Below are 144,179 nucleotides of genomic sequence, written 5' to 3'. Positions count from 1 at the left end.
TCCTCTATATACTACACCTCACAGGAGAGCCGACAGATAATCTATATACTTCACCACACAGGAGAGCTGACAGATCCTCTCTATACTACACCACACAGGAGAGCTGACAGATACTCTATAAACTACACCACACAGGAGAGCTGACAGATCCTCTATATATTACACCACACAGTAGAGCTGACAGATCCTCTATATACTACACCACACAGGAGAGCTGACAGATCCTCTATATATTACACCACACAGGAGAGCTGACAGATCCTCTATACACTACACCACACAGGAAAGCTAATAGATCATCTATATATTACATCACACAGGAGAGCCAACAGATACTCTATATACTACACCACACAGGAGAGCTGACAGATCCTCTATATACTACACCACACAGGTGAGCTGACAGATCCACTATATACTACACCACAAAGGAGAACTGTCAGATCCTCTATATACTACACCACACAGGAGAGCTGACAGATCCTCTATATATTACACCACACAGGAGAGCTGACAGATACTCTATATACTACACCACACAGGAGAGCTGACAGATCCTCTATATACTACACCACACAGGAGAGCTGACAGATCCTCTATATACTACACCACACAGGAGAGCTGACAGATCCTCTATATACTACACCACACAGGAGAGCTGACAGATACTCTATATACTACACCACACAGGAGAGCCGACAGATCCTCTATATACTACACCACACAGGAGAGCTGACTGATACTCTATATATTACACCACACAGGACAAATCCTCTATATACTACACCACACAGGAGAGCTGACAGATCCTCTATATACTACACCACACAGGAGAGCTGACAGATCCTCAATATACTACACCACACAGGAGAGCCGACAGATCCTCTATATATTACACCATACAGGAGAGCTGACAGATCCTCTATATATTACACCACACAGGACAGATCCTCTATATACTACACCACACAGGAGAGCTGACAGATCCTCTCTATACTACACCACACAGGAGAGCTGACAGATCCTCTATATACTACACCACACAGGAGAGCTGACAGATCCTCTATATACTACACCACACAGGAGAGCTGACAGATCCTCTATATACTACACCACACAGGAGAGCTGACAGATCATCTGTATACTACACCCCACAGGAGAGCTGACAGATCCTCTATATACTACACCACACAGGAGAGCTGACAGATCCACTATATACTACACCACACAGGAGAGCTGACAGATCCTCTATATACTACACCACACAGGAGAGCTGACAGATCATCTATATACTACACCACACAGGAGAGCTGACAGATCCTCTATATACTACACTACACAGGAGAGCTGACACATCCTCTATATACTACACCACACAGGAGAGCTGACAGATCCTCTATATACTACACCACACAGGAGAGCTGACAGATCCAATATATACTACACCACACAGGAGAGCTGACAGATCCTCTATATACTACACCATACAGGAGAGCTGACAGATCCTCTATATACTACACCACACAGGAGAGCTGACAGATACTCTATAAACTACACCACACGGGAGAGCTGACAGATCCACTATATACTACACCACACAGGAGAGCTGACAGATCCTCTATATGCTACACCACACAGGAGAGCCGGCAGATCCTCTATACACTACACCACACAGGAGAGCTGACAGATCCTCTATATACTACACCACACAGGAGAGCTGACAGATACTCTATATACTACACCACCCAGGAGAGCTGACAGATCCTCTATATACTACACCACACAGGAGAGCTGACAGATCCTCTATATACTACACCACACAGGAGAGCTGACATATCCTCTTTATACTACACCACACAGGAGAGCTGACAGATACTCTATATACTACACCACACAGGAGAGCTGACAGATCCTCTATATACTACACCACACAGGAGAGCTGACACATCCTCTATATACTACACCACACAGGAGAGCCGACAGATCCTCTATATACTACACCACACAGGAGAGCTGACAGATCCTCTATATACTACACCACACAGGAGAGCTGACAGATCCTCTATATACTACACCACACAGGAGAGCTTACAGATCCTCCATATACTACACCACACAGGAGAGCTGATAGATCATCTATATATTACATCACACAGGAGAGCCGACAGATACTCTATATACTACACCATACAAGAGAGATGACAGATCCTCTATATACTACACCACACAGGAGAGCCGACAGATCCTCTATATACTACACCACACAGGAGAGCTGACAGATCCTCTATATACTACACCACACAGGAGAGCTGACAGATCCTCTATATACTATACCACACAGGAGAGCTGACAGATCCTCTATATACTACACCACACAGGAGAGCTGACAGATCCTCTATATACTTCACCACACAGGAGAGCTGACAGATCCTATATATACTACACCACACAGGAGAGCCGTCGGATCCTCTATATACTACACCACACAGGAGAGCTGACAGATCCACTATTTACTACACCACACAGGAGAGCTGACAGATCCTCTATATACTACACCTCACAGGAGAGCCGACAGATCCTCTATATACTACACCACACAGGAGAGCCGACAGATCCTCTATATACTACACAATACAGGAGAACTGACAGATCCACTATATACTACACCACACAGGAGAGCTGACAGATCCTCTATATACTACACCACACAGGAGAGCCGACAGATACTCTATATACTACACCATACAAGAGAGCTGACAGATCCTCTATATACTACACCACACAGGAGAGCTGACAGATCCTCTATATACTACACCACACAGGAGAGCTGACAGATCCTCTATATACTATACCAGGGTTCCCCAACTCCAGTCCTCAAGGCCCACCAACAGGTCATGTTTTCAGGATTTCCTTAGTATTACACAGGTGATAATTGCATCACCTGCACAGGCAATAATTCCATCACCTGTGCAATACTAAGGAAATCCTGAAAACATGACCTGTTGGTGGGCCTTGAGGACTGGAGTTGGGGAACCCTGTACTATACCACACAGGAGAGCTCACAGATCCACTATATACTACACCACACAGGAGAGCTGACAGATCCTCTATATACTTCACCACACAGGAGAGCTGACAGATCCTCTATATACTACACCACACAGGAGAGCCGTCAGATCCTCTATATACTACACCACACAGGAGAGCTGACAGATCCACTATTTACTACACCACACAGGAGAGCTGACAGATCCTCTATATACTACACCTCACAGGAGAGCCGACAGATAATCTATATACTTCACCACACAGGAGAGCTGACAGATCCTCTATATACTACACCACACAGGAGAGCTGACAGATACTCTATAAACTACACCACACAGGAGAGCTGACAGATCCTCTATATATTACACCACACAGTAGAGCTGACAGATCCTCTATATCCTACACCACACAGGAGAGCTGACAGATCCTCTATATATTACACCACACAGGAGAGCTGACAGATCCTCTATACACTACACCACATAAGAGAACTGGCAGATCCTCTATATATTACACCACACAGGAGAGCCGACAGAGCCACTATATACTACACCACACAGGACAGCTGACAGATCCTCTATATACTACACCACACAGGAGAGCTGACAGATCCTCTATATACTACACCACACAGGAGAGCTGACAGATCCTCTATATACTACACCACACAGGAGAGCTGACAGATCCTCTATATACTACACCACACAGGAGAGCTGACAGATCATCTGTATACTACACCCCACAGGAGAGCTGACAGATCCTCTATATACTACACCACACAGGAGAGCTGACAGATCCACTATATACTACACCACACAGGAGAGCTGACAGATCCTCTATATACTACACCACACAGGAGAGCTGACAGATCATCTATATACTACACCACACAGGAGAGCTGACAGATCCTCTATATACTACACTACACAGGAGAGCTGACACATCCTCTATATACTACACCACACAGGAGAGCTGACAGATCCTCTATATACTACACCATACAGGAGAGCTGACAGATCCTCTATATACTACACCACACAGGAGAGCTGACAGATACTCTATAAACTACACCACACAGGAGAGCTGACAGATCCACTATATACTACACCACACAGGAGAGCTGACAGATCCTCTATATGCTACACCACACAGGAGAGCCGACAGATCCTCTATACACTACACCACATAGGAGTTCTGGCAGATCCTCTATATATTACACCACACAGGAGAGCTGACAGATCCTCTATATACTACAACACACAGGAGAGCCGACAGATCCTCTATATACTACACCACACAGGAGAGCTGACAGATCCTCTATATACTACACCACACAGTAGAGCTGACAGATCCACTATATACTACACCACACAGGAGAGCTGACAGATCCTCTATATACTACACCACACTGGAGAGCTGACAGATCCTCTATATACTACACCACACAGGAGAGCTGACAGATCCTCTATATACTACACCACACAGGAGAGCTGACAGATCCTCTATATACTACACCACACAGGAGAGCCGACAGATCCTCTATATACTACACCACACAGGAGAGCTGACAGATCCTCTATATACTACACCACACAGTAGAGCTGACAGATCCTCTATATACTACACCACACAGGAGAGCTGACAGATCCTCTATATACTACAGCAGAGAGGAGGGCTGACAGATCCTCTATACACTACACCACAAAGGAGAGCTGACAGATCCTCTATATACTACACCACACAGGAGAGCTGACAGATCCTCTATATACTACACCACACAGGAGAGCTGACAGATCCTCTATATACTACACCACACAGGAGAGCTGACAGATCCTCTATATACTACAGCATACAGGAGGGCTGACAGATCCTCTATACACTACACCACAAAGGAGAGCTGACAGATCCTCTATATACTACACCACACAGGAGAGCTGACAGATCCACTATATACTACACCACACAGGAGAGCTGACAGATCCTCTATATACTACACCACACAGGAGAGCTGACAGATCCTCTATATACTACACCACACAGGAGAGCCAACAGATCCTCTTTATACTACACCACACAGGAGAGCTGACAGATCCTCTATATACTACACCACACAGGAGAGCTGACAGATCCTCTATATAGTACACCACACAGTAGAGCTGACAGATCCACTATATACTACACCACACAGGAGAGCTGACAGATCCTCTATATACTACACCACACAGGAGAGCTGACAGATCCTCTATATACTACACCACACAGGAGAGCCGACAGATCCTCTATATACTACACCACACGGGAAAGCTGACAGATCCTCTATATACTACAGCACACAGGAGGGCTGACAGATCCTCTATACACTACACCACAAAGGAGAGCTGACAGATCCTCTATATACTACACCACACAGGAGAGCTGACAGAGCCTCTATATACTACACCACACAGGAGAGCTGACAGATCCACTATATACTACACCACACAGGAGAGCTGACAGATCCTCTATATACTACACCACACAGGAGAGCTGACAGATCCTCTATATACTACACCACACAGGAGAGCTGACAGAGCCTCTATATACTACACCACACAGGAGAGCTGACAGATCAACTATATACTACACCACACAGGAGAGCTGACAGATCCACTATATACTACACCACACAGGAGAGCTGACAGATCCTCTATATACTACCCCACACAGGAGAGCTGACAGATACTCTATATACTACACCACACAGGAGAGCTGACAGATCCTCTATATACTACACCACACAGGAGAGCGGGCAGATCCTCTATATACTACCTGTGAAGCACCTGAAGGGTTAATAAACTTCTTGAATGTGGTTTGAGTACCTTGAGGGGTGCAGTTTTTAGAATGGTGTCACTTTTGGGTATTTTCTGTCATAAAGGCCTTTTAAAGTCACTTAAAATGTGATGCGGTCCCTAAAAAAATGGTTTTGTAAATTTTGTTGGAAAAATTAGAAATCGCTGGTCAAATTTTAACCCTTATAGCTCTCTAATAAAAAAAAAGTAGACATGTGGAAATGTTATTTATTAACTATTTTGTGTGACATCTCTCTGATTTAAGGGCATAAAAATTCAAATTTTGAAAATTGCTAAAGTTTCAAAATTTTTGCAGATTTCCTTTTTTTTCACAAATAAACGCAAGTGTTATCGAAGAAGTTTAACCACAATCATGAAGTACAATATGTCAAGAAAAAAGAATCTCAGAATCAGGGGGATCCATTGAAGCGTTCCAGAGTAATTACCTCATAAAGTGACAGTGGTCAGATTTGTAAAAATTGTCCCGGTCATTAATGTGTAAACCACCTTAGGTTGTAAAGGGGTTAAGCATTATATATGAGGATTGGAAGAAAATAAGAATTGTCCTTTATTAGAATGCATATAGAATAAATGTACAGGCAAAAATAAAATAAAGCCTGGTGAAAAAAAAGCTGGTGAAGTTTGAAGGATTGCTGTATGCAATTAGGCTACTTTCCCTGCATCTTTGACGGTGATTTAATAGCGCTATACCGCTGTTTTGCGCATGCGCTGATGATTCTAAGATGTTTCCCTTACGAAGAAAACGCTGGGAAGCTTCATAGCATGCTCGCGCATGCGCAAAGTGTTTGTTTTCCACTACCTTTCTGTTTTGACATGCGCATTGTACCCAGCAGGACGCCGATGTTGGCGCTTTTTTCACAAATTGTATGGGGTGAGTCATCAAGTGATCAATCATATAAAGCTGTTCTTAAATAATAATAATGACTCTTTTCATGTATTTTGTATGTTATCTTCACAGCACAGGCACTAGAATGAACTTTAACTTGATTGTATATACTTGAATTGCCATTCACTCCTTGTATATCGTATCTCCATTATATGATATGCTCCTATTTGTATAATTACTGTTAACACTATTTGTAATTGTTATACTATATAAGGTTCACTATGTTCACTTTGTTAATACTTGAGAGGCTCACACCTGTCTGTCTGTCTATCTACCTATCACTCTCTCATTATGACATCAGGGTAAAATCTACAGTAAGTCACAGTGATGTGATGACATCATCACATTCTATATCCCAGTGTTACAGCCCAAGGGAAATCACTGCCTCACAGACTTACAAGGGTGAGGGAGTACCTTTTGTTTTTCGTGACGAACGAAGCAAAAATTTATTCTAAAATGGAGAGAAGACGAGCCCAAAGAGATCGGGTTCTGAGAGAAAGGAGAGGAATAAATGAAGAGCAGGTATTGTTGTTCGCTTTAGGGCGAAAAGACATTAATCTACCGGACATGGACCCTGACGCCTCAGAAATGGCGTCCAAACGACATTTAGAGAAAATGAGAAAGTCCAAAAGACAAGAGATCCTTACACAGAGAAGGAACATGGAGAACCTCATGGCGTCTGACTCTGCTGCCTCCGCTGAGCTTCAGAGGGCCTTTATTATCTCCTTGAAAAAAATCGGAGATCTGGTCCCTGAAATAAGGAGGAGGAATAAAGAAGCCATCCTCAATAAGCAGAGAAACATCAGCGCAGAGACAGAGCTGGAGGAAGTTCTCCAAGAAACTCCAAGACAGGTCTCATCCAAGGCTGAAAGCCAAGACACCCTGAACCTGCAAAGAGCTGCAGCCCAGAAAAGAATGAGGAACAGCAGAGACTGGGTTGTCCAATGCAGGAGACATCTGAGATATGCTACACCCATCATTAATGGGAATGGTGCCCTATGGAGATCCCACTCATCAACCAAAACCATCTCCATCCCGGATTTTCTGTTCCATCTGAGTGTTTCTTCACCAGACAGATCAATGGATAAAGATGAACCAGGTAAGAAATAAACTTACTCAGTATAATAAGACTGGGGGTGAGGGGGATTATACTTCTAATATTATGTACAGGCCTCAATTATAAATGCTGACTAATGGAAGAACTGTCCTTGTTGCCCATAGCAACCAGTCACCTTTCAGTGTTCTATAGAATGTTGAGAAATAGAATCTGTGCTGTGAATCGTTGCTATGGGCAACAGGGTCAGTTTTGCTATTAGAGAGTTTTGATAAATGAAGGACCAAATATTAGACATTTCCTGCTCATTTACATAGTTTTGTTTAAAATTATAATATATGCGCTGGAGCTATATCTATTAACCCCCCTTTGACCGGAAAAACTTTCGCTTTTTTTCTTCCTTCTTCGAAAAGCCATAACTTTTCTTTTATTTGCATGTGAGCTTGCTTTTTTAGTGGACCGAGCTGCAGTTTTGAAGAACACTATTTATTTTGTCTTTCAATTATTTAGAAAAGAGGGGAAAAAATCAAAGAGTGGTAAAATTGTGGGACGGGGGGAGGGATTCCGACATTGTTCTTTTCTATTGTGTTCATTGTGTGGTAAAAATGACCTCATAAAGTAATTCTCCATGTCAGTGACAAGTGTGGTAATGCTGAACATGCATGGGTTTCCTTTTGACATAAGTGGTGGAAGAAAATTAAAAATGTAATAAAAAACATTGATTTGTGTCTCCATATTCTGAGACATTGTAACTTTGTGATTGTGATACCTCAATGGCGCAGTGTAAAGGCTTCTTTATTGTGTATGAAGCTGTAGCTTTTAATGATCCTTTCTTGGGTAGACAGGACATTACGATATCTTTTTATTGCTATTGTTAGATATTTTTTTTTCTCATTTTAGTATTTACTGTTTGGGAAAATTATTTTTATATTTTTGTATAACGGACTTATACTAATGCCGTGATCCCAGTTATGCTTATTTTTCATTTTTTATTATTATTATTATTATTCATTAGGAAAGTTGTTTCATTCAAATTATATTTTTAAATAATTTTTTGGGTTTATTATTTTTTTTTTATTTATTTAATTTTTTAGTCTCCTTAGAAGACTTGAACCTGCAATTTTTTGATCGCTTGTACTACAAGTGCTTCTCACTAAATTAGAATATCATCAAAAAGTAAATTTATTTTTAGTTCTTCAATACAAAAAGTGAAACTCATATATTATATAGAGTCATTACAAACAGAGTGATCAATTTCAAGTGTTTATTTCTGTTAATGTTGATGATTATGGCTTACAGCCAATGAAAACACAAAAGTCATTATCTCAGTAAATTAGAATACTTTATAACACCAGTTTGAAAAATGATTTTAAAATCTGAAATGTATGTTCAGTAAATGAACTCAAAACTTGGTCGGGGCGCCTTTTGCATCAATTACTGCATCAATGCCGCGTGGCATGGAGGCGATCAGCCTCTGGTACTGCTGTGGTGTTATGGAAGCCCAGGTTGCTTTGATGGCAGCCTTCAGCTCGTCTGCATTGTTGGGTCTGGTGTCTCTCATCTTCCTCTTGACAATACCCTATAGATTCTCTATGGGGTTAAGGTCAGGCAAGTTTGCTGGCCAATCAAGCACAGTGATAGTGTTGTTTTTAAACCAGGTATTATTTTTGTATTGAAGAACTGAAATAAATTAACTTTTTGATGATATTCTAATTTAGTGAGAAGCACCTGTATGTGCTGTAATGGAACTGTATCGCTGTATATGGCTATATTATATGTTATCATAAGAAATTAAACCAGGCTGGTCTAAACAGGAGGACAAAAGTGAAAGATATGGGTTTTCAGTAGGTCCAGATAGTCATTACAGTTAATTAACCTCTTGCAATTGTGACCTGGTGGGGGCTAATGGGTGCTGGTAGCAAATTGGCAATCACTTCATTTAAATACCACTGTCAGCATTGAAACGGTTAAACCGCAGTAATCAGAGTGTGCTCCAGTCGCTGTATTTATTGGCACGTGGCAGCTATGTAATACAGCCGGTATCAGCCTGGTAAAATGCAGGCTCAGCGACTGAGCCCGCTCCATACACTTACCACACAACATGACAAACATTTCCATTATGTCTTCTCAAAGAGACTAACAAATCTTGTATCATCTCAGCAGGTGGAAGCCTTATGATGCCCTCTGACATAGCAGACATGCCAGCACATGCTGATGCCAGATCCCTTCTTTTACCCCAGAGAGAACTGGTTAAAATGGAAAATCCTGTTGACCTGTGCAGCCTTGAATTCCACAAAGATCTTGGAGTGGGAGGCTTTGGAAAGGTAAGTGTGAATTTCTCCTTCTCTGTGTTCCTCAATGTATCCTGCACCAGATACACAGGAGGATATACATATTCATTACAGGATGTTCATATGTAATGGTGATTGGGATAAACCAGTGATCCATTACACAGATCCCTATAATAGATGGGAGTTTGGTCTGATCTCCTTTGATTTTTCTCCAGGTCCTCTTGGCATCAGATCCGGTCAGCGGAGAACTGCTGGCTATTAAAATGATGGACAAGAGTCGTATTGATGAGGACACAATCTCTACAGAATTAGACATCCTCTGTATGGCCACTGGCTGCCGCTTCCTAACATCTCTGCGGGGTTTTATGGAAGCACCATTAGAATATATATTAGCCATGGAGTATATGGCCGGAGGAGATCTGTTTCACCACCTGGCTCCATCTAATTCATTTGATATGGAAACATCAAGGTAAACTTCTAACAGCCAAATCCTAATAATCTGCTGCCCGTACATTGTAGTCCTAGAGTGTATGTAATCACCGATCCATCCTCTACTTTCTACTCCACAGACTCTTTGCGGCAGAAATGGTTTGCGGACTCCAGTTCCTCCATGAACATGGCGTGATACATTGGTAATTAGTTCATCTTCATAAATCTCTGTTGTCTCCTTACATATCTATTGTAGAAAGTTATTTTCATGAATTATCCTCACAATCAGTATCTGCTCCTTCTCCCTTCAGTGACCTGAAGCCACAGAACATTCTCATCGATGACATGGGACATATAAAAATCTCTGACTTTGGCTTATCAGTCATGAATATGGGCGAGGATGACCTATTAGAAGAACAAGTTGGCACTCAGGGTTACATCGCACCTGAGGTAAAAAACATCCCAGTGTGATTGATGGCGATAGTAGGACTGAGTATTAATCTGAGTATCCTGCTCATATCTAATCACAGACTGGTCCCCATGGCCTCTGTGTGTAAATCCCCTCCCCGGTATATTCACCTCATCTCCTATATTATGTTCCCACAGATAATGGATGGAGAAGCCTTCAATCATCTGGCAGATTCCTTTTCATTTGGTGTCATCCTGTACATGATGATTGTGGGGAGCCAACCGTTCTATGGCAGCGGCACACTGGAGGAATACCACCGGTCTCTGCAGGAGGACGTCCCAGATATTCCAGACTGGATGCCCAACGATGCCCTTGACATCCTAGAAGGCGTAAGTAGGATCAGAGAAAGAAGGAAGATGAAGGACTATAAGGAAAGCTATAAGATATGATGTGGAGAGTCCATGGACATTGTGTAATAACGTATCAGTAATAATCCGTAATATAATGATTAATGGTCTCTCTCATTTTCCAGCTTCTTTGCAAATCTCCATCTGCCCGGTATGCTATAACATCCTTCATCCGAGAGCGCCCATTCTTCTACCCTATATACTGGTTCGACGTGGAGTCCGGCGAAGCCGACCCACCATTCCGATGGGGCGATGATGTAAGTATAGCACATAGGGACATCCATAGTGTTATCAATGCCCAGTAACACACATATCCACTATACACCTTATCATTATATCCCCCCGGTATACATTATATATGTGAGGAGACGATTCTCAGATGTGTATATTTCTCGTCTTAAAATGGAGAATAGCGGCGCACACCATATCAAATTACTTCTTTATTAATGTCCTTTAAAACATATCAGCAGGGAGAGAGAGAAGGAGCAGGTGTGGCTGGTCAGACAGACCCGACAATATGTTTTAAAGCACATTAATGAAAAAGTAATTTTATACGGTGAGTGACGCTTTTCTCTATTTTTGGACAGCAATTGTTTCCCCAGTCTGGGGTGTATTTAGCTGAGCACTACTGTGGTCCACGAACCCTTTCTTAATTGTGCAACTCGCAACATTGTACTCAGACTTTATGATAGTGCAGAATCGCCTAACTTTCTTTATTTTGAATATATTTCTCTCCTTACAGGAGGATTAGGCTGATATAAATCAGCCCCATTCCAGTAACATCTAGGAATGAAGATTTACATTAATCGGATGAGACAATTACACTGGACTTTCTTATTTACCTGACTGTGACAAACTTACCGATCTTCCACCACATAACATCAACGTAGATTCGAGCACCAAACATCCAGGGATTCATTCCGATCGCCATATTTGGGGTCAGGAAGGATTTTTTTTCCCTTGATATGAGGATAATCGAACAACGAGTCCTCAGGGTTATTTTTCGCCTTCCTCTGGATCAACATAGCAAGTAATTAAAGGCTGAAATTGAAGGATTTCTTTCAGCCATACTTGCTATGTCACCATCTGGACGACTCATCTACAATGTGGTGGTAAGGAGACGACTATCAGATATGGACAGACAGAAGGCAGCCGCTGCTCCTTCTCCTACCAGACAGGAAAAAAAGAAGGTAGCGGCTGCTCCTTCACCTACCGGATATGGACAGACAGAAGAAAGCGGCTGCTCCTTCTTATAATTGGCCAAGTAAAGAGAGATGGAAGCGACTGCTCCTTCTCATACTTGGCCATGTAGCAACAGAATGAAGCGGCTGCTTCTTCTACTACCTGGCTGTGGACAGAGAGAAGAAGCGGCTGCTCCTTCTCATACTTGGCCATGTAGCGACAGAATGAAGCGGCTGCTTCTTCTACTACCTGGCTGTGGACAGAGAGAAGAAGCGGCTGCTCCTTCATCTACCTAGCCATGGTGAAACAGAAGGCCGTATGGTTGATCGCAGTGCAGTAGGAATCCAGGAAAACTTCAACTGCATAGATCACACATTCCTGCTCTTCTCCTCTCCGTCATGTGTGATCCAGACCTGAATGTCCAAAAACAGCTCAAGTGCAACCAAAGGCCTGAAGAGCGGAATCATCATCTGCTCCTTTCTATAGAAAGTGACTGTATCTACAGACTTTCTTTTTTCATCTTTGCATATTATTAACAACTTATATGCACAAATATATATATTGAACATCTATGGTGTTTCTGGTTAGATTATTCTTATATACAGAACTGCTTGTTGGTATGTTTAATAATATCATAATTGAGCGAACCTTTCAAGGGTTGGTTTGGTTCTGCTCGGCGAACTTACCGATGTTCGTCGAACGGTTCGACGAACATATCCGAATCCCATTGCATTCAATGGGAGGCAAAACCAAACGCATACACAACACGTTCAAAGGGACCGAAAAGCTGCCAAAACAGCTCAAATTATGGGCAGACACCAGGAAAAGTGGCATCAATTGACCCACAGTACAAATTTTATAATGGCACAGCAGCAGTCAGCCATGGGCCATGCATGAGGTATCAGGGTATGGGCCAGCATTTATAGCTTTGAATTTAACTTCAAATTAAGACGGGGTGGGTGAGGGATCGGTGTAGGCCTGCTGTGCTGGGAGCCCTGATACCACATGCAACAGTTCAACCTGCTTTTCTGGTCAGCCACACTCAGGTGGCACAAACATCAGTTTCATAGACTACTATTGATAGAAAAATGTAAGCATAGTAACACAGGTAGTTGACTGAAAGTAAGTGCACGCCTTCCGATCTGAGAGCCCTAGCGCTACAGGCAACACACATGAAGGAGATCCAAAGAGGAGTCTCCAGATTTAAAAAAATTAAAGGCAGACACCACCAAAGTGGCATCAATTTCACCAGAGTAAAAATAGTATAATGGGGACCGACACCTCTTCCACTACAGGAAACCCAGCAGATGGAAACCCAACTTGGAGTCTCCATGTTTTGAAAAAATAGGGGCAGACACCAACAAAGTGACATCAATTTCACCAAAGTAGAAATAGTATAATGGGGACCTACTCCCCTTGCACTACAGGAAACACACCAGATGGACACTAGAGATGAGGAAACTTTCAAAGTTCGGTTCTGCTTGGCGAACTTCCCGATGTTCGCTGAATGGTTCGCCGAGCAAATCCGAATCCCATTGCATTCAATGAAAGGTAAAACCAAAAGCATACACAACACCTTCAAAGGGACCCAAAAGCTGCCAAAACAGCTCAAATTAGCTGCAGACACCAGGAAAAGTGACATCAATTGACCCACAGTACAAATAGTATAATTATTATTATTTATTATTACAGCGCCATTTATTCCATGGCGCTTTACATGTGAAAAGGGCTATACATAGCAAACAACAAGTACAATAATCTTGAACAAAAAAAAGAGTCACCGACTGGTACAAGAGGAGAGCGGACCATGCAAGCGAAGGCTCACAAACAATCTACTAGGAATGGGTGAGGATACAGAAGGTGAGGGTAGAGATGGTCGTGCAGCGATATGGTGGAGCGAGGATTACTGCAAGTTGTACGCTTGTCCGAAGAGGTAAGTCTTCAGGTTCCTTTTGAAGGTGTTCACGGTAGGCGAGAGTCTCATGTATGTTGGGGTTGAGAGTTCCAGAGTAGCGGAGATGCACAGGAGAAATCTTGTATGCGATTGTGGGAAGAGGAGATAAGAGGGGAGCAGAGAAGGAGATCCTGTGAGGAACGGAGGTTGTGTGCAGGTAAGCACTGGGAGACTAGGTCAGAGATGTATGGAAGAGACAGATTTTGGATGGCTTTGTAAGCCAAAGTTAGGGTTTTGAACTGGAGTCTTTGGGCAACAGGGAGCCAGTACAGGGATTGACAGGTGGATAAGTCGGCCAGCAGAGTTTAGGATAGATTGGAGGGGTGCAAGAGTTTTAGAAGTGAGGCCACAGAGCAGGAGCTTGTAGTAGTTGAGGTGGGAGATAATGAGGGCGTGCACTAGTGCTTTTGCAGATTCATGGTTGAGGAATGTGCAGATCAGAGAGATATTTTGGAGTTGGAGTCGGCAGGAAGTGGAAAGTGCTTGGATCTCAGGTTTGAAAGAGAGATCAGAGTCAAGTTTGTAGGACTGGGGAGAGTGGGTAGCCATTGACTTTGATGGATAGGTCAGCTGAAGGGGTTGAATGAGATGGTGGAAAGATAATTGTGACATGCAGAAGCAGGGCTGTTGCTTCCAAAGCATCCAGCAACTGTTACAAATAACACAAGCACAGGAGACAGGAAGTGTTGTGCTTCAGAAGCATCCAGCAACTAGAGGGCTTAACACGGTCACAGGAGACAGGGAGTGTTTTAGCAGAGCCCCAGGGGGACTGTGGTGAACTTGTTATTGTAGTCTGGCTCAAGCCGAAGAGAGAGGTGGTGTGTATCTGACAGAAGGCAACTAAACAGGATTGAAGAGAAGACTGAAGGCAGATGAGAGGGGTGTCGGTACAGGGGTAGCACTGCTGCAGCAAGGCATGTCCCCTGAAAGCCGGAGGAGTGTCAGCTCCAGTAAGGGGGCAAATAGGAGAGCAGGGCAAGTCAGGCAGGTGCTGGTAGTGGGGGACTCAATTATTAGGGGAACAGATAGGGCAATCTGTCACAAAGACAGGGATCGTCGAACAGTGTGCTGCCTACCTGGCGCTCGAGTCCGGCACATCGCTGATCGGGTTGACAGATTACTGGGAGGGGCTGGTGAGGACCCAGCGGTCATGGTGCACATTGGCACAAATGACAAAGTTAGAGGTAGGTGGAAGGTCCTTAAAGATGATTTCAGGGAATTAGGCTGCAAGCTTAGAGCAAGGACCTCCAAGGTGGTATTCTCGGAAATACTACCTGTACCATGTGCCACGCCAGAGAGGCAACGGGAGATTAGGGAGAAAAATAAGTGGCTCAAGAACTGGTGTAGGAAGGAGGGATTTGGGTTCCTGGAGAACTGGGCCGACTACGCTAGGGAACGGCTGCACCTCAATGGGGAGGGTGCAGCTGTGCTGGGGAGAAAATGGCTAGAAGGTTGGAGGAGTGATTAAACTAGGGATTGGGGGGAGGGTGTTCATTTTATAGCTGGGGAAGATAGTGCAGAGAATGACCTGGGCACAAATAAAGAAATTGGGGGTGGGGTTAGAACAGTCAATAAAGTAAGAAGGAATAGAGGTACAGAGAGATACATAAAATGCATGTACACTAATGCCAGAAGCCTCACCAACAAAATGGAGGAATTAGAATTAATTTTGTTGGAAAATAATTATGACATGGTAGGGATATCTGAGACGTGGCTGGACGAGAGCCATGACTGGGCAGTTAACTTACAGGGCTATAGTCTGTTCTGAAATGACCGTACAAACAAGCGAGGGGGGTGTGTGTTTATATGTAAAATCATCCTTAAAACCCATCTTGCGGGAGAATATATGTGAATATAATGAAAATGTAGAGTCCCTGTGGGTGGAGATAAGGGGAAGGGGAAAAAATAATAAATTACTGATAGGGGTTTCTTATAATCTCCAAAAATAATGGAAGCAGTGGAGAATATCCTTGTAAAGCAAATAGATGAAGTAGCGACTCAAGGAGAACTCATTATTATGGGGGACTTCAACTACCCTGAAATACATTGGGGGAAAGAAACCTGTAGTTCAAGCAAAGGTAATAGGTTTTTGACTACTATGAGAGACAATTACCTTTCACAACTGGTTCAGGAACAAACAAGAAGGGGGGCACTGCTAGACCTAATATTTACCAACAAGCCAGACCGCATATCAAATATACGAGTTGGGGGTCACTTGGGTAATAGTGATTACAAAATAATAAGTTTTCATGTAAACTTTAATAGGATGGGTAGTAGAGGGGTTACAAGGACACTAAACTTCAGGAAGGCAAATTTCCAACGGTTGAGAGATGATCTTAGTGCAATATACTGGGACGATATCCTGAGACATAAAGCTACACAAAGCAAATGGGAGACATTTATTAGCATCCTGAATAGGACCGTTGCACAATGTATACCCTATGGGAATAAACATGCTAGAAATAGGAGGAAACCACTATGGCTAAATAGAGCTGTAAGGGGCGCAATAAGTGACAAAAAGAAAGCATTTAGAGAACTAAAGCTAGTAGGTAGTGATGAGGCATTAAATAAATATAGAAAATTAAATAAATTCTGTAAAAACCAAATCAAGGCAGCAAAGATTGAGACAGAGAGAATCATTGCCAGATAAAGTAAAAATAATCCCAAAATATTCTTTAACTACACAAATAGTAAAAAACTAAAAAATGATAGTGTTGGTCCCCTTAAAAATAGTCTGGGTGAAATGGTGGATGAGGATGAGGAAAAAGCCAATATGCTAAATGATTTTTTTCAACCGTATTTACACAAGAAAATCGCATGACAGAAAACATGATCAGTGATAACAAAAATTCTCCATTAAATGTCACTTGCTTAACCCAGCAGGAAGTACGGCGGCGTCTAAAAATCACTAAAGTTGACAAATCCCCGGGCCCGGATGGGATACACCCACGAGATTTGCAGGAATTAAGTAACGTCATAGATAGACCATTATTTTTAATCTTTAAAGATTCCATAATAACAGGGTCTGTACCACAGGACTGGCGTATAGCAAATGTGGTGCCAATATTCAAAAAGGGGACAAAAACTGAACTTGGAAGTTATAGGCCAGTAAGCTTAACCTCTACTGTGTCTAAAATCCTGGGGGGTTTCCTAAGAGATGCTATACTAGAGTATCTGAGGAGGAATAACTTCATGACCCAATATCAACATGGGTTTACGAGGGACCGTTCCTGTCAAACTAATTTGATCAGTTTTTATGAGGAGGCAAGTTCCGGACTGGACCAAGGAAATGAAGTGAATGTTGTGTATATGGACTTTTCAAAAGCTTTTGATACAGTTCCACACAAAAGATTGATACATAAAATGAGAACAATGGGGATAGGGGAAAATATATGTAAGTGGGTTAAGAATTGGCTCAGTGATAGGAAACAAAGGGTGGTTATTAATGGAACGCACTCAGACTGGGTCTCAGTTAACAGTGGGGTACCACAGGGGTCAGTATTGGGCCCCCTTCTTTTTAACATATTTATTAATGACTTTTTAGGGGGCATACAGAGTAATATTTCAATATTTGCAGATGACACTAAACTCTGCAGGGTAATCAATACAGAGGAGGGTAATTTTATATTACAGGAGGATCTGTGTAAACTAGAACCTTGGGCTGATAAATGGCAAATGAGCTTTAATGGGGATAAATGTAAGGTAATGCACTGGGACAGAGGAAATAAATTGTATAATTATATGCTTAATTGAAAAACACTGTGCAAAACTGGAACTGAAAAAGACCTGGGTGTATTGGTGGACGACAAGCTCACGTTTAGTGGCCAGTGTCAGGCAGCTGCTGCAAAGGCAAATAAAATAATGGGATGTGTAGCACCCTGAGGATTCGGCTGCTACAGGGGTATTGCACCTCAACCCAGAGGTGTGATATTCCACTCCCGGGTAAGGATGGAGTGTGGAACTGAGCTCGGTAGGCTGCATGCACTACACACATCCCATTTCCGAGGAACAGGCCGACGGTACTCCCACTTAGAAATGTGCAGGTACGACCGAGTCTGTTCCTGGCTGGAGTGGGAGGGGGGTGGTACATCCCAAGTAGTGTAGGGGCAGATAGGGGGAGCAGCCTGGGTAAAGATAGGAGCTCATTGGGTGCTGGTCACCTGAGCTCACACATAGAGGGTGTATATAAGGTGGGCACCAACTAAGATCAGGGTCAGATGCAGAGAACAAGACAGCTGCAGAGGAGCAGACAGCAAGCAGAGAGGAAGTCAGCCTGCAGCAAGAGAGAGACCCTGAGTGAGAGAGAGAGGAGAAAAGAGAGAGACCCAGAGCACAGAAGAGAGGACCCAAGAACCCAAATTAAAGCACCGGGTGAGGAGTCGGCACAGGGTACCGGAACCCAAGCTGGTGGGGGCAGAAAACACACCCTAGCCAGAGACCGGAGGCCGTGGGCAGCATCTGCCACGGCCACCCATCACATCCACCCCGAAGGCACACCACATGAAGGGTCAGGGAACCCAAGGCCAAGGGTGTCCCAACAGAAGGCCCGAGGGAGCTGGACCTAGGTGGATCACTGGTGGGGACGGCCAGAGAACGGGACAGAAAGAGAGCTCAGGGCCACGCTCCGGACTTGTTTGGGGGTTGGCTGGATCCAGGACCTGGTGGACGCAGCACGGCTCGGGTGGTCACTAGCAGCTGGAGTGACCAGTACAACATCTGCAGTAAGTAAACACCCTTAACTGCACAACCCGACTCTGTCTTCATTGCCGTCTGCACTGCACCACCACAACCCCCATCCTCTGCACCTGTCCTCCCTGAGGCTATACCCCACCCGTTGGGGGTTATACCATCACAAGCTGCACCTACACCATCAGCCTCAGCGGACCCTGCTGCAGCGGCGGCCATAGTGACCGCAACACAACGGGTGGCGTAGTCGACATTAAGAACTTAATAACATCTGTAGGACTGCCACATAACACTGAGCTTGACGCCCTGGGCACGGGGCCGGGTCACAGCCGCTCGGAGACTACAACCCCCCCATCTGATCCGGTGCCGGGTATTCTCCTCAAAAAGGAATATGTCCCAGGGGGCGCGTCAACTTTGGCGTAGTCGGCAGGATTACGTGCCCGCAACACCCGGGTACTGCGTGCCTGAAGAAAAGTGCAAGTTTACCTCAGAAAGAAGTCTCCCACCGGTTCCGGAGGGTCCCCGCGATCGGACTCCGTCACAGATCGATTCCCGCCGGTTGTCCGCCATTAACAGCTTTTTCCCGCCATCTGCAGAGTTTCCCGCCACTGGGAGACGATTCCCGCCATTTCCAAAGGTTTCCCGCCTTGTCAGAGCGGACGCCATTATGGGCGTGCCAGAGGATGGCGAGAGGCCACCTCCCATCGTGGGCCAGGACCGAAAATGGCGCCAAAAGTGGAAACCGCCCCCACCAACAGAGACTGTGATGCTAGAGGTGTCTGTCAGCGTGAAAGAACTGCCCCTGGAGCTGACAATCACCAAGTGGCCCCGGGACCGCCCTCGAAGTGGGAGGACTGAGAAGGAGAGAGCAAAGATGGGTGTCGCTTGGAGCAGTCTGGAGCGAGCGCACCCGGAGGCAAGAAGCCTGGAGAAGAGTTTCGGAGGAGCTTACCCGGAGATGGCGAGAAAGCAGAGCAGCACCGGCCCGTTGGCCAGGAGCCTGCTAGAAACAGAAGAGGGAAAGCAGAGCAGCACCGGCCCGCTGGCCAGGAGCCTGCTGGAGACAACAGGAGGAGAGCAGAGCAGCACCGACCCGTTGGTCAGGAGCCTGCTGGAAACAACGACCCCACTAGGCCTAGTGGAGGTCCTAGCACAGCTCCCCCGAGATCGGGAGTGTGCGCAGACCGCTCTGGAGGGCCTCGCAAGGAGGATGGCCCGGGTGCAGCGAGAGACGTTGGCGGAGTGGAGCCGTGAGATGGCCCAGCAGACCGAGACCTGTCAGCGGAGCACGCCACCCAAGACGAGGAGACAGACCGCCTCTGAGGATGGCGCGGGAGGATTGAAGGCCGGAGACGGCGCCGAGAAGGGAGCCGAACGAGTGGAGGCAGGTAAAGGGGACGTCTATACCCCAAACCGGGAAACCGCGTACCTGCCCCAGCTCCCCGTCGCAGAGCCCGAAGTCTATCCTGCCGTGCCCGTCGCTGCAACGTCACCGCCGCAGACTAGGCCTCAAACGGGAGCCGCGACCCCTGTGACGTCACACGCCTCGACCCTGAGCGTGACTAAGCAGGAAGTACCACCAGCCTGGTCGCAAGGCCTAGTACCCCCGGGCGCCGCAATACCAACAGCGCCCCCTACCTCCGCGGAGCCCCCGGCCTGGTCGCAGGGCCAAGTAGCCCAGGGCGCCGCCGTCCTTACGGTGCCCTTCACCTTCCAGATACCCCAGGCCTGGCCGCAAGGCCCGGGCAACCCGGGCGCTAACACCATCGCGCCCATAAGACCTAAAGTGCCGCATCTGGGAGAGGACCTGTACGCCCAGCATACGTGCCCGGATGGGCAGCCATTTATATGGCCACCGGAGTTCCACCATCCCCGACTCCGGAGAGAGAGACCCCTGGATGAACCCCTGATCCCGGCTCCAAAGCCCGTAAAGAGGATCTCGCCCCCGCTAGCAGAAGCGCAGTTCGAGTGGGACCCCACCGGAGAAGATCTCATGGGGTTCACTCAAGAGACTCGGGCAGCTGCAGCGGAGCGTGCTGAGTGCTGCCGCCAACAGCTCGAGGACTTTGAGAGGGAGCGGAGAGAGAGGCGGGTCCGGGAACAGCAAGCTCAAATAAGGAGCGCGGAGCAGAAGAGCCGGGCCAGGAGAGACCCCCGTGCAGCGCATAGTCCCCGCACCACCGGGACTGTGATAAAGTTTGATATGCAGCATGGGTGGGGCTTCATCCGAGACCACCGCACCCTAGGCGACGTCTTCGTGACCAGGAGAGACGTTGAGTCCCACCTACCGGAGGGACACAGAGGTCGTGACCTTTACATCGGGGACGAGGTCACCTTCACCCGGCACAAGTGTGCCAAAGGACCCTACGCCCTCCATGTGCATCGTCTGACGGAGGAAGAGCTGCGGTGTGAGGAGGAAGAACAAGAGGACCCGGACGGGTCTGAAACTAGAGCCAAAGGTAACAATAAAGAAAGAGCAGGAGGACGCCGTCGTTAAGTACAGCGAAGCAGGAGCTGTATATAGTTGCCCGTCGGGGCACCATAAACTGAAACTGTAACTGTTGCTAAAAATAGTCCCCGTTGGGACCAGCAAGTGTGAACTGTTACCCGTAATTCCCTAAATCCCACTGACCGAGGACTGAGAGCGGTCATTCCTTCCCAATACCTGGCCGAGGACTGAGAGCGGCCACTTTCCTTGTATATAGTTGCGCGTCCTAAAGCGCCCCCTACCGGTTTTATAGGAAAACCAGTTTTCTAGAGAGACTGTCGCACTTTACCCGGTCACAAGTTGCACAGTGACCGGAGGAGGAGCCTGAGGCGACGAGAATGATTATATGAAAAGTTTTATATGATGTTTTATTATGTTTATGTTTATGAAAAAAAAATGTATGTTTGGTGTTGTTTTTGTCTTACAGCCCGAGGACGTGCTGTGATTTACCAGGGGGGAATGTAGCACCCTGAGGATTCGGCTGCTACAGGGGTATTGCACCTCAACCCAGAGGTGTGATATTCCACTCCCGGGTAAGGATGGAGTGTGGAACTGAGCTCGGTAGGCTGCATGCACTACACACATCCCATTTCCGAGGAACAGGCCGACGGTACTCCCACTTAGAAATGTGCAGGTACGACCGAGTCTGTTCCTGGCTGGAGTGGGAGGGGGGTGGTACATCCCAAGTAGTGTAGGGGCAGATAGGGGGAGCAGCCTGGGTAAAGATAGGAGCTCATTGGGTGCTGGTCACCTGAGCTCACACATAGAGGGTGTATATAAGGTGGGCACCAACTAAGATCAGGGTCAGATGCAGAGAACAAGACAGCTGCAGAGGAGCAGACAGCAAGCAGAGAGGAAGTCAGCCTGCAGCAAGAGAGAGACCCTGAGTGAGAGAGAGAGGAGAAAAGAGAGAGACCCAGAGCACAGAAGAGAGGACCCAAGAACCCAAATTAAAGCACCGGGTGAGGAGTCGGCACAGGGTACCGGAACCCAAGCTGGTGGGGGCAGAAAACACACCCTAGCCAGAGACCGGAGGCCGTGGGCAGCATCTGCCACGGCCACCCATCACATCCACCCCGAAGGCACACCACATGAAGGGTCAGGGAACCCAAGGCCAAGGGTGTCCCAACAGAAGGCCCGAGGGAGCTGGACCTAGGTGGATCACTGGTGGGGACGGCCAGAGAACGGGACAGAAAGAGAGCTCAGGGCCACGCTCCGGACTTGTTTGGGGGTTGGCTGGATCCAGGACCTGGTGGACGCAGCACGGCTCGGGTGGTCACTAGCAGCTGGAGTGACCAGTACAACATCTGCAGTAAGTAAACACCCTTAACTGCACAACCCGACTCTGTCTTCATTGCCGTCTGCACTGCACCACCACAACCCCCATCCTCTGCACCTGTCCTCCCTGAGGCTATACCCCACCCGTTGGGGGTTATACCATCACAAGCTGCACCTACACCATCAGCCTCAGCGGACCCTGCTGCAGCGGCGGCCATAGTGACCGCAACACAACGGGTGGCGTAGTCGACATTAAGAACTTAATAACATCTGTAGGACTGCCACATAACACTGAGCTTGACGCCCTGGGCACGGGGCCGGGTCACAGCCGCTCGGAGACTACAACCCCCCATCTGATCCGGTGCCGGGTATTCTCCTCAAAAAGGAATATGTCCCAGGGGGCGCGTCAGATGCATTAAAAGAGGCATAGATGCTCATGAGGAGAACATAATTTTACCTCTATACAAGTCACTAGTGCGACCACACTTAGAATACTGTGTACAGTTCTGGTCTCTGGTGTATAAGAAAGACATAGCTGAACTAGAGCGGGTGCAGAGAAGAGCGACCAAGGTTATTAGAGGACTGGGGGGTCTGCTATACCAAGATAGGTTATTACACTTGGGGTTATTTACTGAGGAAAAACTAAGGCTTAGGGGTGATCTTATTACTATGTACAAGTATATGAGGGGACAGTACAAAGACCTTTCTACTGATCTTTTTACTCTGAGACCAGAGACGGGGACAAGGGGGCATCTTCTACGTCTGGAGGAAAGAAGGTTTAATAATAATCACAGACGCGGATTCTTTACTGTAAGAGCAGAGAGACTATGGAACTCTCTGCTGCATGATGTTGTAATGAGTGATTCACTATTAAAATTTAAGAAAGGCATGGATGCCTTTCTTGAAAAGTATAATATTACAGGTTATACAGTGGTGGCCAAAAGTATTGGCACCCCTGCAATTCTGTCAGATAATACTCAGTTTCTTCCTGAAAATGATTGCAATCACAAATTCTTTGGTATTATTATCTTCATTTAATTTGCTTGCAAGGAAAAAACACAAAAGAGAATGAAGCAAAAATCAAATCATTGATCATTTCACACAAAACTCCAAAAATGGGCCAGACAAAAGTATTGGCACCCTCAGCCTAATACTTGGTTGCACAACCTTCAGCCAAAATAACTGCGAACAACCGCTTCCGGTAACCATCAATGAGTTTCTTACAATGCTCTGCTGGAATTGTAGACCATTCTTCTTTGGCAAACTGCTCCAGGTCCCTGATATTTGAAGGGTGCCTTCTCCAAACTGCCATTTTGAGATCTCTCCACAGGTGTTCTATGGGATTCAGGTCTGGACTCATTGCTGGCCACCTTAGAAGTCTCCAGTGCTTTCTCTCAAACCATTTTATAGTGCTTTTGGAAGTGTGTTTTGGGTCATTGTCCTGCTGGAAGACCCATGACCTGTGAGGGAGACCCAGCTTTCTCACACTGGGCGCTACATTATGCTGCAAAATTTGGTGGTAGTCTTCAGACTTCATAATGACATGCACACGGTCAAGCAGTCCAGTGCCAGAGGCAGCAAAGCAACCCCAAAACATCAGGGAACCTCCGCCATGTTTGACTGTAGGGACCGTGTTCTTTTCTTTGAATGCCTCTTTTTTTTACTGTACACTCTATGTTGATGCTTTTTGCCAAAAAGCTCTACTTTTGTCTCATCTGACCAGAGAACATTCTTCCAAAACGTTTTAGGCTTTCTCAGGTAAGTTTTGGCAAACTCCAGCCTGGCTTTTTTATGTCTCGGTGTAAGAAGTGGGGTCTTCCTGGGTATCCTACCATACAGTCCCTTTTCATTCAGACGCCGACGGATAGTACGTGTTGACACTGTTGTACCCTCGGACTGCAGGGCAGCTTGAACTTGTTTGGATGTTAGTCGAGGTTCTTTATTCACCATCCGCACAATCTTGCGTTGAAATCTCTCGTCAATTTTTCTTTTCCGTCCACATCTAGGGAGGTTAGCCACAGTGCCATGGGCTTTAAACTTCTTGATGACACTGCGCACGGAAGACACAGGAACATTCAGGTCTTTGGAGATGGACTTGTAGCCTTGAGAATGTTCATGCTTCTGACGCGCCCCTGGGCCTACTTGGTGTAGCGTTGCGCACGCGGGGACTACCAGGAGCCGGGCCTGTTGGGGGTAGTAGTCTCGTGGCGGTGGCCCGGTCCGTGCCCAGGGAGTCAAACTGTGTGGCTGAGTAGTAGCAGTAGATGTTGGACGACTACGCCACCCGTTGAATGCAGCTATGGAGCTGCCGCTGCAGGGCAGACCGCTGAGGCCGGTGGTACGATTGTGCAGCGTAGATGGTATAACCCCCAACGGGAGGGGTATGGCCTCAGGGCAGCCGACGTGGATGATGGGGGTAACAGGAACCACTCAGAGACGATGCGGTGTAGTTCAGGGTCTTTACTGGTGACAAAGATAGACCCTCCCGGAGTACTGGCTAGCGATCGGGGCCTGGTCAGTCCTTGAGCAGATGGGATCTCCCCTGGCCAGGCGGAGTTGTAGGCCTCCCCAACTAACTGTACTCTTCTGGCTACCTTGCTAGAGGCGGGTAAAAGTAGCCCACGTCCCTGAGTGTACCGTGTGGTGCTCACCCGTATGGCCGGTGACTCGGGGCCTTCTAGTGGCTTCCGCTCCACGACGGCGGTGCTGGTCCCACGCGTGTGACCGTGCCTTCGGGTTTCTTGGCCAGAGGACCTGAAATCCCCTGCCGGTCGGTTTCTGCTGCTGGGTAAGGATTAGTCCCCACAGCCTCGGACTCCGGGTCCGGTGGTAATTCTTCAATCAGGGTGAGCTCTTCAGCTGCCAGCCCCTGATTCCTTGTAGCACTGCTCCCACTGAGCTCCTGATCTTTCTTTCCTATAGCTGCTCCTCTTCTTAACTAACTAACCCTGCCTCAGCCCCAGTTTTATATAGGGGAAGTTCTTCCCCTCCCAGGACTGGGCAGGAGGTGTGGCATGCAAAGGATTCCTGACCAAGAGACCTCCCACCTGCTCTCAGACGTAATATCTCTATCACTGTGGAAACCAGACCCCTGGGGTGCCACATTCCCCCCTAGTGAATTTTAGTACTCCGGGACTAAACACATTTTTGTAAAACATAACAAGTAAAAACAGAAACAGTACAATAAAGAAAGGCATTAGGATGGTCACGGCATGTCCGCAACCGGGTGCAGTCTTTTGAGAAAACAAGGGTGTCCATTTCACCAAAACAGGGAGACGTAACCAGGTAGGGGTCTGTCCTGCCCCGAGTCCTTATCAGTCTTTTAGTCCATCCTGGGTTACGCTCCAACTATATGCAAAAAGGATTCCCGGTAAATCCACCAAAGACTCCTACAAATAACTAGAAACACAAAATTATACACAAGCAACAATAAACAGGTAAACATTAATAAAAATAGCTCGAACATTTAGATCCTCCACCGTATGGGCAACTGGCCTCTAGTGACCCTAGTGGACCTACGGAGCTGGCTGACTGGTCCTGAGCTACAGGGTATAGGAGCTGTCAAGGGTAAACTGGGCAGCCGTCTACGGACTCTTTGGCTCACTAGGGGTATGGCAGGCTCACTATAAGCAGAGGGTTGATTCTCTGGGTCTGCTTGTGTGGGGTCTTCTGCCTCCTGGACCGGCTGTTCTTCCAGCTCTACCTGTGTCTCCGTAGGCACTTGGGATGCTGGTTGGAGGAACGTGAGGACGGGTACCACAACAGCACCATTGACTTGAGTCCAAGACCGAGGGAAGTCTCCGAGCACAGTACTAATCATATCTTCCCTTTCCTCTATGGGTCGAGGGTCTTCTTGTTTCTCTTCAGGGTTCCGTAGCTGTTCGGGACACTTCTTCAGGTGATCCCGGGATACAATGGCTGTGGTTTCCCCTCCGTCTTTACTGATTGTACAGATCTTTGGGTTGTCGTGGCTTGAGGGCAGTACGGTGTACGGGTCCTTCTCCCACTGGTCGTCCAACTTGTGGAGCCGTCTTTTCCTCTTCAAGACCTGCTCTCCGGGCACCAGGGGAACAGCGGGAGCATACTGGTTGTAAGTTTTCTCTTGTCTTTCCCTAGCTTGACAGAGACTTCGCTCCACGCTCTCCTGTACTTTCCGGTACTGCTGCTGCCTCTCTGTGTCCCAGTCTGCTTCTGGTGAAGTGTCCTCGGGTGTCAGGACTCCCATCGCCAGATCAACAGGAAGCTTACCAGGTCTTGCCCTCATTAGGTAAGCCGGGGTACAGTTGGTGGAACCTACAGCGATGTGGTTGTATAGGTCCACCAGGTCGGGCAGCTTTTCAGGCCACAGACTACGTTCTTCCAGGGGCAATGTTTTCAGAAGATCTATCACCACCTGGTTCATTTTCTCACAAAGTCCATTAGTCTGCGGGTGATAGGGTGTTGTTCTTATCTTCCGGCAGCCATACAGGGTGCAGAACTCCTGGAAGACTTCCGCTTCAAAGGCAGGCCCCTGGTCCGTCAGCACCTGCTCCGGGTATCCGTGCGGACGGCAGAAGTGCTGCTGGAAGGCTCTAGCTGCTGTTTGAGCCGTTAAGTCCTTGACGGGGACGACAACCAAGAACCGGGAGTAGTGATCCACGATGGTTAACGCATAGACGTAGCCACTTCTGCTTGGGGTCAGTTTTACATGATCCAAGGCTACCAGTTCCAACGGCTGTCTGGTGATGATGGACCGCAGGGGAGTCTTCTGGCTGGCACGGTCCCTCCTTCTTAAGTTGCATGGGCCACAGTCTCTGCACCACCTCTCGATGGTTCCTCTCATACCTACCCAATGGAACCGCCCGCGCAGCAGGAACTCCAGCTTCTTCCATCCGAAATGCCCAGCTCCGTCGTGGTATGCCTCCATCACCATAGCTGCGTCTCTTCTTGGCACCACTACTTGCCAGATTAGTTCATGCGTCCGGGAGTTAACCATTCTGCGGCACAACTTCCCCTTGTAAAGGAACAGTCGACTCTTCTCAGCCCACAGTTGCTTGGCTTCCTCCGGAGTGTCTGGGTCAAGGCGTGCATCTGGCCGAGTCAGCATCTCCTTCACCAGTCGGACGGCAGGGTCACTGTCTTGCGTCTCCGCCCAGTTGTAATGAGGTAATGGGTTGAACGTAGCGGATTGCTTACTCCTTACACGGTGGGAATACTGGATAGTCCCATGACGGTGGAACGCGGGGAGTTCAACTTCTTCCAGTTCCTCTGAATCTTCCCCTACGTCCGGTAGGTTCGGCATCCTGGACAGGGCGTCCGCGTTGGTATTGGAGCGTCCTGCCCGGTATTTGATTGTAAACTCATAGTTGGACAAGCGGGCCATCCATCTCTGCTCTAGGGCACCGAGTCTTGCAGTGTCCAGTTGTGTCAACGGGTTGTTATCCGTGTACACGGTGAACCGGGAAGCAGCGAGGTAGTGCTTAAAGCGTTCGGTGACTGCCCACACCACTGCCAGGAACTCTAGCTTAAATGAGCTGTAATTCTCAGGGTTTCTTTCGGTGGGTCGCAGTTTTCGGCTGGCGTAAGCAATTACCCGTTCCTTCCCCTGCTGGATCTGGGACAACACGGCTCCTAGCCCGATGTTACTGGCGTCGGTGTAGAGGATAAAGGGCTGGCTATAATCAGGGTACGCCAGGATTTCATCCCCCGTGGGGGCCATCTTCAGCTGGCGGAAGGACTCTTCTTCCAGCTTCTCCCATCTGAAGGGTGGCTTCTGGTTCTTGGCCTTCCTGGACTGGCCTATCAGGAGCTCCTGCATAGGAGCTGCCTTTTTGGTGAAACCGGGAATGAACCTTCGGTAGTAGCCTACCAACCCGAGGAACTGCCTCACTTCCTTTACGCTGGAGGGGCTTGGCCATTCCTTTATTGCGGTGATCTTATCAGGGTCGGGAGCCACTCCGTCAGCACTCACCACGTGTCCCAGGTACTGCACCTTTGGCTTCAGGAGGTGACACTTGGAAGGTTTCACCTTTAGGCCGTAACTTGCCAGAGCTTCGAACACTTCCGCCAGGTGTTTCAGGTGGTCCTCGTAGGTCTTGGAATAGACGATGACATCGTCCAGGTATAACAGGACCGTCTCAAAGTTTCGGTGTCCCAGACAGCATTCCATCAATCGCTGGAAGGTTCCTGGTGCGTTGCAGAGTCCGAACGGCATGCAGGTAAACTCGCTAAGTCCCATCGGGGTGGTGAATGCGGTCTTCTCCCGGTCTGCCTCTGCTACAGGAACCTGCCAGTCAGGGCCGGCGTCAGCACCCGGCGCACCCGGGCAAATGCCGGGGCCCTGAGCAGGCAGAGGGGCCCACTGGCGGTCGCGCACCCCGCTGGGCTATGGGCGGAGGAGAGCGGTGTCAGCGCCCGCCCTTCTCCCCGCTTGCTCAGGGCCCCGGCAGCTGGATACTTACCTCTCCCCGTGCCTCCGCAGATCCGCTGTCTTCCTGCTCTGCGCTCCCTGTGACGTCTCAGGTCAGAGGGCGCGGTGACGTCTTTTCACCGCGCCCTCCCCTGAGCCGTCACAGGGAGCGCTGAACGGGAAGACGCCGACAACGCTGGAGTTCGGAGCTGAGCAGCGAGCAGCGGGCAGCGGCAGCAGGTGAGGAGAAGGGAGGTGAGTATTTGATTTTTTTTTTAATGTATGGAGGCATGGGGCAGTATAAAGAGGGGGGGGGGACATCCTGCATGGGGCATTATATAGAGGGGGGGGGGCAGCCTGCATGGGGCATTATATAGAGGGGGGGGCAGCCTGCATGGGGCATTATATAGAGGGGGGGGCAGCCTGCATGGGGCATTATATAGAGGGGGGGGGACATCCTGCATGGGACATTATATAGAGGGGGGGGCAGCCTGCATGGGGCATTATATAGAGGGGGGGGACATCCTGCATGGGGCATTATATAGAGGGGGGGGACATCCTGCATGGGGCATTATATAGAGGGGGGGGGGACATCCTGCATGGGGCATTATATAGAGGGGGGGGACATCCTGCATGGGGCATTATATAGAGGGGGGGGGGACATCCTGCATGGGGCATTATATAGAGGGGGGGGGCAGCCTGCATGGGGCATTATATAGAGGGGGGGGGACATCCTGCATGGGGCATTATATAGAGGGGGGGGGCAGCCTGCATGGGGCATTATATAGAGGGGGGGCAGCCTGCATGGGGCATTATATAGAGGGGGGGGGCAGCCTGCATGGGGCATTATATAGAGGGGGGGGCAGCCTGCATGGGGCATTATATAGAGGGGGGGGCAGCCTGCATGGGGCATTATATAGAGGGGGGGGCAGCCTGCATGGGGCATTATATAGAGGGGGGGGCAGCCTGCATGGGGCATTATATAGAGGGGGGGGCAGCCTGCATGGGGCAGTATAAAGAGGGGGGGGGACATCCTGCATGGGGCATTATATAGAGGGGGGGGCAGCCTGCATGGGGCATTATATAGAGGGGGGGCAGCCTGCATGGGGCATTATATAGAGGGGGGGCAGCCTGCATGGGGCATTATATAGAGGGGGGGGCAGCCTGCATGGGGCATTATATAGAGGGGGGGGGACATCCTGCATGGGACATTATATAGAGGGGGGGGGCAGCCTGCATGGGGCATTATATAGAGGGGGGGACATCCTGCATGGGGCATTATATAGAGGGGGGGGGACATCCTGCATGGGGCATTATATAGAGGGGGGGGGCAGCCTGCATGGGGCATTATATAGAGGGGGGGGGCATCCTGCATGGGGCATTATATAGAGGGGGGGGCAGCCTGCATGGGGCATTATATAGAGGGGGGGGGCAGCCTGCATGGGGCATTATATAGAGGGGGGGGGCAGCCTGCATGGGGCATTATATAGAGGGGGGGGCAGCCTGCATGGGGCATTATATAGAGGGGGGGGCAGCCTGCATGGGGCATTATATAGAGGGGGGGGCAGCCTGCATGGGGCATTATAAAGAGAAGGGGGGGGGCATCCTGTATGGGGCATTATAAAGGGGGGGGACATCCTGCATGGGGCATTATATAGAGGAGGGGGGGAACAGCCTGCATGGGGCATTATATAGAGGGGGGGGGACAGCCTGCATGGGGCATTATATAGAGGGGGGGGGACAGCCTGCATTGGGCATTATAAAGAGAAGGGGGGGGGCATCCTGTATGGGGCATTATAAAGGGGGGGGACATCCTGCATGGGGCATTATATAGAGGAGGGGGGGGAACAGCCTGCATGGGGCATTATAAAGAGAAGGGGGGGGCATCCTGCATGGGGCATTATAAAGGGGGGGACGACATCCTGCATGGGGCATTATAAAGGGGGGGCAGCCTGCATAGTGCATTATGTGGGGGGGAACAGCCTGCATGGAGCATTATAAGGGGGGGCAGCCTGTATGGGGCATTATGTGGGGGGTAACAGCCTGCATGGAGCATTAAAAGGGGGGGGGCCTGTATGGGGCATTATGTGGGGGGTAACAGCCTGCATGGAGCATTAAAAGGGGGGGGCCTGTATGGGGCATTATGTGGGGGGGAACAGCCTGCATGCAGCATTATATGGGGGCCAGTATCCTGTATGGAGAGTTATAAGGGGACCGGTATCCTGTATGGAGCGTTATAAGGGGACCGGTATCCTGTATGGAGCGTTATATGGGGGCCAGTATCCTGTATGGAGTTTTATAAGGGGACCAGTATCCTGTATGGAGCGTTATATGGGGGCCAGTATCCTGTATGGAGCTTTATAAGGGGACCAGTATCCTGTATGGAGCGTTATATGGGGGCCAGTATTCTGTGTGGAGCGTTATATGGGGGCCAGTATCCTGTATGAAGCGTTATATGAGGGCCAGTATTCCGTATGGAGCCTTATATGGGGGCCAGTATTCTGTGTGGAGCGATTCGCCGGTTTCTGAGCTATTGTGGAATTTACAATAGATATCACTCATGTAAGAAGTGAAATCTTTGCATTGTACTATATATATATATATATATATATATATATATATATATATATATTTCTCTGCTGTATCTCTGCATCATGAATCGTGGTATGTGTTAAAGGGGCCCACTGAGACTCTTTCGCCCGGGGCCCAGAAAAACCTGGAGCCGGCCCTGCTGCCAGTACCCGCTAGTGAGATCCAAGGTGGAGAAGAAGTTAGCAGATTTTAAAGCAGCCAAAGACTCCTCTATTCTTGGTAAGGGGTACGCATCTTTGTGTGTGATACGGTTAATTTTCCGGTAATCTACACACATTCTCATGGTGTTGTCTTTCTTTTTGACCAAGACTAGTGGAGCTGCCCAGGGGCTACAGCTATCCCTGATTACCCCAGCCTCCTTCATGTCTCTAAGCATCCCCTTGGCGTGTTGGTAGTGTGCAGGGGGTACGGGTCGATACCTCTCTTTTATGGGAGGATGGTCTCCCGTGGGGATGTGGTGTTCTACCCCCTTGACTCGCCCGAAGTCTAACGGGTGTTTACTAAACACTCTCTCGTACTCTCGAACCACCCGGTAGACTCCCTGTTTCTGGTGGGAGGGAGTGGAGTCAGTACCCAAATGTAGTTGCTGACACCAATCCTTCATTATTTTCATAGAGCCGTTACCTTCCTCCGGGTGAGATGGAGGCAAGGGTTCCACAGACTGTATAGAATTTTGGTTGATAGTATATAATTTGGCTAGCGTAGCATACCGGGGCAGGTATACTTCCCTTTTCCCGATATTTATTATACGAACGGGCACCCTCCCATGGCGTACATCAACTACCCCCCGTGCTGTCAAAATGGTGGGCCTACTGTCTGAGTAGACTGGTTCTACCATGGCCTGGTAATCTCTACCTCTCAGACCAATAGCTGCCCGGCACCAAATCATCATTTCACTTTTCGGGGGCATGGCAATAGGGAAAGGGTCACACATTCTTACGCTACCAATTTCACCACCGGAGAGTTCCACCTGTTGCCGTCGCATCAGTGCCCGGATCTCTTTCTGGAGCGCTCGCTGCTGGCCGGAGCTGGCGTTCTTGGCAACCTGCTGTAAAATGAAAATCACCTCTGCAAGACAATTTTCAATCACATTAGTTCCTAGAGTTATCTTTGGGTGACTCTCGCGCTTGTCAATGTCTACAATGATCAGTCCCTGTGCTGCCAGTTCGACTCTACCGATTTTAATGGTCATTTCTTTAAATCCGATCTGTGGCACGGGCTGACCATTACTGGCGATGATACTCAAGTCGTCGTCTGGATAGCGGGTTATATCCGAGTCATTCCAGTACTGCTTGAAGAGCACGTACGGGATGGTGGTGACCTGTGACCCGGTGTCCAGTAGGGCACTCATAGGGATGCCATCCAGTACCACAGGCAAGACTGGACGTCCTCCCACATATTTTTCGCGCCAGTTCGATGGGCCTGGTGATCTTTTTCCTGGGGGTTGGCCCTCTACCCCAGGTTGTGCCAGTTTAAAGGACAGTACCTTGCCATATGTCCGGGTTGATTGCAGCGGCGGCAGATGGGTTGTCCGTCCTCATTGTATCGGTCGCTGGGTCTTCCTCTGGCCGGTGGGGTCCTCCTTGGTCGACGCCACGGGATGTCCTCCGGTCCGGATGCCAGCTGGATCTTCCCTGGAGTGGAAACCTGTAAAGACTGCACAGTTTGGGTTAGCGCAGCAACGCTTTTAGCTAGCTCTTGGACCTGATGGTGCAGGTCTGGAGCCGGGTCATTGTTCAAAGCCTGCGCGTCAGCTCCCACAGGCCCTGCCGACAAGGGTGTCGCCTCCTGGTGGTAAGTGGTAGTAGGGCGTCTGTGGGTCACAACGCCACCTGGTGCCGGTTCTCGGAGCACCCGGATGGCTCTGTCCTTGAACTGTGCAAAGTCCAGATGAGGATCCTGTAAGGCCATTGCCCGCAACTGGGTCCGGTGGGCATTGCAATATAGTCCCTCTATAAATTGTTCGGTCAACAGCCTGTCCTCGTTTCCCACGCCGTCAGGGTCGGTCTGCTTAATGGCTCTCAGGGCCTCTTGTAGGTTTAGTGCATAGTCCCTTATATTCTCATGTGCTCGCTGTTTGCACCCGTAGAATCTAAGCTTAATCTCGGCTGAGGTGCGGGTATCAAAGGTGTCCCTCAGCCGGGTTAGTACCCCTGCGACAGTCCTCCTCCCAGGTGGCCAGGACTTTACCTCCCTTTGGGCTGCCCCGGTTAGTTGGGCCACCAAGATGATCACTTTTTGCTCTTCTGTGAGGGGGTACACCTGGAAGAGGCTATCCAGCTTTTCTTTAAAGTCATTCAGGGTATGTGACTCCCCTGAGTACTGGGGTAGCCAGGCTGCTCCCGGGATATAGGGCATGGTGAAAGGCATGACTGCAGCAGCGGTGGCGCTGGCGGGGGTTGAGGCAGTGAAGCTCTCCTCCGTATCCGACATCTTTCTCCCCCCCTAGTGGACCGTGGCCTACCTTGCGATGATCCTCTTCCGTAGGCCGCGGCTCCGCAGTGGATCGTCAGGGTTGAGGACCTTCCGTCGCGCTCCTGTGACGTCGGCGTCTGCTGGGCTCCTTCCAGGACCTTACGCAACGTCCGGACGTGAGGCGGGGCTTCAGTTCTCGCGCGCTTTCGGAGTCCACGCCCCTCTTCTTCCCGCGCGGCGTCTTCAAGATGGCGTCCAACGGCGGGAAAACTCCACGGATGGCGGGAAGAAGGCAGAAGATGGCGCCGGATGGCGGGAAAACTTCGCGGATGGCGGGAAGAAGGTAGAAGATGGCGCCGGATGGCGGGAAACCTCCACGGATGGCGAGAATCTTCACCACTGGTAAGTTTGAACAGTCTCTTTCAGGCACGCAGTACCCGGTGGTTGCGGGCACGAGATCCTGCCGACTACGCCAAAAGTTGACGCGCCCCTGGGCCTACTTGGTGTAGCATTGCGCACGCGGGGACTACCCGGAGCCGGGCCTGTTGGGGGTAGTAGTCTCGTGGCGGTGGCCCGGTCCGTGCCCAGGGAGTCAAACTGTGTGGCTGAGTAGTAGCAGTAGATGTTGGACGACTACGCCACCCGTTGAATGCAGCTATGGAGCTGCCGCTGCAGGGCAGACCGCTGAGGCCGGTGGTACGATTGTGCAGCGTAGATGGTATAACCCCCAACGGGAGGGGTATGGCCTCAGGGCAGCCGACGTGGATGATGGGGGTAACAGGAACCACTCAGAGACGATGCGGTGTAGTTCAGGGTCTTTACTGGTGACAAAGATAGACCCTCCCGGAGTACTGGCTAGCGATCGGGGCCTGGTCAGTCCTTGAGCAGATGGGATCTCCCCTGGCCAGGCGGAGTTGTAGGCCTCCCCAACTAACTGTACTCTTCTGGCTACCTTGCTAGAGGCGGGTAAAAGTAGCCCACGTCCCTGAGTGTACCGTGTGGTGCTCACCCGTATGGCCGGTGACTCGGGGCCTTCTAGTGGCTTCCGCTCCACGACGGCGGTGCTGGTCCCACGCGTGTGACCGTGCCTTCGGGTTTCTTGGCCAGAGGACCTGAAATCCCCTGCCGGTCGGTTTCTGCTGCTGGGTAAGGATTAGTCCCCACAGCCTCGGACTCCGGGTCCGGTGGTAATTCTTCAATCAGGGCGAGCTCTTCAGCTGCCAGCCCCTGATTCCTTGTAGCACTGCTCCCACTGAGCTCCTGATCTTTCTTTCCTATAGCTGCTCCTCTTCTTAACTAACTAACCCTGCCTCAGCCCCAGTTTTATATAGGGGAAGTTCTTCCCCTCCCAGGACTGGGCAGGAGGTGTGGCATGCAAAGGATTCCTGACCAAGAGACCTCCCACCTGCTCTCAGACGTAATATCTCTATCACTGTGGAAACCAGACCCCTGGGGTGCCACACTTCCTCACAATTTGGTTTCTCAAGTCCTCAGACAGTTCTTTGGTCTTCTTTCTTTTCTCCATGCTCAATGTGGTACACACAAGGACACAGGACAGAGGTTGAGTCAACTTTAATCCATGTTAACTGGCTGCAAGAGTGATTTAGTTATTGCCAACACCTGTTAGGTGCCACAGGTAAGTTACAGGTGCTGTTAATTACACGAATTAGAGAAGCATCACATGATTTTTGAAACAGTGCCAATACTTTTGTCCACCCCCTTTTTTAGGTTTGGTGTGGAATTATATCCAATTTGGCTTTAGGACAATTCTTTTTGTGTTTTTTCATTGAAGACAAATTAAATGAAGATAATAATACCAAAGAATTTGTGATTGCAATCATTTTCAGGAAGAAACTGAGTATTATCTGACAGAATTACAGGGGTGCCAATACTTCTGGCCACCACTGTAGTATACAATGGCCGACATATATTGCTCAATATAGTATCATGGCCCCATATACTATATAATTGGCTTATCCCGTCTGTCTGTCCGTCCAGGAATTGCCGGCCGGACCAATCAGCGAAGCGGGATTTCAGAACAAGATGGCGGCCGTTAGCTCCATACTGTATATACTGGGCCCCATATATTGCTCCATACAGTATATACTGGGCCCTATATATTGCTTCATACAGTATAATGGCCCCATATAGTATATAATGGCAGACATATATTGCTCCATACAGTATCATGGCCCCATATAGTATATAATAGGCCCCATATATTGCTCCATACAGTATATAATAGGCCCCATATATTGCTCCACACAGTATATAATAGGCCCCATATATTGCTCCACACAGTATATAATGGGACCCATATATTGCTCCATACAGTATATAATAGGCCCCATATATTGCTCCACACAGTGTATAATAGGCCCCATATATTGCTCCACACAGTATATAATGGGACCCATATATTGCTCCATACAGTATATAATAGGCCCCATATATTGCTCCACACAGTGTATCATGGGCCCCATATATTGCTCCATACAGTATATACTGAGCCCCATATATTGCTGCACAGTATAATTTCCCCTTATAATATATAAAGGGCCACATTTTTTGCTTCATACTGTATATACTGGGCCCCATGTATTGCTTCATACAGTATACACTTGGCCCCATATATTGCTCCATACTGTATATACTGGGCCCCATATATTGCTCCATACAGTACTTACTGGGCCCCATAAATTGCTGCACAGTATAATGGCCCCATATAGTATATAATAGGCCCCATATATTGCTCCATACAGTATATACTGGACCCCATATATTGCTCCATACCGTATATACTGAGCCCCATATATTGCTGCACAGTATAATTTCCCCTTATAATATATAAAGGGCCACATTTTTTGCTTCATACTGTATATACTGGGCCCCATATATTGCTTCATACAGTATACACTTGGCCCCATATATTGCTCCATACTGTATATACTGGGCCCCATATATTGCTCCATACAGTACTTACTGGGCCCCATAAATTGCTGCACAGTATAATGGCCCCATATAGTATAAAATAGGCCCGATATATTGCTCCATATAGTATAATGGCCACATATAGTATATAATGGGCCCTATATATTGCTCCATACAGTATATACTGGGCCCCATATATTGCTGCACAGTATAATGGCCCCATATAGTATATAATGGGCTCCATAAATTGCTAAACAGTATAATGGCCCCAATATAATATATAAGGGGCCCCATATATTGCTCCGTACAGCATAATGGCCCCATATAGTATAATGACCACATATAGTATATAATAGGCCCCATATATTGCTCCATACAGTATAATGGCCACATATAGTATATAATGGGCCCCATATATTGCTCCATACAGTATATAATGAGCCCCATATATTGCTCCATACAGCATAATGGCCCCATATAGTGCTCCATACAGTATAATGACCACATGTAGTATCTAATAGGCCCCATATAGTGCTCCATACAGTATAATGGTCCCCATATATTGCTCCATACAGTATATACTGGGCCCCATATATTGCTCCATACAGTATATACTGGGCCCCAGATATTGATCCACAGTATAATGGCCCCATATAGAATATAACGGGCCCCATATATTGATGCATACAGTATAATGGCTCCATGTATTATATAATGGGCCCCATATATTGCTCCATACAGTATATACTGAGCCCCATATATTGCTCCATACAGTAAAATGGCCACGTATAGTATATAATAGGCCCCATATATTGCTCCATACAGTATAATGGCCCCATATAGTATATAATGGGCCCCATATATTGCTCCCATACAGTATATACTGAACCCCATATATTGCTGCACAGTATAATGGCCCCATATAGCATATAATGGGCCCCATATATTGCTCCATGCAGTATAATGGCCCCATATAGTGTATAATGTGCCACATATTTTGCTCCATACTGTATATACTAGGCACCATAAATTGCTCAATACAATATAATGGCCCCATATAGTATATAATAGGCCCCATATAGTGCTCCAAACAGTAGAATGGGCCCCATATATTGCTCCACACAGTATATACTGGACCCCATATACTGCTCCATTAAGTATAATGGCCCCATATAGTATATAATGGGCCCCACATATTGCTCCATACAGTATAATGGCCCAATATAGTGCTCCATACAGTATATACTGGACCCCATATATTGCTACATAAAGTATAATGGCCCCATATAGTATATAATGAGCCCCATATATTGTTCCATACAGTATACTGGCCAAATATATTTCTCCATACAGTATAATAGCCCCTTATAGTATATAATAGGCCCCACATATTGCTCCATACAGTATAATAGCCCCATATATTGCTACATACAGTATATGATGGGCCCCATATATTTCTCCATAGAGTATATAATGGGCCCCATATATTGCTCCATAAAGTATATACTGAGCCCCATTTAATGATCCATACACTATAATGGCCTCATATAGTATATAATACGCACCATATATTGCTCTATACAGTATAATGGCCCCATATAGTATATAATAGGCCCCTTATATTGCTCCATACAGTATATAATGGGCCCCATATCTTGCTCCATACAGTATAATGGCCCCATATAGTATATAATTGGCCCCATGTATTGCTCCATACAGTATAATGGCCTCATATAGTATATAATAGGCCCATATATTGCTCCATACAGTATAATGGCCCCATATAGTATATAATTGGCCCCATGTATTGCTCCATACAGTATAATGGCCTCATATAGTATATAATTGGCCCCATGTATTGCTCCATACAGTATAATGGCCTCATATAGTATATAATGGGCCCCATATATTGCTCCATACAGTATAATGGCCCCATATAGTATATAATGGGCCCTATATATTGTTCCATACAGTATATACTGGGTCCTCTAAATCAGGGTTCCCCAACTCCAGTCCTCAAGGCCCACCAACAGGTCATGTTTTCAGGATTTCCTTAGTATTGCACAGGTGATGTAACTATTGCCTGTGCTGATGATGGAATTATCACCTGTGCAATACTAAGGAAATCCTGAAAACATGACCTGTTGGTGGGCCTTGAGGACTGGAGTTGGGGAACCCTGCTCTAAATTGCTCCAAACAATATAAAGGCCCCATGTAGTATATAATGGGCCCAATGTATTGCTCCACACATTATATACTGGGCCCCATAAATTGTTCCATACAATTTAATTGCCCCATATAGTATATAATGGGCTCCATGTTTTGCTCTATGCGGAATATTCTGGGCCCCATAAATTGTTCCATACAGTATAATAGCCTCATATAGTATATAATGGCCTACATATATTGCTCCATACAGTATCATGGCCCCATATAGCATATAAGAGGCCCCATATATTGCTTCCACACGGTATATAATGGACCCCATATATTGCTTCATACAGTATAATGGCCCCATATAGTATATAATGGCAGACATATATTGCTCCATACAGTATCATGGCCCCATATAGTATATAATGGCCGACATATATTGCTCCATACAGTATCATGGCCCCATATACCATATAAGAGGCCCCATATATTGCTCCACACAGTATATAAAGGGCCCCATATATTGCTCCATACAGTATATACTGAGCCCCATATATTGCTGCACAGTATAATTTCCCCTTATAATATTTAAGGGCCACATTTTTTGCTCCATACTGTATATAATGGGCCCCATATATTGCTCCATACAGTACATACTGGACCCCATATATTGCTCCATACAGTATAATGGCTCCATACAGTATATACTGGGCCCCATATATTGCTCCATACAGTACAATCTGGGCCCCATGTATTGCTCTATACTGTATATACTGGGCCCCATATATTGCTCCATACAGTACATACTGGACCCCATATATTGCTCCATACAGTATAATGGCTCCATACAGTATATACTGGGCCCCATATATTGCTCCATACAGTACAATCTGGGCCCCATATATTGCTCTATACTGTATATACTGGGCCCCATATATTGCTCCATACAGTACTTACTGGGCCCCATATATTGCTGCACAGTATAATGGCCCCATATATTGCTCCATATAGTATAATGGCCCCATATAGTGTATACTGTGCCACATATTTTGCTCCAAACTGTATATACTGGGTACCATAAATTGCTCAATACAGTATAATGGCCCCATATAGTGCTCCATACAGTATAATGGGCCCCATATATTGCTCCATACAGTATATACTGGACCCCATATATTGCTCCATAAAGCATAATGGCCCCATATAGTATATAATGGACCCCATATATTGCTCCATACGGTATAATAGCCCCTTATAGTATATAATTGGGCCCCACATATTGCTCCATACAGTATAATGGCCCCATATAGTGCTCCATACAGTATATACTGGACCCCATATATTGCTCTATAAAGTATAAAGGCCGCATATAGTATATAATGAGCCCCATATATTGTTCCATACAGTATAATGGCCACATATATTTCTCCATACAGTATAACCCCCTCATATAGTATATGATAGGCTCCATATATTGCTCCATAGAGTATATACTGGGCCCCATATATTGCTCCATACAGTACTTACTGTGCCCCTTATATTGCTGCACAGTATTATGGCCCCATATAGTATAAAATAAGCCCGATATATTGTTCCATATAGTATAATGGCCACTTATAGTATATAATGGGCCCCATATATTGCTCCATATAGTATATACTGGGCCCCATATATTGCTGCACAGTATAATGGCCCCATATAGTATATAATAGGCTCCATAAATTGCTAAATACAGTAAAATGGCCCCATATAATATATAATGGGCCCCATATATTGCTCCATACAGCATAATGGCCCCATATAGTGCTCCATATAGTATAATGACCACATATAGTATATAATAGGCTCCATATATTGCTCCATAGAGTATATACTGGGCCCCATATATTGCTCCATACAGTATAATGGCTCCATATATTATATAATGGGCCCAATATATTGCTCCATAGAGTATATACTAGGCCCATATATTGCTCCATACAGTATAATGGCCCCATATATTATATAATGGGCCCAATATATTGCTCCATACAGTATATACTGGGCCCTAGATACTGTTCCATACAGTATAATGGTCACATATAGTATATAATAGGTCCCATATATTGCTCCATACAGTGTAATGGCCATATATAGTATATAATAGGCCCCATATATTGCTCCATACAGTGTAATGGCCACATATAGTATATAATAGGCCCCAAATATTGCTTCATACAGTATATACTGGGCCCCATATATTGCTGCAAAGTATAATGGCCCCATGTAATATATAAAGGGCCAAATTTTTTGCTCAATACTGTATATACTGGGCCCCAATATATTGCTAAATACAGTATATACTGGGCCCCATATACAATATAATTGCTCCATATAGTATATAATGGGCTCCATAAATTGCTCCATACAGTATAATGGACCCATATATTATACAATGGGCCCAATATATTGCTCCATACAGTATATACTGGGCCCCATATATTGCTCCATAATGTATATACTGGGCCCAATATATTGCTCCATACAGTACTTACTGTGCCCCTTATATTGCTGCACAGTATTATGGCCCCATATAGTATAAAATAAGCCCGATATATTGTTCCATATAGTATAATGGCCACTTATAGTATATAATGGGCCCCATATATTGCTCCATATAGTATATACTGGGCCCCATATATTGCTGCACAGTATAATGGCCCCATATAGTATATAATAGGCTCCATAAATTGCTAAATACAGTAAAATGGCCCCATATAATATATAATGGGCCCCATATATTGCTCCATACAGCATAATGGCCCCATATAGTGCTCCATATAGTATAATGACCACATATAGTATATAATAGGCCCCATATATTGCTCCATACAGTATAATGGCCACATATAGTATATATTGGGCCCCATATATTGCTCCATACAGTATATAATGGGCCCCATATATTGCTCCATACAGCATAATGGCCACATATAGTGCTCCATACAGTATAATGACCACATATAGTATATAATAGGCCCCATATATTGCTCCAAACAGTATATACTGGGCCCCATATATTGCTCCATACAGTATATACTGGGCCCAGATATTAATCCACAGTATAATGGCCCCATATAGAATATAATGGGCCCCATATATTGATGCATACAGTATAATGGCTCCATATATTATATAATGGGCCAGATATATTGCTCCATACAGTAAAATGGCCACATATAGTATATAATAGGCCCCATTTATTGCTCCATACAGTATAATGGCCCCATATAGTATATAATGGGCCCCATATATTGCTCCATACATTATATACTGAGCCCTATATATTGCTGCACAGTATAATGCCCCATATAGTAAATAATGGCCCCATATATTGCTCCATACAGTACAATCTGGGCCCCATATATTGCTCTATACTGTATATACTGGGCCCCATATATTGCTCCATACAGTACTTACTGGGCCCCATATATTGCTGCACAGTATAATGGCCCCATATATTGCTCCATATAGTATAATGGCCCCATATAGTGTATACTGTGCCACATATTTTGCTCCAAACTGTATATACTGGGTACCATAAATTGCTCAATACAGTATAATGGCCCCATATAGTGCTCCATACAGTATAATGGGCCCCATATATTGCTCCATACAGTATATACTGGACCCCATATATTGCTCCATAAAGCATAATGGCCCCATATAGTATATAATGGACCCCATATATTGCTCCATACGGTATAATAGCCCCTTATAGTATATAATTGGGCCCCACATATTGCTCCATACAGTATAATGGCCCCATATAGTGCTCCATACAGTATATACTGGACCCCATATATTGCTCTATAAAGTATAAAGGCCGCATATAGTATATAATGAGCCCCATATATTGTTCCATACAGTATAATGGCCACATATATTTCTCCATACAGTATAACCCCCTCATATAGTATATGATAGGCTCCATATATTGCTCCATAGAGTATATACTGGGCCCCATATATTGCTCCATACAGTATAATGGCTCCATATATTATATAATGGGCCCAATATATTGCTCCATAGAGTATATACTAGGCCCATATATTGCTCCATACAGTATAATGGCCCCATATATTATATAATGGGCCCAATATATTGCTCCATACAGTATATACTGGGCCCTAGATACTGTTCCATACAGTATAATGGTCACATATAGTATATAATAGGTCCCATATATTGCTCCATACAGTGTAATGGCCATATATAGTATATAATAGGCCCCATATATTGCTCCATACAGTGTAATGGCCACATATAGTATATAATAGGCCCCAAATATTGCTTCATACAGTATATACTGGGCCCCATATATTGCTGCAAAGTATAATGGCCCCATGTAATATATAAAGGGCCAAATTTTTTGCTCAATACTGTATATACTGGGCCCCAATATATTGCTAAATACAGTATATACTGGGCCCCATATACAATATAATTGCTCCATATAGTATATAATGGGCTCCATAAATTGCTCCATACAGTATAATGGACCCATATATTATACAATGGGCCCCATATATTGCTCCATACAGTATATACTGGGCCCCATATATTGCTCCATAATGTATATACTGGGCCCAATATATTGCTCCATACAGTACTTACTGTGCCCCTTATATTGCTGCACAGTATTATGGCCCCATATAGTATAAAATAAGCCCGATATATTGTTCCATATAGTATAATGGCCACTTATAGTATATAATGGGCCCCATATATTGCTCCATATAGTATATACTGGGCCCCATATATTGCTGCACAGTATAATGGCCCCATATAGTATATAATAGGCTCCATAAATTGCTAAATACAGTAAAATGGCCCCATATAATATATAATGGGCCCCATATATTGCTCTATACAGCATAATGGCCCCATATAGTGCTCCATATAGTATAATGACCACATATAGTATATAATAGGCCCCATATATTGCTCCATACAGTATAATGGCCACATATAGTATATATTGGGCCCCATATATTGCTCCATACAGTATATAATGGGCCCCATATATTGCTCCATACAGCATAATGGCCACATATAGTGCTCCATACAGTATAATGACCACATATAGTATATAATAGGCCCCATATATTGCTCCAAACAGTATATACTGGGCCCCATATATTGCTCCATACAGTATATACTGGACCCAGATATTAATCCACAGTATAATGGCCCCATATAGAATATAATGGGCCCCATATATTGATGCATACAGTGTAATGGCTCCATATATTATATAATGGGCCAGATATATTGCTCCATACAGTAAAATGGCCACATATAGTATATAATAGGCCCCATTTATTGCTCCATACAGTATAATGGCCCCATATAGTATATAATGGGCCCCATATATTGCTCCATACATTATATACTGAGCCCTATATATTGCTGCACAGTATAATGCCCCATATAGTAAATAATGGCCCCATATATTGCTCCATACAGTGTAATGGCCCCATATAGTGTATAATGTGCCACATATTTTGCTCCATACTGTATATCCTGGGCACCATAAATTACTCAATACAGTATAATGGCCCAATATAGTGCTCCATACAGTATAATGACCACATATAGTATATAATAGGCCCCATATAATGCTCCATACAGTATAATGGGCCCCATATATTGCTCCATACAGCATACACTGGACCTCATATATTGTTCCATAAAGTATAATGGTGCCATATAGTATATAATGGACCCCATATAGTGCTCCATACAGTATATACTGGATCCATATATTGCTCCATTAAGTATAATGGCCCCATATAGTATATAATGATCCCCATATATTGTTCCATACAGTATAATGGCCACATATATCTCTCCATACAGTATAATAGCCCCTTATAGTACATAATAGGCCCCACATATTGCTCCATACAGTATAATGGCCTCATATATTGCTACATACAGTATATAATGGGCCCCATATATTGCTCCATACAGTATATAATGGGCCCCATATTTTGCTCCATACAGTATATACTGAGCCCCATTTATTGCTCCATACACTATAATGGCCCCATATAGTATATAATAGGCCCCTTATATTGCTCCATACAGTATATAATTGGCCCTATATCTTGTCCATACAGTATATTGGCCCCATATAGTATATAATGGGCCCTATATAGTATATAATGGGCCCCATGTATTGCTCCATACAGTATAATGGCCCCATATATTGCTCCATACAGTATAATGGCCCCATATAGTATATAATGGGCCCTATATATTGTTCCACACAGTATATACTGGGTCCTCTAAATAGCTCCAAACAATATAAAGGCCCCATGTAGTATATAATGGGCCCAACGTATTGCTCCTCACAGTATATACTGGGCCCAATAAATTGTTCCATACAATATAATTGCCCCATATAGTATATAATGGGCTCCATGTATTGCTCTATACAGTATATACTGGGCCCCATAAATTGTTCCATACAGTATATTATCTCCATATAGTATATAATGGGCCCCATATATTGCTCCATACAGTATAATGGCTCCATATAGTATATACTGGGCCCCATACACAGTATTGCTCCATACAGTATAATGGCCCCATAGAGTATATAATGGGCCTCATATAATGCTCCATACAGTATATACTGTGTCCCATATATTGCTTCATACAGTACAATGGCCCCATATAGTATATAATGGCCAACATATATTGCTCCATACAGTATTATGGCCCCATATAGCATATAATAGGCCCCATATATTGCTCCACACAGTATATAATGGGCCCCATATATTGCCCCATACAGTATATACTGGGCCCCATATATTGCTGCACAGTATAATTTCCCCTTATAATATATAAAGGGACACATTTTTGGCTCCATACTGTATATACTGGGCCCCATAAATTGTTCCATACAGTATATTATCTCCATATAGTATATAATGGGCCCCATATATTGCTCCATACAGTATAATGGCTCCATATAGTATATACTGGGCCCCATATACAGTATTGCTCCATACAGTATAATGGCCCCATAGAGTATATAATGGGCCTCATATAATGCTCCATACAGTATATACTGTGTCCCATATATTGCTTCATACAGTACAATGGCCCCATATAGTATATCATGGCCGACATATATTGCTCCATACAGTGTTATGGCCCCATATAGCATATAATAGGCCCCATATATTGCTCCACACAGTATATAATGGGCCCCATATATTGCTCCATACAGTATATACTGAGCCCCATTTATTGCTGCACAGTATAATTTCCCCTTACAATATATAAAGGGACACATTTTTGGCTCCATACTGTATATACTGGTCCCATATTTTGCTCCATACAGTATATACTTGGCCTCATATATTGCTCCATACTGTATATACTGGGCCCCATATATTGCTCCATACAGTACTTACTGGTCCCCATATATTGCTGCACCGTATAATGGCCCCATATAGTATTTAATGGGCTCCATAAATTGTAAAATACAGTATAATGGCCCCATATAATATATAATGGGCCCCATATAATGCTCCATACAGTATATACTGTGTCCCATATATTGCTTCATACAGTACAAAGGCCCCATATAGTATATAATGGCCGACATATATTGCTCCATACAGTATTATGGCCCCATATAGCATATAATAGGCCCCATATATTGCTCCACACAGTATATAATGGGCCCCATATATTGCTCCATACAGTATATACTGAGCCCCATTTATTGCTGCACAGTATAATTTCCCCTTATAATATATAAAGGGACACATTTTTGGCTCCATACTGTATATACTGGGCTTCATATATTGCTGCACAGTATAATGGCCCCATATAGTATATAATGGGCCCCAAATATTGGTCCATACAGTATATACTGGGCCCCATAAATTGTTCCATACAGTATATTATCTCCATATAGTATATAATGGGCCCCATACATTGCTCCATACAGTATAATGGCTCCATATAGTATATACTGGGCCCCATATACAGTATTGCTCCATAAAGTATAATGGCCCCATAGAGTATATAATGGGCCTCATATAATGCTCCATACAGTATATACTGTGTCCCATATATTGCTTCATACAGTACAATGGCCCCATATAGTATATAATGGCCGACATATATTGCTCCATGCAGTATTATGGCCCCATATAGCATATAATAGGCCCCATATATTGCTCCACATAGTATATAATGGGCCCCATATATTGCTCCATACAGTATATACTGAGCCCCATTTATTGCTGCACAGTATAATTTCCCTTTATAATATATAAAGGGACACATTTTTGGCTCCATACTGTATATACTGGGTCCCATATTTTGCTCCATACAGTATATACTTGGCCCCATATATTGCTCCATACTGTATATACTGGGCCCCATATATTGCTCCATACAGTACTTACTGGTCCCCATATATTGCTGCACAGTATAATGGCCCCATATAGTATTTAATGGGCTCCATAAATTGTAAAATACAGTATAATGGCCCCATATATTATATAATGGGCCCCATATATTGCTCCTTACAGCATAATAGCCCCATATAGTGTTCCATACGGTATAATGACCACATATAGTATATAATAGGCCCCATATATTGTTCCATACAGTATAATGACCACATATAGTATATAATGGGCCCCATATATTGCTCCATACAGTATATAATGGGCCCCATACATTGCTCCATACAGCATAATGGACCCATATAGTGCTCCAAACAGTATAATGACCACATATAGTATATAATAGGTCCCATATAGTGCTCCATACAGTATATACTGGGCCCCATATATTGCTCCATACAGTATATACTGGACCACATATAGTATATAATAGGCCCCACATAGTGCTCCATACAGTATATACTGGACCCCATATATTGCTCCATACAGTATATAATGGGCCCCATATATTGCTCCATACAGTATAATGGCCCCATATAGTATATTATGGGCCCCATATATTGCTCCATACAGTATATACTGAGCCCCAGATATTGCTCCACAGTATAATGGCCCCTTATAATATATAAATGGCCATTTTTTTTGCTCAATACTGTATATACTGGGCCTCATATATTGCTCCATACAGTATATACTGGGCCCCATATATTGCTCCATACAGTATAATGGCCCCATATAGTATATAATAGGCCCCATATATTGCTCCATACAGTATAATGGTCCCATATATTACTTCATACAGTATAATAGGCCCCCATATATTGCTCCATACAGTATAATGGTCCCATATATTGCTTCATACAGTATAATAGGCCCCATATATTGCTCCATACAGTATAATGGTCCCATATATTGCTTCATACAGTATAATAGGCCCCATATATTGCTCCATACAGTATAATGGTCCCATATATTGCTGCACAGTAAAATGGCCCCATATAGTGTATAATGTGCCACATATTTTGCTCCATACTGTATATACTGGGCACCATAAATTGCTCAAAACAGTATAAGGGCCTCATATAGTATATAATGGGCCCCATATATTGCTCCATACAGTATAATGGCCCCATATATTGCCCAGGGGAGGAAATTGTGCAACCCACCTCGGGGTCCTGGGATCCCCCAGTACCCCTGGAACACTTGTGTGCTGAAGATATAGCGGTAGCAAAACAAATGCTGAGAGAATAGTGTCATGTGTTCTCCAAAGATGACTCTGATATGACTCTGATATAGGCAGTATCCCGTCATTGCATTTGAAAATCAATTTGAAAGACACGACCCCAGTAACTAGAAGTGACATGTCTGTGCTAAAACCATTACATTGTGAAGTGAAAGAATATTCACAAGATCTCATCAAGAGAGGTTGGGTCCAAAAGTCGAAGTCATCTTATTCCTCTCCAATTTTCTGTGTTAGGAAGAAGGATGGTACGTTGAGACTCTGTTGTGATTACTGGGAGCTAAACCGAAAGTCAGTACCTGATCGACACCTGATACCAAAGATCCAAGATATGCTGGATAGCCAATCAAGAAGCACCTGGTTCTCTGTCCTCGATCAGAGTAAGGCATACCACCAAAGGTTTGTCTAAGAGTCCAGTAGACCTTTGACAGCATTCATCACACCGTGGAGATTATATGAGTGGATCTGCATACCGTTTGGACTCAGTTCAGCTCCAGCATAATTTCAGATGAGCATGGAGTCATGTTTAGAAGGATTGAGGGACGATATCTGCCAGCCGTACTTGGATGACAATGTGGTACACAGCAAAACCTTCCGGGAGCATGTTGAACACGTGAGGACCGTATTTCAACGATATCAACAACATGGAGTTAAGTTGACCCCAAAGAAGTGTGAACTGTTCAAAAGACAAGTCCGCTTTCTAGGGAAAATTGTGTCCAGAGAAGGATGTACCATGGACCCAGCAGAAATCGCTCCTGTACTAACCTTAAAAGACAGGCAGCCCTCGACCGTCGGGGAGTTGATGCAGATATTAGGATTCCTCTCCTACTATCGTACTTACGTTCGGAACTTCTCCAGGATTGTCGCCGTACTATACCTCCTCTTGGGGGGGATAACAGAGACAACAACACTCACGGAGAAAAAGAAGAACGCGGGTAGGACCAGGCTTAAAAGAAAGAAAGCTGTTTCATCCCATCAGCCCATTCTCTGGACAGCCGACCACCAGGAGGTATTGGAAAAACTAGTAGACTACCTGGTAAAACCTTGGGATATCCTGATTTCAATTTACCATTTGTTCTTCATTGTAACGCTTCTCAAGTTGGACTGGGAGCTGCCCTGTATCAGCATCAAGATGGAAAAATGAGAGTGATCGGTTACGGTTCTAGAACGTTGACAGATGTCGAGAAGAAATACCATCTACATTCCAGAAAATTGGAGTTCCTGGCATTGAAATGGGCTATCTGAGAACGATATAGAGATTAGTTCTACTAGAGGAAAGAGTTTGAGGTATGCACTGACAAAAACCCTTTGACCTATGTCCTTACTACAGCCAAACTGATTGCAACGGGTCAGAAATGGGTTGCTGAACTAGCTGACTTCAATTTCAGCATCAAGTACAGGCCAAGAAAATGCAATGTGGATGCTGACGGATTGTCAAGAATGCCACTAGAGCCTGAGGAGTTCATGCAAGAATGCTCGGAGGAAGTCAGTCTGGAAGCAATTGAGATCAGTACCCAAGCAGTACAAGCTTATCAGGAGGAAGACACACAATTATGGTATCCGTTGATGGTGGAAAACACCATAAAAACGAGAGCACAAGATCACCCCCGGTCTATTCAACAATTACCAAAACGGCAGAACAACGGGAAGATTAGATAATTGGTAGAATACTACTTTATGTGGACCAAAATCGGTTTCCAAGTAAACGAGAGAGAGCCAATGAGTCATCAGCAGTATCTGTTTTAATTAAAGAGTGGACGAAGCTCTACCTCACTGAAGACGGTATCCTGTATCGTAAAGGAGGACAAAAAAGGCAGTTGGTACTACCCAGAGTATTCCATAGGTTGGTCTTCAAAGCACTCCATGAAAACATGGGACACCTGGGAGTGGAAAGGACAACCAACTTGATCCATGAACGTTTCTTCTGGCCGTACATACAGAGAGGTATTGAGAGGTACGTGACCAGGGAGTGTGCGTGTCTGAAACACATCAACACATCAACCCGGGCACCTATGGGAAACATCCAAACTACATATCCGTTTGAGATGGTCTCAATAGACTTTCTACATCTCGAGACGTGCAAGGGTGGTTACTAATACATCTTGGTGGTGATGGACCATTTTACACGATTTGCTCAAGCATATGCCACCACCAATACATCGGGTCGAACAGCGGCAGAGAAGATCTTCAATGATTTTGCTGTGAGGTTTGGGTTCACTACAAGGTTACGCCACGGCCAAGAAAGAGAATTTGAGAACCAGCTCTTTGCCAAGCTCGGAAAGTACTGTAGAATTCAGAGATCCCACAAAACGCCCTATCACTCAGAAGGTAATGGACAAGTGGAATGTTTTAACCAAACATTATTGTCAATGTTGCGCACTTTAACTGCTGATGAGAAGAAAGACTGGAAGAGTTCTCTGTCAAAAGTGGTACATGCCTATAACTGTGCAAAGTCCAACGGGTTGCTCACCCTTTTTCCTATTGTATGGACGGTCGCCAAGACTGCCAATCGACATCATGTTCCATACTCCGGTGTCAGAGACTTACAGATTGTATCAGGAGTACGTTCGGAAATGGAAGGAACGGATGACAGGGGCATACAATATAGCGCCCAAAGTAGTTACGCAAGGACTGAGCAAGAGTAATGAGTACTATGATCGAAAATGTTATGGAGCAGAATTGGAAGCCAGGTGCTAGTCAAGAAAGTACGTGAGAAAGGCGGTCCAGGAAAACGTTCGTACTGGGAAGACGAGGTGTATGTGGTCGTAAGAAGAAAAGCTGATGACAGCCCAGTGTATGAAATCCGATTGGAAATGGGAGACAAGAAAACCAGAATAGTCCATCGGAATTTACTACTACCCTGTGACTATCTCCCACCACAACAAGACTTCCCAGAAGTAGACTGACATCGTCCGAGATTGACTAAAAGACCACCACAGACTGAAGCTCCGGAGGTGAATAGTGACCTTGAAAGTTCCGATGGAGAAGAACACACCATTGTATCTCTCGGACCAGCAAGGAGAGGGCTGTACCATCCTCAGGAGAGTTAACTAAACCCTGAGGCTCCAGAGTTCGTACCAAAGAATATAGATGAAGTCCAATTCAGATCTGATGATCGAACACTGGCTCCTGAAGAGACCGATAGAGACTCATGAGGAGCAAAATTACCAGACTGTGCGGAAACAAGGGACTCAGGAGAAGTACAGGAACTTACAGAGGCAGCTCCATGAGCATTTGAGGATGCACGGGAAATGAGTGCGGCGGAAGAAACTTCTGTGACCGAAGAACCCGTGGTCTCTGAGGAACAACCCACCAGGAGGATGTCGACGCGAGAAGTGAGGAAGCCCATGATGCTGACGTATGAGACACTTGCTGAACCGAGTCAAGTGCCAAGGACTGTCGACTGGAAACAGGTATCTCTGCCTGTGGACTAGGTAAGCCCACTTGAGTGGTATTCACCAACGTGAGGCAGTATTGAAGATGTTGCCTGGTGGAAAGACTTGTTTTCATGCTTTGATTTTCCTTAAAAGACTTTGTAGAAACAAAGAACTGTTAAAGCATAGAGAGAGAGAGCTGGTTGAAGATGTACGAAAAGCTCCAGCTGAAGAGATGCTGAGTGTTTTAATTGTGTTAATTGTTTATTTCTTATAGGCATCCTACAAGAAAAAGGTTATAAGATTAGGTTGTTATCAATGTTTATGAACGTTATACTAATTTCACAATGCCAATTTGCATATAAAGTTATTCAACTTTCACCACTGTCTCAGAATTGGTTAGATTGATCAATTAAGACGAATGTCGAGGACGACATTCAAAAAGGAGGGAAATGTGTGGCATGCAGAAGTAGGGCTGTTGCTTTAAAAGCATTCAGCAACTATTAGAAGTAACACAGGTACATGAGACAGGAAGTGTTGTGCTCCAGAAGCATCCAGCAACTAGAGGGTTTAACACAGTCACAGGAGAAGGGGAGTGTTTTAGCAGAGCCCCAGGGGGATTGTGGGGAAGTTGTGTACTGTCTGGCTGGAGCCAAAGAGAAAGGTGGTGTGTGTGTTCTGTATCTCACAGAAGCACCACTGCAAGTAAAAAGGATTCAAGTCAGGAGTGAAGCTAAGCACAGGTCAGGGAGAGTTCCTGAACTAACAGTGCAGAGTATTGTCAGGCAGACAGATAAGGACTGTAAGAAATGGTGTCACAGGGATCATCTCCCTCAGCAAACCCATCCCCCCTCCTCCATCTCCCTCTGCTGTAAAGAATGCTGTGTTCATTAATGTGCCTTTGCATTAGAACTGTGCTGTTCTGTACTACTGGGAAGACTGTGCACTGCTGTGCTGCTAAGGAAACTGTATTGTTTGTTACTGGAGTCTGTTGCTCATAAGACTTAACTTGCACTGGCTGTGCGGTTTCTTATTAAAAGCTACTGTTCTACCATTTATAAGGACTCTTGTCAAGTGTGTCTGGTCACCAAGTGAAAGAACCTACGTGTTTGTGCCTGAGGGTCAGTACCCCTGTGTGCCTGAGAGAAGCTGCAGCACATGGTCTATGGTCTCCCTGAGTAACTGTTCCCCCAGGATGTAACCTGTTTCGCCCCTACCTGAACCTAGCGGCGTGCGTGTAACATGTATATGTTAAAGGGTGAGAATTTCCAACAATCCCATGTCTCAAACAATATTTAATACTAAGTTCTATATGGCATGTGATACTGAATATGTTATCTATGTTTTACAATGCCCATGTAAATTGTTATATGTGGGGAAAACAACTTGGGATTTTAAAACTAGAATAAACCACCATCGATATACAATTAGGAAAAGAAATTAGATTTACCTATGTGAAAGCATTTTGTGGAATTGGGACAAAAATGGAAGGATCTTATGTAAGCACTTTATATATGTAATTTTTATGATGTGCTGGAATGTTTATTTATTGATATCATTGCTGCACCTATTTAATATATCAATATATACCATTGCACTGCTTGAGAAAGTTCCACACTTGGAACGAAACGTTGCCTTTTCACTATACTGTATATATATGTACAGTATATACTGTATATATATATATATATATATATATATATATATATATATATATATACACGTATATAAAAAATCAGGATGGTGGGCCATCCAAATCTTGCACCGGGGCCCAACTGACTCCGATCAGACCACTGTTTAGGGCCACACTGGCATCAACTATAAATCACAAGGTGCTTGAACATTATATTGCTTTTTGGGTGGTTTAGTGGAACAATTGTTATGTGGACTGATGGCAATTATATGGAGCCTGGTAACCACAGTATATAATTAATAGGAGGGGAAGGACATCTCATAATGTGAGTCAAATCATTCTGTATTTGCACAAGCTATTAAAATGTAAAAAACACATTTATGTATCTACAAGTGACATGGACGCCAGAACCCATCATATATAAAATTAGATGAAGGCCCACCATACTGGCTCCATTTATGTGGCCTAGCAGAGCTGATTGTGCACAAATCTCTTGGTTTGCTTACAGGAACGTTTTACCAAAAGACAGAGGCAAGCTTGTGAGGAGCCATAGCACTCCGCAAAGGAAGGGCGGCAGCACCTCCTTATAAATTAAGCACCACTAGAATCAAATCAAATGGCACAGTTTAAACTTACCTGAGGGCGATAAAAAGATGTTCCTCTGCCGAAATACAGCGCCTAATTGTTGTGTTTAGGAACTAAAGGCCAGGATGAAGCTCCTCCAACAGGCGATCATTGGTTACAAGGTGCATGCGGCAAAATGAGAACAATTTGTCAGGGTTGCGCTGTAGTTCCCCATACAGCCAGTAAGAAGTGGCCTTTAGAGACCCGTTGGCTAAGCAGAGGATAAACCCATAGGTTGAAACGCCTCCTTGGATCCACATCACTCTGCGTAGATCTCCAAATCACCTTGATACCACCCAGGTCTGAAGAACCTGCTCACCAGGGGTGAAGGATAAATTAGCCATATTGAGAGCTTGGTCAATACATCAGACCAACAATGAGTATTCACTCTGGGATATCCCAGCAAAATGGATGTGGTCTAATCCTATGACCTTATTGGGGTTGTTTTTATAGGGTTAGGATCATAGAGGACCTTCATTTTATAGGAAATTGAAGCAAAACAGACTAGAAAATTAGACTAGAAAAATTGCACTCAGGGATACTGGAGGCTGTGACTCTGTTCACTCATGTGTTCAGGCTAATGAGGAAAGGGCTTTACATGACAGTAGATAAAGCTGAAGTCTTTCTGTAAAGCTGAAATCCCCCAGCATTCCCTGCCACTTCAGTGTCTGTGCGGAGCTTACTCTGATCATTTGCATTAATGAGATGTCATCAGCCTCTGTACATTCATCTGATATAGGAATAACAAAATACCTTTCTGCGTTACAAGAGCTCATCTGATTGGGAGCCATCAATCCATCCAGCTTTCTGATTGTTTCCAAAACTTACCAGCAGAATTATAAATGCAGTTATTCACGTTTGAATCATCATCATAATAATAATAGAATGTGCTACAGTGGTTTCTACCTCTATTTCCTTGGTCCATTTTGTCGACCGAAGGACTTGCCAGTTTTTTACAATAGTATCAGCAGGAAATTATCATTAGATGACTAGTAAACCTGTTGCCAGGTAATCCAACATAGCCCCCACCACTGATTGGCAGCTTTCTGCCTATGCACAGTGTAGACAGGAAGCTGCCAATCAGTGGTGTGGGTGGTGATATACAGAGCTCAGCATTCAGAGAACCGCTAGATCTGCCGCAGATAAAACAGTGATGTTATTAAGTAGTAGCAATAAAATACAGCACTCCTGGTAATTGTAGGTCCCCGGATAGGATCCCAATCCGTATCAATCAAATAGTAGAAAGAATCCGTCACTCTGAGGTGAGTAGAGTGAAAAACGTGAATCTTTTATTGCAGTGGTCCATATGGACAGTGTGTATTACATGTAACGTTTCCATCATCAAAGACCTTTGTCAAACATATACTGTAGAGGTAACTGAATCGCCCTCCCTGGGCTATGGGGGATACTCGGAGCCGGGCCTTGCAGATGTCGCGGGGATGCAGTCGTGGCCTTGGCCCGTTCCGTGCCCAGGGCTGTCACATGAAAAATATGGGCAATTGGATGAGTGGTTGTTTGACTTCGCCACCTGTGGTTTCTGGTGAAGGCCACGAGCGCTGCAACAGTCCTCTGAGACTGATGTTATGGCAGCTCGGTTTGGTACTACTCCCCACAGGCGGAGTAGGCCTCAGGGCAGTGATCAATGAACGATCTGTGTGGAGGTATGGTGGGTGCAGTGCCGCGCAGGAATAAACAAGCGGAGGCGGTGGATGAAGTCATCCTGGTCTTTACTCACTTTAGATGTACTTTCAGCCGCAAAGCTTCTCTCTGCTACACACGGCGTACTGCGGCCACCGGGTAGGGGGTTCAGCACTTCCCAGGTAGATCAAGGGCACCTGTCAAGACCCCGCTGGTGTGTTCCTCTCCTTTTTCTCTCCTCCCGCTTGTGTTCCTCCCTGGGATCCACTAAGCCGCCGGGCTTTTCCAACAGTGACGTGAAGTACACAGTCAGATATCGGGAGCCGGTCACCCCTCTTGCAGAAGGAATCCCTCTGGCTAAGCCAGAGTGAAGAATACAGGTGGCGACTCCGCTCCGTCCGTATTCCCCTGGGATCCTTTTGCCTGTGGAGCCTATCTCCTCTGCTCCCCTCCAAGGCCTTCTTAGAACAGGACCCTGACCGGGCAGAGAAACTGGTTAACCCTGACCCGCTCCTCGTCTCAAGGCCAGAGAACGAGGACCGTGAATCTTCAGCCAGCTGCAGACTCTTGCTGGACCCTGACAGAAGACCACAATCAAAAGACCTTGAACTAAAGATGGCCATTTATTATATATGGTTCTATAAGTGCTTCCTGTAAGTGTTTCCTCCACCCTCACCCACTACTTGGTTCCCCCTATCTTTGGTTACCCCCCATCTCCTCTATCCCGGGCCAGGGCAGCACCCTGGTGCATTTAGGCCCCCTACAGGACAGGAGTGGTGTAGTGTTGAGTGCGAAGTGGGGTTCTGAGTGATGCTCCATCCTTACCTGGGAGAGGAGATACCACATCTCTATCTGACGTGCAGTACCCCTGTGGCGACTGAACCCTCAGGGGCGCCACACAACAAATAAAAAAACAAAAGACTTAACATCAGAAATATAATACAGAACATGAAACTATAAAGATAGATATGACGTAATGCTTAAGTGAGGACCACAAGATCTGGCAGATACAGACACCAAGTCTATGAGCAATGGTGAAAAATATATATGTATTGCAGTTTGTAAGAGCCACCAAACAATATACATGAAGACCAGGGTTGGAGGTAGGCAGGTCCCTAACTCCAAAATATATATATTGTAGAAGATACTATGTCTCTATGGGGAAATAAATATGCAGGGTACAACGCAAAATAGAAATAAGCAATACTTAACATGGGACTATAAAAAATGAAACAGATGGTACATAGAAGGTGGGGGGATTGAATGGTGGTCACAAAGAAGCCCCAAGTCCAAAGTCCACTGGAGAGTCCTGATCTAGAACTAATTTATCCCAAACTGTAAAATAAGATACAAAGCGGAACCTTATCATATACAGTACAGACCAAAAGTTTGGACACACCTTCTCATTGAAAGATTTTTCTGTATTTTACATTCACACTGAAGGCATCAAAACTATGAATTAACACATGTGGAATTATATACTTAACAAAACAGTGTGAAACCACTGAAAATATGTCTTATATTCTAGGTTCTTCAAAGTAGCCACCTTTTGCTTTGATGACTGCTTTGCACATTCTTGGCATTCTCTTGATGAGCTTCAAGAGGTAGTCACCGGAAATGGTCTTAGAACAATCTTGAAGGAGTTCCCAGAGATGCTTAGCACTTGTTGGCCCTTTTGCCTTCACTCTGCGGTCCAGCTCACCCCAAACCATCTCGATTGGGTTCAGGTCTGGTGACTGTGGAGGCCAGGTCATCTGGCGTAGCACCCCTTCACTCTCCTTCTTGGTCAAATAGCCCTTACACAGCCTGGAGGTGTGTTTGGGGTCATTGTCCTGTTGAAAAATAAATGATTGTCCAACTAAGCGCAAACCGGATAGAATAGCATGCCATTGCAAGATGCTGTGGTAGCCATGCTGGTTCAGTATGCCTTCAATTTTGAATAAATCCCCAACAGTGTCACCAGCAAAGCACCCCCACACCATCACACCTCCTCCTTCATGCTTCACGGTGGGAACCAGGCATGTAGAGTCCATCCGTTCACCTTTTCTGCGTCGCACAAAGACACGGTGGTTGGAACCAAAGATCTCAAATTTGGACTCATCAGACCAAAGCACAGATTTCCACTGGTCTAATGTCCGTTCCTTGTTTTCTTTAGCCCAAACAAGTCTCTTCTGCTTGTTGCCTGTCCTTAGCAGTGGTTTCCTAGCAGCTATTTTACCATGAAGGCCTGCTGCACAAAGTCTCCTCTTAACAGTTGTTGAAGAGATGTGTCTGCTGCTAGAACTCTGTGTGGCATTGACCTGGTCTCTAATCTGAGCTGCTGTTAACCTGCGATTTCTGAGGCTGGTGACTCGGATAAACTTATCCTCAGAAGCAGAGGTGACTCTTGGTCTTCCTTTCCTGGGGCGGTCCTCATGTGAGCCAGTTTCTTTGTAGCGTTTGATGGTTTTTGCAACTGCACTTGGGGACACTTTCAAAGTTTTCCCAATTTTTCGCACTGACTGACCTTCATTTCTTAAAGCAATGATGGACACTCGTTTTTCTTTGCTTAGCTGCTTTTTTCTTGCCATAATACAAATTCTAACAGTCTATTCAGTAGGACTATCAGCTGTGTATCCACCAGACTTCTGCACAACACAACTGATGGTCCCAACGCCATTTAAAAGGCAAGAAATCCCACTTATTAAACCTGACAGGGCACACCTGTGAAGTGAAAACCATTTCCGGTGACTACCTCTTGAAGCTCATCAAGAGAATGCCAAGAGTGTGCAAAGCAGTCATCAAAGCAAAAGGTGGCTACTTTGAAGAAGCTAGAATATAAGACATATTTTCAGTTGTTTCACACTTTTTTGTTAAGTATATAATTCCACATGTGTTAATTCAAAGTTTTGATGCCTTCAGTGTGAATGTACAATTTTCATAGTCATGAAAATACAGAAAAATCTTTAAATGAGAAGGTGTGTCCAAACTTTTGGTCTGTACTGTATGTCAGGCCACTAACGGATGGAGCAGAACATGAGGAATGGGTGGGAAAGCAGGAGGGGTAGTTTTATTGTCATAAAAAAACAGAAGAGAGAAAGAGGTGGAAAATGAAACCATGCTAGGAGCAGATAAAAAGTGTAGAGGAAGGGAAAAAAACATAGGAAAAGACTGAATAAGAGGAAAGAAAAATAAAATAAAAATGAAAATGAAAAAAAATAAAGGAAAAAATAAAATTAATAAAAAATAAAATAAAATAAAAAAATAAAGATGAAAAAAGGGGAAAAATAAAGATAAAAGATGAAAAATAAAGAAAAATAATGAAAAATGAACCATAAGGAATAAAAAATAATAGGTTATTCAGAAAGAATAAATAATAATAATCAAAGAAATTAAAAAATATGTAGCAGCCCGATGTGCTCCAGGTTCCTAAATACATGGGATGATGAGATTCCTGATATAAAATGGATCAAGAAGACTGTCCTCCTGTCTTGAATAATAAATACTTTGATCTCTGTAATATTCACATAATTCCGATACTTCAATGTCCTATATATTAATACTAGATGGTGGCCCGATTCTAACGCATCGGGTATTCTACAATATGTACGCGGCCGACCGGGTGCATCCAGCAGAGCGTTGTTTAAATTTGGCGCCAAAATCGCTGATTGGTCGCGGCCGGCAACCGCGACCAATCAGCAAAACGGTGTTTAAATTTGGCGGCAATATCGGTGATTGGTTGCGGGTGGCGGCCGCGACCATTCAGCGAACTGTGTTAGTGAGGACCGGAGAGCTTGTTTAAATTTGGCGCTAAAATCGCTGATTAGTCGCGACCGAGACCAATCAGCAAAACGGTGTTTAAATTTGGCGCCAATATCGCTGACTGGTCGCGGCCAGCGGTCGCGACCAATCAGCAGAGCGGGGTTTAGATTTGGCGCCAATAATGCTGATTGGTGGCGACTGCGACCAATCAGCAGAGCGGTGTTTAAATTTGGCGCCAATCTCCCTGATTGTTCGCTGCTGGCGGCCGCGACCAATCAGCAGAGCGTTGTTTAAATTTGGCGCCAATCTCGCTGATTGGTAGCGGCCGCGACCAATCAGCAGAGCGGTGTTTAAATCAGCGAACCGTATTACTGAGGACCGGGCAGCGTCGCCGTCCCTCCCTTCACACTTGCCGTCGGGAGATCAGCGGCCCAAGCCGCTGATCTCCCGACAGTAGCCGCATGGAGGTCAGCGGCGCCGCCCGTCGGGGTACTTGTGCTGCCAGCAGCGGGGAGATGAGCAGCTAGCGCCGCTCATCTCCCGGCTGCATCGCCGCTGACTTCCGTCCGGCAGATGAGCCGCTAACGGCCGCCATCTTTTTCTGAAATCCCGCGTCGCTGATTGGCCCAATCAGCGACGCGGGATTTCCTGGACAGACAGACAGGATAAGACGATTATATATATTAAATATTTTACTGTATTGCAGTTATCTATTGTTAAACGTGTGATACAATACCTGCAACATTGTTTTAAAATGGATATTTACTGATGTTTATAACAGGATTCGGATTTCTATCTTATTGCTGTATGTTTGTAACATTTATTATAAAGAATTCTTCAAGAAACGAGTTTAAAAAAAACAATAATAATTCTGCACACATAGATATTCTCATAAGAAAGACAAAACCTCACTTTTATTTTCCTAAATATTCAGGGTTCAGGTTTATTAACGTTTTAAATTGACCGACTGCACTGGAGTTGTTCAATATTAAAATGAATAATCAAAAATGCAAATTGAGCACACAGTGCATATATATATATATTTATTTATTTATAAGCAAAAGTTTGGTTTATCATCCTCCAAATTTGATATCTATCTATCTATCTAATCCAAAAATATGGAGGCAGCACACAGTTGAAGAAATTTTTTTTTTTATTATTTAATAGCCCATGTGGCGACGTTTCGGTCCAGTATTGTGCACCTTTCTGAAGCTACATGGGCTATTACATAATATAAATTTTTCTACTTCATCTGTGTGCTGCCTCCATATTTTTGGATTATATAAGAGGACTGGTATGTAACAGGGGGCTTTTCACCTAAACTTTTTGCTTGTGCTGTTTTTTATCTTATTTCTTATCTATCTATCTATCTTATCTATCTATCTATCTATCTATCTATCTATCTATCTATCCATCTATCTCATTGTGAGGTGAGATCAGAATGAAAATGATGTCACAAGTGATGTGATGACATCACCGCATTCTATATCCCAGTGTTCCGGCCTAAGGGAAATCACTGCCTTACAGACTCCCAAGGGTGAGGCAGCCCCTTTTGTTTTTCGTCACGAACGAAGCAAAAATTGATTATAAAATGGATAAAGAGAGAAGAAGAGCCCATAGAGATCGGGTTCTCAGTGAGAGGAGAGGATTAAATGAAGAGCAGGTACCATTGTTCGCTATTGGGCGAAAAGGCTTTATACTACCGGACGTGGACACTGACGCCTCAGAAATGGCGTCCAAACGTCAAACTCTGGACAAAATGAGAAAGACCAAAAGACATGAGATCCTTACAGAGAGAAGGAAAATGGAGACCCTCATGGAGTCTCACTCTGCAACCTCCGCTGAGCTTCAGAGGGCCATACTTATCGCCTTGAAAAAACTCGGAGATCTGGTCCCTGAAATACGGAGGAGGAACAAAGATGTCATCCTCAATAAGAGGAGAAACATCAGCGCAGAGTTAGAGCTGGAAGAGGTTCTCCAAGAGACACCGAGACAAGTGACATCCTCCAGATCTGAAAGTCTGGAGGCACCGAAACTACAAAGAGCGGCAGCCCAGAAGAGGATCAGGAACAGCAGAGACTGGGTTGTCCAATGTAGAAGACGTCTCATCTACGCTAAATCCATTATAAATGGGAATGGTGCATTGCGGAGGTCGAGGTCATCAGCTGAAAACATCTCCATCCCAGAGAACAAACAGCTGAGTGTTTCTCCACCAAACACATCACTGGATACAGATGGACCAGGTAAGATGGATCTGCTCAGTGTAATAAGACTGGGGGTGAGGAGGATTATACTCCTAATATTATGTACTGGCATCAATTATCAAAAGTGCAGAAAAACTGTCCTTGTTGCCCATAGCAACCAATCACAATGCGGCTTTCATTGTTCCATAGAATGTTAAGAGATGGAATCTATGTTGTGATTCGTTGCTATGGACAACAGGGACAGTTTTGCTATTGGACAGTTTTGATAAATGAGAGCCCAAATATTAGACATTTCCTGCTCATTTACATAATGCCATTTAAAATTATAAAAGTTTCTCTGGAGCTACATTTGTTAACCCCTTATTGACCAGGCAACCTTTTTTTTTCTCTCCCTCCTTTGAAAACCCATAACTATTTATTTATTAATTTTTCTGGCAATGTAGCTGTATGTGGACTTGTTTTTTTAGTGGCCGAGCTGTAGTTTTGAACATTATTTATTTTACCATTCAATGTTCTGGAGCACGGGGAAAAAGATTTAATCTGTGGTAAAATTGTGGAAAAAAAGTGATTCCAACATTGTTTTTTTCTAGATGTTCATTGAGTGGTAAAAATGACCTGACAAAATGATTCTCCATGTCAGTTACAGCTATGATACTGCTGAACTTGCATAGGGGTTTCTAAAAAATACTTAAGAATTTTATTTTAAACAAATGCTTTGTGTGGCCATGTTCTGAGACATTGGAACTGTGTGATTGTGATCGCTGGATGGAGATGTGTGAGGGCTTGATGATTTTTTGCGTGGTGAACTGTAGCTTTTATTGATACCTTTCCTGGGTAGACAGGACATTGTGATATCTTTTTATTGCAATTTTTTAGGTGGATACAGCGCCCCCCAAAAATGCAATTCTAATGTTTAATTTTTTTATCATGTTAGTGTTCACTGTTTGCAATATTTAATTTTATATTTTTGTAAATCGGACTTATGCGGATGTCGTGATACAAGATGTGCTTATAAATATGATTATAATTATGTCAATTTGGTGATTCAAATATTTTTTACATTTTCCCTTTTTTAAACTATTTTTTTTTATTTACTTCACTTTTTAGTTTCCTTGTGGGACTTAAACCTGTGATTTTCTGATCGCTTGTACTATATACTGTGGTAGAACTGTATATAGATAAATTGACATTCTCGTATGAAATTAAGCCAGGCTGGTCTTAACACTAGGCCAAAAGTGACAGACTGGGGCTTTCAGCAGTAGGCCCAGGTAGTCATTTTAAACAATTGACCCCCTGCAATAGTGTCCTGGGGGGTTAATAGGTGCTGGTGCACTCAAATCGGCAATAGCTTCATTTAAATATCACTGTCAGCATTGAAATGGTTAAACTACAGTAATTGGAGTGTGCTCCAGTCGCTGCAGTTATAGGCAAGTGGCAGCTATGTAATACAGCCAGCATCTGCCTGATATGGTGCATGCTCAGCTAATGAGCCCGCTTCATACATTTTATGCACAACATGACAAACATTTCCATTATGTGTTCGCAAAGGGTTTAATAAATCTTGTATTTTCTCAGCAGATGGAGGCCTTATGATACCCCCTGACATAGCAGACATGCCAGCAGAAGACCCCGGTGATGCTAGAATCTGTATTTCACCCCTGAGAGAAGTGGTCAACACTAATAATACTATTGACTTTGACAGCCTTGACTTCCAGAAAGTTCTTGGAAAGGGAGGCTTCGGAAATGTAAGTGTGAATTTATCCTCCACCATGTTCATCAATGTATCCTGCACCAGATGCACAGGAGGGTTGTACATATTCATTACAGGATGCTCATATGTAATGATATATGAGATAAACTAGTGAACTACTACACACTAATAGATTGGAGTTTGGTCTGATCTGTTGTGATTTTTCTCCAGGTCATCTTGGCATTAGATCTGGTTAATGAAGGACTTCAGGCCATTAAAATCATGGACAGAAGTTATTGTAGGGGAGGACATATTCTCTACAGAGCTAGAAGTCCTGAGAATGGCTGCCGGATGCCCCTACCTAATGACTATGCGGGCGTTTATGGAATCACCATTGGAGTATGTGATAGCCATGGACTATATGGCCGGAGGAGACCTGTTTGACCACATGGCAGATTCAATGCTGTTTAACACAAGGACAACAAGGTAAATGTCTTATACTGAATATTAATAATCCGTTGCCCTCGCACTGTAGTCCTAGAGCAATGGACAACGACAACAGGGGAAAATAATGACATGAAAAGGACACGTGTGTGATCTCCTCATGTTCTCTGTATGATTGTGCATGTAACCACTGATCCATCCTTTCTACTCCACAGACTCTTTGCGGCAGAGATGGTGTGCGGACTCCAGTTCCTGCATGAACGCGGCATCATACATCGGTAATCATTTCACCTTCATAAATCTGTCACCTGTGACTCTCTGTTGTCTCCTTACATATCTATTGTAGAAAGTTCTTTCCATGAATTGTCCTCACAATCAGTGTCTGCTCCTTCTCCCTGCAGTGACCTGAAGCCAGATAATATCCTCCTCCAAGACACCAGACACATCAAAATCTCCGACTTTGGCTTAGCAGCCATGAATGTATTTGAGGATGGCATAGTGAAGAACAAGGTTGGCACTAAGGGTTACATAGCGCCCGAGGTAAGGAACATCTCTGTGTGATTGATGCCAATAGTAGGATTGAGGGATAATCTGATCCCAATGTATCCTGCTGATATCTAATCACAGACCGGTCCTCATAGTCTCTGTGTGTAAATCCCCTTCCCGGTTTATTAAGCTCCTCTCCAATCTCATGTTTCCACAGATAATGGACAGTAAAGGCTACAACCATCTGGCAGACTCCTTTTCCTTCGGCGTCATCTTATATATAATGAGTGTAGGTGACCAGCCATTCTATTGCAAAGGCACAATGGATGAATACCACCAGTCTCTGCGTGATGACATCCCTTATTTTCCACCTGGGATCTGCTGTCATACCATGGACATCATAAAAGGGGTGAGTAAGATCAGATGGATAAGTATGATGGGGGGATTACTAAAAGAGATAGAAGATAAGATGGGAATAGTCCATAGACATTGTGTAAAAACTTGTCAGTAATAATACATAATATAATGACTAATGGTCTCTATCATTTTCTAGCTTCTCTGCAAATCTCCATCTGCCCGATCTGCCATTACATCATCCATCAGATCGCATCCGTTTTTCTATTCTATAGACTGGAGCGATGTGGAGTCCGGCAGAGCCGACCCACCATTCCCATATTGCTATGTAAGTACAACACATACAGACATCCATAGTGTTATCACTACCCAGTAACACACTTACCCACTATACACCTTATCGCTATATCCCCCTAGTACTGTATATACTGTATGTGAGGGGCTGATTCTCAGACGTGTATATTTCTCTTCTTACAGCAGGAGTATTAGGCTGATAAAAATCAGCCCCATTCCAGCAACATCCAGGAATGAAGATTTACATTAATCGGATGAGACAATTACACTGGACTTTCTTATTTACCGGACTGTGACAAACCTACCAAGCTTCCACCACATAACATAACATCCAAGTAGATTTGAGCACCAAACATCCAGGGATTTATTCCGATCGCCATATTTGGGGTCAGGAAGGAATTTTTTTCCCTTGATATGAGGATGATCCAGCAACGAGTCCTCAGGGTTATTTTTCGCCTTCCTCTGGATCAACATAGCAAGTAATTAAAGGCTGAAATTGAAGGACTTCTTTCAGCCATACTTGCTATGTTACCATCTGGACGACTCATCTACAATGTGGTGGTAAGGAGACGACTACAAGATATGGACATAAAGAAGGAAGCGGCTGCTCCTTCTCCTACTTGGCCATGTACAGACACAAGGAAGCGGCTGCTCCTTCTCCTACTTGGCCATGGTCAGACAGAAGGAAGCGGCTGCTCCTTCCTCTACCAGGCCATGGTCAGACAGAAGGAAGCGGCTGCTCCTTCACCTTCCTGACCATGGTCAGACAGAAGGCCATATGGCTAATCGCGATGCTGAAGGAATCCAGGAAAACTCCAACTATACAGATCACAAGTCACACATTCCTGCTCTTCTCCTCTCTCATGTGTGATCCAGACCTGGATGTCCAAAAGCGGCAAAAGTGTAAGCCGAGGCCTGAGGAGCAGAATCATCTGCTCCTTTCTATAGAAAGTCACTGTATCTACACACTTTCTTTTATCATCATTGCAAATTTGTAACAACTTTATTGCACAAATATATATATATGTATATATAAAACATCTAAGTGTCTTTTGTGCGTTTGGTTAAATTCTTCTCATATACAGACCTGCTTTTTGTTATTTTTATTAATATCATGATAAGGACAAGGTATTTTGGAGCCTTAGGCAAATGAAGTCTATGGTGACCCCCACCAAAGGAATAGGCAAGAAACTGAGGTAACAGGACCCCTAACGCTGCACCTCCTCCCTCCGATCAGTCCGATAATAATCTCTGACGACCACTTCCACTCAAATTATTACTTTTCTCACCAAAAAAATACCAGCACAAGTAAAAAAAATGTGGCGTACTTTAGGGATGAGGCTTAAAAGGGAGCGCAATGTCAAAGTTCTATATAGAATCGTTCATTGTTTGTGGACCAATTACACATTACAAGGGACAAATAGCGATATTCATCCCTGATATTCTATATTTTAAATGTCCTACACAAGGATAGTGAAGGAAACTAATATAGCTGTTAGTATAATGGAGGCCGTGGGTTTCAGTTAAGGTCATGTGACAGATGCAACTTGTAACAAAACTGATGGCGTTTCTAGTGCCGTATTCCTGTGTGGCGCCATCCTGTAACAGAGAACACACCGGAAGTAGCCTGCGTCTTGTTGGAGTTACCGGCAGGGGAGGGAGCTGATTACAGCTCTTTTGCTCCTGTCCTGGGCAGCGCTCAGATTGTCTTAAAGAGGCAAATACAATTCAGTGCAGAGAGGGAGCGACAGGCGGTGAGCGGTGTTAGTGACTCACTGAATGCCTGTGACTGGAGGAAGGGGCCGAAACAATGTCATTTTTTTTTTTAAACTGAGCCCCCTCGGGGAGACAAGGGGTAGCGCCCTAGGCTAGTGCCTACCCTGCCTACCTGTCGAACCAGCCCTTATTATGAATCATGTTTGATAATTTTTTTGTGATCTTTATTAATTCATTCTTCGTTCACTTTTTTCCTAATAAATACTATAATCAATGTAGTCTTGACCTATATTTATATCTGTATATGGGCACTTTGTGGTAGTAACAAATCCACATTGTATCAATTTTTCAAAGACCCCGGTGCTGTCATCTTTTTCATATTTTTTTATTATTTTCGAGGAGCTTTTCCAGCCTAATGGCAATGTGCCCAGGGCATTCTGGTTAATACCAGATGAAGGGGAACGCAGTCTCCATTATTTGATAGGACTACACATGATAGGATGAGATACACAGCTCAGCAGACTGTATTATTTGATTGAACTGCACATGATAGGATTAGATACACAGCTTAAAGGGAAACCGTCACCAGAAATAACGCTATTAGCCTGCACATATGGGGTTAATCTGCAGGATAACAGCGTTATTATGCTGCCCGGCGCCTGCACTCAGACAAATACGTGCAGAATCAAAGCTTTCCTGTATTATAAAAACACATTTAAAATACAGCTTCAACATCTGCACCAAAAACACATCAAATAAGGGAGAAAATTCATAAAAAAGGCAGCGAAAATGCAATAATGACTATTTACTCTCTGTGTGAACTCGGCCTTAAAGACACCAAAAAAGCCAGATGTCATATAGTGATGCTTATGTAAAAATGAAAGAGTTCTGACTAATGTGGCGTCCCTGCAGGTCCAGTTGCCACAGAGGTACTGCATCTCACCCAGAGGTGTGGTACCCCACTCTTAGGTAAGGATGGAGTACTACCCAGGACCCACACATCTACATCCAACACTACACCACGCCAGACCAGCAGGCGGTGCAATATGCACTTGTTCACTGCGGAGCCCTGTCCCTGGCTGGAAGGGGGGGAACCAAGAGAGGGGGAACCATGTAGTTTGTGTGGATGGAGGAAGAAGTTCAGTAGAGCACAGACTTGGAGTCAGGAGAAAGAGTTGAGTGGAGAGGAGTCTGTGAGAGCTCAGGAGGAGCTCTGCTCAGGAGAGCAAGGAGGAGAGAGAGAGAGAGGAAAGAAGAGAGGAGCAGTGAGGAGGGCTCCAGGAAGACAGAAGGGATCCCAGAGGCACGGCGAGTGCAGAGGCAACCCGTGACCCCGAATTCACGCTGACGTGGAGGGATCAGGCTGCAGAAGGGGACCGGCCCCAAACTAGTTGAGAACAACCACTCTCAGCTAGCCAACCGGAGGCAGCAGCATTTTCAAGGTGTTGCAGCCAAAATCCACAATTACATCGCCGAAAAGGTGGCCGCATAGGGTCCAGGGGACTGAGAGCACGTCGCCCGACAAGACCCGAGGCCACTAGCTTGGGACACTGATTGTGAGGTGCAGGGCAGGAGGGTGAGAGCCAGCGCAGTGAGACGACCGAAAAAGGTACATAGAACGGGGTCCCGTGTAAGTGCTCCTGAGATACCTGAGAGTTTGCTGGACCCCTACCCCGGAGGACACAGGACGATGTTACACACCGGTAACTGTAACCTGGAGTCTTAAACAACTGTGAGTAAAACCTGAAGACCCACTGTGTCCTTGAATAATTGATGCACCATCAACTGCCCTGCACTACACTGCACCGACAACATCTACCTCATAAAATCACCATCTACACTGCCCTGGAGCTAAGCTCTGCCTGTGGAGAACTGAACCAACTTTGCTGCGTCACCATCGGCTCCAGTGGATCTGCACCGCAGCGGTAGCCCTATATAGCCGCATACCACAGGTGGCGTCACAAAATATTATTCTCCAAAAACTTTATTCCCGTTTTACTTTTCCTTTAATTGACCGCTCTGGGTCGCGGACCGGGTCACCGCCACCATGACATCCCCAGCATCGACCGACCCGGCTACCGAGTACCCCACGGCCCAGGGGGCGCTTCAGATACAACTAAAAATGACAAAAATAAATCCAAGTCCCAATTTGAGATGAGCGGATCGATTTGCAAGACTCCGGTTCATGTTCCAGGGCAGTGGCACCTGGCAGGTAGACGGGAGGCCTGCGGATCTCTTACATTCGGAGTCTCTAGGACAGCCTTTGATTTGTCATGACTGTTATGACATCATCAGTCTGTAAAAAGTTGACTGTAAAAGTTTGAAGTTGTGAAATAGGACCTGCTGTACTATGAATGTTATGTGTTGTATTTAAGTTGATTTTCTCCCCTAGAATTAATGCAATCTTTTCCACTCTGATTCCTGCAGAATTTTAGAGAAAAACCTCCTTATAAATTGGAGTTGTATATACAGTTGACACCAGAAGTTTACATACACTATATAAAAAGACACATATGCATGTTTTTCTCAATATATAACTTGAAATCAGAATAAACCTTTCCCATTTTAGGTCAATTAGGATTACCATAATTTTTAATATTTGCCAAAATGCCAGAATAATGAGAGAGAGAGAATGTTTTAAGGCATTTTTATTACTTACTACAAAGTCAAAAGTTTACATACATTTCATTAGTATTTGGTGCCATTGCCCTTAAACTGAATGACTTGGATCTGACTTCCACAAGCTTCTCACAATAGTTGGTCGGAATTCGGGCCCATTCCTCCTGACAAAACTGGTGTAACTGATCCAGGTTTGTAGGTCGCCTTGCTCACACCTGCGTTATCAGCTTTGCCCATAAATTTTCAATAGGATTGAGATGAGGGTTCTGTAATGGCCACTTCAAAACATTGACTTTGTTATCCTTAAGCCACTTTGTTAGCATTTTGGCAGTATGTTTCTGTAACATACCTGGCGGCGTCCTTGCATAGTGGTCCATCTCCCACTGTGCAAGAGCGCGCACTTGATCTCCAGTCCAGTCTGCTAGCCTGGCTTCCCTACATGCTGTTTGCTTGCCTCTGTGTCTGCTGCTTAAGGGCGGCGCCCGATCACTTCCTGTTTCTTGTACCTGCTGCAGGCACACCCCTTGTGTGTTCTCAGCCTATTGCTGTCTGTCATCTGCTATTTAACCCAGCTACTCCAATGAATCCCTGCCTGAGCATTGTGTTTCATTCAGTGTGGTCTTTCACTCTGATTGTGCCAGGTCCCCTTCTGTGTTCTCTTGTCTGCCTATCCTGGAGGCTGTATTTCCAGGCCTGTCTGAACACGCTCCTTGCCTGTTCGTCTCGCCTTCTAGGGGCCGCATACCTAGACCCGCTCCTGTATCTTGTCTGTCCTGTCTGAACACGCTCCTGGCCTGTTCCTCCCACCTTCTAGGGGCTGCATTCCTAGACCCGCTCCTGTATCTTGCTACTGTGTCTGTTCTTGTCTGTATACTCTTCTAGCCTGTTTTCCCGTGTTTCTCTACGTCCATACCTTTCCTTTTTCTGCACAGTCTGAACTCGTACCTAACTCCTGCTCGTTGTCACTGTACTCCTGGTTGTGAGTTTGTGGTCCACTCGCTACTTCACTGCAAGTACCCTGTGGGTATCTGGTTCTGCCTTTCCCTTCCTGTCTGTTCCGTGTAAACAGAGCCCTGTTCTAGCCTGCTCTGCCTTTGCTCACTGCTCCGGCGGTTCTAGCCTGCTCTGCCTTTGCTCACCGCTCCGGCGGTTCTAGCCTACTCTGCCTTTGCTCACCGCTCCGGCGGTTCTAGCCTGCTCTGCCTTTGCTCACTGCTCTGGCGGTTCTAGCCTGCTCTGCCTTTGCTCACCGCTCCGGCGGTTCTAGCCTGCTCTGCCTTTGCTCACCGCTCCGGCGGTTCTAGCCTGCTCTGCCTTTGCTCACCGCTCCAGCGGTTCTAGCCTGCTCTGCCTTTGCTCACCGCTCCGGCGGTTCTAGCCTGCTCTGCCTTTGCTCACCGCTCCGGCGGTTCTAGTCTGCTCTGCCTTTGCTCACCGCTCTGGCGGTTCTAGCCTGCTCTGCCTTTGCTCACCGCTCTGGCGGTTCTAGCCTGCTCTGCCTTTGCTCACCGCTCCGGCGGATCTAGCCTGCTCTGCCTTTGCTCACCGCTCCAGCGGTTCTAGCCTGCTCTGCCTTTGCTCACCGCTCCGGCGGTTCTAGCCTGCTCTGCCTTTGCTCACCGCTCTGGCGGTTCTAGCCTGCTCTGCTCTTGCTCACCGCTCCGGCGGTTCTAGCCTGCTCTGCTCTTGCTCGCCGCTCCTGGCGGTTCTAGCCTGCTCTGCTCTTGCTCGCTGCTCCAGGCGGCCTTGTCCTGCTCTGCTCTTGCTCCGAGCGGCCTTGTCTTGCTCTGCTCTTGCTCGCCGCTCCGGGCGGCCTTGTCTTGCTCTGTTCTTGCTCGCCGCTCCAGGCGGCCTCGTCCTGCTCTGCTCTTGCTCACCGCTCCGGGCGGCCTCGTCCTGCTCTGCTCTTGCTCCGGGCGGCCTTGTCCTGCTCTGCTCTTGCTCGCTGCTCCGGGCGGCCTTGTCCTGCTCTGCTCTTGCTCGCCGCTCCAGGCGGCCTCGTCCTGCTCTGCTCTTGCTCGCCGCTCCGGGCGGCCTCGTCCTGCTCTGCTCTCGCTCGCCTCTTTAGGCGGTCTCGTCCTGCCCTGCTCTCGCTCGCCTCTCTGGGCGGCCTCACTCTGCTGTGTTTGTCCGCCACATCTGTGGTTCTGTTCCTGAGTCCCACTGTGTACAGGGTCCTATCCCGCCTGTGTTCCTACCTGCTAGCGACTCCCTGTCTGCACTCTAGCCGTGCTTGCCTGTACCCCCCTGCCTGCATACCCGCCTGCCTGCATACCAGTCGTGCCTGCCTATACCCACCAGTCTGTGTGCCAGCCTAACCTGTCTGTTCCTGTATTCCCCTGTGTGGGTCAACAGCTGTGTCCGGGGTCTGTCCTGGAGTAGCACCTGGTCCCTCTGCTCGGTTCCTCCTTGGTGCACTGGCATCGTATGCCGTCGTGCGACCCTGGTCGGATCGGGTGAATACCTAGTTACGCCCCTCCAGGCATTCACTCTCCGGCATGGTCCAGTGGAATTGCACGCACACGCCGCTCAGCCCGGGCGTGTGCATTACAGTTTCAGGTCATTGTCCATTTGGAAGACCCATTTCTTACCAAGCTTTAACTTCCTAGCTGATGTCTTGAGATGTTGCTTCAGTATTGTCACATGATCTTCTTTTCTCATGATGCCATCTATTTTGTGAAGGGCACCAGACCCTCCTGCAGCAAAACAACCCCACAACATGATGATGCCACCCCCGTATTTCACAGTTGGGATGGTATTCTTAGGCTTCCAAGCTTCTCCCTTTTTCCTCCAAACTTAACGATGGTCATTATGCCCAAAAAGTTCAATTTTAGTTTCTTCAGACCACAGGACAAGTTTCCAAAAATTAAGGTCTTTGTTCCTGTGTACATTTACAAATATTAATCTGGTTTCTTTATGTTTCTTTTGGAGTAATGACTTCTTCCTGGCAGCATGGACTTTCAGCCTATGTTGATACAGTACTCGTTTCACTGTGGATATTGACACAATCTTATCAGCTTCTGCCATCATCTTCACAAGGTCTTTTGCTTTTGTCCTTGGATTTATATTCACATGTTGGACCAAAGCACGTTCATGTCTGGGACACAGAACCCATTACCTTCCTGAGCAGTATGAATGCTGGACATTCCCATCTTGTTTGTACTTATGTATAATTGTTTGTACAGATGAGCGAGGCACCTTCAGGTATCTTGAAATTGTACCCAAGGATGAGCCAGACTTGTGAAAGTCCACATTTCTCTTCCTGATATCTTGGCTGATTTCTTTACACTTTCCCATGATGCTACACAAAAAAGAAGTGTGTTTCAGGTGTGCATTAAAATACATTCACATCCAAATTGCTTTTGCTCTTAATCCTGATTATTTATATCTATAACGCCACTGCTTAAAACCGTGGTCAGACATGATATGATATTACTTCTGTAATAATCGTGACATTTTTTGGAGCATGCCAAATTTTACCCTCCATTTAAAGTCTGCAAGTTATGTGTTGTTCAACATATTCACACTTGGTCGCTGACCAATGCCACATCTATAAGGCCACTGCCTAAAACCATGGTCATCAGACATTATCCGATATTACTGCTGTAATAATCATGACATTTTTTGGAGCATGCCAAATTTTACCCTCCATTTAAAGTCTGCCAGCTGTGTGTTATTCATGCTATTCACACTTGGTCTATGACCAATACCACATCTATAAGGCCACTGCCTAAAACCGTGGTCATCAGACGTCATCTGATATTACTGCAGTAATCATGACATTTTTTGGAGCGTGCCAAATATTACCCTCCATTTAAAGTCTGCCAGTTGTGTGTTGTTCATCCTATTCACACTTGATCGCTGACCAATACCACATCTATAAGGCCACTGCCTAAAACCGTGGTCATCAGACGTCATCTGATATTACTGCAGTAATCATGACATTTTTTGGAGCGTGCCAAATATTACCCTCCATTTAAAGTCTGCCAGTTGTGTGTTGTTCATCCTATTCACACTTGGTCGCTGACCAATACCACATTTATAAGGCCACTGCCTAAAACCGTAGTCATCAGACGTTATCCGATATTACTGAGGAGATAATCGTGACATTTTTTGGAGCAAGCTACATATTACCCTCCATTTAAAGTCTGCCAGTTGTGTGTTGTTCATCCTATTCACACTTGATCGCTGACCAATACCACATCTATAAGGCCATTGCCTAAAATCCTGGTCATCAGACGTGATCCGATATTACTGCAGTTATAATCGTGACATTTTTTGGAGCGGGCCAAAAATTACACTCCATTTAAAATGGGCAAAACGCTTGGCAAGGAACAGTGAAGTGGACGTAATGGTGATGGTGCACGCAAAGGCCTATGCCGTGGGCAAGCTGAAATTATGTCTGCTGAGTGAGCACAACAAGCACCCACATCATGGTCACCCTATCTTCCTGTCCCACTTTGTAGGGGGCAGTGGAACCCCACTCTTAAAGCCAGAGCAGTGTGAAAAGGTTGTTGGTTGGATAGCATATAATGCTTCCAGTCACTTTGCCACCACCACCACCGTCTTTCACACTGTCCAGTCTCAATAGCCATGAGTATGGACTACATATTCCTCACCCTGATCCTCCTTACTCCCACTATGCCGAGTGCCCAGAGACAACTGATCCCACACTTGAACGCTCAGAAGAGCTGTTTACTTTCCCATTTATAGATTTGGGCCTCTCTCCTGGCCCGTTTCAAGTGGGGCAAGAAGAGATCACATGTAGCTATGCCCAAATATTTGAGCAGCCATGGTTACATAAAGGCGACGGTCGAAAAGTGCAATTACTGTCGCAAGAGGTGGATGATGATGATGAGACACAATTGCCAGCGAGTCAGAAGGAGGCCCAGGGTGCATACGGGGAAGACGAGGTGGGACATTAACATGAGGAAAGTTGCCAGTCCAACTGTTAGGTCTTCCAGAGTCTGGCTCTTTTTTAAAAACTGTCCAGTTAACCCAAAAAAAGGCTATTTGCAAAATCTGCCATGCCAGCATCATCAGGGGCAGCAAAACTACCAGCCTGACCACCACCAGCAAGCTCAGGCACATGACAGCAAAGCACCCGACTAGTAATGCCAGAGTCCAGAAACAGTGTCTAAGGGTGACAATACTGCCTGTACCGCTGTTGTGCGTGCACGCCAATCCTCTGTCCATGGTGCAGGCGAAGATGCCTCCCGCCCTGCACCTGTAGTTTGACACTCACAACCACCACCATCAGCAACCACGTGCACATCCTTGTCCCAGGGCTGCATTCATTTGTCCCTGCCCCAGTCCTTTGAACGCAAGCGCAAATATGCAGCCAACCACCCACAGGCCATAGCACTAAACTGCCACATTTCTAAAATGCTTGCACTTTAAATATTGTCTTTTAGGCTCGTGGAGACGCAATCTTTCTTCAACCTCATGGTGGCGGCCATCCCTCAGTACTTGGTTTCCAGCTGCCACTATTTCTCCCTGTGTGGTGTCCCTGCCTTACACAAGCACGTGTCCCAGATCATTAGCCGTGCCCTCAACAATGCAGTTACAGGGAAGGTCCACCTAACCACGGACACATGGACAAGTGCTTGTGGCCAGGGACGATACATCTCGCAGATGGCACACTGGGTTAATAGGGGAAGCCGGGACCCAGTCGGACGGAACACATCCTCCTGACGCTAAGGATTGTGGGCCCTGGGTCAATCAGGGTTGCCCCTACATTATAAAGCTCCTGCACCTCCTCCTCCTCTTCAGCCTCCATCTCCGAAATTACCACATCAGTAGGAAGCTGGAAGCACTGCAGTACTGCCTCGGCCAAGTGGCAACAGGCTGTGCTGAAGCTGATATGCTTATGGGACAAACCGCACACCTCTATGGTGTTGTTGACAGCTTTAACAGAGCAGGCAGAACTCTGTCTGTCACCGCTGCACCTACAGCCAGGCATGGTGGTGTGTGACAATGGCCAGAACCTGGTGGTGGCTCTGAAGCTTGGCAACCTCGCACAAGTACCATGCCTGGTCCATGTGCTCAACCTAGTGATTCAGCGGTTTTTCAAAACTTACCCGGATCTGCCGGAGCTGGTTGTCAAAGTACGCCGTCAGTCTGCCCATTTCGGAAAGTCAGCTACAGCTTCCACCACCCTCGCTGTGCTTCAGCAGCGCTTGCAGCTTCCAGCTCATCAACTGGTGTGGATGTCACCATACAGTAGAACTCAACCTTGCATATGTTGGGGAGGATTTGTGAGCAGCAGAGGGCAGTCGTTGAGTACCAGCTTCAATACGCCTGTCGGTATTCAAGTCAGCCTCCACACATAAGAGCTGATGAGTGGGCATAAATGTCTGACATCTGTGCCATCCTCCAAAACTTTGAGGACTCCATCAAGATGGTGAGCGGCGATGACGTCACCATCTTTCTTCTCTGTCTAATGAAACGCTTGTTGCTCACAATTAAAGAGGAGGCATTGCAGGCGGAGCATGATATGGAGCAAGGAACTATACAGGTTGATGCTACACAGCCTAGCCTCATCTCATCTCAATGCAGGTTGGGTGATAATGAGGAGAAGGAGGAACAGGAGGAGGAACAGGAGCTGGTTTCATGCGCTACAGATGTTACTACCCACACAACATTCATACCGCCTGGTCAGCGTGGATGGCGTGAGGAGAGGGAGAATGAAGAGGTGGAAAGGTGGAGGATGAGGAGGAGGAAAGCATGGACAGTCGTCCTCTTTGTCAGGAAAGGGAAGTCTTGGCTGTTGGCAGTCTGGCTGTTAGAATCTATGTTGTTTTACTATCGGCCATCTTGTTGTGGTTTGCTGGCTTCTAGTCTTTTCCTCTGGTGCTGGGTGTCTTGGTCACGTGATCTCTTCACTCTTTATTACTTAGCACCTGTCTCCCATTCCATGCTGCACATCAGTGTTGTTACGCTTGTGCTCTGGCTAAGTAGCCTTGTTAAGTTCTTTGTGCTTTGGACAATTGATTGCTTGGGACTTCTTGTTCCACCAGTTTTGTTCCCTTTTATCTTCGTTTCTGCAACTAACTTTTCTGTTAGGAGGTCTCCAGTTTTGCTCCCAGTCCTTAGATCTTTTAGGGACCCCTTTTCCCCTTCCTTCATGTCTTCGTTTGAGTTCAGTGCAGGAGTTTAGGTGCGGCTATTCATAATAGGGCACCCACTCCAGCGTAGGGTTAAGCTGAGTCTCAGTGAAGGGACAGCTTTTCCCTCCTATTCCTTAGTTCTAAGTTGCAGTACATAACAGTATGTCCCGCCCTGTTTAAAAAAAAAAAAGTTTTTTTTTTTTTTCTCCTCTCCTCTTCCTGGGTTATCTTCAGTATGTGTACCATCCAGGAGCTTGCTCAATGCTTGAAAGGATTGACTCTGGAGGTTGCCGATCTTCAGCAGTACATGAGTAAATACCCTGCAGAATGCTATGAAGAACTTAAGGTAGGATTACCTGAGTGTTTCTCGGGTAAACAACAGAATTTTTTTTCATTTAAAAACGCTTGTTTGTTGTATTTTCGGCTCAGACCTAAATCTTCTGGGAGTGAACTACAGTGTGTAGGCATTATTATTAGTGATGAGCGAGCACTAAAATGCTTGGGTACTCGTTGCTCGGGTCGAGCACATTGTAATACTCGGGTGCTCGACCCGAGCAACGAGCCCAATGTAAGTCTATGGGAAACTCGAGCATTTTTCAGGCGGCTCCACCCGGCGGTCTGCAGAGGGCCTAAAAATTTCCCAAATCGATGGGAACAGTGCCAAAATGACATGGGAACAGCATGGGGAAGACCCCTGGAAGCATTTCTGACTCCCAAGTCACTGATGTCAACAACGTTGTCAGAGTATTACGCCACTTTTACGGACTCACAATAAAACATACAAAAACAAAACCAAAATGGATTTTCCTGGGAAATATATTAAGGAACATCCTTTCCAGGGTAATGACTTGTATATATGGCAAAATAAATAACCAAAACCCACTTTCTGACTCCGGAGGGTGTGGACATGCCTGTCTGCCTCTCTGCTAGATTGTGGAGACAATACGGCGCCGGACTACTGGCAGCCCATTGCAGCAGCAGAAGCTTCTACTTTATTTCAGTTACAGTTTTGTTACAGTTATTTTATTTTATTATTTTATTACCTTCTCTGGATTGCAACGTTCCTGTATACTCGTCTATTGGGGATGGAAGATACAACACTTCCCACACTATCAACTGCTGCTGGGCACACAGCACGAGATCTGCACCTGGATCTTCTTCCACCACTTACAAGTCTCCTGCAGGTACAGACACTCTGGGGCACGCAATACGGACCATCTCAGCTAATGCTACTGAAGGATGCATGCTGCTACCCACAGCCTGTGACAGGGATACAGCCATATGTGAGCGGTGGAGGTCACTGCATACGATTTGCCATGGAGAGGACTGGTGTGACGGGTGGAAACAATGACGGGATGGTGGACCCTAGGTCTGTTGCTAAACGAGCAGTGTATTCTAGGGATCATCTTCTGGAACTGCGCAGGATAAAGTCTTCTCCAGCAGAGGCAATACTGAATGTTCCACGGGAAATAAGGAGACCTTTCAGAGGCTGCAGAGCAGGCAAGAAGATCAAGTCCTGGAGGAGAAGGTTTAAACCAGTGGTCCCATCCATTATCATGGGTAACGTACGATCGCTGGGAAATAAGTCGGATGAACTGCTGGCTCTGAGTAAGACCCAGAAGGAGTTTAGGGAATGCAGTCTCATGTGCTTTACAGAAACCTGGCTGCATGAGGAGGTCCCAGATTCATGTGTCTCGGTACCAGGGTTTCAAATGGTTCGGGCTGATAGAGAGAGAGTTAGATGCGGCAAGAAAAAAGGTGGAGGAGTGATACTCTACATTAACAACAGATGGTGCAATCAGGGGCATGTAACTGTTAAGGAGAAACATTGCTGTCCAAATATTGAACTGTTAGCAGTGGGCCTCAGGCCTTACTATCTGCCTAGAGAATTCACTCTTGTTATTGTAGTTGTGATGTATATACCACCATGTGCGAACCCAGAGGCTGCTGGGGATGTGTTGTCAGGGGTGATGGCCCGGCTTCAGACTAAACACCCAAACTCTCTAACTGTAATTTCTGGGGATTTCAATCGAGTAAAGATCTCATCTGCAATACCAAAGTTCTATCAATATGTCAAATGTCCTACACGGGACAACAACACACTGGATCTCCTCTTTGCTAATGTTAAGAATGCTTATTCATCGGCTGCATTACCCCCCCTGGGGAAATCTGACCACAACCTCATACTATTGTCTCCTGCTTACCAACCAGACGTCCGCAAACAACCAGTGACAATTAAAAAGATAAGGAAGTGGTGTCCAGCAGCAGAGGAGGCGTTACAAGACTGCTTTGATTGTACAGACTGGGAGGTGTTGTGTACCATGAAAGAGAATTGTGATGTTAATGAGATTACTGGCAGAGTTACTGATTACATCAACTTCTGTATGGACATTGTAGTACCTGTTCAAGAGATTCGGTGTTATGCAAACAATAAGCCATGGATTACAAAAGAGTTGAAACATTTACTAAACATGAAAAAACTGGCTTTTAAAAGGAAGGACAAGGAGGCATTGAAAATTATACAGCGAGACCTAAAGGGGAAAATTAAGATTGCCCGTGAGGCATTCAGAGTTAAATTAGAAAATCAATTTGCACGAAAAAGCTCCAGAGAGGTGTGGGCTGGAATGAAGCTAGTGACTGGGTTTAAGGCAAGGTCGGAGCAGGTGGGTGGTGGACTTAGAATGGCTAATGAAATGAATGAGTTCTTCAATAGATTCAGCAATAAAGGTGCGGTAGCAGCAGGGAAGGGGGAGGAGGCCGGGGAACAACTAGCTAAATTAACAGGGGGTGAAATAGATCATTTCTCGGTCTCCAAAAATGACGTGAGGGACCAGTTTAGTAAGCTGGCCATTGGCAAAGCAGCAGGGCCTGACGGTCTCAGTCCACGTGTCCTCAGAGTGTGTGCAAATGAGTTGTGTACTGTCTTCCAGCATCTCTTTAACCAGAGCTTACAATCAAAGAGAGTACCAGTGCTATGGAAGACTTCCTGCCTGGTGCCGGTTCCCAAGACTACCTTCCCGACTTCCCCGGGGGACTATAGACCGGTGGCCTTAACATCGCATGCGATGAAGTCCTTGGAGAGAATAGTACTTGCTCACTTGTGTCCGAGGGTGATGGCGCATACTGATGATCTTCAGTTTGCGTACCGGCAGGGACTGGGGGTGGACGATGCTGTAGCGTCTCTGCTACAAACAGTACATTCCTTTTTGGACAATGATGGAACCACAGTGCGTGCTTTGTTCTTTGATTTCTCTAGTGCGTTCAACACATTACAGCCACTCTTACTGCGTGGAAAGTTGATTAAAATGGCGGTGGATGAGGGACTTGTGAATTGGATAATTGACTACCTGTCGGATAGGCCACAGTTTGTTAGGTGGGGGACGGCTACATCAGATAGTGTACTGAGCAGTGTCGGAGCCCCGCAGGGAACAGTGCTGTCGCCATTCCTCTTTACATTGTACACAGCTGACTTTCAGTATAAATCAGACCGTTGTTACCTCCAGAAGTACTCGGATGACTCTGTGATAGTTGGCGGTATTGGGAAGGACCAGGATGAAGAGGAATATAGAAGGGTGGTTGCGGACTTTGTAGTATGGTGCCAGGCTAACCATCTAGAACTAAATGTTAAGAAAACCAGGGAGTTGGTGATGAGCTATGGAAGGTGCAAGAAGGTATGCCTACCTGTTACCATTGACGGTCAGGATGTGGAGATGGTGGACAGTTTCAAATATTTGGGGGTTTACCTGGATAGCAAGCTAGACTGGAAGTGCCACGTGGAGAAGGTCTACAAGAAGGGGATGAGTAGATTGTACTTCCTAAGGAAGTTAAGGTCTTTTAATGTGTGTGGCAAAATGCTTGAGGTGTTCTACCAATCCATTGTGGCTAGTGCCACCTTTGCGGCAATAATTTGCTGGGGTAACAGTGTGCGTGTTGCTGACGCCAACAAGCTCAACAAACTTATAAAGAAGGCTAGCGCGACGGTGGGCCTACAGCTTGGGACTTTTGAAGAGGTGGTAGAGGAAAGGATTAAGAAGAAGTGCAGAGCTATAATGGGCAACAACACACACCCGCTTTATGAACTGTTTGCGAAACAGAAGAGCACATTCAGCAATCGCCTAATACAACTAAGGTGTAAAAAGGAAAAATACAGGAGATCGTTTGTTCCAACAGCTATGGGGGTGTTTAACAAATGTCTGAAAAGCAATGTCTAAAGTATTCCAAATGTTATGTTATCATATGTGTCATGTTCGAGATCTGTGTTCTGCTGCTGTGATACCGCAATTTCCTACGGGATAAATAAAGTATATCTTATCTTATCTTATCTTATACTCCTCCACACATTGGGCTATGTTCACACGTAGTTTTTGATGCGATTTTGCACTTCTGCATTGCTTTCAGCAAAGACAAATGCATACACTGGGAAATGTCATTTTAACATTTTACAACCTTATCTGGCCATGTGGTGTGTGACACATCATCAGACACATGCATACAGTGCTGAAAAGACATGGGACCAGCATGGGGAAGACCTCTGGAACCATTTCTGACTCCCAGGTCACTGCCTAAAAGTGTGCCCATCATAAGTGATTCTTGGCGCATGCGAAGATGCCTCCCGCCATGCACCTGTCGTTGCAGACATCACCGTCCACGTCCTTGTCCCAGTGCAGCATTCAGTTTTCCCTACCCCATTCCTTGGAATGCAAGCGCAAGTATGCAGGCAGCCACCCACCCACAGGCTGCAATACTATACTGCCAAATTTTTGACAGCTGCTTGCACTTGAAATGTGGCCTTTTAGGCTCGTGGAGGCGGAAGCTTTTCATAACCTCATGCCTGCGGCGGCCGGGTGTCCATACTCGGTCCCCAGCCGCCACTGTTTCTCCCGGTGTCGTCTCCGCCTTCCACAAGCATGGGTCCCACAACATTACCAGTGCCCTCCCCAGTGCACTTACTGGGAAGGACCGCCTAACCACAAACACGTGGACAGGTGAATGTGGCCAGGGACGGTATGGAGCCACTCCACAGCTTTTTTTGCTGAGAGTTGTATTTAGCTCGGCGAAAGGTCTGGCATAGAGGGAAACCATATCTATTCTGGGTGTCATTTCTCCGTCACCAGGTTCCGGACATTGACACACACGACCATGCCTGGCTGTATGTTCAGCGGTGAGAGCCACAGATCAGACTGCTGTGTTACAGCTTTCAACAACTCTGCAGCGCTGGGCGGTTTGTCAATTAAATATTAAGCATGTTATCTTCAGCACAGCCTGTTGCTGCTTGGCCAAGACAGTGCTGCAGTGCTGTCAGCTTGTGACTGATGTGGTCATTTCGGAGATGGAGGAGGAGGTGCATGAGCTGAACAATATGATTACATTGTTGCTAAATTGGTGACGCTGTTTTTTATACTAAAGAAAGATCCTATTGTTTTGTTTTTTTTTATGTATTTTTTTAAGACAAATGCATTCACCGGGAAATGTCATTTTAACATTTTACAACCTTAGCTGGTAATGTGGTGTGTGACACATCATCAGACACTTCCTGTTTTATTTATGATGGAGGGACTCTGAAAGTCATGAAGCCTATTTTTATAGGGACATCAGACGGCCCTTACTATTCTTAGAAGGCCAGCAGTCGGCCCTAGCTATTGTTAGAGAGCCATCAGCCGGCTATGCTTTGTTGTTCCCATTATTAACAAGTGGGTCTCCTATACTGTTATAGCTTATCCAGTGACTGCAAGGGCTGCCAGAAATTTGGATGCAACCCAATACACCTTTGAAGAGACATAGAGGAGGGTCTCAGTAAAAAAATGTTCCCATTATAAAGGATCGGGTCTCCTATAAGTGGTAATGCCCATGCTGTGACTGCAAGGGCTGCCAAAATTTGGGAAAAACCCCATTAAGAATTTAAAGACACATAGAGCAGGGCCACAGTAACAAGGTACGACATGTTCCCATTAGAAAGGAGAGGGTCTGCTATACAGTTATAGGGTATGCAATGAGTCCAATGGCTGACAATTTTAGGAAAAAACCCACTAAGAATTTAAAGACACACAGAGCAGGGCCACAGTAACAAGTACGACATGTTCCCATTAGAAAAGAGAGAGTCTGCTATACAGTTATAGGGTATGCAGTGAGTCCAACGGCTGACAATTTTAGGAAAAACCCCACTAAGAATTTATAGACACATGGCCCCGGAGCTGGGCTCACTGAGTGACAGGACACCGCTCCTGAGCTCAGCTCCGGGGCCCGCTCGCTGGTGCGGCTCATTATCCCTGGCTCCTCAGCATCAGCGGTCAGAGAATTAAAGCTAGGGACACATAGGACATGTGAGTATAAGGATTTTATTATTTTATTCTTATTTTTACAGGTGGACACTGCGGGAGCAGACACTACTACCCTCATCATTGTCTCCTGCTGGTGCTGATCGCAGCACCGGTAGGAACCATAATGAGGGCAGTGTTCAGCACCCCGCGCATGGGAACAGTGCTAACTGTACAGTGATTCCCAGGCACCGTTCCGTGTGATCTTGATGCTGCTCAGGGGTGGCACATGGTTGCCACATGTGACACACAGGGAAACATGAGACACGGATATCTCTGGTACCAGTTTATACCGAAATATACGGACATGTGAAACCGGCCTAAATCGGCTGCGAAAAATCCTCCGAATAAACAAACTGCTCAATCGTCAGGTGAAATGATCTTTTGGCATGCACACAACATTATCATTCTTGGCACAAGACTTGTGCTGCCGAGAACAATGACAGCCAATGAACAATCGTCTAATACAGATCATTCAGAGTGTATCTGAAGCGCAGTATTCCTGTGTAAATTGTCTATTAACCCTTTAGTGACTGAGACAATTTGGACATTAATGACCAGGCCAAATTTTTGAATTCTGACCAGTGTCACTTCATGTGGTAATAACTCTGGAACGCTTCAATGGATCCCGCTGATTCTGAGACTGTTTTTAGTGACATATTGTATTTCATGATAGTGGTAAAAAATTTTGATACGACAATTTGGTGAAAATGTTGAAAATTTTGCAATTTTCAAACTTCTAATTCCTATGCCTTTAAACCAGAGAGTTATGTCACACAAAATAGTTAATAAATAACATTTCCCATATGTTTACTTTACAACAGCACAATTTTTAAAACATATTTTTTTTTTGTTAGGAAGTTAGAAGGTTTAAATGTTGACCAGTGATTTCTAATTTTTCCAACAAAATTTACAAAACTATTTTTATAGGGACCACATCACATTTGAAGTGACTTTGGGAGGCCGATATGACAGAAAATACCCAAAAGTGACACCATTCTAAAACCTGCACCCCTCCAAGTCCTCAAAACCGCATTCAAGAAGTTTATTAACCCTTCAGGTGCTTCACAGGAACTAAAGCAATGTGGAAGCAAAAATGAAAATTTTTTCATAAAAATTTTACTATAGCCCCAAATTTTTTATTTTCACAAGGGTAACAGGATAAAATGGACCACAAAATTTGTTGTGCAATTTCTACTGAGCATGTTGATTCCCCATATGTGGGGGAAAACTATTGTTTGGGCACACAACAAGGCTTGGATGGGAAGGAGCACCGTTTTGACTTTTTGAACGCAAAAAAGACTGAATCAAGAGTGGATGCCATGTCACATTTGGAGAGCCCCTGACATGAAAAACAGCAGAAACCCCCACAAGTGACAGCATTTTGGAAACTAGCCCCCTCAAGAAATAACACATTTAGATGTGAGAACAAATTTTTTTTTTTTTTTACAAAAACACTGTTTTAGCACCAAATTTGGACCCAACAATTTGTTCTGCAATTTCTCCCGCATGTGGCAGCATTCTATATGTGGATATACACTACTGTTTGAGCACCCGGCAGGGATCAGATGGGAAGGAGCGCTACTTGGCTTTTAGAATGCAGATTTCTTTTGAATAGATTATGGGCTCCATTAGTTTAGCCCCTGAGGTGCCAAAACAGCAGAACCCCCACCCCCAGGTCACCCCATATTGGAAACTCCACTACCTAAGGAATTCATCTAGGGGTGTAGTGAGATTTTGAACCCATGGATGCCTCACAGAATTTTATAACATTGAGACATGGAAATTTGTTCTCAGTAGCGATCTGGGAGTCAGAGATGCTTCCAGGGGTCTTCTCCATGCTGTTCTCCTTCCATTCAGCACTTTTACCATCCATTTCATCATTTTCAGTGCCCCCCAGACCTCCTTGTAGGGTCTTCTGGAAAAATGCTTTGATTTCTCATTGACGCTCATTATACTCGTTACTTGAAATGAGCATCCAAGCATTAGAAATTGTTTAGGTCGAGTAACGAGCATCTGAGCATTTTAGTGCTCACTCATCTCTAATTTTTACCTGTGGATTTTCAGAATTTTATGCAATGCAATGCAATTCTGACTTTAAACTCTGAATGTCCACAAGAAAATTGACATGTTGAGGATTTCAAACACACACGGCTGGTCAGTTTACGCTATGTAAAAAAAAATTAAACAGTGGACCCCAGGATGGGGGACATTATACAAGGAAGGGGCCTAGGATGGGGGTTATTATACCAGCAAGGAGCCCAGGATGGGGGACATTACACCAGGAAGGGGTTAAGGATCGGGATTATTATACCAAGATGGAGGTCATTATACCAGGAAGGGGCACAGTATACCAGGAAGGGGTCCAGGATGGGAGAAATTATACTAGGAAGGGGCTGGGAATTCTGGGACATGGTTATACAATGGAGGACATTATAACAGGAAAGGGTCCATGATGGTGTCAGGATGGTGTACAATATTACAGTAAGGGGCCCAGTACAGGAGACATTACACCAGGAAGCCCCCATGATGGGGGACATTATACCAGGATGGGTGACATTGTTACACGAAGGTACCAGAATGTGGAACATTATTACAATAAGGGGTCAAGGACAGGGGACATTATACCAGGAAGAGGCTCAGGATGGGGGACATTATTACTGGAAAGGGCTCAGGATGGAGGACATTTTACCAGAAAGAGTACAGGACAGGGGACATTATACAACCCCTGGCAAAAATTATGCTTGGTCTGAAAAAATTACCCTTACTGAGTACCACATTTTAATCTTGATTTCTTTTAGTGTTTCTTAAAGCCCTAAAGTTGCCATTTGAAATGACTTTAGTTTTGTGCCATGTCTGTGATCTGCTTTTTTTCAACAACATTAAACAACTGAATGAACATCCTCCGAGCCCGGTGATTCCATAATTTTTTCCAGGGGTTGTAATAGGAAGAGGCAAAGGATGGAGGAAATTATACCAGGAAGAGGTGTAGGTGGAGGTGACGCGCCCCCTGGGCCGTGGGGTACCAGGTGCTGGGCCTATGGATGCCGGTATGGGGGATATCACGGTGGCTGGCCCGGTCCGTGACCCAGGGTGGTCAGTAAAAGGGGGAATATGTATAGGGGATTTGGAAAGTTCTGGAGCCGTCCTCTGGAGCTGGTGTTACGGCAGCAGGGATGGTGTGGCTCTCCACAGGTAGAGCTAGCTCCAGGGCAGCGTGAGGTGTAATGGATGGTGGTGCAGGGAGAGACGGCAGGATGGTCCCGGAGGAAAGAAGGACACTCACATGGGGGTAAGCTTCTGTACCTTTACTGGTGATGTTGCAGGCACGGTCCAGGGTACTCCAGACAAGGGCGCACTTTTGGACTCTCCCTAGTGAGCGGGTATAGGGCCTCCTGATCCGTGGCTTTACTCGCTAAGCTTCTGACCTGCCTGGAGCTAGGCCTAGCTTGGTTGCTGTCTCTCTTTTGCACCTGCTGACCTGGTGGTAGGGCCTACTCTTGCAGATCACTCTCCCTGGATGCTGGGGCCTCCGTGACTCCTAGCCCTGGTACTGCAATCAGTATTTGGTGAACCTGGGACCTGTAGTCCTCCAGGGGTTCCGGTGGTTCCTACTGGGTATTGAGGGTCCCTGTAGGCGCGGACCCGGTGTCCGGTATATATCTCGGGGTGAGCCTGGTAAGCTCCTCTGCCCCCTTGGCTACTTCTTCCTTCTCCTCTATCCTTCGGCCACACTCAGGGCCCTCACTAGGCCTTCACATGTGCTGTAGGCCTTGGCTCGCTAAGCACAGCAGCCAGCTTGCTGCCTCTTCGCTGCTCTCTGAGCGTCAGCACGCTCTCTGCTCAACTCTGAGCTCTGTCCCTCTCTGTGTCTGAGAGACTCACTAACTAGACTGAGCTGCCTGGCTCCACCCTCCCTTTATATATCCCTGAAGGACTCCCTCTGGTGGTCTGAGGTGGTAGGGTGGAGGTGTGTGAATGTGTGAGGGCCTCTTGTGGAGAAGTCCATCCATGCACCCTTCTGGGTTCTGTGGCACCAGTGCACAGCAGGGCGCCACAGAGGGACATTATTACAGGATGGTGGTCAAGATGGGGGACAATATTAAAGAAAGCGGCCAGGATGGGGAATATTGCAAAATCATTGCAAAATGAGCAGAAATGCAGACATGCATTGCACACTTAGGTATAGTTGTGAGAAGAACCAAATTTGTTTATATTATGTGATGTATTGGAATTTATGAATGTGTCTATCATAATGCAATGGTAATCTGAACTGTGGGTACAGTATAGAAAGTATAGAGTAGTAAAGGCACAGACAAGTGATGCGAACAAAGGATGATTATTTCCTCCATCAACAGATGACTTATGAAATAATAATAATAATAATGAAACAATTTATATAACATAACCATTATATCCCTAAATGTATTACACTGTAGTAAAACAGATAACCTTTCCTAAGGCTAGGGTCAAACAAGCATATATGTCTCATCCAAGGGAATTGGGTCGATTAGACAAATCACACTCTGATAAAACTCTAATTAGAGTTTTATCAGAGCATGATCATAGTGTGTTCCGATTCTGTTGGATGAGAAGATGGAGAACAAAATTTCTCCATCTTCTCCATTATGTCAGTCCATGAAAATCGGACTGCACTCAAATGTAATCTGAGTGCAGTCCAATATTTTCCTTCGACTCATAGACTTGCATTGCCAAGTGCGCTCCGAATTTTGGATCAAACTAGTACATGCTGCAATTGTTTTCCTCGGACCAGCTCTGTCTGAGAAAAAAATCTGACATTTGCACAGCCCTATACAATAATAATGATCTAAGTGCGATCCTATGTTTTGTTGGATCACACTAGGACTGATAATACGGTTGTCTGCTCAAGCCCTTAGAATAGGTCATCAATGTAAGAGTGATTGGGGTCTGACACACAGAAGCCCCACACAGGGCCAATTGTAGCTTTTCTGCAATCTAAAGGTCCGTTTACATGAACTGGCCAGTGGCACTATATGACCGCTGATCAATAAACTAAGTATCAATGGTTGTTTCAGTGGCAGTTTACGCAGGCAGACCAAAGCAAACGATGAAAACTGAGTGATCGATCATAGTTCTCGGCAGTGTGAGACCTGTTTATCCAGGACGATGCCAAGCTGAGAATGATGATCTTTTGTTTTGCACAAAATATAATTTCCCCCGATGAATGAGTGTTTTACTGATTTATGGAATGATTGGCAGCCTGATTACACGTCAAGAGAACAGTGAAACCAGCGTTTTGAACAATGCTTGCTCCTTACTAAGTGGTTTGTCCCTCACTTAGGGGCATCTCCATTTAGAGTGTGATTGATTCTTATAATTGTTATTATTGTTTTTGCCGTTTTCATTTAAGGTATTTATTTCTATCATAATTCTGGATGATTACATCGATATGAAATGTTTTGCTGTAGTTTAATCATGGTTCTTTGAATTTCCCCATCATGTCTGGTGTAAGTAGTGACATTTGTTGTCCTATATTGCAGCCCTGTCTGCCTGTGAGATGGAAGCTGAGAGGAAGCTGCAGACGTGTCAGTTCTAAGCGCACACAGCTCTGCAGTGAGATCAGGAGAGCAGAGAGCGGCCATCACACATCACACTGGGAACTCCCCTTCATGTGAGATAAGGAGGCAGAGTTATCTTCCAGGCAGCGTCGTCCCCAGAGCCAGGAAGAGGTCATTTACATAAAGTGATAAAAGATGATTTATCAGCAACAAGGCATCAGATATGAGGCATACAGGCATCACTCTCCTCTGCAGTCCATAACCTATATGCCCATATTAATAGTTACAGCAGGCCGGAATTGCTAATCTGGCGCACCGGGCATTTTCCCAGTGGTCCACGGATGTGTGCATTGTAGTAGGCCACGGGGCCCGCTGATCCGGCCACCGGCCTGCTGATCCGGCCACCGACCCGCTTTTCTGGCCGCTGGCCCCTTAAATCTGGAGGCACAGCCGGGATTGGGGCACTCTGCGCCTGCACGCAGGGTTCAGTATTTGAACCGCTGCATGCGTCACATATAAGAACACATCAGCGTTCTCTGTGGGAGGAGAGCGCGATCCTCTCTCCCGCCTTTACAACACCGGCTGCAGCTGTTGGTGCAGCGCAGCCCGGTGCCGTACCGAATCAGGAAGCGGATCTCTGCAGCTCTGCTCCTACCTGGGTGAGTACAGTGGCATGATGATGTATGCTGTTGTTTAGCCAGTAAAAAACATGTTTCTGGTACCCAGGGGTGGGGGGTGGGGGATGACCTCTGGGGCTGGGGGCTTACATATGGGGCTAGGGGCTGACCTCTGGGGCTGGGGGATTACTTATGGGTCTGGGGGCTGACCTCTGAGGCTGGGGGCTTACTTATGGGGCTAGGGGCTGACCTCTGGGGCTGGGGGATTACTTATGGGGCTGGAGGCTTACTTATGGGGCTGGGGGCTGACTACTAACTTCCGGGGCTGACTGATGTGTTTATGGATCTGTGATACATATTCAGCAGTTGCTGTGTGTCCTATGTGATGTATATGTGTCTCCTGTGATGTGTGTTTCATAATATAGTATAATGTGGTCTTAATTATAATGTAAAGTTGTGTATATACAGTACAGACCAAAAGTTTGGACACACCTTCTCATTTAAAGATCTTTCTGTATTTTCATGACTATGAAAATTGTACATTCACACTGAAGACATCAAAACTATGAATTAACACATGTGGAATTATATACTTAACAAAAAAAGTGTGAAACAACTGAAAATATGTCTTATATTCTAGGTCCTTCAAAGTAGCCACCTTTTGCATTGATGACTGCTTTGCACACTCTTGTCATTCTCTTGATGAGCTTCAAGAGGTAGTCACCGGAAATGGTTTTCACTTCACAGGTGTGCCCTGTCAGGTTTAATAAGTGGGATTTCTTGCCTTATAAATGGGATTGGGACCATCAGTTGTGTTGTGCAGAAGTCTGGTGGATATGTGTCACCCTGGCCTGGATGCCACAAGTGTAATTAAAGCTGTGTCTGAGAGCAAGGGGGAGGTTCTTTAGTCAGGGGAACATTAGCATGCAGTACCTCCTGTCTCAGGCCAGTAGGGGGAGCAGGCTGCCCCTATAAAAGCTGTTACTGGGGGCAGGGTTAGAGAGAACTGGATGGCCTGTCTCAGCACTGAGACTTGTCCCAGAGCAGAGCAGGGACAGAAAGTTGTATTGCACCTAAGAGGAAGTGTGGCAGGAGGAGAGCCACAAGCCAGAGACAAGAGGCGAAGAGAGCCTGTCTTGGCAGATAAAAGACTTACTTTACCAGACTTTGGTGTCTGAGGCTGGGAGGATTCTACATCCTCCAGCAGATAACCAGTCCGCAAGGGACTGTATATTCCTTGGCCTAAGAAGCCTGGAGGCCCTGCCACAACCGAAGGGACCAGTAAAGCCGTACAAGGCTGGGAGCAGAAAGGAACCCACGTCGCAGGCCAAACAGGTGAGAATACACGGAAAGCTCGGAAACGTGGGCTGTTACCCTATAACGAGGAGATAGCCAGAAGGAGCGCAGAAAGCACGGTAGGCCTACACCCTCACCCTGACCAGGGCCAATTTCCCCGTTGCTCTCAGACATCCAGGTCCCCTCCTAGCTGGGACTGTTTATGAGTCAGTTTACCTGTTTCAGTAAAGACCCTGGACTGCAACCAATTGTCTGTGTGCTCCTTCGCGCCTCCAGCACTACCAGTACTGGGACTCTCACCACCATCACTCCCACCATCCACTACACTGCCCTGGGCCGCACTCTTCCCATGGGGAGTCACACCATCCCAGCTGCACACATCATCAGCCCCAGCGGTCTGCCTTGCAGCGGCGGTTCCTAATGACCGCAAATCCACGGGTGGCGTAGTCGGACATAATCAACAACACATAACGGACTACCACTGGCCTGACCACCCTGAGCCACGGAACCGGGTTGCCACTACTACTCCCATCGTTCCCCCTATTGCCCGGATCCGAGTGCCCCATGGCCCAGGGGGCAAGTCAGATACACAGCTGATAGTCCTACTGAATAGACTGTTAGAATTTGTATTATGGCAAGAAAAAAGCAGCTAAGTAAAGAAAAACGAGTGGCCATCATTACTTTAAGAAATGAAGGTCAGTCAGTCCAAAAAATTGGGAAAACTTTGAAAGTGTCCCCAAGTGCAGTTGCAAAAAACATCAAGCGCTACAAAGAAACTGGTTCATATGAGGACCGCCCCAGGAAAGGAAGACCAAGAGTCACCTCTGCTTCTGAGGATAAGTTTATCCGAGTCACCAGCCTCAGAAATCGCAGGTTAACAGCAGCTCAGATTAGAGACCAGTTCAATGCCACACAGAGTTCTAGCAGCAGACACATCTCTTCAACAACTGTTAAGAGGAGACTTTGTGCAGCAGGCCTTCATGGTAAAATAGCTGCTAGGAAACCACTGCTAATGACAGGCAACAAGCAGAATAGACTTGTTTGGGCTAAAGAACACAAGGAATGGACATTAGACCAGTGGAAATATGTGCTTTGGTCTGATGAGTCCAAATTTGAGATCTTTGGTTCCAACCACCGTGTCTTTGTGCGACGCAGAAAAGGTGAACGGATGGACTCTACATGCCTGGTTCCCACCGTGAAGCATGGAGGAGGAGGTGTGATGGTGTGGGGGTGCTTTGCTGGTGACACTGTTGGGGATTTATTCAAAATTGAAGGCATACTGAACCAGCATGGCTACCACAGCATCTTGCAGCGGCATGCTATTCCATCCGGTTTGCGTTTAGTTGGACCATCATTTATTTTTCAACAGGGCAATGACCCCAACACACCTCCAGGCTGTGTAAGGGCTATTTGACCAAGAAGGAGAGTGATGGGGTGCTACGCCAGATGACCTGGCCTCCACAGTCACCAGACCTGAACCCAATCGAGATGGTTTGGGGTGAGCTGGACCGCAGAGTGAAGGCAAAAGGGCCAACAAGTGCTAAGCATCTCTGGGAACTCCTTCAAGATTGTTGGAAGACCATTTCCGGTGACTACCTCTTGAAGCTCATCAAGAGAATGCCAAGAGTGTGCAAAGCAGACATCAAAGCAAAAGATGGCTACTTTGAAGAACCTAGAATATAAAACATATTTTCAATTGTTTCACACTTTTTTGTTAAGTATATAATTCCACATGTGTTAGTTCATAGTTTTGATGCCTTCAGTGTGAATGTACAATTTTCATAGTCATGAAAATACAGAAAAATCTTTAAATGAGGTGTGTCCAAACTTTTGGTCTGTACTGTATAGTGTAGAGATGTTTATATGGTATGGTGCTGTGTACATAGTGTAGTATATAGTTTGGAATCCACACTATATACACTGGCACATCCCTACACTATAGAATATATATAGTATATAAACAGCTCGACTCTATATTCTTTTGCACAGTATATAGTGTGGAGCTGGGTATATAATTGATTGTAGAATATATTGTGGAGCTGTGTATGATTTGTATACTTCCCCTGCCCTGTATACATGGTGTCATTCTCAGTATCTGCTCTTATTATGTTTGCGTGTGTGTGTACATACATACACGCATAATATAATAATATATATATCTCAACAATCTGATTAATTGTCAAAAAAATGGAGGACTCTTCTTTATTAGCCCATGTGGTTATGTTTCGGATTCATGTTCTGTTATGGAACTGAATTGTCGTCATAGAGGCTGGCATCTGCAGGGTACAAATGTATATATACAATGCACAGTACCACTCATCCTGTCCTGTATATATACAATGCACAGTACCACTCCTCCTGTCCTGTATATATACACTGCACAGTACCACTCCTCCTGTCCTGTATATATACACTGCACAGCACCACTCCTCCTGTCCTGTATATATACACTGCACAGTACCACTCCTCCTGTCCTGTATATATACACTGCACAGTACCACTCCTCCTGTCCTGTATATATACACTGCACAGTACCACTCCTCCTGTCCTGTATATATACACTGCACAGTACTACTTCTCCTGTCCTGTACATATACACTGCACAGTACCACTCCTCCTGTCCTGTATATATACACTGCACAGCACCACTCCTCCTGTCCTGTATATATACACTGCACAGTACCACTTCTCCTGTCCTGTATATATACACTGCACAGTACTACTTCTCCTGTCCTGTACATATACACTGCACAGTACCACTCCTCCTGTCCTGTATATATACACTGCACAGTACCACTCCTCCTGTCCTGTATATATACAGTGCACAGTACCACTCCTCCTGTCCTGTATATATACACTGCACAGCACCACTCCTCCTGTCCTGTATATATACACTGCACAGTACCACTCCTCCTGTCCTGTATATATACACAGCACAGCACCACTCCTCCTGTCCTGTATATATACAATGCACAGTACCACTCCTCCTGTCCTGTATATATACACTGCACAGCACCACTCCTCCTGTCCTGTATATATACACTGCACAGTACCACTTCTCCTGTCCTGTATATATACACTGCACAGTACTACTTCTCCTGTCCTGTACATATACACTGCACAGTACCACTCCTCCTGTCCTGTATATATACACTGCACAGTACCACTCCTCCTGTCCTGTATATATACAGTGCACAGTACCACTCCTCCTGTCCTGTATATATACACTGCACAGCACCACTCCTCCTGTCCTGTATATATACACTGCACAGTACCACTCCTCCTGTCCTGTACATATACACTGCACAGTACCACTCCTCCTGTCCTGTATATATACACAGCACAGCACCACTCCTCCTGTCCTGTATATATACACTGCACAGTACCACTCCTCCTGTCCTGTATATATACACTGCACAGTACTACTCCTCCTGTCCTCTATATATACACTGCACAGTACCACTCCTCCTGTCCTGTATATATACACTGCACAGCACCACTTCTTCTGTCCTGTATATATACACTGCACAGCACCACTCCTCCTGTCCTGTATATATACACTGCACAGCACCACTCCTCCTGTCCTGTACATATACACTGCACAGTACCACTCCTCCTGTCCTGTATATATACACTGCACAGTACCACTCCTCCTGTCCTGTATATATACACTGCACAGCACCACTCCTCCTGTCCTGTATATATACACTGCACAGCACCACTCCTCCTGTCCTGTATATATACACTGCACAGTACCACTCCTCCTGTCCTGTATATATACACTGCACAGTACCACTCCTCCTGTCCTGTATATATACACTGCACAGCACCACTCCTCCTGTCCTGTATATATACACTGCACAGCACCACTCCTCCTGTCCTGTATATATACACACTGCACAGTACCACTCCTCCTGTCCTGTACATATACACTGCACAGTACCACTTCTCCTGTCCTGTATATATACACTGCACAGTACTACTTCTCCTGTCCTGTATATATACACTGCACAGTACCACTCCTCCTGTCCTGTACATATACACTGCACAGTACCACTCCTCCTGTCCTGTATATATACACTGCACAGTACCACTCCTCCTGTCCTGTATATATACACTGCACAGTACTACTCCTCCTGTCCTGTATATATACACTGCACAGTACCACTCCTCCTGTCCTGTATATATACACTGCACAGTACTACTCCTCCTGTCCTCTATATATACACTGCACAGTACCGCTCCTCCTGTCCTGTATATATACACTGCACAGCACCACTCCTCCTGTCCTGTATATATACACAGCACAGCACCACTCCTCCTGTCCTGTATATATACACTGCACAGCACCACTCCTCCTGTCATGTATATATACACTGCACAGTACCACTTCTCCTGTCCTGTATATATACAATGCACAGTACCACTTCTCATGTCCTGTATATATACAATGCACAGTACCACTCCTCCTGTCCTGTATATATACACTGCACAGCACCACTCCTCCTGTCCTGTATATATACACTGCACAGCACCACTCCTCCTGTCCTGTATATATACACTGCACAGTACCACTCCTCCTGTCCTGTACATATACACTGCACAGTACCGCTCCTCCTGTCCTGTATATATACACTGCACAGCACCACTCCTCCTGTCATGTATATATACACTGCACAGTACCACTTCTCCTGTCCTGTATATATACACTGCACAGCACCACTCCTCCTGTCCTGTATATATACACTGCACAGCACCATTTCTCCTGTCCTGTATATATACACTGCACAGTACCACTTCTCCTGTCCTGTATATATACACTGCACAGAACCACTCCTCCTGACCTGTATATATACACTGCACAGTACCACTCCTCCTGTCCTGTACATATACACTGCACAGTACCACTCCTCCTGTCCTGTATATATACAGTGCACAGTACCACTCCTCCTGTCCTGTATATATACACTGCACAGCACCACTCCTCCTGTCCTGTATATATACACTGCACAGTACCACTCCTCCTGTCCTGTACATATACACTGCACAGTACCATTTCTCCTGTCCTGTATATATACACTGCACAGTACCACTTCTCCTGTCCTGTATATATACACTGCACAGCACCACTCCTCCTGTCCTGTATATATACACTGCACAGTACCACTCCTCCTGTCCTGTACATATACACTGCACAGCACCATTTCTCCTGTCCTGTATATATACACTGCACAGTACCACTTCTCCTGTCCTGTATATATACACTGCACAGCACCACTCCTCCTGTCCTGTATATATACACTGCACAGTACCACTCCTCCTGTCCTGTACATATACACTGCACAGTACCGCTCCTCCTGTCCTGTATATATACACTGCACAGCACCACTCCTCCTGTCATGTATATATACACTGCACAGTACCACTTCTCCTGTCCTGTATATATACACTGCACAGCACCACTCCTCCTGTCCTGTATATATACACTGCACAGCACCATTTCTCCTGTCCTGTATATATACACTGCACAGTACCACTTCTCCTGTCCTGTATATATACACTGCACAGAACCACTCCTCCTGTCCTGTATATATACACTGCACAGTACCACTCCTCCTGTCCTGTACATATACACTGCACAGTACCACTCCTCCTGTCCTGTATATATACAGTGCACAGTACCACTCCTCCTGTCCTGTATATATACACTGCACAGCACCACTCCTCCTGTCCTGTATATACACTGCACAGTACCACTCCTCCTGTCCCGTATATATACACTGCAGGTCTTTTTTTTATTGATAGAATAAGTACAGTACATGACAGAACAATAATACATTACAGGACACCGAACATAAGAACAAAACAAGACGACAAATCACAGAAAATAGAAACAAAATAAATCACCGCAGGAATATATATATATATATATATACAAGAAATAAATATTATAAAACCTATAAAACCTCCGGCCCAGCTTCATTCATACTACTATATACAATCCCACACAACGCTCACACTGTCCTATATACACATAAAACACCGTCCTATATACAAGATTATATACAATAAAACGCTAGAAACACAAAACACTAAACCTAATATAACGTATATACAACCGGAAACTAACACTAACCTACTGGTCCCACTGCCTGACCTTACAGTCACACCCTTACCGCACCTCATTCACACCACAGAAAACCAAAAATAACAATATATACAATAGTGACATGAACAATTTTAAACCTTTTTTTGTTTTGTATATTTTTTTTTTTTGTATTTTTTTTTTTAATATTTTTTTTGTAATTTTTTAATATATATATAAAACACACACCTACACTAACTATCCCGCCACCCCTGATCCAGCTCTGGCCACAAAGTTCAGGATTACTCCGAGCTAGGATCAGACCCCAAAGTTTTTCCCCAGGCGGGGCCTGGACCAGGCCAGATCAGTCCTCTTATCACCGCTGATGAAGAACTTCCCCAAATCCCCCACCCAACCTAACTAAAACCCCCTATTATACATTATATACAATATATACAGAACACAACCTACACACTCACCATGCAAGGCTCAAGTTCGATGCCGGCAAACCTTCTATTCAGGAGACAGAAATACAAAACAAAAATCTAGGGTGGAAAGACATCAGCCCACCACCAGGATATAGGAGTACTACCGGACTAAGGCACCCTGAAGGAAAAGCCCCTCCAGAGACGGGCCGCCCTCCGGGCACCCAGTCTTTCATACTCCAGAGAATGTACCTTCACCAGGTCACCTAGGATGTTCCTACAGACTTCATCTACATGGAGGATTTTACTCTGCGTCGAAACTAAAACTCGTGCGTTCCACGTGAAATACCTGACCACTGCGCTGACTATGAATAAAGTGTCTCGGTCCCTTCTCCCAAGGTCTCCGAACGCTCCATAGGCCCACCCGGGGTAGGACAGAGTAGCCAGCCGCAGCCAACCAATGGAAGTCCCCACCCTGTTGTACACCTCTGTATTAAAGGGACAATGAAGCAGGAAGTGCTCCATGCTTTCCAGCACGTTAGCACAAGCCTCACGGGGGCAATTCCTGTCCTCGGAGCTCCTGTACTTCAAATTGTCCCTCACATACAGCTTACCATGGAAGCAGCGCCAAGTCAAGTCCCAGTACTTCTCGGGGATCCTGCTAGAATTTAACAAACTCAACCCAACCTCCAGATCCCGACTTGGGCAGTCTTTGAGGGCCAATGGACTCTGAAAATGAGAAACCAAGACCCTCATATCGAGGAGTTTCCTCGGGAGGGACCTCACCTCCCACATTCCCAGACCCCACCGGCGGATTATTTTCAGAACCGGGGTAACATAAGCCGGGAGATGCCCGTGTGGTGTGCGAAGATCCTTCAATCTTCCCCCTGTCTCCCATTCCTGGAAGAAAGGCTGAAACCATCCCTTGCAGGAGAATACCCACGGAGGAGCCCTCTCTTTCCAGAGGTTTGACACGTTCACTTTCAAGAAGGTGTTCACTAGGAACACCACGGGGTTCACCATATTCAAACCCCCTAGTCTCCTCGTGTGGTAAGTGACCTCCCGCTTGACTAGGTTCAGTCTGTTACCCCATAACATCTGGAAGAACAGACTGTAGACCCGTGTCCAGAGAGGCTCTGGCAAGACACAGACGCTGCCCAGGTAGATTAGCAAGGGGAGCAGGAAAGCTTTGCACAGGCCAACCCTTTCCCTCAGGGTCAAAGAACATCCCCTCCATTGGTCCACTCTTTGGGCGACACCTTTGATTCTGCCTTCCCAGTTTTTCGTGGAGTAATCACCCTGGCCGAATTCAATGCCCAGGACTTTGGCATGTTCTTGGGGTTCGGGGAGGGTGTCCGGAAGATCAAACCCGGGATCTCCGCCTCCCAGCCAGAGACTCTCACACTTATCCTGGTTGACCTTGGACCCGGATGCTCCGAGTAGCGCTCCACTCGCTGCCTCCCCTTGCGAAGAAACAAATACGGTGACATCGTCCGCGTAGGCCACCACCCTCAGGATAGCCTCCGATGCCGCCCCGCCCATCCGCACCCCCGCCAACGGTCCACAATCGATCCTTCTGAGGAAGGGATCGATTGCAAACGCGTAAAGCAAAGGGCTAAGAGGACAGCCCTGACGGACACCGGATCCTACCCCGAAAGGTCGTCCAATCCACCCATTCACCAGAGGGAAAGTCTCAGCCCCTGCATATAAGGTCTTAAGCCTGTCCACAAACCCTCCAGGCAGACCATACCTCAAAAGAGTGGACCAGAGGTACTCGTGGTTAACCCGATCAAAGGCTTTTGCCTGATCCAAGGTCAGCAAGAACCCCTTCCAGAGGCCCGCCCTGCCTTGCTCCACGGCCTCTCGGACACCTAGAACAGCACTAAAAGTGCTACGGCCAGGAACGCAACAGTGCTGAACCTCCGAAAGGAGCCGGGGTGCAAACTTCACCAGCCTGTTGAAAAGTATCTTAGCCAAAATCTTCCTGTCCACATTGAGAAGTGCTATGGGACGCCAGTTCTCAATGCGTGACGGATCCTTACCCTTTGACAAAATGATCAAAGCTGACCTCCTTAACGATCTCGGCAGAGTGCCCGAGGAGAGACACTCGTTAAGCACCTGAGTCAAGAGGGGGACTAAAGAGTCCCTAAAGGTCCTAAAGAACTCGGATGTTAAGCCATCCGGACCTGGCGACTTTTTGGGCCTAAGCCCATCGATCGCCAGTCTCACTTCCTCTTCTTTGATCGCTTCTGCCAAATCGCCCAGCGAGAGGTCAGCCCCTGGCTCAGGAACAGATTCAGTCAGGAAAGCCGACATCCCGTCACGATCAAGCTCCCTCTTTCCCAAGAGGTGCGAGTAGTAGGAACTGACGACCTCCAAGATCACTGACCTGGACCTTCTCAGGGACCCCGTACTGTCCACCAGCCCCGTCACTATCTTACTATTCACTGACATCTTACAGTTTCTGTAAGGGTCGGGCGAGCAGTACTTCCCGTAGTCCCTCTCGAAAACCATAGATGCGTGCCTATCGTACTGACACCTCTTCAGCAAGGACTTCACTCTGGAGATCTCCTCGCGGCTACCTCCAGTCAAGACAAGATGCTCGAGTTTCCTTCTCAGGCTCTGATACAGGCGATCCCTGTTCAGGCTTCTGAAGTTCGAGAGCTGCCGGAAGAATCTCGCCACCCGATTTTTGAACATCTCCCACCACTCTGACTTAGTGTTACTTAGGCCCAGCAATGGTACCTGGCTCTGAAATAATTCCTCAAAAGAACGTCTTACAGCTTCTTCCTCAAGGAGTGACGAATTCAGCTTCCAATAACCTCTTCCCATCCGAGGAGTCTCTGTAACGTTCAGAGAAAACATAATCAAACAGTGATCGGAGAACTCCACCTCCACAACCGACAACGGTGAAGAGACGGCCTCCTCCTTCAAATAAAACCTGTCTAGCCTAGACCTGCACTGACTACCTCTAGAAAAGGTGAATCCCGTGTTGCCCGGGTTGTGCCGGATGTGGACATCCACCAGGCGAGCCTCACTCACTATCCTGTTTAACGCGACCCAGTCATAAGACAGCCGGTCTCCGGAACCTCCTCTATCACAGGATCTCGTGACATTGTTGAAATCCCCTCCGAAGACCACCTGCCGACTCGAAAATAAAAAAGGTTTGATCTTCAGGAAGAGACATTTACGGTCCCACTTGGACTGGGGACCATAGATGTTAATGAGCCGAAGCTCTTGTCCCCCCATGGAGACATCTAGGATCAAGCATCTCCCCATTTCTAATTCGATCACTCGTCTGCATTCAACCGCTGCGGTCTTAAAAAGGACCGCCACCCCGCTATACGGCTCGGCCGCAAGAGACCAGTAGGAGGGCCCATGCCTCCACTCCCGCCTTGCTTTATGCAAGGTTGATATATCGGTCAACCTGGTCTCCTGCAAAAATAAAATGTCGGCGTCAAGTTGGCCGAGAAAATGAAAGGCCGTGTACCTTGCCGCATCTGACTTTATGCTGCAAACATTAATAGTTGCCAACGTCAACGGGGTGGGTGCCGCCATCATGAATGGTTGAATTAGATAGCCTTTTTCTTCCCACCACTGACAGTCCCAACCTCTTCCTCCGATAATGACGGGTTTTTAGTGCGCTTAAGACAAACAGACTCGTCCATTCTCTCCTTACATACATTCTTGCCCCCGTCTGGTGGTCCTGGGTTAGTCGTCCCCCCAGAGGGCTTTGTATTTGCCCCCGAGAGGAAGACCCAGCCATCTCCTGAGCCCCAACCACCTTGTCCGCAACCTCCGGCCCCGGGTCCCCATTTCCCCCCTGCAGAGGGAGGTCCTGGAGAGCCCCGAACCGGTTGGAGAGATCCACCAGAGGGGGGGCGGCTGAACCCTCCAATGGCGCTTGGATCACGGCCAGAGAGTCAGAGGGGTCGCACTCCAAAGAGGCAGCTCGAGACCTGGTCCCCCTCCTACCTCTGGCCGTTTTCCTGTTACCCTTTTTCTTTTTCTTTGACCACTCCCCCTCTCCCTCATCTAGACTGTCACCAGAAGAGGGTTCCTGGGAAGACGTGGCGTCCTCTCGCTCTTCCCTTTCAAGTCTCTTGACCTCCTCGCTCAATTCACTGTCTTTAGGATCCTCAGCTGCAAGTGAAGTACCTGGGTCAGAGTTTAGGGACATTACTCCCTGCCCCCTGTCCCCACGGCGCTGCTCCTGCCGCCTGATGGTGGATGGCGGCAGCTTGCTCCTCACCGGTTCCCTGCCTCCCCGCCTCTACTGGTCCCTTCACCGGCAAGATTAGTCCTGGCTTTCGCCTGTCCCGCACTCGCCGCTTTCAGGACAGCATTGGCGAAGGAACGTGGAGAGCGACTGAACGGGTGACCGAGGTCACCACACAAGTTACACCTAATCCTGCGACAGGCAGCAGCAAGATGACCAAGGTCCCCACACAGTGCGCATTTCTGGGTGGTACACTGCGCACTGAAGTGTGTGGGGCTACCGCACCTGTGACAGACCTTAGGCTGCCCCCGGTAGAAAATCAAGATCCTATCCCTCCCCAAAAAGGTTGAGGAGGGGATATGGGTAATAGTGTTTCCCGAAACCTTCAATCTCACCATGAAGGTCCAGGCTCCTGACCAGATACTATGGCCATTCAGATTCTTTTCGGGAATATTGGTGACCTCTCCGTATCGACTCACCCAGGTCGTAATGTCCATACAGGAAAGCGACTCGTTACTAGTCAAAACGGTCACTTTCCTGACTGAATCTTGGCCGGTTATTGCCAGGGGAAAGAGACCATGCCATTCGGGGCGACTCCGAGCCAGCTCATGGCGAGACCAGAAAAGCTCAAGGCCCTCCGGTCTCACGAAGCTGACATCGAAGTAGGAGGTCCCGTAGGGATGGATCAAGGCAAAGATGTCATATGCCGCAAAGCCCATCCCCAGCAGGAGCTCAACCACCTTCCACCTATCAGGACAGGCATCCTTGCTTACCCACTGGAGACGGACCACGTTCCTATGGTTACTCCTCTGCCCCATTGTCGACAGAGACCAGACAGTCTCTGCCTCTCTATCTCGGGAGGCTGAAAGACCATGTCTCTCTATCCAGAAAGACAGATCAACCTCCCTCCCCTCTATAGTGATGGAGCTCTCCCCTCTCCTCAGGGCGTCCAGGAGCTGCTGTTGCAAGTCACCATCCCCAAGGCCACCAGACGAGGGCGCACTACTACCCCCAGCACTGACAGCTCCTGAATAGCTTTGGGCTGAAGCCCCCACCAATGCTGGGGGGGGGCAGCGGGACCAGCACCTACTTTCCCCCCACCAACACCAGTGCTGCTCCCACCATTCACTTCACTACTACTCCCACCATTCGCAAGACCATTACTCCCATCATTCACTCCACTACTTCTCCCACCATTTGCTGCATCACTACTCCCACCATTCATTCCACCACTACCCCCACCATTTGCTACACCACTACTCCCACCATTCCCACTACTCCCAGCATTCATTCCACCACTACCCCCACCATTTGCTACACCACTACTCCCACCATTCCCACTACTCCCACCATTCACTCCACCACTACTCCCACCATCTGCTCCACCATTACTCCCACCATCTGCTCCACCACTACTCCCATCATTCACTACACCACTACTTCCATTCCCTTTACTTGTCACCCCATTACCTCTGCTGTTCTCTGCACCTTCCACAGTCACCTCCATTCCTTCCTCCCTTGTGTCTGGTGTCTCTGCACTCACACCTGCTGGGCCGGGGGAGGGGAGCACTTCCAGAGACTCCTTTCCCTGCAGCACCACACCCTTTTCCCTTTGGTTGCTGCTGGCTTTCTGCAGGTCGTCTCCTGGAGCGCCCTGCCCCCCTACTGCAGCATTTTGGTCCTTGTGCTGGGCAGACTGTTTGTTGGGCACCGCTGCCCGCCCTGCACCCACAGACTTTGGGGTCTTAGTGTCCTTTTTGGGCGCTGGGGCACACTGCCCCCCTGTCGCAGCAGTGTGCCCAGTGTTCCTCGCAGATGTGTTTTTCACATCCCTCCCGGCCCCCCCAGCCCCGGTGATAACTGGCTTAGCCGCAGAGGGCAAGGAGGGAAACTCCACAGAACTTCCTATGTCCGGCGCTGTGAGTACCTCCACAGCCTCGCCCTCTGCACTGTTCCCTGCACAGATGGCAGCATCGCCGGACATCCTTCTCCTCTCCCCACCTTGCCTCTGCCTCGAGCCCACTGCAGAGCCCGTGTCTTTAGGTTTGGTGGGGTTTAAACAGAAGGTGGCAGGCACAACATCAGACATTGGTACATACTTGTAACTCACCACCTCCTATGCGGCTCCTCCGGTCTTCCTCTTCCTCCTCTTGGTCTCCTCCACTGGTTTGTTCTCACCGAAGGAAAACCGCGTCAGGTCCACTGGAAACTCCAGCAGTCGGATCTCCCTCAGCAATCCTCCTTCCTCCTCCTCCCCCAACACTCCAGCCTCTGCTGTCGGAGTCCTCTGCCCTGCAGGGAGACCACTTGGGCTCCGGCTCTGCCCCTCACTGGCTCCAGCAACTGAAACTCCAGTCACCTCTTCATCCTCCTCCTCCTCTTCACTAAGGACGCCGGTTGGCGGTTCTCCTGAGGTGTTTAACCCCTTCATTTCTGAGAACCACCGCTGGTTCTTAAACCTTTCCAGGAAGGGACCTGCGCTTTTCTCAATCCCCTCCCGGAGGAGCACTAACCTGACCACCTCGTCTCTGAGGGCTTTAAACCTCTGGGAGGTCGCGGGTCTTTCCTTGTTGGACGCCCGGGTGTTCAGGACCCAGGCCTCCCTCAGCTCCTCTTTCAGCTGGGTTAGTGCTTTGCCGGCGTCCTCGTACTCTCGCAACGTGGCGACCACTCGGGAGGAGAAGGAACTTGTGGACTCGCAAGAGCTCATCTCCCCCCAGGATCTTGCTGGGCTCTTGTTCCTGGGGCCTGGGGTGCCCCGGTCTCCCTCTCTGGGCGGGCGGTGAACAGTCTCGGGGTTGGAGTAGGTGGATGTACTCTTCCTCACCCTTCCCGAACTCCTCACTCCCTTCTGGGCCGGTTGTTGAGGCTCCTTCTCCCCCGCCGGCATAGACCGGGGGATAGGAGGCTGGGAAGCCATGCCGGCCTCCCAGTAGGCCTGCCTCTCCCTAGGGAGAAGAGAGGCAGACGACGACCCTCCTCCTGGAAGTGCTTGAGCTCAGGAGGCAGGTGCTACTCTCAGCACCACTCCTCCTGTCCTGTGTACTGTATATATACACTGCAAAGTACCAATTCTCCTGTATACAGTATATACACTGCAGTACCTGTATATATACATATATACAGTATATATACAGTCCTGTATATATACAGTCCTGTATATATACCTGTATATATACAGTATATATAGACTGTATATATACAGTCCTGAATACAGTCCTGTATATATACACTGTACATATACACTATATATATACACAGTCCTATATATATATACACTGCACAGTCCCATTTCTCCTTTCCTGTATATACTGTATACTGCACAGTACCACTTCTCCTGTCCTGTGTATATATGACTCGCCCCCTGGGCCGTGGGGCACTCAGAACCGGGCAATAGGGAGACGATGGGGGTAGTAGTGGCGACCCGGTCCCGTGGCTCAGGGTGGTCAGACCAGTGGCAGTCTTTTAGATGTTTTAGATAATGTCCGACTACGCCACCCGTGGATTGCGGTTATTAGGAACCGCCGCTGCAGGGCAGACCGCTGGGGCCGATGATGTATGCAGCTGGGATGGTGTGACTCCCCACGGGAAGAGTGCGGCCCCAGGGCAGTGTAGTGGATGGTGGGAGTGATGGTGGTGAGAGTCCCAGTACCGGTAATGCCGGAGGAGTGAAAAAGCACACAGACAACGTACTGCAGTCCAGGGTCTTTACTCACGATTAATATCCAAGTCACTTCTGCGGGGAATGACTGCCCGAGCCGTGCTGCGTCCACCAGGTGAGGGGCTCGGTCAACCCCCAGACAGCTCAGGAGTATGGCTCAAGACCCCCTTTTGTCCTTTCTCTGGCCTGCCTCACCAGTGACCCACTTTTGTCCAGCTACCGCGGACTTGTGCGGTTAAACGTGGGCCCCGTCCTCCGCTGTCCTATATGGTGCCTTCCTAGCAGGTTTGATGAGGTGTCGCACCAATAAATGATCACGACCTTCGGTCTTTGGCTGAGGGTTGTTTCTCCTCCACCAACTTGGGATCTGGTACCCTTAATCTGCCTGACCCTGCACCCTGGATTCTCGTGGGTTCTTAGGGTCCCTTCCACCTTCTTGTTCCTGAGCCCTTCTGTTTCTCTCTCTCTCTCTTCTTCTCCTTTTCTGTTCCTTTCTCGTGGAGCTAGGATGAGACGTAATCTCAGCTCCACTTCACCTCCTCTCTCACTCTCTCCACTCTCCTCCTCGGCCTCTCACTAGGCCCACTCTGGAGTAGAGCTCCTACAGAGCCTCTACTCCCTGTCTTCTCTTCTCTGGACAGAACCTAGATCTAAGATGGTGCCCACCTTTTATACCTCCCTCTAGCCATGAGCCCAGGGGACCAGCAACCAATGAGCTCCTATCTACGCTCAGGAACCAACCCCTATCTGCCCCTACAGCACTGGGTGTTCCACCCTCCTCCCCACTCCAGGCAGGGACATAGTCGGTCGTGCCTGCACTTCTGTCTAGTGGGAGCACCGTTGAGCTGTCCCTCGGAAATGGGGTGTGTGTGCTGTATGCAGCTAACTGAGCCCTGGTCCATACTCCATCCTTACCCGGGAGTGGAATATCACACCTCTGGTCTGAGGTGCAATACCCCTGTAGCGGCCGAACCCTCGGGGCGCTACATATACACTGCACAGTACCAATTCTCCTGTATATATACACTGCACAGTACCACTTCTCCTGTATATATATGACGCGCCCCCTGGGCCTGTGGTGTGCAAGGGGATACCCGGAGTCGGATCGCTGGGGGTTGTAGTTCTCCGTGGCGGTGACCCGGTTCGTGCCCAGGGTGGTCAAACCAGTGGCAGTCTATTGGTGTTATAATTGTCCGACTACGCCACCCGTGGATTGCGGTCAGTGGGGACCGCCGCTGCGCTGCAGACCGCTGAGGCTGATGTTGTTTGCGCAGCTAAGTTTGGGATGACTCCCCACGGGAGAAGTATTGCCTCAGGGCAGCTAATGTGAGAGATGATGGGAGTGATGGTGTGAGCGTCCCAGTACTAATGGTGCTGGTGCGGCGAGGAACCACAGAGACGAGCAGTTGCAGTTTTCAATGCTTTACTCACAGTTGTTGTTCAGGTCAATGCTGCAGGCGATGACTGCCCAAGCCGTGCTGCGTCCACCAGGTGAGGGACTCGGTCAACTCCCAGGCAATTCCAGAGTGTGGTTCAGAGCTCCCTTCTTTTCCCTTTCTCTGGCCGTCCCCACCAGTGACCCACCTTTGTCCAGCTTTCTCGGGCCTTCTCTTGGCGAAACCTCTCCCGGTTTCCCTGACCCTATACGGTATGCCTTTCTGGCGGATGTAGTGAGGGGTCGCACCAAGATGTGGTAACAACCTCCGGTCTTTGGCTGAGGAATCTGTTGCCTCCACCAATTTGGGTTCCGGTACCCTGTTCTGCCAACCCGTCACCCGCAATCTCCTGGGTCCTTAGGGTTCCTTCTGCCTTCGTGTCTCTGGGCCTTTCTCTGTGTTCCAGTTCCTTGCTTCCTTTCTTACTGTCCTTTCTGTTCATTCTCCTTTCTCTCTCTCTCAGGCTCCAGCCTCCTGACAAGGCCTGCCTGCAGAGCAGAGCCCATGCAGGGGCTCTGCTTCCTGTCTTCTCCTCTCACTGCACTGGCTGAACTGAACTCTGTTCTAAGATGGTGCCCACCCTATATACCTCCTTCTGACACCCGAGCCCAGGTGACTAGCAACCAATGGGCTCCTATCTATGCCCAGAAACTCACCCCTATCTGCTCCTACACCACTGGGTTTTCCACCCCCTCCCCACTCCAGCCAGGAACAGAAGCTGTCGTGCCTGCACTCTGTCTAGTGGGAGCACCGTTGGTCTGTTCCTCGGAAATGGGGTGTGTGTGGTGCATGCAGCTTACTGAGCCCTGGTCCACACTCCATCCTTACCCGGGAGTGGAATATCACACCTCTGGTCTGAGGTGCAATACCCCTGTAGCAGCCGAGCCCTCAGGGTGCTACATATACACTGCACAGTCCCACTTCTCCTGTCCTGTATATATATACTGCACAGTACCACTTCTCCTGTCGTGTAAATATACACTGCACAGTACCACTTCTTGTTTCCTGTATATATACACTGCACAGCACCACTCCTCCTGTCCTGTATATATACACTGCACAGTACCACTTCTCCTTTCCTGTATATATATACTGCACAGTACCACTTTTCCTGTCCTGTGTATATACACTGCACAGTACCACTTCTCCTGTATATATACACTGCACAGTCCCACTTCTCCTTTCCTGTATATATATACTGCACAGTACCACTTCTCCTGTCGTGTAAATATACACTGCACAGTACCACTTCTTGTTTCCTGTATATATACACTGCACAGCACCACTCCTCCTGTCCTGTATATATACACTGCACGGTACCACTTCTCCTTTCCTGCACAGTACCACTTCTCCTGTCCTGTGTATATACACTGCACAGTACCACTTCTCCTGTTTATATACACTGCACAGTCCCACTTCTCCTTTCCTGTATATATATATACTGCACAGTACCACTTCTCCTGTCGTGTATATATACACTGCACAGTACCACTTCTTGTTTCCTGTATATACATATACACTGCACAGTACCACTTTTTGTGTCCTGTTGTCGTGAGGCAACATTAGACTTTGGTTGGGTTAATATTGGTTTATTATTTTCAATATTCCTATGATAAAATAAGAATAAATATTGGAAAACTAATTTAAACATCCCAAGTATCCCCTATCCTGAGAACTTTCCAATCACTGGGGGTCCGTCCACTGAGACCCCCATAATCCCGAGATCCAGAGCTCTGAAGAGCACCATGTTAGTGGGGCTATGGTGGATCATACACACTGCTGCACTATTCACATGTGGCTCATCAAATAACTCCTTAAAGGGAGTGATGAGGGGCACGACTAAGTAAAGCCAAATTTACTGATCTGGGGTAATGAGTGTTACAGTATGTGGGCTGGTGGGGTTTGTCTTGCAGGGCTGCTTTTTTGTCCCAGTCCGGCCCTGGTTTACAGAGATCAAATGGAGTTTTTTAAATTAATTTTCTCATTGTAATATTAATAGAATTCATATGAAATGAAGTGAAATATGTTGCAAAAGTTATTTTTATTATTGAAAAAAATATAAGATACTGATATTCAACTGTGAACTGGATACAAGGCACAAGATAAATGCATGAATACAGTGCAGGTTGGATTACTTTGCCTTATTTCGGCTTTGTGGAATTAAGTTCATAAAATAAGCACCTAAAAGAAGAAATCACACTAACAAACATGTGATGGGGCATCTCCTTAATGTCCAAAAGTGATCTGGTTTCCCAATAGTATATATTTTCAACCAGTTTATTTTTTAGAGAAAGAACTAATGCCTGATCTTTCTTCTGGAGGGATTGAAATGCCAGATCCTTCATTTTGATCAATTATTGTGTGCCAGATCCTTCTTCTGGAGGGATTGAAATGCCAGATTCTTCATTTTGATCAATTATTTTGTGCCAGATCCTTCTTCTGGAGGGATTGAAATGCCAGATCCTTCATTTTGATCAATTATTGTGTGCCAGATCCTTCTTCTGGAGGGATTGAAATGCCAGATTCTTCATTTTGATCAATTATTTTGTGCCAGATCCTTCTTCTGGAGGGATGACAATACCAGATCTTTCATCTTGACCGATTATAGTGCCAGATCCTTCTTCTGGAGTGATGATTATGCCAGATCCTTCATCTTGACCAATTGTTGCACCAGATCCTTCTTCGTAGTGATGACAATGACAGATCCTTCATCTTGACCAACTATTGCGCCAGATCCTTCTTCTGGAGTGATGACAATGCCAGATCCTTCATCTTGACTGATTATTGTGCCAGATCCTTCTTCTGGAGTGATGATAATGCCAGATCCTTCATCTTGACCGATTATGTCGCCAGATCCTTCTTCTGGAGTGATCACAATGCCAGATCCCTCATCTTGACCGATTATAGCGCCAGATCCTTCTTCTGGAGTGATGATAATGCCAGATCCTTCATCTTGACCGATTACAGAGCCAGATCCTTATTCTGGAGTGATGACAATGCCAGATCCCTGATCTTGACCGATTACAGAGCCAGATCCTTCTGGAGTGATGACAATGCCAGATCCTTCATCTTGACCGATTATTGTGACAAATTCCTCGCCAGATCCTAATCCAGATCCTTCAAAAACTAAAAAATTCAATAGTTAGCAGCCATCAATTTCATAATTAGTTACTAAACAGCAAAAAAATATTAAAACTACAAAAGAACAAGCAGATTAGTATCCAAGAGCAACTTTGTGTGTTAAGGAACACAACGCGCTGGGGTTTATTCACGTGGGAAGAATTAGATTATAAAACAGCTCAATTGGGGATATTTATTAAAATTATCAGAGAGAGGGCATGAATTTACTAGTCTTTAAAAATGTCACTAATTGCAGCAAATGTATCACATTGGTGTATGTGCAACTATGGTAGAAATGCAAAAATTCAGCCATTTTGTTCCTTATGCCACTTCATAGATAGTGTGCACATGAACATCAAGTTAATATATATCACATTATAAATTTGTAATTACTTGTTAAATTATTACATTTGTTCTTAGCAGTAAACTATAATATATACAGTAATTATGTTTAGAATACTCTAAATATTATAATATATACTATTACGATTACAATACAGTTATATGAAAAAGTTTGGGCACCCCTATTAATCTTAAGCTTAATGTTTTATAAAAATTTGTGTTTTTGCAACTGCTATTTCAGTTTGATATATGTAATAACTGTTGGACACAGTAATGTTTCTGCCTTGAAATGAGGTTTATTGTACTAACAGAAAATGTGCAATCTGCATTCAAACAAAATTTGACAGGTGCATAAGTATGGGCACCCTTATCATTTTCTTGTTTTAAATACTCCTACCTACATTTTACTGACTTACTAAAGCACTTTTTTTGGTTTTGTAACCTCATTGAGCTTTGAACTTCAAAGCCAGGTGTATGCAATCATGAGAAAAGCTACTTAAAGTGGCCACTTGCAAGTTGTTCTCCTGTTTGAATCTCCTCTGAAGAGTGGCATCATAGGCTCCTCAAAACAACTGTCAAATGATCTGAAAACAAAGATTATTCAACATAGTTGTTCAGGGGAAGGATACAAAAAGCAGTCTCTGAGATTTAACCTGTCAGTTTCCACTGTGAGGAACATAGTAAGGAAATGGAAGAACACAGGGACAGTTCTTGTTAAGGCCAGAAGTGGAAGGCCAAGAAAAACATCAGAAAGGCAGAGAAGAAGAATGGTGAGATCAGTCAAGGACAATCCTCAGACCACCTCCAGAGAGCTGCAGCATCAACTTGCTGCAGATGGTGTCACTGTGCATCGGTCAACTATACAACGCACTTTGCACAAGGAGAAGCTGTATGGGAGAGTGATGCGAAAGAAGCCGTTTCTGCAAGCACGCCACAAACACAGTCGGCTGAGGTATGCAAAAGCACATTTGGAGAAGCCAATTTCTTTTTGGAAGAAGGTCCTGTGGACCGATGAAACCAAGATTGAGTTGTTTGGTCATACAAAAAGGCGTTATGCATGGCGGCAAAAAAACACAGCATTCCAAGAAAAACACTTGCTACCCACAGTAAAATTTGGTGGAGGTTCCATCATGTTCATTGAACATCTGTGGGATCATTTGAAGAGGGCTGTCCATGCTCGGCGACCATCAAACTTAACTGAACTGGAAATGTTTTGTAAAGAGGAATGGTCAAAAATACCTTCATCCAGGATCCAGGAACTCATTAAAAGCTACAGGAAGCGACTAGAAGCTGTTATTTTTGCAAAAGGAGGATTTACTAAATATTAATGTCACTTTTCTGGTGAGGTGCCCATACTTATGCACATGTCAAATTTTGTTTGAATGCAGATTGCACATTTTCTGTTAGTACAATAAACCTCATTTCAAGGCAGAAACATTACTGTGTCCAACAGTTATTCCATATATCAAACTGAAATAGCTGTTGCAAAAACATCAATTTTTATAAAACAATGAGCTTAAGATTAATAGGGGTGCCCAAACTTTTTCATATAACTGTATATACTATTACTATTACCTATGGTAATGACCAATAGAATTATTGGAAAATAAGTTACACAATGTAAACTATCTACATTATGTGGAGGGCGACAATCGCAGAAGCCGTTCTTGTAGCAAGATTCATCAACAGATAGAAATATCTAACTGCTTGGTGTGTCCAAGAATGCTATCACACATAAAGACACATAATGCCGCCTAAGCTGTGCCCAAAGTAAGGTCTACCCAGGGATTCCCCATAGAAGAGTCTGTAATTAATAGTGGAATTAAATGAACACATTGATGTTGGATTTATATTCTTACAGGATTACAACAATAGAGCATAAGATATTACCATACAAATATTACATATAATAAGAAGCAGTAAGAAGTCAGACAATAGATACATATAATGGAACATTGTGCATTTGAGTGTTTAATTAATTGAAGACATTGATGTTGGATTTAGATTCTTACAGGATTAAACCACTAGAGCATAAGATATTATGATATAACTATTACATATACTAAGAAGCTGTAAGAAATCAGACAATAGATAAAGGAACTGGACTTACGAGGTGCAGAAAATATGGGGGTCACGCAGCAGAGGAGGAGAAGGTAAGTGGCCTGCATGGTGGTCCTCGCTTCTGTATGACTACAGGTAAGAAGTGAGGAGCAGATGGAAGAGGCCTCTTTATATAGGACTGGGACACTACATTTGGGGGAGGGGTCAGTGGTAATAGCTCCGCCCCCTTGTATCTAATGTAAATGACACTAATGGTTACATAGTAACATCAGATCTGGTGGTTACACTTCACATTACACATCGTCATAGATTATTTTATTTAAGTAGTAATTTATATTATTTATATTGTTGGTGACTTTTGTAAGTTTCTTCTGTTTTCTTCTGAATATACGGAGATGTATTGTGTAGCTCCAGCAATGTATTGATCTGTATAATTTGATTACTTTAACAAATATTTATATTAGACTAAAAAGCATCAGGGCCCCTGCACACTATAGTATTACAGATCTGTACAATACAGCGACGTCCATAGAAAGTAATAACCAATCCTGAATCTGAAGCCTCATTCCTATATTACTATACACTGCAAAATACAATCCTATAACACTACAATCCTATACACTCCATAATGGATAATGTCTACTGTATATATCCCCTAAGACAGACAGATTTCCCCACTATGTATAACAATGCGGATAAGGTGAACGATACAAAATCCATGGAAAATAACAATCTTTATTAGAGCATAAAAATATATAGATATACAATTAGAAGTGATACTGCACAAAGATTAGGAGGAGGAGGAGGATTGCAGCCCAGTTATAGTATAACAGAAGTAATGTGCATTTTATCCATAGTGGGCATAAACCAAAGTGGGACTAAGTAACCAAAATCATAAGTGCCCACTAGGTACACAATGAGAAAGATCAATCAAATGTGATCAAGTGGAAATGATGGAGATCGGGCAGCCACCCACAGCTTGATGCGTGTTTCACCTATCGCTTCCTCAGGGGGGCGTTGTCATATACTGCAAAACAAAAGCCCAATAATTGCAAAATATCCTACTAATACTTCCATTCTATTAGTCCAAAAAGTAAAAAGCCTATTTGGTACAATACTTCTATTCAACAAACACTCAATCAGGTCAAAGAAGTATAGATGCACAAGTTTGATAAAAAGATTTGGAACTTTTATTGAATTATTTAAAAGAAATTTATAAAACACACATAAAGGGGAAGTGAACCAATGAAGGTGCCTGCAGTGCTAGTAACAAGGGTAGTCAATCATTTATTCTGTTTAACAAGACTTACAAAAGGAGATCATATCAATGAACCCAGTGATAAATACATGAAGAATTAAATAAATAAATAAGTAAAAGGATCAGTATCCAAAATTCATTCATCTAGTAAGCATTAGTGGATAACAAGTACATACCTTAAAGTATCCAGCATAGATAAATGTAGTCAAAATGCCATGAAAGTATATATCTATAAATATGTCAATAGGTCATATAGAGAGAAGCCATAAAGCCCACAAGTGGTAGACAAGTGTCAATATAGGGCAAAGTCAATCATGGCCCACAAAATACAGATGGTATCACCAAGCATAGAAATAAACAGATGGAATCATCAGGCATAGAGATAAACAGAATGTAAATAAAGACAATACAGCTGTCCTTACCTGCAGTTGAAAGGTTGTATTGTCTTTATTTACATTCTGTTTATCTCTATGCTTGGTGATACCATCTGTATTTTGTGGGCCATGATTGACTTTGCCCTATATTGACACTTGTCTACCACTTGTGGGCTTTATGGCTTCTCTCTATATGACCTATTGACATATTTATAGATATATACTTTCATGGCATTTTGACTACATTTATCTATGCTGGATACTTTAAGGTATGTACTTGTTATCCACTAATGCTTACTAGATGAATGAATTTTGGATACTGATCCTTTTACTTATTTATTTATTTAATTCTTCATGTATTTATCACTGGGTTCATTGATATGATCTCCTTTTGTAAGTCTTGTTAAACAGAATAAATGATTGACTACCCTTGTTACTAGCACTGCAGGCACCTTCATTGGTTCACTTCCCCTTTATGTGTGTTTTATAAATTTCTTTTAAATAATTCAATAAAAGTTCCAAATCTTTTTATCAAACTTGTGCATCTATACTTCTTTGACCTGATTGAGTGTTACTCCCATTCTAGTAGCCACAATAACAACGTACAACTGAAGCAATAAAAAAATGCCTTTATTAAAAATAAATATAAAAACATAACAAAAGTAATTTCTAAAAATACCCATTAAATACCATGGGAAACAATTGAACTCCACAACAATAAATAAAGCTCATAGGATATGATGAAGGAGTCTATATATCATCTGATGTCTATACACATAGTATAGCACCTGCAGTATACAGGATAATATATGACTGGTATATGGTATACAGTGATTACAGAAGTCAGATATCATATACAGGATAATATGTGACTGTTATCTATTGTATAATTCCCAAATTTAACAGAAAGGAAAAAGGGACAAATTATTTGGCTTGCATAGTAGCAGAGTGCTTTGTGGAAAATTAATGACCATGCCTCGAACCATTTATTTCTATACAGATAAATGTACAAGGATGACCTGCATCTTCTAAAGCAGCAGAAGCCAAGGCATCCCGAAACAACTGCTGGGGTATCGGCCTGGGGGACATCCGTATACATAGCTAGTGTGACTGTGGATTAATTGATCTGTGATATACTGCAGTAACTGCACCTTAATCACAACATTTATTTAATCATCACACACTGGAATTACAAACCATGAGGGCTATGTCCTCATTAAAGAATACTGACACCTCGGATTGTTGTTGTTTTTTTTTTGTTGTTTAATACAAATCACAAATCTACAGAATCCAGAAATGTAAAATCAACTATCTACCTAAGACTAGCATCCTCTGTAATCGAAACCTTCTACCCCCATCTTCAGGACTTCTCTTGTGCTGCAGCAGTTCTCTGGAATGCACTATCCCACAGAATATGGTTAATCTAACTATGCCCTGTTCTCCCTTCCTTAATTTTCTCCAGAATCTGGTCCCTTCACTCATCTGTATCCACAGCCTCCATGCACTCTACAGCTCCTTGTATCTGTACTTATACAGATTCTGGCTGATGACTGGTTCATGTAATGGTATTTGAATTCCCCTGTTTATAATAATCATGGCCGGACCATACATGACAAGCACCTTTTTATCTTTTGTGTCACTCCTATATCTTCATAGACTGTAAGCTTGTTAGCAGGGCCTTCACTCCTCTTAGTATGTCATGAATTATGTGATAATCTGTATTGTCTTATTCAGTTTGTACATGTCTCTACTAAATATAGAAATTAAATAAAAAATATTATTATATATAACTCTCTTTGGCCCCCTGTAGTACAATGTCTCTCTTTTTGGTCCTCATTTAGAATAAAGTCCCCTTCTTTGGCCACCATTTATCATAATGTTCCCCTTTTGCTCCCATGGTATGATGCCCCCCTTTTTAGACAAAATTTACAATAATGTCCCCTCTTGGGGCCCCCATTTAAAATAATGTCCCCCTCCTTGGACCCCAATTAAAATAATGTCTCCCTCTGTGGCCCCTACTTAGGACAATGCCCCCTTCTTTGGCCTTTGGCTCCCATTAGGTGTCAAGTATTATATATATATATATATATATATATATATATGTGTATATATATATATATATATATATATATATATATATATATATAAAAGTATGTAGACCACTCTTCTTTTGCAAACTGTCCCAGGTCTCCCATATGTGAAGTGTGTCTCCTCCCAAGAGCAATTTTAAGAGCAATTTAGATCCGGACTAAGCAATGAGTCCGGATCTAAATCCACAGGTGTTCAAAAGGATTTAGATCCGGACTCATTGCTGCCACCTCAGAACTCTCCAGCACTTTGTTCCCATCCATTTCTTGGTGCTTCTTGAAATATGTTTGGGGTAATTGTCCTGCTCGAAGTCCCATGACCTAGGACGCAAACCCAGCTTTCTGACAATAGACACTACATTGTGACCCAAAATCCTTTGGGAATCTTCAGATTTCATGATGCTTTGCACGCAGTCAAAGCAATGAGTGCCAGAGGCAACAAAACAACCCCAAAACATCTTTGAACCTCCACTATATATGACTGTAGGTACTGTGTTCTTTTCTTTGCAGTCCTCATTCCATTTTTGGTAAACAGTAGAATGATGTGCTTCACCAAAAAGCTCTATCTTGGTTTCATCTGTCCACAAGATGATTTCCCAAAAGGATTTAGGCTTACTCACGCACATATTGGTAAATTGTAGTCTAGCTTTTTTATGTATCTATGTCAGCAGTGGGGTCCTCCTGGGTCTCCTGCCATGGTGATTCATTTCATTCAAAAGACTACATATAGTTCACGCTGACACTGATGCACCCTGAGCATGCAGGACAGCTTGAATATCTTTGGAACTTGATTGGGGTTGCTTATCCACCATTTGGACTATCCTGCGTTGCAACCTTTCATCAATTTTTCTCGGCTGTCCACATCCAGAGAGATTAGCTACAGTGCCATGGGTTGTAAACTTCTTGATAATGTTGCGCACCATTGACAAAGGAACATCAAGATCTCTGGAGATTAATTTGTAACCTTGAGATTGTTGATATTTTTCAACAATTTTGGTTCTCAACTCCTCAGACAGTTCTCTTCTCCTCTTTGTGTTCTCCATGCTTAGTTTGGCACACACAGTCATACAATGCAAAGAATATGTAAATTTCTCACCTTTTTATCTGGTTTCAGGTATGATTTCATATTGCTCAAACCTGTTACTTGCCACAGGTGAGTTTGAATGAGCATCATATGCTTGAAACAAAGTTGTTTACCTACAACTTTGGAAAAGTGCCAACATTTTGGTTTGGCCCATTTTGGGAGTTTTGTGTGAAATTATGTCCAATTTGCCTTTTTTGTTTGTTTTTTGTGTTGTTCCATTACATACAAATGAAATAAACATATCTATACCAACACATGTGTAATTACATTAATTTTCCAGGAGCAATACTTCATTTTCTGGAACAAATTCAAGGGTGAAAAACACTATGAAAAAAGCTTGAAATCTATGACGCTTTTTAACAATGGATAAAAGATGTTAAGTGTGTAAAGTGAGGGATCCTTTAAGCTTGGCCATGGACCCCCCGGGCGGTAGCCCAGATTGCCCTCATTATAATCTGCCTATGGTCCTAAGTGTTCCCCGGATAGTGGCCCCGGAGCTGCGCTCACTGAGTGACAGGACACCGCTCCTGAGCTCAGCTTCGGGGCCCGCTCGCCGGAGCGGCTCATTCTCCTCGGCTCCTCAGTGTCAGCGGTCAGAGAATTACAGCTAGGGACACATAGGACATGTGAGTATAAGGATTTTATTATTTTCTTCTTATTTTACAATGGATCCCACTGATTCTGAGATTGTGTTTAGTGACATATTGTACTTCATGATAGTGGTAACCAATTTTGATACGACAATTTGGTGAAAATTTTGATAATTTTGCAATTTTCAAACTTTTAATTCCAGAGAGTTATGTCACACAAAATAGTTAATAAATAACATTTCTCATATGTTTACTTTACATCAGCACAATTTTTAAAACATTTTTTTTGTTAGGAAGTTAGAAGGTTTAAAAGTTGACCAGCGATTTCTAATTTTTCCAACAAAATTTACAAAACTATTTTTTTAGGGACCACATCACATTTGAAGTGACTTTGAGGGGCCTTTATGACAGAAAATACCCAAAAGGAACTAAAGCAATGTGGAAAGAAAAATGAACATTTTACTTTTTTTCACAAAAATTTTACTATAGCCCCAATTTTTTTATTTTCACAAGGGTAACAAGATAAAATGAACCACAAAATTTGTTGTGTAATTTCTACTGAGCATGTTGATACCCCATTTGTGGGGGAAAACTATTGTTTGGGCACATGACAGGGCTCGGAAGGGAAGGAGCACCGTTTCGACTTTTTGAACGCAAAAAAGACTGAATGCCATATCACCATATTAAAATGAATGCCGTAATGCCATTATGAAAACAAAATGCCATATGAAAAAAGTGGATGCCATATCACATTTGGAGAGCCCCTGACATGCGAAAACAGCAGAAACCCCCCACAAGTGATAGCGTGACGTCTCTTACTCGAAAAAGCCCTTTTCTTTACCCTGGGAGATGGGGGACTCGGAGTCGGGTCCTGTGATGGAGAGATGGGGTGCAGCCGTGGCCCGGACCCGACCCGTGCTCAGGGCCGTCACATTAAAAGAGATGGTGTGGGCTTATCCGGGTTGAGTGGCTGATTTACGACTACGCCACCTGTGGCACCTGGTGAAGGCCACCAGCGCCGCTGCAGTCCGCTGAGGCATAGTGTTACGGCGGCCAGAGTTATTACTACTCCCCACAGGCGGAGCAAGGCCTCAGGGCAGAGGGACAGGAAGGATGGAGGGGGTAGTAGTGGAGGAAGAACGGATGCCACGTCGCGCGGTGTAGCGCAGAATAAACAGTCCGGAGGCCATAGGGGTGAACTTCCAAGGCTTTACTCACATTAGAGATGGCAGAAGGAAGGCGACTCCCTGATCCCCACGGAGTCCTGCAGTCACCAGGGATGGGGGTCCGACAACCTCCGAGCAAGTCCAGCATTCAATCGGGACCCCGCACCAGAGTGTTCCTGAACTACAGACCGTATCCTCTCCTGTCTGTGTGTGTAGATAGGCCGGGTCTCCCTCTGAACTCCTCTCAGAACAAGGGCACGGGTGGCAGCTCCGCTCCTTCCGATACCCGATGGGATCCTCTGGGCCTACCAGGCTTTACCAACCAGGACATGGAGAAGCAAGGTCGGGTGTCGGGGCCGGTACCCCTCTTGCAGCCGGACTCCCTCTGAATATATCAGATGGTGAGGACAGGTGGCGTACACTGCTCCGTCTGCATCATCCCCGGGATCCATTAGCTGTGGAGCTACACTCTTAAGCTCCGGGCCTTCTTGGTCGTGGTCCTTGACCGGGTTGAGACATTCCTCGTCTGCAACCTGCCCCCCGTCCCAAGGCTGGGGTATGAGGGCTGTGTCTCCATCCACTGCAGGTCCACACAGGATCCACGTTCAGGGTGGGAGATCACAATACCTCACAGTAATTAACAGCACAAAGACCAAAACCAAAGATGGCTTTTTATTAAATATGAAATTTAAAGTGTCACTAAATTGTAAGTCCTCAACCCTCACCCACTAACTGGTTCCCCTCACTCTTGGTTCCCCAGTCTCCCTGTAACCAGGAGGGCAGCACCTGGTGCATACTAGCCCCCCTGGTGGAGAAATGTGGTGTTGGATGCAAAGGTTGGGTCCCGACCATCACGCTGTTCTTACCTCGGAGGAGGAACACTACACTCCATTACAGAAGTGCAGCATCCCTGTGGCGGTCGAACCTTCAGGGGCGCCACAGTTCTACAGTGGGATGTGCTACATAATGAAGTTTCTCTTAAGGGGCACTTGGAAGATGTCCTTATCACCCCGGTCAGTAAAATCTTTATAGTGGTGGCAGGATGAGCCTAACCTATCTCGAGGGGTTCCCTGGGTACTTAGGGTCACTAGAACAATTACCACAGATGCGAGTCCGAGAGGGTGGGGAGCCCATCTGGGAGATATGGTAGCCCAGGGGACCTGGTCAGATATTGAAAAGGGTCTCTCCTCCAATTCAAAAGAACTTCTGGCGGTAGACAAGGCGGTGAATAATTTCTTACCTTTCCTTCAGGGCCAGAATGTAAAGATCCTCTTGGATAATCTAGTTGCGGTAGCATATGTGAACCACCAGGGGGATACATGGTCAAGATCGCTGATGAGAGTGACAGATCATCTCTTCCAGATTACAGAAAGTCACCTCCTTTCCCTGATGGCCCTCCATATAATGGAAAAAGAAAACATGAGAGCAGATTTCCTAAGCTGCTATCCTCTGATGCAAGGGGAATGGGAACTAAATCAAGGAATTTTTACCCAAATAGCCGAAGATGGGGGGGCCTCCGGTCAGGTAGATCCGTTTGCCACAAAACTAAATCGGAAGACAAAGATCTTGTGTTCCCTAAATCCTCTAGCTGTGGACGCTTTCCTGATACGTTGGTATTTCAGCCTGGCGTATGACTCCTCCCCCCCTGGTTGGCTGTTCTTCTCATGGTAATAAGAAAGATCAGGGAGGAGAAGGCCAGGGTTCTGCTGATCGCACCCTTTTGGCCCAGGAGGCCCTGGTTCTCATGCCTGAGGAACATGTCCATCTCTGATCCTTGGGTTCTTCCAGAGATTCCATATCTCCTTCTCCGGGGTCCGATATTCCATCCTCAAGCAACTGGCCTCCACTTGACGGTGTGGAACTTGAAAGGACACTGCCAAATCAGAAAGGTTTTTCCAAAGGTCTAGTAACCATCCTGCACAGCAGAAAACCTGTTACAACCCAGATTTATGCCACAAGTTGGAGAAAGTTTTTGTCTTTCTCTGGTTCTGGGGTTGATGGGGAAGGGGTGCCAATAGGACAAATCTTTGGAGTTTTTACAAAAAGGTCTTGAACTAGGGTTATCCACCAGCACCCTTAAAGTACAGATTTCTGCCTTGGGTGCTCTATATAGCTGTGATGTAGCTTGTAGCTACTGGGTTTCTCGGTTCATTAAGGCAGCTTTTAGATCTAGACTCATTATTAAAAGCAGCTTGGTTCCCTGGGATTTAAATTTGGTTCTAAAGGCCTTGACTAGCTCGCCGTTTGAGCTAATAGTCAGCAACCCTTAAATCCCTCTCTCTTAAGACCGCTTTAATATCTTTAACCTCGGCCAGGAGCATTAGTGACATCCAGACCCTGTCTATGGCCTCGCCGTTTACTCAAATTCTGGATGATAGGCAGGATCTGGTCTAAAAATCACTCTCTCTCCCTAAGGTAGCTACTCGTTTCCACAGACTTCAGGAAGTCCTCCTACCCTCCTTTTGTCCACATCCTAGTAACCAGAAAGAGGTGGAGTTACATACGTTAGAAGTGAAGAGATGTGTGGTTAGGTACCATTCAGTTACCAAAAGCTTTAGGAAAGATAACTCGTTGTTTATATCCTACCAAGGGGCTAGGAATGGTCTAAGGTCACGAAGTCCACCATAGCTAGATGGAATTAGGAGGCCATTTCTCTATCATATACAGTATAGACCAAAAGTTTGGACACACCTTCGCATTTAAAGATTTTTCTGTATTTTCTTGACTATGGAAATTGTACATTCACACTGAAGGCATCAAAACTATGAATTAACACATGTGGAATTATATATTTAACAAAAAAGTGTGAAACAACTGGGTTCAGGTCTGGTGACTGTGAAGGCCAGGTTATCTGGCGTAGCACCCCATCACTCTCCTTCTTGGTCAAATAGCCCTTACACAGCCTGGAGGTGTGTTTGGGGTCATTGTCCTGTTGAAAAATAAATGATGGTCCAACTAAACGCAAACCAGATGGAATAGCATGCCGCTGCAAGATGCTGTGGTAGCCATGCTGGTTCAGTATGCCTTCAATTTTGAATAAATCCCCAACCGTGTCACCAGCAAAGCACCCCCACACCATCACACCTCCTCCTCCATGCTTCACGGTGGGAACCAGGCATGTAGAGTCCATCCGTTCACCTTTTCTGCGTCGCACAAAGACACGGTGGTTGGAACCAAAGATCTCAAATTTGGACTCATCAGACCAAAGCACAGATTTCCACTGGTCTAATGTCCATTCCTTGTGTTCTTTAGCCCAAACAAGTCTCTTCTGCTTGTTGCCCGTCCTTAGCAGTGGTTTCCTAGCAGCTATTTTACCATGAAGGCCTGCTGCACAAAGTCTCCTCTTAACAATTGTTGAAGAGATGTGTCTGCTGCTAGAACTCTGTGTGGCATTGAACTGGTCTCTAATCTGAGCTGCTGTTAAACTGCGATTTCTGAAGCTGGTGACTCGGATAAACTTATCCTCAGAAGCAGAGGTGACTCTTGGTCTTCCTTTCCTGGGGCGGTCCTCAAGTGAGCCAGTTTCTTTGTAGCGCTTGATGGTTTTTGCAACTGCACTTGGGGACACTTTCAAAGTTTTCCCAATTTTTCGGACTGACTGACCTTCATTTCTTAAAGTAATGATGGTCACTCGTTTTTCTTTACTTAGCTGCTTTTTTCTTGCCATAATACAAATTCTAACAGTCTGTTCAGTAGGACTATCAGCTGTGTATCCACCAGACTTCTGCACAACACAACTGATGGTCCCAACCCCATTTATAAGGCAAGAAATCCCACTTATTAAACCTGACAAGGCATACCTGTGAAGTGAAAACAATTTCCGGTGACTACCTCTTGAAGCTCATCAAGAGAATGCTAAGAGTGTGCAAAGCAGTCATCAAAGCAAAAGGTGGCTACTTTGAAGAACCTAGTATATAAGACATATTTTCAGTTGTTTCACACTTTTTTGTTAAGTATATAATTCCACATGTGTTAATTCATAGTTTTGATGCCTTCAGTGTGAATGTACAATTTTCATAGTCATGAAAATACAGAAGAATCTTTAAATGAGAAGATGTGTCCAAACTTTTGGTCTGCACATCTAGCGGCGAGGAAGTGCCAGAAGGGCTGAAGGCTCATCCCACCCCACCCCTCCTGGGCTGAGAAGACAGGTGTCTCGATAGAAGACATATGTAAGGCTGCTACCTGGTCCTGTCCCCCTACATTCCATAGACACGATAGGTTAGATATAGGTGTATCGGCTGACCTCACCTTTGGGAGAAGAGTGTTCCAGGCTGTGGTCCTTCAATAGATTACTTCATCTCTGTAATTCTCTCGTGGTGCTGTCATGGTCGACCGATAAAATCTTAAATTACATACCGGTAATGGAATTTTTCGGAGACCATGACAGCACCCTTATATTTCCTCCTTTCACGTTTGTGGGAACACTCCCCTTTTATTAATTATAATATCACACTCAATAGGTGTCGTCTGGTATGGCAATTTTGTGATTGTTTGCTGTGTTTATTAACCTGGCAGTCCTCTCAATGCTCTGTAATCCCAACTGAGGCGGGAGAGAGGTGGCGCCCTTTTAAGCCTGTAGGTTTCCTCTCCTTGGTGGGCGGATCCCCTCTCTCGTGGTGCTGTCTCTGAAAAATCCCGTTACCGGTAAGTAACTTACGACTATTCATTTGATGGAGCAATCAAAAAGTTGTACCCCAAAATGGTATTAAAAACGGTCTTAGAAAATTGGAACACAAGCCAAACAATTTGTTTGCAAAGTTTAGAATTTTTTAAAAGCAGTAAAATGTTTTCGTTTTCTTCTGCACCATTTCACTTTATTTGGAATTCATTGCCCTTTTTTTTCTATATGTTGCACAGTAAAGTGAATAGCGTCTTTCAAAAATGCTGTACTTTTGTCCCACAAAGTACACCTCAACCCTGCTGTATTGAATAGTGTCTGTGTTATTCACTATGTGATATGTGTTTTTTTATTGTATACTAATGTATAGTGACTAGTGATGATTGAGCGTGTTCTATGAACCCATTCAGCGAGCACACTGTCTAACAGCCGTGACACTTGCAGGCACGGCGACCTTAAAAGAAATGCCGAGCATGCCAAAATACTCGGCGAGCACCTGAGCGTGCTCGCCGAAGGGGTTGATAGAACACGCTCGATCATCACTAATAGTGACCAGATGCCTCTAAGGAATCTTTTTTGGCCTCTGTTTTACTGGTGCTTGAAGTGCAAATTTTTGTAGCTCTAATGATTAAGTAATATGCAACTATGTGAACTGCAATTGCCAATTAACAATTTAAGGGTATCCATCAGATATACCCCTCCCTCCAATTCCGATTCATGACCATGCAGGATTTGGAAAGCTAAATCCATAGACACCTCTATATCTTTTATCTGTTGCTGCATTTCTGAGTGCTCTGGGTGTAACGGAGCACTAACCAAGCCTCAGCCTTCCAAGGTTGCTTCCCTGCCCAGCACCAGCCTCTGTATCTTGATTGATAGCTCACTGTCAGTTTTTTGGGACGTCAGGCACCAAGCAAGGAAAATCAGTGAGCTAGACACTAGCACTGGGAAGGTAAGTATAATGTTATTTTCTCCAATCCCCTCCATGACAGCACACCTGGAGGTAGCCTCCCCATCCTAATTAGGGACAGGAAAACAAGAGGTTAAATAGCCCCTTCCCGCTACAATCCCCAGTGTTTTCCTGTCCCTATGGGATGAAGAGGTTACCTGGGGTGCCTGCAGCTGGCAAGCAGGGCCCTATTAAATTTACCTGCCGGGCTGCAGGGAGCGATCGCCTCCGACCTTCCTTCCTTTGCAGCTCCCGTGTCTCCTTGAGAGCGGGACCCCCAACACACACACTCGCCTGCGTGTAAAGCCGAGTAGGGTTTTGGGGGCTGGGGGCCTCCTGTAGCTCCCCGGCCGGAGTCTCCTCTGTCCTCCATGGCGGCGTGCCGGAAGTCAGGCTTTTGGCCAGCGGGACGTCACTTCTGGTGCGTTCCACCGTGGAACGCATGGGGCCGCGGCTGGAAATTCAAAAGGAGAAGCCGCGGTTTGCCCTGAAAATGAGGATCCTTCACCAGATAGGTGAAAATTTGGCACTGGATCTCGGTCTCCCCTATAAAAGACCCAGATGAGAAGACTCCATTAAGGTAGGACAGAATATTCTGCTACTATGGAGGGTGCTGTTCCAAAGCCTGCGTCTGCAGAGCCCAGCGCTAACCCGGCCCCAGTAAGTACTAGGTCCTAGGTTATTCCCCACTCTCTTTTGAGCAGGATCCTAAATATATTTTAAATCTCCCCTTTTTTTATTTTTAATTTAGGGAGACAAGGATCCGGCACCGACAGTGGGAGAAAGCACTACAGTTCGCAAATGTGCCATCTGTATAAAAAAGCTGGCTTCAGGGCATAAGAAACCCCTATGCTGGAAATGCACTGACAACATTGTGAAGGAAGAACAGCCTTCCCTTATGGAAGAAGTCAGGGGAATGGTTCGGCAGGAAATACAATCTTCCCTAGCCTCCTTCTCACAAGCCAGAGCTGAAGGTCCATCTCCCCCCAAAAGGAGAAAATATACGGTTAGGGAGACCTCTGATTCAGAATTAGGGTCTATGGAGGAACCGGAAGAAGGGGTCCTAAGTGAAGATCATGAGGAAGATAGGAAATATTACTTTTCGTCTGAGAATATGGAGGAATTGTTGTCGCAGGTGAGAGACACGATGCAGGTGGAAGAGGAGAAGGAAACCCGTACAGTTCAGGATGAAATGTTTGGCGGTCTGAAATCCAAGAAGAAGGTAGTGTTCCCTGTGCATGACAACATTTGGAGTCTTATTTTGGATGAATGGGAGTCACCTGAGAAAAGGCTTAGTATGGCAGGAGAAATGAAGGATAGATTCCCTCTAGATGAAAAGGCGGCTAAGCTATTGATGGAAGTCCCGAAGGTTGATGTACAGGTGGCAAGGGTTGCGAAGAAAACAACTCTTCCCTTTGAAGACTCGTCACAGCTCAAAAATCCTATGGATAGGAAGATGGACAGCCTTCTAAGGAAGGCATGGGAAACATCGGCGGCTTCACTGAAGACTAATATCGCTTCAACTTGTGTAGCTCGTTCCATGTTCCTCTGGCTCCAACAACTAGAGGAACATCTCTGGAAAGGTACCACTCAAGAGGACCTCCTAGCATCTCTTCCTTTTCTGCAGAAGGCCACTGGATTCCTAGCGGATGCCTTGGCGGAGTCGGTCAAGATTGCGGCAAGATCGGCAGCATTATCAAATTCTATGAGAAGAGCTCTGTGGTTGAAGATGTGGAGTGGGGACAACGCATCAAAATCTAAGCTTTGTTCCATTCCATTTAAAGGAGAGTATATGTTTGGGGCGGTGCTAGACGAGTTGTTGGAGAAAGCATCCGACAAGAAGAAGTCTCTGCCAGAGCCAAAGAATCCAAAAAGTTTCAGAAAGAGACCATTTCTTCTCCCTCAACAACAACAGCAGCAAGCATTTCAGTACAGAGGCAAGGGTAAAACTGGTCGCTGGAGTTACACAAAAGGGGGAAGAGGTAGGAATATCTTTCAAGGTTCTAGGCAGGACAGACAATGACGGCAAGAAGGTAGGAGTCAGAATTGCGAGCTTCCTTCCTCAATGGCAGCTTATTGATTGGAAAAGGATTTGTCGTGGCAACAGTAGACCAGCCAGAGGCTTACTACCACGTGCCAATTCATCCGGATTACAGAAAATTTCTCAGATTTGCTGTAACTCAGAACCGAGAGGTACTTCATTTTCAATTCAATGTACTCCCCTTCGGCATTTCGTCAGCACCCCGCCTGTTTACAAAGATCATGGCAGAGGTAGTAGGTTTATCTAAGGAAACTGAATATCTGCATCGTCCCATATTTAGACAATTTTTTGGTGATGGTTCCCTCGGTTTCAAGTTTGGAAAGAGACCTCCAGATGACCTTCCAGATCCTGGAATCCTTGGGATGGTTGATAAACTACCAAAAGTCAGATCTGATTCCCTCCACCAGGAAGACCTCCTTGGGAATTCTCCTGGATTCTCAGCAACAAGCCTCTTTTCTGCCAAAAGAGAAGCAGATTCAGTTGAGGTCGAAAGTTTATGCACTAAAGAACCAGAGAGGAGTGTCATTAAGATTCGCCATGTCCATCCTCGGGTCCATGACCTCATTTATTTAGGCGGTACCTTGGGCTCAAGCGCATTCAAGGGTCCTTCAAAACTACATCCTTTCCTGTTGGGACAGATCTCCAAGTTCCCTCTCCAACAGAATTCATCTGCCAGAGAAGGTGAAAGCATCTTTAAATTGGTGGCTCTGTCCAGGAAATCTGGAGAAAAGTTCAGCATGGATTCAACTTCCCTTGTTATCCGTCAAAACAGACGCAAGCAAAAGAGGATGGGGAGCAGTAGTCTCCCACGTGGCCTTCCAAGAGGTCTGGTCGCAAGAAATAGCAGAGCAGTACTCAAACTTAAGAGAAATTAAAGTGGTGGAAGAAACCCTATGGGCAGCCACTACTGTGCTTCAGGGGTCGAATGTCAGAGTCTACTCGGACAATATGACAACTATAGCCCACTTGAGACATCAGGGAAGTACAAGAAACAGGAGGTTACAGATGATCTCCGAAAGGATCTTCCACTGGGCGGAGCATAATCTACTATCCTTATCGGCTCTGCATCTGAGGGGCTCCGACAACTATCATGCAGATCTTCTGAGCAGAAAATACATTCATCCAGGGGAGTGGAGCATGAACTCGAAGATATTTCAGATGATTGTTCAAAAGTGGGAATACCCAGATGTGGACCTGTTTGCGAACCAGGAAAATGCAAAAGTAAGAGCCTTTTTCTCTTTGAAACCCGAGGATTCAGCAACAGGGATAGATGCATTCGCTCACCCTTGGAAAGTTGGGCTCGCTAATGCTTTTCCCCTGATTCTGTTAATACCAAGGACTTTACAAAAAATCAGGTCGGAAGGGCTCAAGACTATCCTAATAGCTCCAATGTGGCCAAAAAGAGCATGGTTCGGAACATTGAGCAGTCTAAGAATGGATGATCCATTGATGCTTCCTTGAATCCACGATCTGCTGCATTAGGGCCAGATTTTCCATCCGGCCCCTCAGAATTTGGCTCTAGCAGCTTGGCTTCTGAGACCGCCCTCTGAAAAGCCAGAGGCTTCTCAGTACAGGTGATCCAAATGTGGCGCCCTGCTGTGCATTGGTGCCACAGAACCCAGAAGGGTGCATGGATGGATTTCTCCACAAGAGGCCCTCACTAGATACAAACACCTCTACCTTCCAACTCATACCAGCAGAGGGAGCCCAGATAGGGATATATATAGGGAAGGTGGAGCCAGGCAGCTCAGTTGATTAGTGAGTGCTCAGAGTCAGAGCAGAGCAGGCAGGCTGAGAGAGAGCCTGAGAGCGTGCCGACACTCAGCGGTGAAGACGCAGCACGTCAGCTGCCTAGTAGTGAGGGCCCCGAGTGTGGCCGACGGCAAGGAGAAAAAGGGGAGTGAAACCAAGGGGGCAGAGGAGCACAATAAGCTCACCCCATTATATCTACCGGACACCGGATCCGCGCCTACAGGGACCCTTTACACCCAGTGGGGATAACCGGAATCCCAGGAGGACTACAAGTCCCTGACAAACCTGAAGGCTAGACACACACAGGATCAGGAACCACGAAGGCCCCGACGTCCAGGGAAAGTGGTTACCAACCAGAGGTCCTATTTCTGAGCATCTGGTGAAGTAAAAGCAGGACACATAAGCTAGGCCCAGTTGCAGGCTGGCCAGGAGCATACATAGGGACAGACACGGATCAGGAGGCCCTATACCTGCTCCCTGGGGAGAAGTCCAAAAGTGCGCCCTTCATCTGGAGTACCCTGGTCCGTACCTAACAGCTGTACCAGTAAAGGAAATGAAGCAAATCCCCTGTCTCTGTCCGTTACTCCTGCTGTGCCATCGCTTTCCCTGCACCACAATGCTCAGCGCAACCTGCATCATTTATACTGCCCTGAGGCCTGCTCCACCTGTGGGGAGCTGTTCCATCTCAAGCTGTCCTGACATCTGCCTCAGAGGACTGTTGCAGCGTTGGTGATCCTTACCAGACACCACAAGTGGCGTCACAACAAATTCCCTACAAATAATTCCTTTTGGCACTGACTGCCCTGGGCCAGCCACCGCGATAATCCCCGCAGGCAGTCTTAGGCCCGGCTGCCGGGTGCCCCGCGACACCCCTGGGGGCGAGTCACATACACTGCAGAAAAGCAGAAAACCAGTCACAATTTCCATCTATGGAAAAATCTAGAAAGCTTTCAAGCTATGGTATGAGCCTCGTCCATTAGATCCCTTTCGGCCTGACGTGGCCAGAATCTTGGATTTCCTACAGAACGGTCTGTCTAAAGGATTAAGACCAAGCACGCTGAAGGTTCAAGTCTCGCCTTTAAGTTCCTATTTTGATGCTGATTTGGCCCAAAACAGATGGATTAAGAGGTTCATGATAGCTGCTTCTTGGATTAATCCAACAAGAGCTAAAATAGTTCCACCTTGGGATCTCAACGTAGTTCTTAGAGGCCTAACTATGCATCCTTTCGAGCCAATAGCCGAGGCACACATAGACAAATTGTCTTGGAAAGCGGCATTGCTTATAGCTCTGACTACAGCCAGAAGAGTGAGTGAAATCCAAGCCCTGTCTATCAGAGAGACTTATTGTCGTATTTTGGAGGACAGGATCATCCTCCAGTTGGATCCTTCTTTTCTACCTAAAGTGTCGTCTAATTTTCATATGTCTCAGCCAATAATTCTTCCGTCATTCTGTCAAAATCCATCAAATAGCAAGGAAGAAGAATTCCACGCGTTGGATGTAAGAAGGACTATAATCCGCTATTTGAGGCAGACTGAAACCTGGAGGAAGGATCAGAACCTATTTGTCCAATATGGAAGCCCCAATAAAGGAAAGAAAATTGCAAAAATACGCTAGCAAATTGGATTAAGAAAGCAATTTGTGAAACATACATAGTTCAAGATTTGCCTCCTCTGAAATCCTTGAAAGATCTTTCTACTAGAGCTATGTGGGTGAGAGGATGATAGGAGTTATACTTCACCCAAGACTACAATGTAAGACACAGATGAAGTTATTCTTCCCTTATCTGGACATTTGGACTGACGCTCAGAAATTAGATTGTAACTTGTTTTTAGCTGTCTCAGCAACCTTCTACTGCTATGAATTATCACTTTTCTGTTTATGAAACTTTCTTATCAACATTCCACTGTTATGAATCATCACTTCACTGCTTGTGAAACAAAGGCATTTTACTGCGCATGTCTGACAAAAAACTATGATTATAAATAAAGGGACAGCACCTATAGAGGCAGGCGCGCTCAGGGGCTTCCCAGTACTTGATTATACACTACGTGTCTGTGTATTTCTTGTTACGGGGATACCCCGACTCCAACAAGGACCCTCCATGGCTGAATGATCCTAACAATTCCTGGCGCCCGAAACAGGGACCCGAGGTCTGCGTATTCCTTCAAGTTCATCGACCGGCACGAGTAACCGCTGAGATTGGGACATCGGAACAGCAGATGACAAACCTGGCCAGGTAAGAGACACTGTTAGTTCTCTTACATCTGCTCTGCGATAGTCCGTAAATTTCATGCATATCTTGTGTTGGGATTGAGGAACTAGTAGAGAAGGATACCTATAGCTCGGGTCATTCATGTATATACTGTAGGATCTGCCGAAGGAGAGGTCAGAGAAGGTTATGAAACGGATGGTATGAAAGAGATGTGGATGTCGGGAATAGCCTCATAAGCCGCACTAAGGTAGATGACATAAGTATTACGGAGATTGCCTAACTGAGTCATAAGGTTGTGTCCTTTCGGGGAAACCTTCGCTCACGCTTAACTCCCGAACCTTTGTCCTCCTTTTTGATGGATAAGAGATTGACAGAATGAGCCCATGGAAGTAATGATAATACTCCAGGGACACGATATATAATGGAGACTGTATGGTTCATTTTATGTATTGTTGGTCTTGCCCTTGTTGCCATATATATATGTGTTAGAATTACTCTACACTTCAGACAAAACGGTCCAGAGAAACCGTTTCAGATACTGGCTCCTTAGGACAGAATAGGTAACGAGGAAAGGTAAAATATAGAATATATTTTATCTAACCCAAAAAGCCTCCTAAGGTAAGAATAGTCAGGAAAAATGGGCAACAAACAGACTAAGACCACAAATGATGAACAAGATGTCTATACAATCGTGAAAGAAAGGTGTGGTGTAGAAGCAACTAAGAATTTAGGGAAAGTTTGCAAAACTTTTCAGGTAGCAAGGCATGACAGGTTTAACAGGAAACTATGGGAGGACATTGGATTAGAGAATGCAGGAAAAAAGCCAGGGATATAGAAGATGGTACCTATGTCCCAAGAGAATCACAAGAAAAGACAGTACAGGCTTCTGCTCCTGCAGCAAGCGAGTGACTAGACGTGATGCAAACCACTTTGACTGGAAGGCGCCCAATAATTCAGGTAAAAGTAGCAGGAAAACAATGCCCTTTTCTAATAGATACCGGAGCAACTTCCTCCGTCCTCAATGAAGACGCCTTACCAAATGCTGATTGTTTATCCGATGATGTAACCTATACCGAAGGGTATGATGGAGGAATCAGGCCACTCCCATATAGTATTCCCCTTGAAACAAAGATAGGATCTAAAATATTTTTATCTAAATTTCTTTTTGTCAAAGGGGCACCTACTTGTCTTCTAGGTACAGACCTATTAAAGCAGACAGAAATGAATATCCAATTTTTGGAGGATGGTAGAGTCCAAATTTTGGTGCCTGATGACCAAGAGTCTCTAGAAAACATTGTAAAAGTCCAAGCCTTAGAGGATGAGAAAGACCCTGCCCCTACCCAAATTATTTTAGATCTTTCTGAGGTACCAGAAAAATTATGGGCACAACATGACACCGATGTAGGACTAATGCCAATAGCTCCAGTAAAAGTCACTCCTGTTCCAGGTGTGACACTACCCCAATTGAGACAGTATCCTATTAGTGCCCAACAAGAACACGCCATAGGAGAACAGATAAAAGATTATCTAAAAACTGGAGTACTGATAGAAGTAAAGTCACCAGCCAATACACCGTTGTACCCCGTAAAAAAGAAATCTACTGAGGGGTCAGCTGCTAGATACCGGATGGTACATGATTTAAGAGAGATAAATAAAATTTTGGAACCTATTACTCCTGTTGTGCCAAATCCACACACGTTGCTATCACAGATCCCAGCAACAGCACGAGTATTTTCTGTCATAGACTTATCAAATGCATTTTTTTCAGTACCATTACACCCAGACTGTTACAAACTGTTTGCATTTACATTTAAGAATAGACAATTAGCACGGACAAGATTACCACAGGGTATGATACATTCACCTACCTTGTACTCAGAAGCTATGAGATCAGTTCTTCAAAATTTCAAACCTACGGATGAGGTTGTAATTCTTCAATATGTTGATGACCTATTATTATGTGCCCCTGCTCAAGAGTCCGCAAACAGCAACACAATAAGATTGTTAATATTTCTAGCAGACATGGGCTGTAAAGTTAACAAGAAAAAAGTACAACTTTGTATGACTACTGTAGTATTTCTAGGACACTGCATTTCACAAGGTATTCGGCACCTCACCGCCGACAGACTAAAAATCATTAGAGATCTTGTTCCTCCCAAGAACTACAAAACATTAAGAGCATTTTTGGGAATAGTATCACACTGCAGACAATGGGTTATACATGCTAGTCAGCTTATGCAACCTCTATATGATTGTTTAAAAATCGAGCCTTTTCAGTTAACTGAATCAGCGCTCATAGCCTTTCAAGACCTCAAGAAAGGTCTCATGTCAGCCCCGGCCTTGGGAATCCCAGACTACGCCAAACCATTCCAATTAATGGCTGCGGAAATGTCTAATCATGCTACAGGAGTACTAACACAGAAACATGAAAATAAACAAAGACCTGTCGCATACTATTCTGCTCAATTAGATAATGTTACCAAAGCTGCACCATCATGTGTCAGAGTAGTAGCAGCTGTCTCTCTTTTGGTAGAAAAAGCCTCAGAAATAGTACTAGACCATGCCTTAATAGTACAAACTACACATGATGTACATGGCATACTGAATCAGGTATTGCCAAAACACATTTCAATGATTAGACAAATCCTAGAATCAGCTGCCTCAACCAAACAAGTAGCAGTAATAAAAGTACCTGCACATGTAAGACTCGACACCGAGATAGCTAGGGGTAATGACCGAGCCGACAAGGCTGCTAAGCGAGCTGCAGTAAAACCTCTGACAACTGACCACACTATTAGTGCAGTATCAGAATTTGACTTAATTACACGGCTCAAAGAAGCCCACCAGCAGGTGAGTAGAGAAGAAAAAGAAGAGTGGCAGAAACAGGGGGCAGAAGAAAAAGAAGGACTATGGAGAAAAGGAGATGAGCTTTGTCTCCCCCGAGCGTGGTACCCTGTTGTGGTCAGTGAAGCCCACGGACCTACACATGTGTCTGCAAACGGTATGATACAGAGGGTCAGACAGAAGTGGTTAGCCCCAGGGTTCGGCCAGGTAGCTCGAGCAAAATGTGGTTCTTGTGAAATCTGTTTAGCCCACAATCCAGGACAGACTGTTAAGACCCCCCAGAAGCACCATGTAAGACCACTATATCCGTTCCAGAGACTTCAAATCGATTATATCCAGATGCCTAAGCATGGACACTATGAGTATGTACTGGTATGTGTGGACATGTTTTCGGGGTGGCCAGAGGCTTATCCAGTTCATACAGCCACGGCTAAAGTCACTGCAGTAAAAATAGCACATGAACTGGTACCCCGTTATGGTATCCCAGAAGTGATCGAGTCAGATAGAGGTACACATTTTACTGGAGAGATCTTTCAGAATGTAATGAAAATGTTGTGTATAAAAAGTGAACTACACACCCCTTACCACCCACAGAGTTCTGGTAAGGTTGAGAGAATGAATGGAACACTTAAGTTAAAAATACAGAAAGCCATGGCAGAAACACAGAAACCATGGACTGAGTGTCTCCCAATAGCATTGTATTCAGTCAGAAACACCCCCCAGGGAAAGAGCAAACTCACCCCCCATGAAATATTGTTTGGTAGAGTTGCCAATACAGGATTGTATTTCCCACAGACTTTAATGTTAGAAACTGAAAGCTTAACTGCTTATGTACAAAATTTATGTAAGCATGTGTCTAAAATACACTCTTTAGTGTTCTCTTCCATTCCAGATCCTGATTCCATTGAGGGAACGCACAAGCTGCAACCAGGAGACGAAGTTTACGTAAAAAGACATAACAGAAGAACGCTAGAACCCAGATTTGAGGGTCCATATCAGGTGTTATTGACAACTCCAACTGCAGTAAAATTGGAAGGAAAATCAGCATGGGTACATGCAAGCCATTGCAAAAAGAAATAGTGGTGATTGTACTTGTGTTAGCTATAACGATAGATCAGGGAGACCTGTGGGATAAACTAAGTTCCCCAAAACCTGTAGATAATAAATTTATAAAACATCATGAGACATTGGTAAACGGGCTGCTCGATGGCGGACAGAAAATAGCAGACTGTTGGATTTGTACGCATTCTCCAATATCAGCCACGAGCATACCCTTCCTGGCCGTACCCATGACCCCTGAGGAAGTGTTTACATGGACTAATTGCTCAGACAAATTAGCAAATAACCAAACCGTTAATTCTAGATTATGGAACACCACTGTTGCCATCCCAGTTGTGGGGTGGGTGGGATTTCCCTGGTGGCAAGGTAATATGACCGGAAAAATAAACAACTTACAATATTTAGCGTTTAAAGGAGGTGTATGGGTTCCTAGAAATAAGACGGGACTAACAGACTTAGGGTTAATTCCTACAGAAAATATACAACTCAGTTTTAGTAGCACAGTATCTTCTTCTCAACCTTTTAAACCTGATATAGTAGAAAAATACATACACAATAATGGTTGGAAATATTCACAATTATTCCCCGATGGAAACAATGATACATGTTCAAAGATACCAGGTAAAATATTATGTAATGAGTCAAGTGCATATGACCCAGGTACACCGACTTGTGAAAATCCAGATGCAGGATACTGTAGTCCATTAGGTCAAAAACCCCCTTGGTGTATACTTCAGAATGTATCTAAATTTTTAGATTTGGTACATAGGTTGGTGCTCCAACACTCTGCAATATGGGATCTGCCTGAAGGAACCTTCTGGATTTGTGGAAATGGAGCATACAAATGGCTCCCAGTAGGAATAAAAGGTGCATGTACTCTAGGACGCTTAACACCGGCCACATTTATAGTTCAGAATCAGCAGGTAGATATGCAAGCAGTACCTAAACACACACTATACAAAAGAGCAGCCGACAACTCGCCTAGACCTTCAGGTAGGCCACATGTGGTCCAAATGGGAATTCCTAATAAAATATTCAGCACTTTCTTTGTGTATCCAATGTTGATGCAGATGTGGGATAAATTAGTTCAGGCCACCGACTATCTAGATGATCAGATATGGGATATTATGGATATACTTAATACTAGTATAGCTGTCCAAAATCAACTTATAATTGTTACTAATCAACATACTGTAGTGTTAGACTACCTAACTGCGGCCCAGGGAGGAATGTGTCAAATTATTGGTCCAACCTGTTGTCATTACATAGATCCAAACAGTACAATGAGTATGAGGTTCAAGCTGGCAGATATACAACGATTACGGGATGAATATGACAGACACAATGACCAAAATAAAGATAGCTGGTGGTCAGACACCTTCTCCTTTCTCAACCCAAAGAACTGGTTTAAGGGTATTGGAGGTTGGGTGGCTGGAATTCTGCAAGGTATATTACAGATTGTGCTAATTATAGTAGTTATATATGTAGTGTTTAAAATAGGATTAAAAATTATTTTAATATGCATAAATAAGCTTTGTAACACGGACTCAAGAATATGAAAAAAAAAAAAAAAAAAAAAGAACTCCCGGACCAGGTTTTCTACCAAAAGTCCATAAGGAAGAATCAAAGGGGGGACTGAGAGGATGATAGGAGTTATACTTCACCCAAGACTACGATGTAAGACACAGATGAAGTTATTCTTCCCTTATCTGGACATTTGGACTGACGCCCAGAAATTAGATTGTAACTTGTTTTTAGCTGTCTCATCAACATTCCACTGTTATGAATCATCACTTCACTGCTTGTGAAACAAAGGCATTTTACTGCGCATGTATGACAAAAAAACTATGATTATTAGTATAAATAAAGGGACAGCACCTATAGAGGCAGACGCGCTCAGGGGCTTCCCAGTACTTGATTATACACTACGTGTCTGTGTATTTCTTGTTACGGGGATACCCCGACTCCAACAAGGACCCTCCATGGCTGAATGATCCTAACAGTGGGAATAACCGAGACATGGTTAGATGAAAGCTATGACTGGGCAGTTAACTTACAGGGTTACAGTCTGTTTAGAAGGGATCGAAGAAGTCGGAAAGGGGGTGGAGTCTGTCTATATGTAAAGACGTGTCTAAAGCCTACAATACGGGAGGATGTATGGGAGGGAAATGAGGAGGTCGAGTCCTTATGGGTGGAGATACATGGGGCAAAAAACAATAATAAAATTATCATAGGAGTCTGTTATAAACCACCAAATATAGCAGAAGCCACGGAAAGTCTATTAATGAGACAAATAGACGAAGTAGCAAAAAATAATGAGGTGCTTATTATGGGGGACTTCAACTACCCCGATATAGACTGGGAAACCGAAAGCTGTAGATCTCAGAAAGGAAACAGGTTTCTGTCAATTATCAAAGACAATTATTTGTCACAACTTGTGCAGGAACCAACTAGAGGGACGGCCCTTTTAGACTTAATATTAACTAACAGGCCAGACAGAATAACTGAGGTGCAGGTCGGGGGGCACCTGGGAAATAGTGACCACAACATTATACAATTCCACATGTGCTTCAGTAGGTGCCCAGCAAGGGAGTCACAAAAACACTGAACTTCAGGAGGGCAAAGTTTGATCAGCTAAGAGATGCCCTTCACCTTATAGACTGGGATAGTATCTTTAGTAATAGGAGCACGGATAGAAAATGGGACATTTTCAAAACAGTTCTACATAGTCACTGTAGAAGGTACATACCTTATGGGAATAACAGGGCTAGGAATAGGAGGAAGCCAATGTGGCTAAATAAGGAAGTCAAGAGGGCAATGAAAAACAAAAAAAGGGCTTTCGGTAAACTTAAACAAGAAGGCAGCGAGGAAGCGCTAATATCTTATAGGGAAAAAAACAAAATCTGTAAGAAACAAATAAGAATAGCAAAAGAGGAGACAGAGAGACTAATTGCCAAGGAAAGTAAAACGAATCCCAAACTGTTCTTTAACTATATAAACAGTAAAAGGATTAAAACTGATGGAGTTGGCCCATTGAAAAATAACCTGGGTAAAATCATAGAGGGCGATGAGGGTAAAGCAAACCTACTCAATAGCTTCTTCTCCACTGTTTTCACAAAAGAAAACAATTTATCGGAGGAAATGCAGAGTGATAAAGTAAATCCTCCGCTAAATATCACCCACCTAACCCAGGGGGAAGTTCAGAAACGCCTAAATAATATCAAAATAGACAAGTCACCAGGCCCAGATGACATACACCCCCGGGTACTAAAAGAATTAAGTAATGTGATAGACAGGCCGCTGTATCTTATATTCAAGCACTCTTTATGGACAGGGACTGTCCCACTAGACTGGCGCCAAGCAAATGTGGTACCAATATTCAAAAAGGGGTCTAAAAGTGACCCTGGGAACTATAGACCAGTCAGCTTAACGTCTGTTGTGGGTAAATTGTTTGAAGGATTTCTTAGAGATGCTATTGTAGAATATCTTAATGATAATAACTGTCTAACTCCATATCAACATGGATTCATGAGGGATCGCTCCTGCCAAACAAACCTGATGGCCTTCTACGAGGAGGTGAGCTCACAGCTGGACCGGGGAGAGTCAGTGGATGTTGTATACCTTGACTTCTCCAAAGCGTTTGATACCGTGCCACACAAAAGGTTGGTATATAAAATGAGAATGCTTGGTCTGGGGGATAATGTGTGCAAGTGGGTAAATAGCTGGCTGAGTGATAGAAAGCAGAGGGTGGTTATCAATGGAGTAAGCTCAGGGTGTGTCAGGGTTACTAGCGGGGTGCCTCAAGGGTCTGTCTTGGGCCCTATATTATTTAATATATTTATTAATTGTCTAGTGGAAGGGTTGCATAGTAAAATAGCAATATTTGCAGATGATACTAAACTTTGTAAAGTAGTTAATACAGATGAGGACAGGGCACAGCTACAGGAGGATTTAGATAAATTGGGGAGTTGGGCCAAAAAATGGCAAATGGGGTTCAATGCCGATAAATGTAAGGTCATGCACATGGGAAAGAAAAACAGCAGTCACCCATACATATTAAATTGGAAACCGTTGGGGAAATCTGACATGGAGTCTTGGTTAACAGCAAATTAAATTGGAGTGCCCAGTGTCAGGCAGCAGCTGCGAAGGCAAATAGAGTCATGGCATGCATCAGAAGAGGAATAGGGGCATATGATGAGAACATTGTTCTTCCTCTGTATAAAGCGCTGGTAAGGCCGCACTTAGAATATTGTGCACAGTTCTGGGCTCCGGTGCTCAGGAAAGACATATTGGAGCTAGAGAGGGTACAAAGGAGGGCGACTAAGGTAATAAAGGGAATGGAGGGACTAGAATACCCAGAGAGGTTGTCAAAATTAGGCCTATTTACATTGGAAAAGAGAAGGCTTAGGGGAGACCTCATAAACATGTATAAATACATCAGGGGGCAGTACAGAGATCTCTCCCATGACCTGTTTATACCAAGGATGGTGACAAAGACGAGGGGGCACACTATGCGTCTGGAGGAAAGGAGGTTCCTGCACCAGCATAGAAGGGGATTCTTTACGGTCAGAGCCGTGAGACTCTGGAACTCTCTGGGAGAGGAAGTGGTGATGTCCAACTCACTTAAAGAGTTCAAGAGAGGCCTGGACGCCTTTCTTGAGAACAATAAAATTACATCTTATGCTTAGTTAATTAATCCAGGGATTTAATCTTACTGCCAGATTGGTGTCGGGAAGTGAATTTTTCCTCAGTGATGTAAATTGGCCTATACCTCATGGTTTTTTGTTGCCTTCCCCTGGATCAACGCTGCGGAATAGCTGCAGTGCACAAGAAATAGGCTGAACTGGATGGACGCTTGTCTTTTTTCGGCCTTATAAACTATGTAACTATGTAACTATGTAAGATCAGAGTCAAGTTTGTAGGACTGGGGAGAGTGGGTAGCCATTGACTTTGATGGATAGGTCAGCTGAAGGGGTTGAATGAGATGGTGGAAAGATAATTGTGACATGCAGAAGCAGTGCTGTTGCTTCCAAAGCATCCAGCAACTGTTACAAATAACACAAGCACAGGAGACAGGAAGTGTTGTGCTTCAGAAGCATCCAGCAACTAGAGGGCTTAACACGGTCACAGGAGACAGGGAGTGTTTTAGCAGAGCCCCAGGGGGACTGTGGTGAACTTGTTATTGTAGTCTGGCTCAAGCCGAAGAGAGAGGTGGTGTGTATCTGACAGAAGGCAACTAAACAGGATTGAAGAGAAGACTGAAGGCAGATGAGAGGGGTGTCGGTACAGGGGTAGCACTGCTGCAGCAAGGCATGTCCCCTGAAAGCCGGAGGAGTGTCAGCTCCAGTAAGGGGGCAAATAGGAGAGCAGGGCAAGTCAGGCAGGTGCTGGTAGTGGGGGACTCAATTATTAGGGGAACAGATAGGGCAATCTGTCACAAAGACAGGGATCGTCGAACAGTGTGCTGCCTACCTGGCGCTCGAGTCCGGCACATCGCTGATCGGGTTGACAGATTACTGGGAGGGGCTGGTGAGGACCCAGCGGTCATGGTGCACATTGGCACAAATGACAAAGTTAGAGGTAGGTGGAAGGTCCTTAAAGATGATTTCAGGGAATTAGGCTGCAAGCTTAGAGCAAGGACCTCCAAGGTGGTATTCTCGGAAATACTACCTGTACCATGTGCCACGCCAGAGAGGCAACGGGAGATTAGGGAGAAAAATAAGTGGCTCAAGAACTGGTGTAGGAAGGAGGGATTTGGGTTCCTGGAGAACTGGGCTGACTACGCTAGGGAACGGCTGCACCTCAATGGGGAGGGTGCAGCTGTGCTGGGGAGAAAATGGCTAGAAGGTTGGAGGAGTGATTAAACTAGGGATTGGGGGGAGGGTGTTCATTTTATAGCTGGGGAAGATAGTGCAGAGAATGACCTGGGCACAAATAAAGAAATTGGGGGTGGGGTTAGAACAGTCAATAAAGTAAGAAGGAATAGAGGTACAGAGAGATACATAAAATGCATGTACACTAATGCCAGAAGCCTCACCAACAAAATGGAGGAATTAGAATTAATTTTGTTGGAAAATAATTATGGCATGGTGGGGATATCTGAGACATGGCTGGACGAGAGCCATGACTGGGCAGTTAACTTACAGGGCTATAGTCTGTTCTGAAATGACCGTACAAACAAGCGAGGGGGGTGTGTGTTTATATGTAAAATCATCCTTAAAACCCATCTTGCGGGAGAATATATGTGAATATAATGAAAATGTAGAGTCCCTGTGGGTGGAGATAAGGGGAAGGGGAAAAAATAATAAATTACTGATAGGGGTTTCTTATAATCTCCAAAAATAATGGAAGCAGTGGAGAATATCCTTGTAAAGCAAATAGATGAAGTAGCGACTCAAGGAGAACTCATTATTATGGGGGACTTCAACTACCCTGAAATACATTGGGGGACAGAAACCTGTAGTTCAAGCATAGGTAATAGGTTTTTGACTACTATGAGAGACAATTACCTTTCACAACTGGTTAAGGAACAAACAAGAAGGGGGGCACTGCTAGACCTAATATTTACCAACAAGCCAGACTGCATATCAAATATACGAGTTGGGGGTCACTTGGGTAATAGTGATTACAAAATAATAAGTTTTCATGTAACCTTTAATAAGATGGGTAGTAGAGGGGTTACAAGGACACTAAACTTCAGGAAGGCAAATTTCCAATGGTTGAGAGATGATCTTAGTGCAATATACTGGGACGATATCCTGAGACATAAAGCTACACAAAGCAAATGGGAGACATTTATGAGCATCCTGAATAGGACCGTTGCACAATGTATACCCTATGGGAATAAACATGCTAGAAATAGGAGGAAACCACTATGGCTAAATAGAGCTGTAAGGGGCGCAATAAGTGACAAAAAGAAAGCATTTAGAGAACTAAAGCTAGTAGGTAGTGATGAGGCATTAAATAAATATAGAAAATTAAATAAATTCTGTAAAAACCAAATCAAGGCAGCAAAGATTGAGACAGAGAGAATCATTGCCAGATAAAGTAAAAATAATCCCAAAATATTCTTTAACTACACAAATAGTAAAAAACTAAAAAATGATAGTGTTGGTCCCCTTAAAAATAGTCTGGGTGAAATGGTGGATGAGGATGAGGAAAAAGCCAATATGCTAAATGATTTTTTTCAACCGTATTTACACAAGAAAATCGCATGACAGAAAACATGATAAGTCAGTGATAACAAAAATTCTCCATTAAATGTCACTTGCTTAACCCAGCAGGAAGTACGGCGGCGTCTAAAAATCACTAAAGTTGACAAATCCCCGGGCCCGGATGGGATACACCCACGAGAACTGCAGGAATTAAGTAACGTCATAGATAGACCATTATTTTTAATCTTTAAAGATTCCATAATAACAGGGTCTGTACCACAGGACTGGCGTATAGCAAATGTGGTGCCAATATTCAAAAAGGGGACAAAAACTGAACTTGGAAGTTATAGGCCAGTAAGCTTAACCTCTACTGTGTGTAAAATCCTGGAGGGTTTCCTAAGAGATGCTATAATAGAGTATCTGAGGAGGAATAACTTCATGACCCAATATCAACATGGGTTTACGAGGGACCGTTCCTGTCAAACTAATTTGATCAGTTTTTATGAGGAGGCAAGTTCCGGACTGGACCAAGGAAATGAAGTGAATGTTGTGTATATGGACTTTTCAAAAGCTTTTGATACAGTTCCACACAAAAGATTGATACATAAAATGAGAACAATGGGGATAGGGGAAAATATATGTAAGTGGGTTAAGAATTGGCTCAGTGATAGGAAACAAAGGGTGGTTATTAATGGAACGCACTCAGACTGGGTCTCAGTTAACAGTGGGGTACCACAGGGGTCAGTATTGGGCCCCCTTCTTTTTAACATATTTATTAATGACTTTTTAGAGGGCATACAGAGTAATATTTCAATATTTGCAGATGACACTAAACTCTGCAGGGTAATCAATACAGAGGAGGGTAATTTTATATTACAGGAGGATCTGTGTAAACTAGAACCTTGGGCTGATAAATGGCAAATGAGCTTTAATGGGGATAAATGTAAGGTAATGCACTGGGACAGAGGAAATAAATTGTATAATTATATGCTTAATTGAAAAACACTGTGCAAAACTGGAACTGAAAAAGACCTGGGTGTATTGGTGGACGACAAGCTCACGTTTAGTGGCCAGTGTCAGGCAGCTGCTGCAAAGGCAAATAAAATAATGGGATGCATTAAAAGAGGCATAGATGCTCATGAGGAGAACATAATTTTACCTCTATACAAGTCACTAGTGCGACCACACTTAGAATACTGTGTACAGTTCTGGTCTCCGGTGTATAAGAAAGACATAGCTGAACTAGAGCGGGTGCAGAGAAGAGCGACCAAGGTTATTAGAGGACTGGGGGGTCTGCTATACCAAGACAGGTTATTACACTTGGGGTTATTTACTGAGGAAAAACTAAGGCTTAGGGGTGATCTTATTACTATGTACAAGTATATGAGGGGACAGTACAAAGACCTTTCTACTGATCTTTTTACTCTGAGACCAGAGACGGGGACAAGGGGGCATCTTCTACGTCTGGAGGAAAGAAGGTTTAATAATAATCACAGACGCGGATTCTTTACTGTAAGAGCAGAGAGACTATGGAACTCTCTGCCGCATGATGTTGTAATGAGTGATTCACTATTAAAATTTAAGAAGGGCATGGATGCCTTTCTTGAAAAGTATAATATTACAGGTTATACAGTGGTGGCCAAAAGTATTGGCACCCCTGCAATTCTGTCAGATAATACTCAGTTTCTTCCTGAAAATGATTGCAATCACAAATTCTTTGTTATTATTCTCTTCATTTAATTTGCTTGCAAGGAAAAAACACAAAAGAGAATGAAGCAAAAATCAAATCATTGATCATTTCACACAAAACTCCAAAAATGGGCCAGACAAAAGTATTAGCACCCTCAGCCTAATACTTGGTTGCACAACCTTTAGCCAAAATAACTGCGAACAACCGCTTCCGGTAACCATCAATGAGTTTCTTACAATGCTCTGCTGGAATTGTAGACCATTCTTCTTTGGCAAACTGCTCCAGGTCCCTGATATTTGAAGGGTGCCTTCTCCAAACTGCCATTTTGAGATCTCTCCACAGGTGTTCTATGGGATTCAGGTCTGGACTCATTGCTGGCCACCTTAGAAGTCTCCAGTGCTTTCTCTCAAACCATTTTATAGTGCTTTTGGAAGTGTGTTTTGGGTCATTGTCCTGCTGGAAGACCCATGACCTGTGAGGGAGACCCAGCTTTCTCACACTGGGCGCTACATTATGCTGCAAAATTTGTTGGTAGTCTTCAGACTTCATAATGACATGCACACGGTCAAGCAGTCCAGTGCCAGAGGCAGCAAAGCAACCCCAAAACATCAGGGAACCTCCGCCATGTTTGACTGTAGGGACCGTGTTCTTTTCTTTGAATACCTCTTTTTTTTCCTGTACACTCTATGTTGATGCTTTTTGCCAAAAAGCTCTACTTTTGTCTCATCTGACCAGAGAACATTCTTCCAAAACGTTTTAGGCTTTCTCAGGTAAGTTTTGGCAAACTCCAGCCTGGCTTTTTTATGTCTCGGGGTAAGAAGTGGGGTCTTCCTGGGTATCCTACTATACAGTCCCTTTTCATTCAGACGCCGACGGATAGTACGTGTTGACACTGTTGTACCCTCGGACTGCAGGGCAGCTTAGAATCATAGAATCATAGAATCATAGAATGGTAGAGTTGGAAGGGACCTCCTGGGTCATCTGGTCCAACCCCCTGCTCAAAGCAGGATTCACTAAATCATCTCAGACAGATGTCTGTCCAGCCTCTGTTTGAAGACGTCCATTGAAGGGGAACTCACCACCTCTCGTGGCAG

The sequence above is a fragment of the Phyllobates terribilis genome, unplaced genomic scaffold, assembly GCF_046119375.1.
Source record: "Phyllobates terribilis strain yellow unplaced genomic scaffold, ASM4611937v1 Scaffold_139__1_contigs__length_4784569, whole genome shotgun sequence".
NCBI lineage: Eukaryota > Metazoa > Chordata > Amphibia > Anura > Dendrobatidae > Phyllobates > Phyllobates terribilis.
Note: the sequence above shows the minus strand (reverse complement) of the source record.